Genomic DNA, 144,179 nt, shown 5'->3' on the forward strand with positions numbered 1-144,179 from the left:
AGGATGTGTGAGCCGTAACACAGGGACCCCACACAATGGCTGCAAACAGCTGTTTGAATAGGGAAGTATTCAGCTTTTAAATAACTCATGGAGTTTTCATAATGGGACCATGTGCATGCTTAGCAGCTGCCCCACTGAAAATCTGCCTCCGTGCAGTCAGGGATATTGGGGCTGCCACCCATTCTAGAAATTCGTGGGAGCCAGGAACGCAATAATATTCTATAGGCGCTTGTTTATAACTGGAAAAGCACTTCAAATAATAAAATATTTCTATAAAAAGACGCAATAATGCAAATTACAATATATAATAAGCTGAAGAATACTTGGATAGAAACATTTATTGCAGTTTTTCAGGTTATTGACAGTAAGTATGGATCAATTCTGCCTCATAGTAACAAGGTAGCATTGTTTATTCAGGTAGGATATTCTTTTCTTCCCTGATCACTGAACTGAAAGTTACAAGATGCACATCATTACATAGAAAACCCTTCTCCAACCCATTACAGATATTGTAGAACATAATACTTATTTTCAATAGTCACCTCAATTTTTTTTGCATAGACAATTAAACTGTAATCCAGGCAGCACTGGTTAAGTGTGTGATGCCTTGAAATATAATAAGATTTTTTTTTTTTTTTAAATCAGGGGAGCAGTTCACTATAATAATGTGTTACTTAAGACTGAAGCAAAGCTCAATTACTTTCATAACAGGATGAATAAACTTAGTCCTAAAGTGGAGGTCTTTTTCAAATGCACATCTACACAGTCTCTGGATGCAATGCAGTACATGGAAACATCTAAAAAGTGCCTTCCACAGGATTTCAATTCTGGGACCAAGTTAAAGGGGACTTATCAGCCAATTAACGTGGCCTGAACTACAGGCAACGTGAATCCAGAGACCAGCTCTGGCATCACAAACATCTCCGATTTACTCTGAAACGCATTTCGAGAGGGCTCGTCCAAAAACCATATGTCCCAGCAGGCTTCCTCCCATCTATAAGGAGACACTTGTTAGCTGAGGGGATGGGGGACCTTCCTCTTGGAATGGTCACACTCATCTATGCTTCTCTTAAACACTACATCGTTTCATAGTAAAACCTAGGTGTTGAAGGTGCAGGAGTTGGCACCTGCCTGTGATTTGAGCAGCACAAATCAGCTCACAGGTTCCCTTTTAGTGAGTATTGTTACAAAGCTTATTCATCTGGTGTTCTGAACTCAAGTGTTCTTGTAAAACATACTGGATGTAATACTCTGTGTACAAAGCACTAGTCTTGGGACTGCCAGATGTTAAACACAGTTATAGGCAATATAAAAGGTCCCAATGTGACAATGGTTCGTGAACAAAAAGAAAAAACCTCTCCTGAAACATCATGGTAACAAGATCAGGAACTTCTCTTAATTGTAGGTTGTAAATCTTTAGGTAAATTTTAAGTTCTTTTTGTAATTCAAGATTTAGAAAAACACACTTTCAATACTCTTTCTACTAATCTACAGAATGCAAAGATATCATACAATGAGAAAAAAAAAAATCTACATTGCACCCTTTAGTTTTCTAGTATTTCTTGTTTGGTGCTTGCAAACAGGTGCAGTTGAACCCACTAGTAACACATGGGCACAATTTGAGTGGGTTTATCCAGGAACTTTTCATTCTTTTCTCAAGGGGTTAAGAACGTGCAGGCAGGAAGTTGCTTACTAGGTGCCTGTTCTGCCCGGAGCCAGCTCAGAGTGTTCATGGACTGCTCCGGCCGGCAATTCTGCTGCTTTGTCTGCTCGGATGATGGGTCGTCAAGCTAAGCGACTGCAGTTAAACAGCGGGGAACTGGCGGTCAGTCAGCATGACATTGAAAGTAATGCTCTGTCACAGGAGCAGAGCAGAGCAGAACAGAAACGGCCACTCTGCTGATGTGACGGCAATGCAAGCTGCAGGAGCGGACTGTGACCGTTCTGAGCCAGCAAAGGTTGGCATTGGGCAGAACAGGCAAGTAGCTGATGACTACCTGCCTGTAACTTCTTAGCACCTAAGAAATAAAACACAAAAATGGTGGATAATTCCCTTTTACAGCAACACAACATTGGACACCGTATCTTTATATAACTATCAAGCAGTCAGACCGTGGAAAAATCTCAGCCTCTAATAATGCAGATTTAGAAGAGAACGTGCAGGCGATGTATAATAACCCATTTGACATTTCGGCCTATATCCTCAGCCAGCACAATCACTAGATGTGACATCCATTGCTTGAGGAGGGCGCTCTTATCTTGATGACAGTTTTTCAGAATTCTCTCCTTAGCAACCCACAAGTCCAAGAAAGGTCAGAGGATATGAACTGAAAGATCACATGTTTAATTTTGGATTTTCTGCACATTAACCTTTTCGAAATTTACATTATTGAAGCACTGGGGGTTCTCCTACTGTCTATATTGCAGGGTGATCTCTACACTTACACCCATGGCAGAGTGCCGTGTATCTTATCTACAGGTTATGACACATAACTTGGCTGTAAGTTTACAGGCTAAGGGTAAGTTCACACAGGGCGTTTTTGCTGCTTTTTTATGCTAATTTTTAGATGCTTTTTAAGTACCAGCAAAGTCTAGGAGATTTCAGAAATCTCATGCACACACACTGGTTTTTTGTGTGACCAGTATTTTGTGCTTTGCTGCGCTTTTTGGACATAAAGCATGTCACTTCTTTCAGTGTTTTTGCTGTGTTTTCACCCATTGACTTGAATGGGTGTTGAAAAAAATGCAGCAAAAACGCAGGTATTATTTGCTGCGTTTTTGTTGCTGAAAATCCAAGGACATTAGGATGGACAAAGAAAAATCAATGTTCCAAAGAAAAACCCAACACCAAATACGCACCTAAACCTGCTTTTTGGACGCAGCTTCTTTCCTGCCAAGATCAGGTTTTGCTGCAGAAAAAAAAAAGTTGCAAAAACGCCCTGTGTGAACTTACTCCAAGAATTTCGGAATCAAAAAGGTTGCAATTATACATGTGCTAGAAAACAAAGAAGAATCCATGACACTTAGGAATGACCAAATGTAAGCATCTTACTTGTCAAGATAATCTACAACAGAGGTAGACATGGCCAAAATAAGTTGCCAGTGATTGCTTTACAATGTGAAGATTTCGCTCATTTGTTGAACACCTCCAAGTAGCTATATGCAGTACTATAAAATGTATCAAAAGGTAAAAGTTGTCCTTCAACTGTAAAGTTAAACATAAAACATTTTGTGCATACAAGCCACAGCTTTTCCTTCACAAGAGTTCTCCCATATGAAAGCTAACAACTTAAACTTGCACCCTCGTTGAGAGGTATAGTGTTAATAAAACCACAGAGAGAACAATAATCATAGTATACATATATATATATATATAAAATAAAAAAACACACAAAAAAAAACCTTTGCAAACATGTCTGGCAGTAGTTTGCTCCTTATATGTGCAACTAAACGCCTAAAAGGTATAAAAATAGCTCTGGCAGAAAACACTGGAGAGACCGGTTACATCAGGTAACAGCCAGTGGATGTTGTACGAGGATCACCCTGTATAAAGACAGGAATTGAACAAGTGTTAGAGCAAGAACCATTTACCAGAAACAAATACGCATACAACTAATGCTAATGCCTATCCAAAAGCATGTTCCTTTGAGGTTTTCTTCAGAGCATATAGGGAAAAAAAAAAATCAGCCTGCTGGCTTGTACTGACAGACACTGAAGAAGCGATCTGTGATTGGCACATAGTCATCAGCGCTACTTACAATGACGTGCCAGTCAGAGTATTCATATGATGCAGGCACACAGTGAAGAACTATGCATCGCTCTGTGTGCATTATGGCCGAGAGCCCGGGGTGCACAGTACAGGCAGACAGCTGCATAGAACATCGCCATGGGTCTGCATCACATAGTCATCAGGTCTGACAGTCGGCTAGGAGAACTCTGGTCTTCCAGGACCATGTGAACGGTGTGTGCTCTCCATCTGAGTGCTACAAATAGCATCTGTACATGCTCAGTCACAGCAGGAAAAGCCAGCTGGAGGACAAACTACACGGTTAGAAGGGAACTATAAGACCAGCGATCAGATACGTAGGTACGAATGATGTAGAAAGAAAAAAAAGTACATGTCTGGTATTGACTTCTATTTGGGAAGTGTATCATTTTTCCAATATTTATTAGATGGGATACATTTCTCTATTGTGATAAACCCCCTTTAAATCCATGGAGCAACATTTAAAGAGGTTGTCCACTACTTTTACATTAATGACCTATCCTTAGGCTAGGTGATCAATGTCTGATCGGCTGGGGTCCGACACACAGCACCCCCACCGATCAGCTGCTATCAGTGGCAGCAGCTGCTGTCCGGAATATTTGCGGAGGTGGCGATCTACTTGTAGTGGCCGGAGCTTGGTACTGCACATTCACCTCCTATTCAAATCAATAGGAAGCGGATGTGCAGTACTAAGCCCCGTCTACTTCAAGTAGATGGCCAGTTTGTCGAGTGATTACTTCCGGCCAGCAGCCACCTCCGCCATTAGCAGCTGATCAGCGGGAGTGACGGATGCCGGACAGTCATTGGTGACCTAGCCTAAGGATAGGTTATTAATGTAAAAAGTAGTGGACAACCTCTTGATATGTTGCTCCATGGATTTGAAGGGGGTTTATGCCAATAGAGAAATGCATGCCATCCCATATCTGCATTCCATCTCCCAGTGCAAACACGTGTCCTCCCAATTACACCTTAAACACAGGTTTAGCCAGTGCCGGATTCAGGAGATATGCCTGGTGAGCAGCGACAGCAACCCCTGTCCAGCTTGACAGTATGCTGTATATAAATAGGTTATGTCAAGGTTACCTGCTGGTGAAATAGATCTTCCTCCCCAAAATCAGCTTCTTCATCCTCTCCATCTTCATCAACAGTGGACTCCATGGTCTTTGTTACTGTTCTAACAGCTACTTCCTTATGAATAAATGAGGATATAATTATAATTTAAAAAAAGACTGACATTAACTAAACTTGTATAATTTCAGAATCAATCTAAAGCATCATTACACATATGGAGGAGAAAGCCCTGGATGTTAATACTTTGTGTAGAAGCTAAAGGGAAACACCAGTCAAACAACTGAGTGAATCAAAACCAAATAAATGACAGTGAAACAATAATTTACCAGTATGAAAGTCACTCTGCAATGAAAAAAGACATACAATCCTGCACAATTTTTTTTTTCTTCTATAATCTTTAATTGAAATTCAATAGCTCAAGGAATTAGAAAATATAACCTTGGGTTAAGGTTATATTAACAATCTTAAATCCTTTACAACCTTAGACATACCCATACGTCCCGGTCGCCTGGTACTTACAGACATTGACGCATGGATGTTTCTAGGCGGCTGTGCGCACACAATCGCCGCTTGGTGTCTGCGGATTCTGACAGCCGACACCTCCTGGCACTTTATCCCCCTAAATCACAGCATTTAGCAAGCAGGCAGAAGGAAAAAAAAAACCCTCTGCCCTTGGATCAGAGACCCTGAGACGTCATTGTGGGGTCCCGATTGTTGCCATGGTGACTCAATATCATGACGACATCCGGGTCACCAAGCACTAGGAAGTTAGTTTAGCGATGCTAAATATTTTTTCTATAAAATAGTTTCTATTGTGTAAAATCGCCAAACCATAAATAAAAAGATAAATGGGGTATTGACTCGGTCGGTCCAAAATGTGGAAAAATTATAGCTCTCAAAATATGGTGAAGCAAAAATTAATTTCTTAAATCGCACCGACCCGAAGAATAAAGTCGCCTAGTCCCTTATACCACACAAGGAACAGCGTAAAAAATTAAAACTTCTTCAGCTGCTGATTTGTCCATTCTTCCTCCTAAAGATCGCAGTAAGGCTTGGCGCACATTTATCCTGCGCTCACACTGGGGTTTCCATGTAAATCTCCAAAATATGTGATTCAGACAGAACCCCCGGCGGGAGATTCCCTATAATGAGGCCGATGGAGGCACTGTGGACCTGTCTGGTCTCTGATCCGGCGGGGACAGTCTATTTAATAAGAGTACATAAAAGTGCAGTTGCTGTATGGCTACGCAGTACTGTACAGCCATATGTGGGGTATTTCTACATTCAGCCAGAATTGTGGGACAAATTTTGGTGCCATTTCGACCCATTTCCCAGTGTGAAAATGTAAGATCTGGAGCCAAAACAAAATTTTCGTGGTATAAATATAATAATTTTTTTCTTCATTGCCCAATGGTATAAAATTCTGTGACCCACCTGTGTTGTCAATATTATCACTGCACCCATAGGTGAATTCTTTGAGAGATTTAGTTTGCAAAATAGGGTCAGTTATGGGGGGTGGGGAGGGGTCCTGCTGTTCTGGCACCTCAGGGGCTTTTGCCAATGTGACATGGCATGCTCAAGCTAGTCCAGCAAAATGTGAACTTGAATATGGCACTTCTTCCTTTGTGCTTTGCACTGTGCTCAAAAGTAGGTTTCGACCACATATGGGGTATTTGCGTACTCAAGAGAAATTGCTCAACACATTTTGGGGTCTATTTTGTCGTGCTATCCTTGTCAAAATAAAACATTTTGGGCTAAAATAGCTTTTTGTGGGAAAAATTTGATTTTTCATTGTTTTATGTTAAAAACTTCTGTGAAGCAGCTGGGAGCTCAAGGTGCTCATAACACATTTAGATACATTCCTTGAGGGGTCTAGTTTCCAAAATAGTGTCACTAGTGGGGATTCACCACTGTTTAGGCACATCAGGGGCTCTCCAAACGAGACATGACACCAGCAGACCAATACATCAAAGTATGCGTTCCAATACAGTCTGTCTCCCATTACTCCTTTTCTGAGCCCCCATCGTGAGCCTAAACAGTGGTTTACCCCCACATATGGGGTATTGGCGTACTCAGGAGAAATTGCACAATTTGTAAGGTGCAATTTCACCTGTTATTATTGTGAAAATGCAAAATTAGGGGCTAAAATAACATTTTTGTGGGGAAAATTATTATTATTTTTTTTAATCTTCATGGCTCAACGTTTTAAACTTCTGTGAAGCACCTGTGGGTTCAAGGTGATTACCACAAATCTAGATAAGTTCCCTCAGGGGTCTAGTTTCTAAAATGGTGTCACTTGCGGGGGGGTTTCCACTGTTTAGTTACATCAGGGCTCTCCAAATGCAACATGTCGTCCGCTAATTAATCAGGCAAATTTTACATTCAAAAAGTCAAATGGCGCTCCTTCCCTTCCGATCCCTGCCGTGTGCCCGAACAGTGATTTCTGCCACATATGGGGTATCTGTATTGTTGTTACTTTTGGGTATTTTCTGTCATATAGGCCCCTAAAAGTCACCTCAAATGTGAGGTGGTCCCGAAAAAAAAAAGGTTTGTAAATTTTGTTGGAAAAATTAGAAATGTCTGGTCAACTTTTAACCCTTAAGGTACCGTCACACAGCAACTTTGCAAAGAGAACGACAACAATCCGTGACATTGCAGCGTCCTGGATAGCGATCTCGTTGTGTTTGATACGCAGCAGCGATCTGGATACCGCTGTGACATCGCTGGTCGGAGCTAGAAGTTCAGAACTTTATTTCGTCGCCAGGTCGGCGTGTATCGTCATGTTTGACATCAAAAGCAACGATGCCAGCAATGTTTTACATGGAGCTAACAACCAGCGAGAACGATAAGTGAGTCACCGTTACGTCACTGGATCGCTCCTGCATCGTTCTGGAGCTGCTGTGTTTGACGTCTCTACAGCGACCTAAACAGCGACGCTGCAGTGATCGGCTCGTTGTCTATGTCGCTGAGTATGACGGTACCTTTCTAAACATACATATGCCAAGGACTGGTTCACATGTAGATCAAGTTAACTTACATGAATAATGTGACAGAACTTGTGTGCCTGTGCTGCACACAAACAAGTCCTTGGCATATGTTTGTCCTCAGCCCTTATACACTTGGATAGATGTGACAATATCTGCAGGACTCTTATAGGGATAGCGTTTGCACTTTACTGCACACCACTAATACACATTAGAACTTTGTCACTGCAGTAGTCTTTGTAGCAAAATCCGTCATTGGTGTATTTGGTCTTATAACCATAGTAATACATATACATTCTAGTCCATGATTTTCATTTAGTATGTCTTTTCCACATGTGCTCATAACTATTTTGGCACGTATAACTTTACATATATGATATTGGACTATTGGAATTTTTTCTATCGTGCCTTTTGATAGTTCCTTAATTGCTTGTGGTTATGTATCATATATTCCATTATATGACTGAATTTTTCAGTCTATACAATACATTTGCCAGCTTATATTAAGGTTTGTTCACAGTATGTTTCAGAATTAACACCTATAAACTGTGACTGGTGTATCGTGTTTGCTTTATGTCTGCTTGTTTTTAGTGAGATTTTCCTTGTTTGGTTATTTTCATGGGTTATTGTTGTTCAGTGCAATATCTAAAAGTATTTTCAATTTTATTCTTTTGTGCATGCCTTTGTTTTGTTAAAGGTATCTATTATATTTGGGATTTTGTTATTATGGTCATTAACGTGCAAACAGCTTTGGGTGGTAAATGGGTTAAAAGTCAGAGTGAAAGAAGTGAGACCTGGGGGCCTATACATCCCAATTGATTAGCAGCAGCCGCCAAATTATTTAAATTAGTGCATCCACTGATTAGACATTAAAGGGAACCTGTCACCCCGTTTTTTCAGTACGAGATAAAAATACTGTTTAATAGGGTCTGAGCTGTGCGTTACTATAGTGTATTTTGTGTACCCCGATTCCCCACCTATGCTGCCGAAATAACTTACCAAAGTCGCCGTTTTCGCCTGTCAATCAGGCTGGTCAGGTCAGATGGGCGTGGCGACATCGCTGTTTCTTCCCCCAGATCTTGCATATATTTCCGTTGGTGGCGTAGTGGTTTGCGCATGCCCATCTTCTGAATCCACTGGGCAGGAGAAGAAAAAACACGCGATCGGCGCTATTTCCCTGGTGATCTGTGGGGGCGGCCATCTTCCTGAGGCCACGCGTGCGCATATGGAGTCCTCTGCTGCCCGGGGCTTCAGGAAAATGGCCGCGGGATGCCGCGCGTGCGCAGATGGAGATCGCGGCGTCCATTTTCCTGAAGTTGAGATGCGAACTCGGCTTCAGGAAAATGGCCGCCCCCACAGATCACCAGGGAAATAGAGCAGATCGCGCGTTTTTCTTCTCCTGCCCAGTGGATTCAGAAGATGGGCATGCGCAAACCACTACGCCACCAACGGAAATATATGCAAGATCTGGGGGAAGAAACATCGATGTCGCCACACCCATCTGACCTGACCAGCCTGATTGACAGGCGAAAACGGCGACTTTGGTAAGTTATTTCGGCAGCATAGGTGGGGAATCAGGGTACACAAAATACACTATAGTAACGCCCAGCTCAGGCCCTATTTAATAGTATTTTTATCTCATTCTGAAAAAACGGGGTGACAGGTTCCCTTTAAGTGCTATTCCAGTGACAGAGCACTTCCCATGACTTTTCCCCACCAAGGACTAAAGGTACCGTCACATTTAGCGACGCTGCAGCGATCTAGACAACGATGCCGATCGCTGCAGCGTCGCTGTGTGGTCGCTGGAGAGCTGTCACACAGACAGCTCTCCAGCGACCAACGATGCCAAAGTCCCCGGGTAACCAGGGTAAACATCGGGTTACTAAGCGCAGGGCCGCGCTTAGTAACCCGATGTTTACCCTGGTTACCAGTGTAAATGTAAAAACACTACATACTTACATTCCGGTGTCTGTCGCGTCCCCCGGCGTTCTGCTTCCCTGCACTGTGTAAGCGCCAGCCGTAAAGCAGAGCGGTGACGTCACCGCTGTGCTCTGCTCTACGGCCGGCGCTGACAGTGCAGGGAAGCAGAACGCCGGGGGACGCGACAGACACCGGAATGTAAGTATGTAGTGTTTTTACATTTACACTGGTAACCAGGGTAAACATCGGGTTACTAAGCGCGGCCTTGCGCTTAGTAACCCGATGTTTACCCTGGTTACCAGTGAAGACATTGCTGAATTGGTGTCACACACGCCGATTCAGCGACAAAATAAAGTTCTGGCCTTTCTGCTCCGACCAACGATGTCACAGCAGGATCCAGATCACTGCTGCGTGTCAAACAACGATATCGCTATCCAGGACGCTGCAACGTCACGGATCGCTAGCGATATCGTTAAGTTGTTCAGTGTGAAGGTACCGTAAGCTGTCTAGCTTGATTGATTGATGGCTGGCAGTCTTCTTTCCTTGCCTGGCTGCTGATGTCACTCAGAAAGTCACCCATTAACAAGCTAGTGCTGAGAAGGAGATAGTGGCTGCTTCCAAGCTGTCACTCCCAAGGAACCTGTCACCCCCAAGATCGAGGGTGAGCTAAGCCCACCAGCATCAGGGGCTTATCTACAGCATTCTGGAATGCTGTACACAAGCCCCCGATGTATCCTAAAAGATGAGAAAAAGGGGTTAGATTATACTCACCCAGGGGCGGTCCCAGTACGATGGGCGTTGCGGTCCGGGGCCTCCCATCTTCTTACGATGACGTCCTCTTCTGGTCTTCACGCCGCGGCTCCGGCAAAGGCGTACTTTGTCTGCCCTGTTGAGGGCAGAGCAAAGTACTGCAGTGCGTAGGTGTCAGGCCTCTCTGACCTTTCCCGGCACCTGCGCACTGCAGTACTTTGCTCTGCCCTCAACAGGACAGAAAGTACACCTGCGCCGGAGCATGAAGATAAGAAGAGGACGTCATCTGATGAAGATGGGAGGCGCCGGACTGGACCGCAGCGGGACCGTCCCTGGGTGAGTATAATCTAACCTCTTTTTCTCATCTTTTAGGATACATTGGAGGCTTATCTATAGCATTACAGAATACTGTAGATAAGCCCCTGATGGCGGTGGGCTTAGCTCACCGTCGATTTTGGGGGTGACAGGTTCCCTTTAAGGAGAAACTGTCACCAGGTGTTTGCTACCCCATGTGAGATCAGCATAATGTAGGGGCATAGACCATTATTGCAGTACTGTAGTAATTTTACTGGGTGATGCAGGTTTCATTAAAAATGGTTCTGCTGCAGATCTACCAGTTATCTGAAAGCTGAGCTCAGTATAACCCCGCCCACACCTCTGACTGGCAGCTTTTTGTGTACACTGTACATAAGCAGAAAGTTGCCAAACAATGGTGGGGTCGCGGCTAGACTATCTGGAAGCAGGATAGTCCTCTAGTGAAACTCGATACAACAATGATTTTGTAAAAAAAAAAACTACAGTAGGCAGCCTAGTAAGTGACATTCCAGGAATCAGGGTCTCTGCCGCTACCTTATGCTGCTCTCAGATTGGGTAGCAAAAACATGGTGAGATTCCCTTTAAACCCTTCATGACAAGACATTAACATCTTATGTTGTGTCCCTGACTTCTTATTGCCAAGTCAGTCTTGCCATATAGTGAATATCTACTATATAATTGTTTAAGGGTCACTTCCGTCTTTCTCTGTCTGTCACGGATATTCATTGGTCGCGGCCAGCCAGTTGGTGTAGACAAAACGGCAAGGGAGGCCAGGAAGTATGCAGTGTGAGTCCCCGCCGTCTCCGTACAGGCCCGGCCAGAAGCGCTGCAAAGGGGGTGGAGTCGCCATGAGGAGGGCGGAGCCGGCCAGGACCATGAGCGCTGTTGGGTTTACCGCAGTCAAAAGCTGGGGACTAAATTAGTGGCCAGTGATGACGGCCGCGGCCAGTGATGACGGCCGGATGGAAGGTGGGCTATACACGCCGTGGCCTGGGCTATACACGCCGTGGCCTGGGCTATACACGCCGTGGCCTGGGCTATACACGCCGTGGCCTGGGCTATACACGCCGTGGCCTGGGCTATACACTCCGTGGCCTGGGCTATACACTCCGTGGCCTGGGCTATACACTCCGTGGCCATGCATATTCTAGAATACCCGATGCGTTAGAATCGGGCCACCATCTACTGATAAATAAAAACAATTGTGGAGTTGCACTTTTTTTTTGCAATTTCACGGCACTTGGAATTTTTCTCGTATTCCAGTAGACTATATGGTAAAATCAATGTTGTCATCCAAAAGTACAACTCGCCCTGCAAAAAAAGATGCCTTCATACGGCTATATTGACAAAAAAGTAAAGTTATGGCTCTTGGAAGAAGTGGAGGAAATTTAAAAAAAAAATTAACAAAATGGCTTCCGGCGTGAAGGGGTTAAAGGCACCCCCTGACGAAGCTGACGCGAAACGCACGTTGGGGCCATGGCGTGGAGCATCCTATCTGCCACTATCTGGGTAAGGACAATGGGCGTACTCTTTTCCCGTAGTTTCCTCTGACTGTTGGTCTTTGAGCCTGTGCGCAGGGCTCGGCGTACCTGTCTATAGTAATTGACTCATGATTTTCTGTGGAAGCATTACAGTGCTTCGGTCCTGGGCCCAGTTATTAGTCGCACTATGCACTTTAGAATAATACATTTGGCATTAGGAGTATCCACGCCGTGTTTTTCCATCTTCTTGCTACCTTCATCCCTCTCTTTTTCTTATATTTAATGTATTTTGAAGTATGACTCGTCAAATATTGTTATGGTTAGGTTGTAATTAGTGTAACCAATAAAAATTGTTAATATTTATGGACATCAACTCCAATTTTTCTTTGTTATTGCTGTTTGCAGGAGTGTCCGCCTTATAATTGTGATTGATTTTCTCCCTGGAAGGCTCCCCCACTGGGGTTGTGAGCATGGTAGAGGAAGTCGTGAAAAAATCTTTCAATTTGGTCTTTTTCTGTCAGCGTTTGACAGCGGCATTTAACTAGTTAATAGCAGCGGGTGAATCGCGATTTCACCCGCCGCTATTGCGGGCACATGTCAGCTGTTCAAAACAGCTGACATGTCCTGGCTTTGAGGTGGGCTCACCGCCGGAGCCCACATCAAAACAGGGGATCCGACCTCGGCAGTAATAGTACGGCAGAGGTCAGTAAGGGGTTAATCAGCAATTATTTTGACTTGCCTCCTCATCACTGTTCACCAAGGAGATTTGGATATTGTCATCTGCTCCCCAAGAACTCTGGTTTTTCCAAAGTAAGACAGAAGGAGGGCTATGGGCGACCCCCGCATCAGAACTGTATATCTGAAACAGAAACATTCAGAATATTATACATTAAAGTTAAAAACTGAAAAAAATATTCCTGGTACAAAAAGGTTAAAGTTGTAATTACACAGGAAGTACAGTTCTCAAAGGATATAAACTGCTGAGTTGATTAAATTTAAAAGGGTCGTCCGGTGATATAGTGGATAGGTGATAACTTCTTTGGTGGGTGACCCACTGCTGGTATTTCCAACCATTGACAGACTTGGGAACTTTTATCCTAGTTACAAAATGGCCCAGTAGATTGGACACCCAACCTACACTCAACTCATTCTCTATGGGGCTGCTGTAAAAAAATACTAAGCGCAGTGATTAGTAGACCTATGTGGAATGAATGGAACAATGGTCAAGCATGTGCACTGCTTCTCCATTCAATTGGGGATAAAAGCGCACTGTTCTGTGGATCTCTCATGGGCATGTTTCTTAGACGGATATGTCCCTTTAAATAAAGAGTTGCTTTTATAATATCTAGAATTGTGGGGGGGAAAAAAAAACAAAAAAAAAACAACTACTCACATCCCCACCCCTTTCTATGTAGGCTGTTCTTTACTTTAGAGGACATATCTCCATAGAAAGATATAGACTACTCACCTTAACAGATTGGCCTGCTTTCAGCACATACTTGGGGGTGAATTTGTATACCATTTCTTCTAGGTCTCCAATGCTCAACTTAAGCCTCCAGCTGCCTAGAGATCGATCCTGTAAGACAAGTTGAAACATCTACTATAGTCCGACTGCAGGGCCACACATTAGTGTTGTACAATGTAAGCGCTGTCACATGGGTAATACATCCATTTTGTCAGGCTTTATTTTTAGAATACCTTAGACCCAATATAATCGAATGGTGACAACAGAATTCATTGGGCTCTCAGAATATAAACAATGTGTCAGGTGCCGCACCCCACTATCAAAAGGCTGGCCAACCTATTTAAATTTCTTTGATTTTGTTTTTTAAATGGACTGTCAGCAAGTTTTTCTACAATGTGCTGCTCTCTGATGAGGTAAGGGAAGAGACAGATTTTAGCAATGTGTCATTTTTTTTTTTATAAAATGACTTATCTTTTGCAGATCTCGCAGCTCTCTGAATGCCAAGCTCTGTATAACCCCCCACCTCCACCACTGAGTGGTAGCTTTCTGCCTATGCACCGTGTATATAGAAATCTGTCAATCATTAGTGGGTTTATACATCGCTCATGAATATGATGGACTACCTGGCAGCAGGTTTACCAGTCCTCTAGTGATAATCACCTGCTGATAAATCATGGATTTTATTGCAGCCCTGTACTGGTAACTGGGTCTCCGTCCCTACATTATGCATTTTAAACCTAATGACAGATTCCCTTTAAGTAATAGGAGTCTACATGAAAAGTTTGCTAAAAGAGTGCTGCTTTCTTGCACACAAACTGATCGAGAAGGGGATGCTCACTAGACTGAAGCTTTAATGAGCAAATTGGATTAGTTGAATACTTAAGGCCCCTTCACATTAAGCGACGCTGCAGCGATACCGACAACGATCCGGATCGCTGCAGCGTCGCTGTTTGGTCGCTGGAGAGCTGTCACACAGACCGCTGTCCAGCGACCAACGATGCCGGTAACCAGGGTAAACATCGGGTAACTAAGCGCAGGGCCGCGCTTAGTAACCCGATGTGTACCCTGGTTACCATCCTAAAAGTAAAAAAAACAACCACTACATACTTACCTACCGCCGTCTGTCCTCCAGCTCTGTGCTCTGCACTCCTCCTGTACTGTCTGTGTGAGCACAGCGGCTGGAAAGCAGAGCGGTGACGTCACCGCTCTGCTTTCCGGCTGACCGACGCTCACAGCCAGTACAGGAGGAGTGCAGAGCACAGAGCTGGAGGACAGACGGCGGTAGGTAAGTATGTAGTGGTTGTTTTTTTTACTTTTAGGATGGTAACCAGGGTAAACATCGGGTTACTAAGCGCGGCCCTGCGCTTAGTTACCCGATGTTTACCCTGGTTACCAGTGAAGACATCGCTGGATCGGTGTCACACACGCCGATCCAGCGATGTCCACGGGAGATCCAGCGACGAAATAAAGTTCTGGACTTTCTTCAGCGACCAACGATCTCCCAGCAGGGGCCTGATCGTTGGTCGCTGTCACACATAACGATTTTATTAACGATATCGTTGCTACGTCACAAAAAGCAACGATATCGTTAACAATATCGTTATGTGTGAAGGTACCTTTCATTGCAGTAATTCAATCCTGGTAAGAAGTGAACAGATCAGTCAATACAGTCCCCTTTATGAGTAAGCACAATCTTCCATAAATGCTTATTCAGATCATTACCTATACATATCCACCTGCAGTGGCTGAGCATTTCAGAAACCAATGTGGCAGTTGGTTGTCCTACCTTGGATGATGCTTACAGAAGGAAGGATAAGGAACAAAATATTAACAGCTGAAGCCTATACAAAAGAATGTGGCAATCACCTTATCAGAGTTATTGTTTAGGTGAATAAACTTGCCCTCCAGGTCAATCTCCTCTATAGTGATGCTACCAGTTGCAGTGGACTGTTGAGACATGTGAAACCTACTCCCGCTTCGTTCCCCCACACTGCTGGAAGCATGATGCACTGTAGCAGAGCTAGCAGAAGACTGAACGCTGCTGGCTTCCTCACTTTCTCCAGCTTCCATACGTTTTCTTTTGCTGCGAGACTGTCGGGTGGTAGCGTAGCTGCTACTCGAAGTGGCTCGAGATACTGTAACCCGAGCTGGGCTTGGCGACAACTTCAACCTTAAAAAAAAAGTATAACAAAGTTATTTTGTGAGACATAAGAGACTTCTCTACATTTAAAAAGGTACCCTTGTCAGTTTATTTATGCTGCCCAAACCATGGGAAACATGAATTAGAGCCTGGCATTGAGCCTGCACGACTGCAGCCAGGTAGATTTAGCTGACCAGATCAACAAACCTAAAATATCAAAAATGGAGGCTCATCGCTATCTTATCCCTTGCATCAGAAATATGTAGTCAGAAAATGATCTATTGTTTTAATCAGGTTTTTGTTCTACATTAGATTTTGGAGGTGGGGAAATGTTCTAAAATTCTCATCTTCATTACAAAAAACAAAACAAAATTAGTTATCTTGCAATCTTCACACTGACCATTAGTTTTTTTTAAATTCATGCTTCTTGTCCTTTGCAGAAGAGTTTACAGCAAGGCTCATTATAAGCAGAGACAAAATTACAATGACTGTCACATGCAACATTTTTACACAAAGCTGATGAAGGATCCACCAATCCCAATAGGTGATGTCATAGCTGACTATAACCCCCCCCCCCCCCCTTCATAATGGCCATTGCCATGTACGTGTGTTACCCGAACATATTAGGAAGGTAAAGGTGTGGCCTTTCTAAACCATTAAAACCATGCAAAAAAAGCCCTCACACAGCTCAAGCAACAGAAAAAATAAAAAAGGTAACAAGTCTCAAACTGGTGACTTATTGCAATTTTATTTATCTAACTTTCTGAATTTTTTTAAAAACCCAATTAAACAGAGCGGCAGCTGGTCTCCATTAGAGATTGATAAACAATATGGTACAGCACAGAAATATAGCAGTGCATTGTTCAAGTGATCACAGGTCCAAGTTAGAGGAAACAGGGATTTTTGTGTACTCACCGTAAAATTGTTTTCTCCGAACCAATCATTGGGGGACACAGGACCACGGGTGCTATGCTACTGCCACTAGGAGGATGACACTAAGTGAAAATAAAATTATCTCCTCCTCCTCTGCAGTATACACCTATCACTGGCTCTATCTAAACCAATAGGAGATCAAACCCATCAAATACGGGTACAACATGTCAAACCAAAGAACAAATATAGCCATGAAGCCAACAGGGTGGGTACTGTGTCCCCCAATGATTGGCTTGGAGAAAAAGATTTTACGGTGAGCACACAAAAATCCCTGTACCTCCTTCACCTCATTGGGGATCACAGGACCATGGGACATCCTAAAGCAGTCCCTGGGTGGGGAAACGACAGGACAGACAAAACCTCACACACCAGCTGCCAAGAGATGCGTTACTGCCGCCTGAAAGATCAGTCTTCCCAGGCTCGCATCTGCTGAGGCCTGAGTGTGAATGTTGTAGTACTTCAAGGTGTGCAGACTGGACCACGTCGAAGCCCTGCACCCTGTTCCACTGATGCCTGGAACCGAATGGCACAGGAAGCATCCACCGAACATGTGGAGTGTGCCTTAATCCCCACTGGGATAGGCTTGCCTCGGACACGGTAAGATTCCTGAATAGCCGAGCGAATACACTTGGTTATTGTGGACTTTGAAGCGGCTAGTCCCTTCCTGTGACCCACAGGAAGAGCGAATAAGGATTTCGTCTTGCAGAAGGACGCTGTCCGGAAGATGTTTTTTTCTGAGATCCCTCATGAGATCTAGAGTGTAGAGAGCCCTCTCAAAACGGCATATTGGTGACAGGACAATATACCCGTTAAGGTGAAAGAAAAACCACCTTGGGTAAAAAAGGACAGGGATGGTTGGAGAACCACCTTGTTCTGGTGAAAAAAAGAGAAAAGGAGCTCGATAGGAAAGAGTAACTTGCTCCAATACCTGCCTGATCGAAGTCACTGCAACCAGGGAGGCTACCTTCTAGGAAAATGAAGTCAGAGACGTCTTGCAGTGGCTCAGACGGAACCTCCTGCGTAACACCCAGGACCAAGTTAAGGTCCCAGGCGTCCAGCGGCCCTCTGTGGGTGGGGGGGGGGGTTCCACGTGGGAGACCCCCTGAATGAAGTCTTCACCTGCAGCTTAAGAGCATTCCGGCACTGAAACAACTGATACGGCACAGATTTGTCTTTTGAGGAAACCAAGCGCTAGGCCTGAGTCCAGCCTAATCTGAAGGAACTTTAAAATAGTCAGAACGAAAAAGACAAGAGGAGAGCACCAGCGTTCCCTGCACCATGTGAAAAAAATGCTTACCAGGTGTGGCGATAAACGCGCCCCGATGCAGGTTTCCAAGCGCTAAACATCGTGGAGACCACTTCTTCGGAGAACTCAACTTGGGTTAGGACCCAGAATTCAATGGCCAGGCCTTTAAAGCACAGTAGAGTCCGCTCGCCATTCCTTGTGCCACAGTGCCCACTGGATGGTGATGGCATTAGCGGCTGTAAGCACAGCAGTGTTAGCCATGTCTAGGGACGCGTGCAACAAATATTCCCCAGCCGAGATGTGATTGGCTAGTTCTGCTGCATCCAGAGGATGGTCACTGTCCTGTATGGTCCTGCTTATGTTGTCAGCCCAAGACACCAAAGCTTTAGATACTCTCACCACGGCAAAGAGGGATAGTGCCAAGCCCGAAACCTCGAAAAAAAACGAACGAGCCAGGTTCTCGGTCAGTCCGTAGGACTTTGAGGAACCATCCGGTGAGGACAGAAGGACTTTTGAGGCCAAGCGGATCCACCGGAGAGGGGATTCTTCTCATTCCTTCCGCAATCAGGGGAAAGGAGTATCTCGCGTCTATAGGCTTCTGACTTGTAAAGTGTTTGTAAGGTCGCTCCCTGTGCTGGCGAACTACTGTATGTCCTAGCCATCCATCTATCCACTCCGAGGTCAGAGGAGGATAGAAGGACCTTCAGTCTTCCTGCTATTAACACTGTTCATCAGGGGCGATGGGGAGGGGGCTACACGGACACGCCTCTGGAAATCCAAGGTGCTAACTGTCCAAGGATGGGTCAGGCTGTTGGTCTGGCGCAGGGAAAAAAGGACGGTGTGAGCCTTGGTACAGAGGGGGGTACGTGGAGGAAACACTCCATGTGCCCATCTGTTGCTGGTGTAGGGAGAGTGGTACCCTGCAGGGATCAGTTGCCCTGGAAGATCACAGGCAGGCCCATAAAAAAAGAAAAAAAATGGTGCAGGAGGGGGTATGTGGAGGCGACATTCTGCGTTTCGGCCTGTTGCAGGTCTGGGGAGAGCGGAGCCCTTAAGGGGTTCCGTCGCCACTCTAATGTGAGGGAAGGAATCCTCCGAGAGGTTGGCGAAGGCTCCTGGATAGAGGAGAGGCTGTATCTCTGCCAGTGACTTCATGGACTGTGACAGCGATGAAGTCCGCTCAGGGGGGGCTAGGTAACCTTGGTTCAGTAGCGGCGGAGGGCTCCTGAGCACAGCCGTGATCACAGTCCCTGCAGGGTGGGATACTATGTCACTGGGGTAACAAAGTAGATGTGCAGGACTGGGTACGTGGAGGCGACACTCCACATTGCCGCCTGTTGGTTGGGGTGAGATCGCAACCCTGAAGGGATCTTTCGCCCCTTGTAATCCATTAAAAGGATAAGAATGAAACAAAGTAAGAATAAAATGAGAATAAAAAATTGTGGTCTGAAGACCAGACCCATGTGCCTCCTACAGACACTAAGCATGAACTGGTTCGGACAGAGCAAGTGGTAGGTAGGTGTATACTGCAGAGGAAGAGGAGCTAATTTTGTTATATTCACTTAATGTCTGCCTCCTAGTGGCAGCAGCATATACCCATGGTCCTGTGTCCCCCAATGAGGCAAAGGAGTTTTGGCCGATATAAGATGTGGCCACCGCCTTTCAGGGCTTATCTAAAGCTGTTGAGGGCAGAGCAAAGTACTGCAGTGCGCAGGCGCTGGGCCTCTGACCTCTACCGGCCTTAACAGGGCAGATAAGTATGCCTGCGCAGGAGCACGATGTCGGGGAGCGATGAAGCAACAGGAGGGCGGCGATCATAAGATGGGAGGTGCCGGACCCAGACCTGCGACACTCATCGGACCAGACCGCACCCACAGGTGTGTATAATAAAACTTATTTTTCTTATCTTTCAGGTCGGGTAGGGGCCAGATATACATTATTATAGAATGCTGTAGATAAGCCCTGAAAGGCAGTGGCCGTATCTTATATCGGCCAAAACTGCTGACAGGTTCCCTTTAAAGACAAATGCCAGGGAAGGTGACAAAAACAAACAATGAAGTTGTACATCTTCTAAAATGGTACCAATAAAAACAATAGCGCGCCACGCAAAAAAGCACGCACTTGTGTACCTCCATCGACAAAACGTTATGGCTACTATGAATGAAGTTCTCAATTTTTTTTTAAAAGCATTAAATAAAGTACTTTATAATTGAGCATGTCCAAAATTGTATGGACATGAAGAGTCAAATTACCAGGTCATTGTTACTGTTTACCGTACTTGTCGGACTATAAGGCGCACTTTTTTCCTCAAAAAATGTGGAGGAAAACGGGGGGTGCGTCTAATAGTCCGGATATACCAGCTCTGACTGTGGTGGGGGAGCGGCATTGGCGGAGCAGCGAGTCACAGAGGCAGGAATCGGTGGCTGCGGCTAACTCCTGTGCCAGCGCCTAAAGAGAAATGAATATTCACTACATACCACGCCAATGGGCGTGGAGGGTGATGAATATTGATTTCTCTTTAACCTCTTTCTGACCTCAGACGGGATAGTACGTCCAAGGTCAGATCCACCGCTTTGATGCAGGGCTCTGGCGGTGAGCCCGCATCAAAGCCGGGATATGTCAGCTGTTTTGAACAGCTGACATGTGCCCGCAATAGCGGCGGGTGAAATCACGATTCACCCGCGACTGTTAACTAGTTAAATGCCGCTGTCAAACGCTGACAGCGGCATTTAACTGACGCATGATCGGGGGTCAGCGATGCTGCTGCATTGCAACCATAGAGGTCCTTGAGACCTCTGATGCCAGCCTGCTGTGAACGCCACCCTGTGGTCTGCGATCAAAGCACACCTGCATTTCTGCTGCATAGCAGTGATCTGATTGCTGCTATGTAGCAGAGGCGATCGAGTTGTGTCAGCTTCTAGCCTCCTATGGAGGCTATTGAAGCATGGCAAAAGTTTAAAAAAAAAAAAAAAAGTTGTGAAAAAAATAAAAAAATAAAAAGTTTAAATCACCCCCCTTTCGCCCCATTCAAAATAAATCAATAAAAAAAAAAATGAAAAAAAAAAATGAAAAAATTAAACCTGCACATTTGGTATTGCCGCATTCAGAATCGCCCTATCAATAAAAAAAAGGATTAACCTGATCTCTAAACAGCGTAGCGAGAAAAAAAAATTGAAACGCCAGAATTACGCTTTTTTTTGGTCGCCGCGACATTGCATTAAAATGCAATTACGGACGATCAAAAGAACGTATCTGCACCAAAATGCTATCATTAAAAACACCAGCTCAGCACTCAAAAAATAAGCCTTCACCCGACCCCAGATCATGAAAAATGGAGACACTACAGGTATCGGAAAATGGCGCAATTTTTATTTTTTTTAGCAAAGTTTGGAATTTTTTTTCACCACTTAGATAAAAGAGAACCTAGCCATGTTTGGTGTCTATGAAATCGTAATGACCTGGAGAATCATAATGGCAGGTCAGTTTTAGCATTTAGTGAACCTAGTAAAAAAGCCAATCAAAAAAGTGGGATTGCACTTTTGCAATTTCACAGCACTTGGAATTTTTTTCCCGTTTTCTAGTACACAATATGCTAAAACCAATGATGTCGTTCAAAAGTACAACTTGTTTCGCAAAAAATAAGCCCTCACATGGCCATATTGACGGAAAAATAAAAAAAGTTATGGCTCTGGGAAGAAGGGGAGCAAAAAATGAAAACAAACGAAAAAGGGCCGCGGAGGGAAGGGGTTAATGGAGAGAAAATAGCTATGGTTCTTGGATGAGGAGGGAGGGGTGGGGGGGAATTGACTGCGGCAATCAATTCTCACAGCAATTTAAGATGCAAATTCATGTGCCATTGTTACCTCTCCTCTTCTCCTTCCAACAACTTGCGGTATGCACTTATCTCCATATCAAGGGCATATTTCACATCTAGCAATTCTTGATATTCAGTCAACTGTCTCTGTATGTGGTCTCTCATGGCTGCCAGTTCTCTCTCTTTGCTGTCTAGAAGTTTACGATATTTGTCACGGTCATTGGATAGCATCTCCTCTAACTCATGGACACGATTTTCTGATGCATTTAACTGAAATGCAGAATAAAAATTAAAAAGTTATGTCAGCAAAGTTCTAAGGTTTGTTTTTTTTTTTTCTCGAGTATCCACCTGCACAATTAAACAGCAGCTTAGCATTACCTGGTATGAGAGAAATGTTACTAGTCAAATATTCTACCTGCTTCTGCAGATTTGTAAGTTGGTAGCTGAGTGCCTCCACCCTCATTCGTGCCTCACTCAGCTCTTCTCGGACTGCTTTTGCCTCCGCGTCACTGTGATCAGAGGAACGCCTGATGTTGTCCAACTGAAAAGTAGCAGATATTACTTTATTAAATAGAAAAGTATGACAAGACTCAGGGTGTCAGTAAGACAATAATAACGAAGACTACATTATATATTCCAATAATCGAACATTGATTGTGGTATTTTTAAGTCACTTTCCCTTTTTTGTCCTCTAGTATTAATACGTTTACGTGCCAAAAATCTTCAAATCACGAAAGCGCCTTTGAACAAAGTCAAATTTTTATTTTTCCCCTACTGTTTTTGCTAATTTTTGGCACCAAAAGTTGCACGTTCTGTAAACTGATGCAAAAAAAAAAAAATACTCAAAAATACACCAGGGGGAACTAGAATGGAGTTGCACCAAATTTTGCGATTTTATAAATTGTCACACTTGATGAATTAAACATCTGGAAATGCTAAACTCCGCCCACATAAAGAGGGGAAAAAGGAAAAAAAAAAAAGGAAAAGGCAACAATGAATTGGGACCTACAACTTAAAGGGACACTTAATGGGGTAAGAAAACAAATAGCCAAATGTAACAGAATAGTTCTTTACTATACCAACCATTAAAAACCATCCGCCATATTTTGGCAACTTAAATGTGGAAAAGGAGGAAGGGAAAATGCAGCACGTCCGTCTGGGAAGTATAAAATAACTACTTAAACCCATTAAAACGAACAATGTTTAAGAAAAATGTTAAAACCGATGCATTTTTTGGTGAAAAACGCCCTTAATCATAGTATATCATATCATACTGTGATTAAGGACGTTTTAATCCAAAAAGACGTCTGTTTTGAAGTTTTTCCTGGACACTGTTTTAAAGAAGTATTTTTTTTTATACTTACCGGACAGACGCGCTACACCAGCTGGATTCAAGCAGCCTCCAGTTACAAGGTTATCGGCTATATGCCAGAACAGTAAGCATATAGAGTTCCTTATTTGCCTTCATAATTTTTAATGTGCATATACATAAAGTAACAATACTTTAATATTACCTTTTCCTGGTAAGTCTGTTCCATCTCTTCTTTGTAAAGTCCAACTTGTTCATCATGCTGTTTCCTAAGCTCATCAAGGGCTTGGGCCAGCTTGGATTCATATTCATACTTCTGGCCTTTATCTATTTCTACTAAACTGCGCTCATGCCGCTTCCTTGTCTCTCTGAACTCCTAGAAGTTTCAATATAAAGATAATTGAAACAGCAGTTGAGTGTTAACCAGTTCTGATTATTACTTATTATTTATATAGCACCATTAATTCCATGGTGGTGTAGATGTGAAAAGGGGTTACATACAGGGTTATAGATATCGTTAACATTAACCCCTTTACCCCCAAGGGTGGTTTGCACGTTAATGACCAGGCCAATTATTACAATTCTGACCACTGTCCCTTTATGAGGTTATAACTCCGAAACGCTTCAACGGATCCTGGTGATTCTGACATTGTTTTCTCATGACATATTGTACTTCATGATAGTGGTAAAATTTCTTTGATAGTACCTGCGTTTATTTGTGAAAAAAACGGAAATTTGGCGAAAATTTTGAAAATTTCGCAATTTTCAAACTTTGAATTTTTATGCAATTAAATCACAGAGATATGTCACACAAAATACTTAATAAGTAACATTTCCCACATGTCTCCTTTACATCAGCATAATTTTGGAACCAATTTTTTTTTTTGTTAGGGAGTTATAAGGGTTAAAAGTTGACCAGCAATTTCTCATTTTTACAACACCATTTTTTTTTAGGGACCACGTCTCATTTGAAGTCATTTTGAGGGGTCTATATGATAGAAAATGCCCAAGTGTGACACCATTCTAAAAACTGCACCCCTCAAGGTGCTCAAAACCACATTCAAGAAGTTTATTAACCCTTCAGGTGTTTAATAGGAATTTTTGGAATGTTTAAATAAAAATGAACATTTAACTTTTTTACACAAAAAATTTACTTCAGCTCCAATTTGTTTTATTTTACCAAGGGTAACAGGAGAAATTGGACCCAAAAAGTTGTTGTCCAATTTGTCCTGAGTACGCTGATACCCCATATGTGGCAGTAAACCACTGTTTGGGCGCATGGGAGAGCTCGGAAGGGAAGGAGCGCTATTTGACTTTTCAATGCAAAATTGACAGGAATTGAGATGGGACGCCATGTTGCGTTTGGAGAGCCACTGATGTGCCTTAACATTGAAACCCCCCACAAGTGACACCATTTTGGAAAGTAGACCCCCTAAGGAACTTATCTAGAGGTGTGGTGAGCACTTTGACCCACCAAGTGCTTCACAGAAGTTTATAATGCAGAACCGTAAAAATAAAAAATCATATTTTTTTCACAAAAATTATATTTTTGCCCCCAATTTTTTATTTTTCCAAGAGTAAGAGAAGAAATTGGACCCCAAAAGTTGTTGTCCAATTTGTCCTGAGTACGCTGATACCCCATATGTGGGGGGGAACCACCGTTTGGGCGCATGGGAGGGTTCGGAAGGGAAGGAGCGCCATTTGGAATGCAGACTTAGATGGAATGGTCTGCAGGCGTCACATTGCGTTTGCAGAGCCCCTAATGTACCTAAACAGTAGAAACCCCCCACAAGTGACACCATTTTGGAAAGTAGACCCCCTAAGGAACTCATCTTGATGTGTTGTGAGAGCTTTGAACCCCCAAGTATTTCACTACAGTTTATAACGCAGAGCCATGCAAATAAAAAATATTTTTTTTCCACAAAAATTATATATTTTAGCCCCCAGTTTTGTATTTTTCCAAGGTTAGCAGGAGAAATTGGACCCTAAATGTTGTTGTCCAATTTGTCCTGAGTACGCTGATACCCGATATGTGGGGGGGAACCACCGTTTGGGCGCATGGGAGGGCTCGGAAGGGAAGGAGCATCATTTGGAATGCAGACTTAGATGGATTGGTCTGCAGGCGTCACATTGCGTTTGCAGAGCCCCTAATGTACCTAAACAGTAGAAACCCCCCACAAGTGACCCCATATTGGAAACTAGACCCCTCAATGAACTTATCTAGATGTGTTGTGAGAACTTTGAACCCCCAGGTGTTTCACTGCAGTTTATAACGCAGAGCCGTGAAAATAAAAAATCTTTTTGTTTTCCCACAAAAATTATTTTTTAGCCCCCAGTTTTGTATTTTCCCAAGGGTAACAGGAGAAATTGGTCCACAAAAGTTGTTGTCCAATTTGTCCTGAGTACGCTGATACCCCATATGTTGGGGTAAACCCCTGTTTGGGCACACAGGAGAGCTCGGAAGGGAAGGAGCACTGTTTTACTTTTTCAACGCAGAATTGGCTGGAATTGAGATCGGACGCCATGTCGTGTTTGGAGAGCCCCTGATGTGCCGAAACAGTGGAAACCCCCCAATTATAACTGAAACCCTAATCTAAACACACCCCTAACCCTAATTCCAACGGTAACCCTAACCACACCTCTAACCCTGACACACCCCTAACCCTAATCCCAACCCTATTCCCAACTGTAAATGTAATCTAAACCCTAACCCTAACTTTAGCCCCAACCCTAACTGTAGCCCCAACCCTAACCCTAGCCCTAGCCCTAGCCCTAACCCTAACCCTAGCCCTAACCCTAGCCCTAACCCTAACTTTAGCCCCAACCCTAACTGTAGCCCCAACCCTAACCCTAGCCCTAACCCTAGCCCTAACCCTAACCCTAGCCCTAACCCTAGCCCTAACCCTAGCCCTAACCCTAGCCCTAACCCTAGCCCTAACCCTAACCCTAGCCCTAACCCTAGCCCTAACCCTAGCCCTAACCCTAGCCCTAACCCTAACCCTAGCCCTAACCCTAGCCCTAGCGGGAAAATGGAAATAAATACATTTTTTTTTATTTTTCCCTAACTAAGGGGGTGATGAAGGGGGGTTTGATTTACTTTTATAGCGAGTTTTTTAGCGGATTTTTATGATTGGCAGCCGTCACACACTGAAAGACCCTTTTTATTGCAAAAAATATTTTTTGCAATACCACATTTTGAGAGCTATAATTTTTCCATATTTTGGTCCACAGAGTCATGTGAGGTCTTGTTTTTTGCGGGACGAGTTGACGTTTTTATTGAAAACATTTTTGGGCACGTGACATTTTTTTATCGCTTTTTATTCCGATTTTTGTGAGGAAGAATGACCAAAAGCCAGCTATTCATGAATTTCTATTGGGGGAGGCGTTTATACCGTTCCGCGTTTGGTAAAATTGATAAATCAGTTTTATTCTTCGGGTCAGTACGATTACAGCGATACCTCATTTATATCATTTTTTTATGGTTTGGTGCTTTTATACGATAAAAACTATTTTACAGAAAAAATAATTATTTTTGCATCGCTTTATTCTCAGGACTATAACTTTTTTATTTTTTTGCTGATGATGCTGTATGGCGGCTCTTTTTTTGCGGGACAATATGACGCTTTCAGCGGTACCATGGCTATTTATATCTGTCCTTTTGATCGCGTGTTATTCCACTTTTTGTTCGGCGGTATGATAATAAAGCGTTGTTTTTTGCCTCGTTTTTTTTTTTTTTTTTTTTTCTTACGGTGATTACTGAAGGGGTTAACTAGTGGGACAGTTTTATAGGTCGGGTCGTTACGGACGCGGCGATACTAAATATGTGTACTTTTATTGGTTTTTTTTTTTTATTTAGATGAAGAAATGTATTTATGGGAATAATATTTTTATTTTTTTTTCATTATTTTGGAATATTTTTTTTTATTTTTTTTTACACATTTGGAAAATTTTTTTTTTACTTTTTTACTTTGTCCCAGGGGGGGGGGGACATCACAGATCCGTGATCTGACAGTTTGCACAGCACTCTGTCAGATCACTGATCTGATAGGAGTGCAGGCTGCTTCACAGTGCCTTCTCTAAGCAGGCTCTGTGAAGCCACCTCCCTCCCTGCAGGACCCGGATCCGCGGCCATCTTGGATCCGGGGCTCGAGCAGGGAGGGAGGTGAGGAGACCCTCGCAGCAACGCGATCACATCGCGTTGCTGCGGGGGGCTCAGGGAAGCCCGCAGGGAGCCCCCTCCCTGCGCGGTGCTTCCCTGCACCGCCGGCACATCGCGATCATCTTTGATCGCGGTGTGCCAGGGGTTAATGTGCCGGGGGCAGTCCGTGACCGCTCCTGGCACATAGTGCCGGATGTCAGCTGCGATAAGCAGCTGACACCCGGCCGCGATCGGCCGCGCTCCCCCCGTGAGCGCAGCCGATCGGCTATGACGTACTATCCCGTCCAGGGTCAGATAAGCCCAGGGCACCTCGACGGGATAGTACGTCTAAGGTCACAGAGGGGTTAAACAAATTTACAATGACAGACTGGTACAGAGTGGAGAGGACCCTGTCCTTGCGGACTTACATTCTTCGGGTACAATGATTATTTATTCTGATAATGAAGTTTATTCAATACAACGTCCGTACCTCGTCATGTGCATGCTTTCTAAACTCCAGCTCTTCCTGCAAACTCTGGCAACGATTCTCCAAGTCTACACGCATCAAAGTCTCACTTTCCAGTTGCCTTTTAGCGACAGAGTGAGCATCTTCAGCCTGGTGGAATGACAAAGCAAGATGTTGACACACACATATACTAGTGATTAAAGGATTCAGCACATAAAGAGCCAAAAATTAGTTTATTGACCGGTAATGTTTTTTTAAAATAATAATTAGCAGCTCTAATTGCTTTACCCATTTATGGACCAGGCCTACGGTACTTTTCAGACTATAAGACGCACTTTTTTCCTCCAAAAATGTGGAGGAAATTGGGAGGTGCATCTTATAGTCCAGATATACCTGCTCTGGCTGTGGTGGGGTAGTGGCTCACAGGAGGCAGGATCCGGCTGCTGCGGCTAACTTTTGTGCCCGTTGCTAAAGAGGATTATTATTCACTGGATTCCACACCCATGGGAATGGAAAGCAGTGAATATTCATTTCTCTTTAATAGCTAGCACAGTGTTAACAGCCACTGGCTTCCTGCAGCTGCCGGGCGATCATGTGTGCCCGCTACTTAAGGCAATGAATATTCACTTATCTCCACTCCCATAGGCATGGAATACAGTGAATATTCATTCCCTTTAGTAGCGAGCACACGTGAATGCCCAGCAGCTGCAGGAAGCCGGCGGCAGACTCTGCTCGCTATTAAAGAGCAATGAATATTCACTGCTCTCCACGCACAGACCTGGCGTGGAGAGCAGTGAGTATTCCAGAAGATGTCCTCGGCTTGTAAGCAGAACATGATGTTCCTGCTGTGCGCTGCTTACAAGTATAAATCAGTTGCTGGCATCACAACAGGACGCTGCGAGGGAGCGCAGGAATTTAAGCAAGATGTTTTTTTTTTTTTTTACTTTATGTTTCTCTGATGGGGCTGTGCCTACCAGGACGGGAATGAGGGGGCCCATACCTACCAGTATGGGGATGAGGGGGCCCGTACCTACCGGAAAAAGTGATATTACCGAATATACTCGAGTATAAGCCAACCCACCTAATTTTGCAACAAAAAACTGGGAAAATTTATTGACTCGAGTATAAGCCTAGGGAAGAAAATGCAGCACCTACCGGTAAATGTCAAAAATAAAAAATAATACAAGTAAAATTAATTGAGACATCAGTAGGTTAAGTGTTTTTGAATATCCATATTGAATCAGGAGCCCCATATAATGATCCATACTGTTAATTATGGCCCCATAAAATGCTCCATACAAAATAGGCCCCATATAATGCTCCATACAGTTCATTATGGCACCATAAGATGACCCATATAATGCTCCATGCAGTTCTTTATGGCCCCATAGATGCTCTATATAATGCTCCATGCAGTTCTTTATGGCCCCATAGATGCCCCATATAATGCTCCATGCAGTTCTTTATGGCCCCATAAATGCCCAATATAATGCTCCATGCAGTTCTTTATGGCCCCATAGATTCCCCATATAATGCTCCATGCAGTTCTTTATGGCCCCATATAATTCTCCATGCAGTTCTTTATGGCCCCATAAATGCCCCATATAATGCTCCATGCAGTTCTTTATGGCCCCATATAATGCTCCATGCAGTTCTTTATGGCCCCATAGATGCCCAATATAATGCTCCATGCAGTTCTTTATGGCCCCATAGATTCCCCATATAATGCTCCATGCAGTTCTTTATGGCCCCATATAATTCTCCATGCAGTTCTTTATGGCCCCATAAATGCCCCATATAATGCTCCATGCAGTTCTTTATGGCCCCATATAATGCTCCATGCAGTTCTTTATGGCCCCATATAATGCTCCATGCAGTTCTTTATGGCCCCATAGATGCCCCATATAATGCTCCATGCAGTTCTTTATGGCCCCATAAATGTCCCATATAATGCTCCATGCAGTTCTTTATGGCCCCATATAATGCTCCATGCAGTTCTTTATGGCCCCATAGATGCCCCATATAATGCTCCATGCAGTTCTTTATGGCCCCATAGATGCCCCATGCAGTTCTTTATGGCCCCATAAATGCCCCATATAATGCTCCATGCAGTTTTTTATGGCCCCATATAATGCTCCATGCAGTTCTTTATGGCCCCATAGATGCTCCATATAATGCTCCATGCAGTTCTTTATGGCCCCATAAATGTCCCATATAATGCTCCATGCAGTTCTTTATGGCCCCATATAATGCTCCATGCAGTTCTTTATGGCCCCATAGATGCCCCATATAATGCTCCATGCAGTTCTTTATGGCCCCATAGATGCCCCATGCAGTTCTTTATGGCCCCATAAATGCCCCATATAATGCTCCATGCAGTTTTTTATGGCCCCATATAATGCTCCATGCAGTTCTTTATGGCCCCATAGATGCTCCATATAATGCTCCATGCAGTTCTTTATGGTCCCATAGATGCCCCATATAATTCTCCATGCAGTTCTTTATGGCCCCATAGATGCCCCATATAATGCTCCATGCAGTTATGGCCCCATATAATGCTCCATGCAGTTATGGCCCCATAGATGCCCCATATAATGCTCCATGCAGTTCTTTATGGCCCCATAGATGCTCCATATAATGCTCCATGCAGTTCTTTATGGCCCCATAGATGCTCCAATATAATGCTCCATGCAGTTTTTTATGGCCCCATAGATGCTCCATATAATGCTCCATGCAGTTCTTTATGGCCCCATATAATTCTCCATGCAGTTCTTTATGGCCCCATAAATGCCCCATATAATGCTCCATGCAGTTCTTTATGGCCCCATATAATGCTCCATGCAGTTCTTTATGGCCCCATATAATGCTCCATGCAGTTCTTTATGGCCCCATAGATGCCCCATATAATGCTCCATGCAGTTCTTTATGGCCCCATAAATGTCCCATATAATGCTCCATGCAGTTCTTTATGGCCCCATATAATGCTCCATGCAGTTCTTTATGGCCCCATAGATGCCCCATATAATGCTCCATGCAGTTCTTTATGGCCCCACAGATGCCCCATAGATGCCCCATGCAGTTCTTTATGGCCCCATAAATGCCCCATATAATGCTCCATGCAGTTTTTTATGGCCCCATATAATGCTCCATGCAGTTCTTTATGGCCCCATAGATGCTCCATATAATGCTCCATGCAGTTCTTTATGGCCCCATAAATGTCCCATATAATGCTCCATGCAGTTCTTTATGGCCCCATATAATGCTCCATGCAGTTCTTTATGGCCCCATAGATGCCCCATATAATGCTCCATGCAGTTCTTTATGGCCCCATAGATGCCCCATAGATGCCCCATGCAGTTCTTTATGGCCCCATAAATGCCCCATATAATGCTCCATGCAGTTTTTTATGGCCCCATATAATGCTCCATGCAGTTCTTTATGGCCCCATAGATGCTCCATATAATGCTCCATGCAGTTCTTTATGGTCCCATAGATGCCCCATATAATTCTCCATGCAGTTCTTTATGGCCCCATAGATGCCCCATATAATGCTCCATGCAGTTATGGCCCCATATAATGCTCCATGCAGTTATGGCCCCATAGATGCCCCATATAATGCTCCATGCAGTTCTTTATGGCCCCATAGATGCTCCATATAATGCTCCATGCAGTTCTTTATGGCCCCATAGATGCTCCAATATAATGCTCCATGCAGTTTTTTATGGCCCCATAGATGCTCCATATAATGCTCCATGCAGTTCTTTATGGCCCCATATAATTCTCCATGCAGTTCTTTATGGCCACATAGATGCCCCATATAATGCTCCATGCAGTTCTTTATGGCCCCATATAATGCTCCATGCAGTTATGGCCCCAAAGATTCCCCATATAATGCTCCATGCAGTTATGTCCCCATAGATGCCCCATATAATGCTCCATGCAGTTATGGCCCCAAAGATTCCCCATATAATGCTCCATGCAGTTATGGCCCCATAGATGCCCCATATAATGCTCCATGCAGTTCTTTATGGCCCCATAGACGCTCCATATAGCATTGTGCCACATGTAACGCTGCTGCTGCACAAAAAAAAAAAAAATGACATAATTACCTCTCGTTGCTGCTCCTCAGCGTCCCGTCTCTCCGCACTGACTGTTCAGGCAGAGGGCAGCGCGCACACTAATAAGTCATCGCGTCCTCTGACCTGAACAGTCACTGCAGAGGATGCGGAAGATGGGACGGCGGCGGAACGCAGAAAGGTGAATATGACATACTCACCTGCTCCCGGCGCGGTCCCCGCATGTCCCACGTCTCCGGGAGTGGCAGCTTCTTCCTGTAGTGAGCGGTCACGTGGCACTGCTCATTACAGTAATTAATAAAAAATCTTTATACAAGTTCAACTAAACCACAAAATCTTAACATTCAAGCGTATCACTGTGGATATTTCATAATGTTCACCCCTACATATTAATCAAAAACTGTCTCTCCCCCATTGTGTGCACTTTTTAAGAAGTGAAATCATGATGCGGATTCTATATGCAAGGTATTTTTTTGCCGCACTGTATTATAGTCCACAGCAATGCATAGTACACAAAACAATCAATTGTTTAGCTCATATCTGCCAAACATTTCATATGGAAATGTGCAATGGCTTTTTTTTTTGGTTTAGAATTTAGGCATGGAAAATACACACAAACACATTGGATTAAAACACTATTGTGTCACAATGAGGCAAATCCAAGTACAGGTCTACAGGCATTTCGGTGGCAAGGATCTGCTTATTATTTAGCCTAGATATTATATCCATGTCTGATTGCCACAGGAAGCTCCAAATAGCAGAACATGGTCTGTTTTGAAAACATCTCCTCAGAGGAAAGTAATGAAATTGAATCATGTGGAATGGCACTGTATTCAGTAGTTGTCAATCAAAATAGAGGGGGCAGAGATAGAGGGTGGGAACAGGTACTAGAAAGTTTGGCCACGCCAAGGAAATGGTGCATCGAGCTCTTGTACTTGGTTTGAATGGTCATTTTGTGCTTACAAACTCCATAAATTTGAGGTTTTAGACATTTTAGAGCCAAAAAGCACCTCAATCTGTTTTATATCCAGATTCAGCCCTCAAACTCTACTCCATGGGTGCTACAACGTATTTTGCCCACTTATTTGGAAAAGTTTTAACAGGCAAAAACTCAAAATGGCCTTAAAATGTACTGCCTTGTCTGTCTTTTCTCTTAGGCTATGAGCACACATTCAGGATTTCTGGCAGAAATTTCCTGAGAAAAACCTTAAATTTTCTGCAAGAAATCTGCGTTTTTTTTGGCGGATTTTTCCGGACATTTCCCAATGCATTATATAGTGGAAAATCTGTAAAAAAAAATCCGCAAAATTAATGAACAAGCCGCGTTTTTTACCACGATGCTTTTTTTTTTGCAGAAAAAAACGCATCATGTGCACAAAAATTGCGGAATTCATTCTAAATGATGGGATGCATAATGTATGCTGTTTTTTTTTTTTTTTTTTTTGCGGTTTTATAGCGAAAAACGCCAAAAAAAAAAATGCATAAAATCAGCAACGTGTGCACACAACCTTACAGTCCTTCTAAATTAGCACTTTTCTAACTATCCTTTATATGCGTGCAGACTATGAAGCGGTCACCCCTTACTGAATGGTAACTAGCTCCATCAGTAAATTGCATTGGAAAGTATGGCTTTTGTACTGAGGGGGAGGAGGAGTATAATGTGAACTATCACTATCAGACACAATAAATGGATCGGTCATGGATCTCGATGCCGCACAAGGATTACAGTATAAAATGACTTGTGAATATATGAACTTAGTTACAGTATATGAATATACCATATCAGTTTGTATAATCACAATATCAGCTGTATTATAATATTACAGGATATTGATACAGAAGTGACTCATTTCAGCAGTTTGTTTGCAATGACATCTATGCACTGGTGAAGAACGGTGGAGCGCAGGCATACCCTTCAGATATTTTTTTAACATAGATGAATAGTAAATCAGTACCTTAGTCAGCTGACTATGCAGATTGGCCAAGTCCGCTTCAAGATCGCGTTTATCATTAAGGGCAGCATTGAGTGTGGCTTCATTTCTCACATTCAAGGCCTCCAGCTCTTTATTACGCTGCTTAACGTGAGCCAGATCTGCAGCTTTTTTCTTCAAGCTAGATAAGAGAAACAGAAAAAAAAAATGTATTGAAATACTGTACAAGATGATGAAGTTCCTTGGCATTAGGTACAGAATCTTCAGCACTATAGATTATACTAATTATCTAGGATGCCATCATTTGGCACAATGAAAATTAACCCGGCTCATTCGACAATAGTCGGTGTCAAAATCCAACTTTTCCTATTAAAGGGAACCTGTCCCCCCGAAAATCGCGGGTGAGGTAAGCCCACCGGCATCAGGGGCTTATCTACTGCATTCTGTAATGCTGTAGATAAGCCCCCGATGTAACCTGAAAGAGGAGAAAAAGACGTTAGATTATACTCACCCAGGGGCGGTCCTGCTGCTGGTCAGATGGGCGTCTCTGGTCCGCTGCGGCGCCTCCCATCTTCTTTCCATGACATCCTCTTCTGATCTTCAGCCACGGCTCCGGCGCAGGCGTACTTTGTCTGCCCTGTTGAGGGCACAACAAAGTACTGCAGTGCGCAGGCACCGGAAAGGTCAGAGAGGCCCGGCGCCTGCGCACTGCAGTACTTTGATCTGCCCTCAACAGGGCAGACAAAGTACGCCTGCGCCGGAGCCGTGGCTGAAGATCAGAAGAGGACGTCATGGAAAGAAGATGGGAGGCGCCGGAGCGGACCTGAGACACCCACCGGAGCAGGACCGCCCCTGGGTGAGTATAATATAACCTCTATTTCTCATCTTTCAGGTAACATCGGGGGCTTATCTACAGCATTACAGAATGCTGTAGATAAGCCCCTGATGCCGGTGGGCTTACCTCACCCGCGATTTTCGGGGTGACAGGTTCCCTTTAATCATGAACTCCATTCATAAACCGTCCCTTTGGAAAAAATCTCTAAAGACATGTGCACAATATTAGCTTGTTGTGGTAGCTAACTGTACATAAGGCAGCTAGCACTCTTTTATAAAGTGAACAGAAAAGGGTATACTCATGGACTTTGGGAACAAATATTAGCCATTTCTGAAGTTAGTATGTGGATTGAGGAGTTGGGACTTTGGATTACTGACCACAAAGCCTGGCATCTAGGCACAATAGCACAATTCTGGATCTATTACAACATTTCAATTGCTCCATTCATAAGCCACATCAATCATTCAGTACTCCGAAAGAACGCAGGCGGCCGTTTACTACCTATAGAATCTGAACATTTTCTTCTCCAACAGTGTGGGAGTAAAATGCATCAAATTTATGAAGAGGTGTACGCCCCTTATTAGATTTGACACATCTCGGGCAGCCCATGTGTCACAAAACAAAATTTGTCAGGTTTGGCTTCTGCTAATATTTATGCTACCTCTTGGCATAAATAAAAGTTAACTTGGCAGGGAATTAGCACCCTGCCACACTTTAGAAGAGTAGCAAGGGCTGTGGAAAAGCTTGAAGAAGTCACACATTTATGAAAATTTTATCAGAAAACAGGTGCACGGCTTTTCATAAATGTGGAAGTCGAGCAATGCTGGTTTATGTTCGTATATACATACATACATACATACACACACACACACAACCTGCATCTGTAACGGCACTGGAAAGCTGTCAGACATGAAGAGACTCAAGTTATCTAAAACTAGTTACGGTATATAGAGAATGTTCAGTACAGCCGAAAGAAGGAGGTGCACGGTCATAGGCTCCCAAGCCTTAACCCCTTAGTGACGGAGCCAAATTTTTGAAATCTGACCAGTGTCACTTCATGTGGTAATAACTCTGCAACGCTTCAACAAATCCCAGTGATTTTGAGAGTGTTTTTTCGTGACACATTATACTTTATGATAATTGTAAATTTAGGTCAATATGTTTTGTGTTTATTTATAAAAAATATCAAAAATATGAGAAAAATTTAAAAAAATTAGCAATTTTCAAACTTTGAATGATTATCCCTTTAATCCAGATGATCATACCACAGCAAACCATTAATAAATAACATTTCCCACATGTCTGCTTTACATCAGCACCATTTGTAAAATGTTATTTTATTTTGTCAGCATTTGAGGAGGATTAAAAATGCAGCAGCAATTTTTCATTTTTTCAAGGAAATGTACAAAAGTTATTTTTTTAGGGACTTATCCATGTTTGAAGTGACTCAAGGGTCTCATATATTGGGAAACCCCCAAACGTGATACCATTTTAAAAACGGCACCCCCTGACATATCAAAAACTGCTGTCAGGTAGTTTATTAACCCTTCAGGTGCTTTACAGGAATTAATGCAAAGTGGCATAATAGGAATGAAAATCTGTATTTTTACCAACTAAATGTCTCTAACTTCTGAACAGATTACTACAGCAATCAGAATCTAAGGCCGCTATTTGGTCATGAATTGCCACGGCAAACATCAGGACCACAAAATCAAGATCTGAGGGCACCAATTTGGTTAAATAGGAAGCCCCCACACTCTGTTATCCATTTATAATGATGTAGTCACTATTGACAGCAGCATCTAAGGGGTTAAACAGAGTTGGACGGTGCAAACACTGATCGTGGCTGATGCAGCAAGTTGTCAGCTATAGTGGACAGCCGACAGCTACTGGATTGTCACCTGGGTGGGGAGGCTATTCCCTAATATCTCAGGTCAGTTAAAAGACGTATTGGCTGTCATTAAGGGGTTAATATATAGATAAATCAGTGACTGGCACACTCCAGACGTGTTGTGATGCAAAATCGGGGTTTATTATACATACAGTAACACAAACGTTTCGGTCGTAACTGGACCTTCATCAGTGTGCTAAAGAAAAAATACATACAAAGGGAGTGATATCCAAAGCATAGAGGATCAAAATACAAAAAAATAAACATACAATATAATAAACAAAAGTATATACAACACAAAAAGGTCATGTTTACAAAGAAAATTAATAGTAGCAACATAGGAGAACCGTCAAAACGGGATTTGCCGAGATATGCATGCTGGAACCAATTGATCGTATACGTGCAGGTATGGTGACGCGGAAGAGGGAGCTAGAGGAAGGAGGTATAACAAGGTGGTGATGAGAGACACACTGTGCCGTGAGGTATGGGTGAAAGGTAAACCTACCTAGATAACTAGTATGTTGAAGGAGCCCCGAGGTGAGAGCTAAATTGCATCTGAGGGAAAATGGAGTACATAAAGACATGAACCTGTGTGTGCCTAAATGGGCCAAAACGTAATACTAAAAGGCTTGATGTGCCATATAGGATGGTTACATACCAGAAAAAAGGCCTGGAGCTATATGGAATTCAGGTAATAGAAGTCCATGGACACAGGGGAGTATGGCCCAGATGGCACTATCTGCAGGGGAGATTGGTATAATATAGCTTGTGCCAGTGAGCCACTAGATCATGTAGGTATATGGTTCCTACCAGAAGAAAACCTGAAGGTATATAGATCCCAGCCTGTGGAAACGATCTGCAGATGCAGGGTAGTGTCACAGGTGACGCTATCTGCAGGAAGCATAGGTATAGTATGTTGTAAATGGCGCTAGTGAGCCACTAGATAGTGAGGGTATCAGGTACACAGGACTTACCCGCCCAGTAAATATGCCACGTGGAGTCACAGCTGTTGACGTTTTGACAGTTCTCCTATGTTGCTACTATTAATTTTCTCTGTAAACATGACCTTTTTGTGTTGTATATACTTTTGTTTATTATATTCTGTTTATGTTTTTTTTTTTTGTATTTTGATCCTCTATGCTTTGGATATCACTCCCTTTGTATGTATTTTTTCTTTAGCACATTGATGAAGGTCCAGTTATGACCAAAACGTTTGTGTTACTGTATGTATAATAAACCCCGATTTTGCATCAAAACACGTCCGGAGTGTGCCAGTCACTGATTATCTATATATTAAGGCTTGGGAACCTATGACCGTGCACCTCCTTCCTTCGGCTGTACTTAACATTCTCTATATTACCAGTATTACCCCTATGATCAGCATGCCTTTTTTTGTCATGTCATCCCTAACATTCTCCTATAACCTATAAGACATCAAACATCATTGCCTTATCCAAAATCCCGAGTGATTTTCTTAAAATCCCCCCTTGTGAAACACGGGGTAGGGACTGGGAGCGTGAACTCCGACGCTGCACTAATTTAGAATTGCACGGGGCCACTCTGACCGAATACCTTAAAGCACAGAATTCCCCGGGGCTTGCGGGTTTCACTCCGTCCCACGTTATTCAGCAATACCCCTGAGTTTTGCACTAGGTTCGAACATATCTTAAATAAATGCTCTTTTGATCTCATGGTTTTAACGTTCGAGCACCTGCACAAAGATCTCCTCCACGCAGGAACAGATCAAGAACATTGAAAGCCAACTGTCTTCAACTATATCCGTGGACGACTTTGACGCTCTTAAAAAGAAAATTGATACCAACATCAGCCAACACCACCGCGACATCGAACTCAAAAAGAGGTCTAAGTTCCAGAGGGATCTCGAGGATTACGAGTCTAACCGGGTCTACCAATGGCAGGAAAAGTCCTCAACCAGAAAACCCTTCAGACAGGATGGTCATCACTCATCAGTGGACTACACAACCTCCGACTCGGACCCAGAGATATCCGCCAGGCATCCATATCCAGCTCGTTTTTTAGGCCGACAGAGACGACAAGGGAAAAGAAGAGGACTAGATGGGGGCTCAACAGGTCCCAGAAATATGGACTTCGCCCGGGTCACCAGATCTCAGGTACACAACCATTGGTAGTTAATATCTCCTCTAAATCTTTAGGGATAGCTGAACATAGTGCCCTACAGAAAGGGCTTTCTTTTTATCCCAGCTATAGGCACAATACGTTCCAGATGGAGATGGACTTACAAAAATTCTATAGGTCCCTAAGATTGAGGGTACATTTTACTGAGAATAACCCGGCCGCACCCCCCTCTTCACAAACTCCCCCTGTAGGTATCACTGCAGCCAGCCTTGGCCTCAGAGAGAAGAGCACATATAAACCTCCCAACGGCTCACATCCTCTAGAAACCTTCATTCAATTTATAGATAATTCTTTCCAACAACTTCGCACAGATACAGATAAAGGCAGAATTCACTACCCTCCCAACCTCTCAGCATCAGAGAGACAGGCTCTAAAATCCCTACAACAGGATATGGACATAATCATAAAACCGGCGGATAAGGGTGGGGCCATAGTGGTTATGGACAGAACTCACTATAGGAATGAAGTATTACGCCAACTTGGCGATACTTCTACCTATAAAAAACTCCCTCATAAGCCTATTGTTGGTATCCAGAATACCATCAAAATCACACTGGATGATTTTTGTATACGGGGGTATACCTGATAGTAAAACGCGGGAATTCCTCACTAAAAAACACCCTATCACACCTGTGATATATATTCTTCCAAAAATCCACAAAGACCTCCAGAATCCACCTGGTAGACCAATTTGTGGCCTCCACGGACTCCGCCCTGGCTCCTATTTCTATTTACTTAGAAAAATTTTTAACACCTTTTATTAGAAACACTCGCTCTTTCCTATTGGATACTGGAGCCTTCCTCCAAATTATCAAGGATATCACCCCCGTCCCCCCAGATACCATCCTGGTCTCTTTTGACGTAAAGGACCTATACACGTCAATACCACACTCAAATGGCATCGAGTCTACCCGCTGGTTACGCTCTAAAAACATGAGCCCTGATTTAATTGATTTTTGTTGCGAACTATCAATTATCCTTAACAACAACTTTTTTCTGTTTGAGGATACCCATTATCTTCAAATCAAGGGCTCGGCCATGGGCTCAAATGTGGCACCTCCTTATGCCAACATGGCCCACTATGAGGACACATCAATTTATACCCATGAGCTCTTCCATAACCATATCTTAACGTGGAAACGTTATATTGATGTTTTCTGTATCTGGAGGGGTGACTACGCTTCTCTACAAACCTTTCAATTTTTAAAAATTACTTGGCCTGGTCTTGATTTTACTGTCACACATGATCTCTACCAGATTAGTTTCCTTGACACATTGGTCAAGAAGGATATCAACGGGAATTTGACCACTGATCTCTATTCTAAACCCACTGATCGCAACAGTCTGCTGCATTTTGATAGCTTCCATCCGCTAAATATGAAAAAGTCAATCCCAAAATCGCAACTCAATAGGGTAACTAGAATAGTTTCTGATCCTGACCTGAAAGACCACCTTATATATCCGAGATGAAATCCAAGTTTTGTGAGAGGTGCTACCCACCGAGAATTCTAGAATCCTTTACTACAGACCATGCACGTAGGGATAAAATTCCTGCCACATCACGTATCCCATTTGTCCACCAATATCACCCTACTGCTTACAGACTACACAAGTCTATCCGCCAACATTGGCATATCCTCCGAACAGCATAACCATCAGTCAGGGAATTTCAACAACCCTTCTTACCATGTTTCAAAAGGCCCCGCAACATCAAAGACTGCTTGGTCCGTGCCGATATAGGCCCTACGCAACCCCACATCACTCAGCGGTTTTTAAGTAACCCTAAAACAGGAACCTTCCCCTGTCTTAGTTGCAATCAATGTAATAACGTCCTTAAGGGCAATATCATCCAACACCCGCACACAAGCAAGAGATACCCTAATGATGTTTTTTTTTACCTGCAACACCAATTTCGTGGCATATCTCATCAAATGCCCCTGCGGTCTTCTGTATATCGGAGAGACCACCCAATCAGTCAAATCTAGGATATCCAAACATAAATCGACAATAAGGTGCAAAAATCTCCTACTCCCTATACCATCACATTTCATCGAAAAAGGCCATAGTGTATCCCAGCTCAAATTTCAGATAATAGAGCAAATCACACCACCTCGCCGAGGCGGAGACCGCGTTTCTTTTCTCAAAAGTAGGAAGGCTTACTGGATACACAAGCTCAATACACTGCACCCCAGGGGACTCAACAGGTACTACGAACTATTATCATTTATTTAAAGTCCCTGCCGTAATGACAATTTTCACCTTATACCCTTGGGTCCTGCCTTGCCACACAGCCTTCTGATAATGTGACTGTGTGTTTACTATTATCATTGTTACAGTATTTTTCATGACTATCACTTTTCAGCTTGAAACCTCCCTGACCTAATGTATCATTGCTGCCCTTTGTGTGATGCCTAACAGCCAGGTGTTCTTTATACATTACGTTAATATACAGCTGGGCATGTCTGCTCATTGGTTGGTTGCTTAACCCCTTTACCCCCAAGGGTGGTTTGCATGTTATGGACCGGGCCAATTTTTACAATTCTGACCACTGTCCCTTCATGAGGTTATAACTCGAACGCTTCAACGGATCCTGGTGATTCTGACACGGTTTTCTCATGCCATATTGTACTTCATGATAGTGGTAACATTTCTTTGATATTACCTGCGTTTATTTGTGAAAAAAACGGAAATTTGGCAAAAATTTGGAAAATTTCGCAATTTTCCAACTTTGAATTTTTATGCAATTAAATCACAGAGATATGTCACACAAAATACTTAATAAGTAACATTTCCCACATGTCTACTTTACATCAGCACAATTTTGGAACCAACATTTTTTTTGTAAGGGAGTTAAGAGTTAAAAGTTGACCAGCAATTTCTCATTTTTCCAACACCATTTTATTTTAGGGACCACATCTCATTTGAAGTCATTTTGAGGGGTCTATATGATAGAAAATACCCAAGTGTGACACCATTTTAAAAACTGCACCCCTCAAGGTGCTCAAAACCATATTCAAGAAGTTTATTAACCCTTCAGGGGTTTTACAGGAATTTTTGGAATGTTTAAATAAAAATGAACATTTAACTTTTTTCACAAAAAATTTACTTCAGCTCCAATTTGTTTTATTTTACCAAGGGTAACAGGAGAAAATGGACCCCAAAAGTTGTACAATTTGTCCCGAGTACGCCGATACCCCATATGTGGAGGTAAACCACTGTTTGGGCGCATGACAGAGCTCGGAAGCGAAGGTCTGCAGGTGTCACATTGCGTTTGCAGAGACCCTAATGTACCTAAACAGTAGAAACCCCCCACAAGTGACACCATTTTGGAAACTAGACCCCCTAAGGAACTCATCTAGATGTGTTGTGAGAGCCTTGAACCCCAAGTGTTTCACTACAGTTTGTAACGCAGAGCCGTGAAAATAAAAAATCCTTTTTTTCCCCACAAAAATTATTTTTTAGCCCCCAGTTTTGTATTTTCCCAAGGGTAACAGCAGAAATTGGACCCCAAAAGTTGCTGTCCTATTTGTCCTGAGTACGCTGATACCCCATATGTTGGGGTAAACCCCTGTTTGGGCACACGGGAGAGCTCGCAAGGGAAGGAGCACTGTTTTACTTTTTTAACGCAGAATTGGCTGGAATTGAGATCGGACGCCATGTCGCGTTTGGAGAGCCCCTGATGTGCCTGAACAGTGGAAACCCCCAATTATAACTGAAACCCTAATCCAAACACACCCCTAACCCTAATCCCAACAGTAACCCTAACCACACCCCTAAACCTAATCCCAACCCTATTCCCAACTGTAAATGTAATCTAAACCCTAACCCTAACTTTAGCCCCAACCCTAACTTTAGCCCCAACCCTAACCCTAATGGGAAAATGGAAATACAGTTTTTTAATTTTTCCCTAACTAAGGGGGTGATGAAGGGGGGTTTGATTTACTTTTATAGCGGGTTTTTTAGTGGATTTTTATGATTGGCAGCCGTCACACACTGAAAGATGCTTTTTATTGCAAAAAATATTTTTTGCGTTACCACATTTTGAGAGCTATAATTTTTCCATATTTTGGTCCACCGAGTCATGTGAAGTCTTGTTTTTTGCGGGACGAGTTGACGTTTTTATTGGTAACATTTTCGGGCACGTGACATTTTTTGATCGCTTTTTATTCCGATTTTTGTGAGGCAGAATGACCAAAAACCAGCTATTCATGAATTTCTTTTGGGGGAGGTGTTTATACCGTTCCGCGTTTGGTAAAATTGATAAAGCAGTTTTATTCTTCGGGTCAGTACGATTACAGCGACACCTCATTTATATCATTTTTTTTAATGTTTTGGCGCTTTTATACGATAAAAACTATTTTACAGAAAAAATAATTATTTTTGCATCGCTTTATTCTCAGGACTATAACTTTTTTTTTTTTGCTGATGATGCTGTATGGCGGCTCGTTTTTTGCGGGAGAAGATGACGCTTTCAGCGGTACCATGGTTATTTATATCTGTCTTTTTGATCACGTGTTATTCCACTTTTTGTTCGGCGGTATGATAAAGCGTTGTTTTTTGCCTTTTTTTTTCTTACGGTGTTTACTGAAGGGGTTATCTAGTGGGACAGTTTTATAGGTTGGGTCGTTACGGATGTGGCAATACTAAATATGTGTACTTTTATTGTTTGTTTGTTTTTTTAGATAAAGAAATGAATTTATGGGAATAATATTTTTTTTTCTTCATTATTTTGGAATTTTTATTTTATTTTTTACACGTGTGGAAATTTTTTTAAAAACTTTTTTACTTTGTCCCAGGGGATGACATCACAGATCGGTGATCTGACAGTTTGCACAGCGCTCTGTCAGATCACCGATCTGACTTGCAGCACTGCAGGCTTCACAGTGCCTACTCTGAGCAGGCTCTGTGAAGCAGGCTCTGTGGATCCGGGCCTGGAGCAGGGAGGGACGTAGGGAGGGAGATAGGGAGACCCTCGCAGCAACGCGATCACATCGCGTTGCTGCGGGGGGCTCAGGGAAGCCCGCAGGGAGCCCCCTCCCTGCGCGATGCCTCCCTGCACATCGCGATCATGTTTGATCGCGGTGTTTTGGGGGTTAATGTGCCGGGAGCGGTCCGTGACCGCTCCTGGCACATAGTCTCCCGGCACATAGTGCCGGATGTCAGCTGCGATAGGCAGCTGACACCCGGCCGCGCTCCCCCCGTGAGCGCGGCCGATCGCGCTGGACGTACTATTCCGTCCTTGGGAAGTAGGGCCCACCCCACATGGACGGAATAGTACGTCCATTGGCAGAAAGGGGTTAAACAGTAACCTTTTGGTAACTGTAGCTAATCATGTCGGATAAGCTACTTTCCCTTCAAATTACGTTTTATGCCTCTTGATATACACCTCCTTATCGGTACTAGCGCACAATATACAAAAAGGATCCTTGTCTATGCATAATTTGCAGAGTTGGTTCTCTGCTTTCTAACTCTCTCCCTCTCCTTTACAGAATCAACCGCTTTGAATCTTCCTCTTCTGTGATACTCTGGGGCCACCGTAGTACACCTCTGCATCAGCCAATCCACCACCTTGGAACGCACTTCCACCTCTTCTTTCTTACAGTGGAACGCATGTAACACCGCCCCTGGCGGTAATGTGACACTCTCGTCACCCTACCCCGCCCCCTCCAGCCTCACTTCTCCGGGAACACTATGCGCACACTATTCCACCTCCCTGGCGCTCTGTTCCCCAGCCTGCACTTGCGGTGGATACCGCGTGCTCTCCCCACTCATCAGGCTGGCAAGTTCTAGACACCGCATGCTCTCTGTCCCAGCAGTGCAGGGTGTTATCCCTCTTACATAGTTTCGGCTTATACTCTCCCTTTACAGACAGCGCATACTTTCCTGTTAGCCCACAACAGCTGTGACTCCACGTGGCATATTTACTGGGCGGGTAAGTCCTGTGTACCTGATACCCTCACTATCTAGTGGCTCACTAGCGCCATTTACAACATACTATACCTATGCTTCCTGCAGATAGCGTCACCTGTGACACTACCCTGCATCTGCAGATCGTTTCCACAGGCTGGGATCTATATATCTTCAGGTTTTCTTCTGGTAGGTACCATATACCTACATGATCTAGTGGCTCACTGGCACAAGCTATATTATACCAATCTTCCCTGCAGATAGTGCCATCTGGGCCATACTCCCCTGTGTCCATGGACTTCTATTACCTGAATTCCATATAGCTCCAGGCCTTTTTTCTGGTATGTAACCATCCTATATGGCACATCAAGCCTTTTAGTATTACGTTTTGGCCCATTTAGGCACACACAGGTTCATGTCTTTATGTACTCCATTTTCCCTCAGATGCAATTTAGCTCTCACCTCGGGGCTCCGTCAACATACTAGTTATCTAGGTAGGTTTACCTTTCACCCATACCTCACGGCACAGTGTGTCTCTCATCACCACCTTGTTATACCTCCTTCCTCTAGCTCCCTCTTCCGCGTCACCATACCTGCACGTATACGATCAAATGGTTCCAGCATGCATATCTCGGCAAATCCCGTTTTGACGGTTCTCCTATGTTGCTACTATTAATTTTCTCTGTAAACATGACCTTTTTGTGTTGTATATACTTTTGTTTATTATATTCTGTTTATGTTTATTTTTGTATTTTGATCCTCTATGCTTTGGATATCACTCCCTTTGTATGTATTTTTTCTTTAGCACACTGATGAAGGTCCAGTTACGACCAGGGCCGCATTTAGAGTTTTTGCTGCCCTCGGCACTTTTCGTGCTGCCTCCCCCATTGGTGAGTATGACTAATGCAGACACTGTCAGCAGTGACTTAGGCTACTTTCACATCAGCGATTTTTACCATTCGCGGCAGATCGGGCAGTTTTTCTGCATCTGCCATGTAACACATCACTTATGGCAACACTGCGTTCGGCCTCATTCATTCCCTGTGGGACTTGCAGACATGTGCCGCACTTGCGGTTTTGCCGCGATCCGGTAAATGCGGTACTTGCAGCAACGGAAAAAAAAACGCTGCTAGCAGTGTTTTTTTGTCTCATCTTAAAGGGAACCTGTCACCCCGATAAAAATACTGTTAAATAGGGCCTGAGCTGTGCGTTACAATAGTGTATTTTGTGTACCCCGAACTCAGCTTCAGGAAAATGTCCGCCGCGATTTCCATCTGCGCACGCGCGGCATCCCGCGGCCATTTTCCTGAAGCCACGGGCAGCAGAGGACTCCATCTGCGCACGCGCGGCCTCAGGAAGATGGCCGCCCCCACCGATCACCAGGGAAAGAGCCGATCGCGCATTTTTTCTTTACCTGCGCAGTGGATTCAGCAGTTGGGCATGCGCAAACCACTACGCCACCAATGGAAAGATATGCAAGATCTGGGGGAAGAAAGAGCGATGTCACCACGCCCATATGACCAGACCAGCCTGATTGACAGGCGAAAACGGCGACTTTGGTAAGGTATTTCAGCAGCATAGGTGGGGAATCAGGGTACACAAAATACACTATTGTAACGCACAGCTCAGACCCTATTTAACAGTATTTTTATCTCATACTGAAAAAACGGGGTGACAGGTTCCCTTTAAGTGTAAAACCGCAAGTGCTGCACATGTTCGCAAGTCCCATAAGGAATCAGTAAGGGGTCCAAATCTATGTATATGCCCATGTAGCTCTTTCAAAGACAATTCCAGCAATATTTTGACATGTTCAGTCAATTCATCTGAAATCGGTTTGCATACAAATGAGGGAGTAGATCTGTTACTCCAGCTCTATACCCCCTCAGTACCATATTATATAGTACATAACACAGCCACGTAGTACATAACACAGCCCACGCAGTACATAACACAGCCCACGCAGTACATAACACAGCCCACGCAGTACATAACACAGCCCACGCAGTACATAACACAGCCCACGCAGTACATAACACAGCCCACGCAGTACATAACACAGCCCACGCAGTACATAACACAGCCCACGCAGTACATAACACAGCCCACGCAGTACATAACAGTGTGGGCACCATATCCCTGTTAAAAAAAAGAATTAAAATAAAAAATATAGTTATATACTCACCCCCCGGCGTCCACCGAAGCAGTACCGATGCGCGCGATGCTGCTGCCAGCTTCCGTTCCCAGTCATGCATTGCGAAATTACCCAGATGACTTAGCGGTCTAGACCGCTAAGTCATCTGGGTACTTTCGCAATGCATGACTGGGAACGGAAGCTGGTGGCAGCATCGCGCATCGGTGGACGGAGGAAGGTGAGAATAGCACAATTTTTTATTTTTTGTAATTATTTTTAATACTAGCTGAAGAGCCCGGCGTTGCCTGGGCATAGTAAATATCTGTGGTTAGTTATAGCACGTCACTTCTCTTATTTTCCCATTACGCCTCTCATTTTCCCCCTAACATCTCTCATTTTCTCCCTCACACCTCTCATTTTCTCCCTCACTCCTCTCATTCCCGCCTAACACTTGTCATTTCGACCTCACATCTGTCATTTTCCGATCACTCCACTATTTTCCCTCACTCCTCTCATTTTGCACTCACACCTTTTCATTTTCACCTCACACCTCTCATTTTCACCTCAGTATATACATGTTTGTCATCTCCCTTATATATAGTATACACCTGTATGTCATCTCCTGTATATAGTATATACCTGTATGTCATCTCCCCTGTATATAGTATATACCTGCTGTGTGTCATCTCCCCTGTATATAGTATATACCTGTATGTCATCTCCTCCTATATATAGTATATACCTGTATGTCATCTCCTATATATAGTATATACCTGTATGTCATCTCCTATACATAGTATATACCTGTATGTCATCTCCTCCTGTATATAGTATATACCTGTATGTCATCTCCCCTGTATATAGTATATATCTGTGTGTCATCTCCTCCTTTATATAGTATATACCTGTGTGATCTCCTTTATTAGACCTCGTTAACACGTTATTTGCTCAGTATTTTTACCTCAGTATTTGTAAGATAAATTGGCAGCCTGATAAATTTCTAGCCAACAGGAAGCCCTCCCCCTGGCAGTATATATTAGCTGACACATACACATAATAGACAGGTCATGTGACTGACAGCTGCCGTATTTCTTATATGGTACATTTGTTGCTCTTGTAGTTTGTCTGCTTATTAATCAGAATTTTATTTTTGAAGGCTAATACCAGACTTGTGTGTGTTTTAGGGCGAGTTTCGTTTGTCAAGTTGTGTGTGTTGAGTTTTGTGTGGCAACATGCGTGTAGCAACTTTTTGTGTGTCGAGTTGCATGTGACAGGTTAGTGTAGGAAGTTGTGTGCAGCAAGTTTTGCGCATGGCGAGTTTTGCGCGTGGTGAGTTTTATGTCTGGTGCCTTTTGAGTATGTGCAAGTTTTGTGTGAGGCAACTTTTGCATGTGTTGCAAATTTTGTGCATATGGCAATTTTTCCGCATGTGCAAGTTTTGCGTGAGCCTATTTTTTGCATGTGGCGAGTTTTGCGCATGGTGAGTTTTGAGCGGCGACTTTTGTGTTTCGACTTTTATGTGGCGAGGTTGGCGTATGTGTGGTGAAATGTGTGCTGAGGGTGGTATATGTGTTCAAGCACGTGGTAGTGTGTGGCGCATTTTGTGTGTGTGTTCATATCCCCGTGTGGTGAGTATCCCATGTCGGGGTCCTACCTTAGCAACTGTACGGTATATACTCTTTGGCGCCATCGCTCTCACTCTTTAAGTCCCACTTGTTCACATCTGGCAGCTGTCAATTTGCCTCCAACATTTTTCCTTTCACTTTTTTCCCCATTATGTAGATAGGGGCAAAATTGTTTGGTGAATTGGAAAGCGCGGGGTTAAAATGTCACCTCACAACGTAGCCTATGACGCTCTCGGGGTCCAGACGTGTGACTGTGCAAAATTTTGTTGCTGTAGCTGCGACGGTGCAGATGCCAATCCCGGACATACATACACACACACACACACACACACACACACACACACATTCAGCTTTACACATTAGACTAGCTGAAGAGCCCGGCGTTGCCTGGGCATAGTAAATATCTGTGGTTAGTTATAGCACCTCACTTCTCTTATTTTCCCATCACGCCTCTCATTTTCCCCGACATCTCTCATTTTCTCCCTCACTCCTCTCATTCCCCCCTAACACTTGTCATTTCAACCTCACATCTGTCATTTTCTGATCACTCCACTATTTGTCCTCACTCCTCTCATTTCCTCACTCCTCTCATTTTGCACACCTTTTCATTTTCACCTCACACCTCTCATTTTTACCTCATCACCTCAGTATATACATGTTTGTCATCTCCCTTATATATAGTATACATCTGTATGTCATCTCCTGTATATACAGTTAGGGCCAGAAATATTTGGACAGTGACACAAGTTTTGTTATTTTAGCTGTTTACAAAAACATGTTCAGAAATACAATTATATATATATAATATGGGCTGAAAGTGCACACTCCCAGCTGCAATATGATAGTTTCCACATCCAAATCGGAGAAAGGGTTTAGGAATCATAGCTCTGTAATGCATAGCGTCCTCTTTTTCAAGGGACCAAAAGTAATTGGACAATGGACTCTAAGGGCTGCAATTAACTCTGAAGGCGTCTCCCTCGTTAACCTGTAATCAATGAAGTAGTTAAAAGGTCAGGGGTGGATTCCAGGTGTGTGGTTTTGCATTTGGAAGCTGTTGCTGTGAGCAGACAACATGCGGTCAAAGGAACTCTCAATTGAGGTGAAGCAGAACATCCTGAGGCTGAAAAAAAAGAAAAAATCCATCAGAGAGATAGCAGACATGCTTGGAGTAGCAAAATCAACAGTTGGGTACATTCTGAGAAAAAAGGAATTGACTGGTGAGCTTGGGAACTCAAAAAGGCCTGGGCGTCCACGGATGACAACAGTGGTGGATGATCGCCGCATACTTAATTTGGTGAAGAAGAACCCGTTCACAACATCAACTGAAGTCCAGAACACTCTCAGTGAAGTAGGTGTATCTGTCTCTAAGTCAACAGTAAAGAGAAGACTCCATGACAGTAAATACAAAGGGTTCACATCTAGATGCAAACCATTCATCAATACCAAAAATAGACAGGCCAGAGTTAAATTTGCAGAAAAACACCTCAAGAAGCCAGCTCAGTTCTGGAAAAGTATTCTATGGACAGATGAGACAAAGATCAACCTGTACCAGAATGATGGGAAGAAAAAAAGTTTGGAGAAGAAAGGGAACGGCACATGATCCAAGGCACACCACATCCTCTGTAAAACATGGTGGAGGCAACGTGATGGCATGGGCATGCATGGCTTTCAATGGCACTGGGTCACTTGTGTTTATTGATGACATAAGAGCACGCAAGAGTAGCCGGATGAATTCTGAAGTGTACCGGGATATACTTTCAGCCCAGATTCAGCCAAATGCTGCAAAGTTGATTGGACGGCGCTTCATAGTACAGATGGACAATGACCCCAAGCATACAGCCAAAGCTACCCAGGAGTTCATGAGTGCCAAAAAGTGGAACATTCTGCAATGGCCAAGTCAATCTCCAGATCTAAACCCAATTGAGCATGCATTTCACTTGCTGAAATCCAGACTTAAGACGGAAAGACCCACAAACAAGCAAGACCTGAAGGCTGCGGCTGTAAAGGCCTGGCAAAGCATTAACCCCTTAGTGACAGAGCCAATTTGGTACTTAATGACCAGGCCAATTTTTGCAATTCTGACCACTGTCACTTTATGAGGTTATAACTCTGGAACGCTTCAATGGATCCCGCTGTTTCTGAGACTGTTTTTTCGTGACATATTGTACTTCATGTTAGTGGTAACATTTCTTCGATATTACTTGCGATTATTTATGAAAAAAACGGAAATATGGCGAAAATTTTTAAAATTTTGCAATTTTCAAACTTTGTATTTTTATGCCCTTAAATCAGAGAGATATGTCATGAAAAATAGTTAATAAATAACATTTCCCACATGTCTACTTTACATCAGCACAATTTTGGAACCAAAATTTTTTCTTGTTAGGGAGTTATAAGGGTTAAAAGTTGACCAGCAATTTCTCATTTTTACAACACCATTTTTTTTTAGGGACCACATCACATTTGAAGTCATTTTGAGGGGTCTATATGATAGAAAATAACGAAGTGTGACACCATTCTAAAAACTACACCCCTCAAGGTTCTCAAAACCACATTCAAGAAGTTTATTAACCCTTTACGTGCTTCACAGGAACTGAAAAAATGTGGAAGGAAAAAATGAACATTTAACTTTTTTTTGCAAACATCTTAATTCAGAACCATTTTTTTTATTTTCACAAGTGTAAAAACAGAAATGTAACCATAAATTTTGTTATGCAATTTCTCCTGAATACGCCAATACCCCATATGTGGGGGTAAACCACTGTTAGGGCGCACCGCAGAACTTAGAAGTGAAGGAGCGCCGTTTGACTTTTTCAATGCAGAATTGGCTGGAATTGAGATCGGACACCATGTCACATTTAGAGAGCCCCTGATGTACCTAAACAGTGGAAACTCCCCACAAGTGACACCATTTTGGAAACTAGACCCCTTAAGGAACTTATCTAGATGTGTGGTGAGCACTTTGAACCCCCAAGTGCTTCACAGAAGTTTATAACGTAGAGCCGTGAAAATAAAAAAAATCGCTTTTGTTTACACAAAAATGATCTTTTCGCCCACAAATTTTTATTTTCACAAGGGTAACAGGAGAAATTAGACCACAAAAGTTGTTGTGCAATTTCTCCTGAATACGTCGATACCCCATATGTGAGGGTAAACCACTGTTTGGGCGCACCGCAGAGCTTGGAAGAGAAGGAGTGCCGTTTTACTTTTTCAATGTAGAATTGGCTGGAATTGAGATTGGACGCCATGTCGCGTTTGGAGAGCCCCTGATGTGCCTAAACAGTGGAAACCCCCCACAAGTGACCCCATTTTGGAAACTAGACCCCCCAAGGAACTTATCTAGATGTGTGGTGAGAACTTTGAATGCCCAAGTGCTTCACAAAAGTTTAGAATGCAGAGTCGTGAAAATAAAAAATATTTTTCACAAAAAAGATTTTGTAGCCCCCAAGTTTTTATTTTCACAAGGGTAACAAGAGAAATTGGACCCCAGAAGTTGTTGTCCAATTTATCCCGAGTACGCTGATGCCCCATATGTGGGGGTAACCCACTGTTTGGGCGCACGGCAGAGCTCAGAAGGGAGGGAGCACCATTTGACTTTTTGAGCGCAAAATTGGCTGTCGTGTTTGGAGACCCCCTGATGTACCTAAACAGTGGAAACCCCCCAATTCTAGCTCCAACCCTAACCCCAACACACCCCTAACCCTAATCCCAACCTCATCCATAATCCTAATCACTAACCCTAACCATAATCACAACCCTTACCCCAAAACAACCCTAATGTCAACCCTAACCATAACCCTAATCAAAACCCTAAATCCAACACACCCCTAATCCTAATCTCAACCCTAACCCTAATCCCAATACACCCCTAATCACAACCCTAACCTTAACCCCAAACCTAACCCTAATCCCAAGCGTAACCCTAATGCCAACCCTAACCCTAATACCAACCCTAATCCAAACCCTAATCCCAGCTCTAACCCTAACTTTAGCCCCAACCCTAGCCCTAACTTTAGCCCCAACCCTAACCCTAGGGCTACTTTCACACTTGCGTCGTTTGGCATTCCGTCGCAATCCGTCGTTTTGGACAAGAAACGGATCCTGCAAATGTGCCCGCAGGATGCGTTTTTTGCCCATAGACTTGTATTGCCGACGGATCGTGACGGATGGCCACACGTCGCGTCCGTCGTGCACTGGATCAGTTGTGTTTTGGCGGAGCGTCGGCACAAAAAAACGTTCAATGAAACGTTTTTTTGTACGTCGCATCCGCCATTTCTGACCGCGCATGCGTGGCCGTAACTCCGCCCCCTCCTCCCCAGGACATAGATTGGGCAGCGGATGTGTTGAAAAACTACAGCTGCTGCCCACGTTGTGCACAATTTTCACAACGTGCGTCAGTATGTCGGGCCGACGCATTGCGACGGCCCCGTACCGACGTAAGTGTGAAAGAAGCCTAACCCTAAGTTTAGCCCCAACCCTAACCCTAAATTTAGCCCCAACCCTAGCCCTAACCCTACCCCTAACCCTACCCCTAATTTTAGCCCCAACTGCTGTTCTCCTGCCGGCCGGCAGATGGAGACAGATGGCGGGCGCACTGGGCATGCGTCCGCCATGTTCTGCTGCCGGCGGCCAGGAGTAGCAAGAGGATCCAGGGACCTAGGTGAGTATGCTAGGGTCCCCGAATCCCCCTATTTCTCTGTCCTCTGATGTGCGATCACATCAGAGGACAGAGAATTACACTTTACTTTTTTTTTTTTTTTTTTTGCGGTCGCCGGTAAACAGTTAATTACCGGCGATCGCAAAAAAGGGGTCGGTAATACCGACCCCAATCATGCTCTTTGGGGTCTCGGCTACCCCCGGCAGCCGAGACCCCAAAGATTCTCCCGGTGCCGGCCAGCGGGCGCACTGCGCCCACCATTTTGAAGATGGTGGCGCCCACCGGGAGACACGAGGAGCATCGGGGGAGCTAGGTGAGTATTGGGGGGCCACCTGGGACCCCTTTTCTCTGTCCTCCGATGTGCAATCACATCGGAGGACAGAGAAATTAAAAAGAGATCGTTTTTTTTTTTTTTTTTGCGATCGCCGGTAAACGGTTAATTACTGGCGATCGCAAATGCGGGGTGGGTTAAAAACCCCCCGAATCATGTTCTCTGGGGTCTCGGCTACCCTCGGCAGCCGAGACCCCGGAGAAAATCGGCCTCTGGGGGGCGCTATGGACTTTTTCCACAGCGCCGTTAATTAACGGCGCTGTGGTTTAAGTACCCTTAGCGGCCGCCGTTAAAAGGCGTATCGGCGGTCGCTAAGGGGTTAAGAAGGAGGAAACCCAGCGTTTGGTGATGTCCATGGGTTCCAGACTTAAGGCAGTGATTGCCTCCAAAGGATTTACAACAAAATATTGAAAATAAAAATATTTTGTTTGGGTTATGTTTATTTGTCCAATTACTTTTGACCTCCTAAAATGTGGAGTGTTTTTAAAGAAATGTGTACAATTCCTACATTTTCTATCAGATATTTTTGTTCAACCCTTCAAATTAAACGTTACAATCTGCACTTGAATTCTGTTGTAGAGGTTTCATTTCAAATCCAATGTGGTGGCATGCAGAGCCCAACTCGCGAAAATTGTGTCACTGTCCAAATATTTCTGGCCCTAACTTTAGTATATACCTGTATGTCATCTCCCCTGTATATAGTATGTGTGTCATCTCCCCTATATATATAGTATATACCTGAATGTCATCTCCTTCTATATATAGTATATACCTGTATGTCATCTCCACCTGTATATAGTATATACCTGTGTGTCATCTCCCCTGTATATAGTATATATCTGAGTGTCATCTCCTCCTGCATATAGTATATACCTGCATGTCATCTTCTATATATAGCATATACCTGTATGTCATCTCCTCCTCTATATAGTATATACCTGTGTGTCATCTCCCCTGTATATAGTATATACCTGTGTGTCATCTCCTCCTGTATTAGACCTTGTTCACACGTTATTTGCTCAGTATTTTTACCTCAGTATTTGTAAGCTAAATTGGCAGCCTGATAAATCCCCAGCCAACAGGAAGCCCTCCCCCTGGCAGTATATATTAGCTCACACATACACATAATAGACAGGTCATGTGACTGACAGCTGCCGTATTTCCTATATGGTGCAATTGTTGTAGTTTGTCTGCTTATTAATCAGATTTTTATTTTTGAAGGATAATACCAGACTTGTGTGTGTTTTAGGGCGAGTTTCGTTTGTCAAGTTGTGTGTGTTGAGTTGCGTGTGGCGACATCCATGTAGCGACTTTTGTGAGATGAGTTGTGTAGCAACATGCGTGTAGCAACTTTTTGTGTGTCGAGTTACATGTGACAGGTTAGTGTGGCAAGTTGTGTGCAGCAAGTTTTGCGCGTTGCGAGTATTATGTGTGGTGCCTTTTGTGTATGTGCAAGTTTTGTGTGAGGCAACTTTTGCATGTGTTGCAACTTTTGTGCATGTGACAATTTTTCCGCGTGTGCAAGTTTTGCGTGTGGCGAGTTTTTCATGAGGAGAATTTTGCACTTGTGGCGAGTTTTGCAAGAGCCTAGTTTTTGCATGTGGCGAGTTCTGCGCGTGGCGAGTTTTGAGTGGCGACTTTTGTGTTTTGACTTTTATGTGGCGAGGTTGGTGTATTTGTGGTGAAATGTATGCTGAGGGTAATATGTGTTCAAGCACGTGGTAGTGTGTGGCGCATTTTGTGTGTGTGTTCATATCCCAGTGTGGTGAGTATCCCATGTCGGGGTCCTACCTTAGCAACTGTACGGTATATACTCTTTGGCGCCATCGCTCTCACTCTTTAAGTCCCCCTTGTTCACATCTGGCAGCTGTCAATTTGCCTCCTACACTTTTCCTTTCATTTTTTCCCATTATGTAGATAGGGGCAAAATTGTTTGGTGAATTGGAACGCGCGGGGTTAAAATTTCGCCTCACAATATAGCCTATGACGCTCTCGGGGTCCAGACGTGTGACTGTGCAAAATTTTGTGGCTGTAGCTGCGACGGTGCAGATGCCAATCCCGGACATACACACATACACACATTCAGCTTTATATAGTAGATTTTATCTTTTTACTATTGATGCTGCATAGGCAGCATCAATATTAAAAAGTTGGTCCGGGATGGGGCGACACACTGGCACTGACCACTCTGCTGCCCGCACACACACACACACTGACCGCTCTGCTGCCCGCACACACACACACACCGCTCTGCTGCCCGCACACACACACACACACTGACCGCTCTGCTGCCCGCACACACACACACACCGCTCTGCTGCCCGCACACACACACACACACACCGCTCTGCTGCCCGCACACACACACCGCTCTGCTGCCCGCACACACACACACAGCTCTGCTGCCCGCACACACACACACACACACACACACAGCTCTGCTGCCCGCACACACACACACAGCTCTGCTGCCCGCACACACACACACAGCTCTGCTGCCCGCACACACACAGCTCTGCTGCCCGCACACACACACAGCTCTGCTGCCCGCACACACACACAGCTCTGCTGCCCGCACACACACACAGCTCTGCTGCCCGCACACACACACACACAGCTCTGCTGCCCGCACACACACAGCTCTGCTGCCCACACACACACACAGCTCTGCTGCCCACACACACACACAGCTCTGCTGCCCACACACACACACAGCTCTGCTGCCCGCACACACACACACAGCTCTGCTGCCCGCACACACACAGCTCTGCTGCCCGCACACACACACACACACAGCTCTGCTGCCCGCACACACACACACACCGCTCTGCTGCCCGCACACACACACACACACCGCTCTGCTGCCCACACACACACACACACCGCTCTGCTGCCCGCACACACACAGCTCTGCTGCCCGCACACACACACACCGCTCTGCTGCCCGCACACACACATACAGCACCGCACAGACACACATTCATACAGCTCCGCGCACACACACACACAAGCTCCCCTGCCCGTGCACACACACACATACAGCTCTGCTGCCCGCACACACATACCGCACAGACACACACATACATACAGGGGCACACACACCAGCACTGGCAATGTTTGCTCCTAGGACCCAGATAGAGTGAGTGGGGGTGTATTATACCCCACCCCCCACCACTCACTCTCTGGATCCGTCTGCTGGGAGCAAAGATCAAACATTCGGCTGCTATGTTTGCACGGCTCCTCCAGCCTCAGGCACTAGTACAGTCAGAAATGAGGCTGTCGGAATATAAGGGAAGGGGTGAGGACCGTGAGGCGAGTCACAGACAGAGCCGTGCATTGCAGCAGGCAGCGCGCGGGCAGGAGCTAGGAGGGAGATCATTACAGAGACAGTACACTACTTACTGTGTATGTACTGCTCTACTGCGAGTTCTCCAGGCCAGCAATGCGAGTCCAGGACAGGACCCAGGGTCGGGACACAGGGCGCCGCTGCTCCACCTCAGCAGTCACATTCTGCCGGGCACCAGTGAGGCTGTGAGCAGGGGGTTACTGTGTCTCAGCAGGGGAAGTAGGGAGAGTCGGCACCAGCACCACGTGTTCTGGCTGCCACTCTGCCGCCCCCTGTCTACTCTTCAGGAAGGGACGCACAGGACTAGTATTAAAAAAAAAAAAAAAAAAAAAAAAAAAAAGGAAAAACCTTGCTGAGGTGCCGCCCCCTCGCCTGTCCCCGCCCTAGGCACGTGCCATCAAGTGCCTAGTGGCAAATACAGCCCTGGTTACGACCGAAACGTTTGTGTTACTATATGTATAATAAACCCCGATTTTGCATCACAACATGTCCGGAGTGTGCCAGTCACTGATTATCTATATAAAAACTATTTGGCTCGCGTAAAATTTTCGCACATTGGTTGTCGGGGGCACAGGCAACTTCAGGGAAATCAAGCTGGTCAAATGTAAATGTATTTAATGAGATAAACATAGAGGTATTTAATGACATAAACATAGAGGTATTTATATATGTAGATTGGTAACAATAAATTGGTTAGATAAGCAGAGGCTAAAACAAATGTCTTGAGGTTGTGGTCCCACTTGCAGTTTTTTTCTGCAGGTTTCTAAAAATGAATGAAACTGTATTTATTGATCAAATCGTGAATGTGTGGCTTGTTTGTGTCATTTTTTGCTGAAGGGACAAGTTTACCTTTCAAATGGTGTATTTGTGTGTGTGGGGCAAAGTAATCACGGAAAAAGCAGTGCATGTTTACAAATGTGTTTGCATATGGGACTCACCTGCAGTGAAGTGTGCAATCCTCAAATTTGCCTGAAATAGGCTGGGCAAGCTGGAAAGACCCGAAGGCAAATGCCACCTGCAGTTAATTTGACCTTTGAAATGGTATATCATTTGTGTGTCGGTGGAGTACAAACGGAGCAAGTGTGCAATTGAATAGGCAGTGCATGTTTACAACTGTGTTTGCATAAGTTACTCACCTGCAGTGAAGTGTGCAATCCTCCAATGTGCCTGAAATCAGCTGTGCAAGGGAGGTCAGCAAGCTGGAAAGCCCCCAAGGCAAATGTTAGGATTTGTTAGTGATGTCTGTAAACAGCTTTGTGGTAGTGTGCTTTGGGGTAGTGTGGTGCCAGCTGCAGGTCATTTTTCCTTACTGCAGGTTTACAAAAATAAATGTTTAAAGTGTATTTTGTGATCACATCGTGGATGTGTGGTTTGTTTGGCTATTTTCTTGGCTGAAGGGGGCAAGTTTACCTTTCAAATGGTGTATCATTTGTGTGTGGGTGCAGTATGAACTGAGATACAAAGTAATCACAGAAAAGAGTGTTTAGAAATATAGAAGGATTTTTACAGATTTTTTTTTTTTTAATTGTTTTATGAATATAAAAGACAGGGCAACAAAACCTCTAAATAGGTAGGACACAGTCCAAGAATTAAACATCCAGTTAAGTGTAAAGGATAGTAATAAATCTCATATAGTTGACTCCAGGGCTAGACAACAAATATGAAATACCCCCACCTCACTTATCAGGAGAGCACATGAACGTTTGAATATAGGCCACATTTCTTAAAGGCCAAAATAAAGTGCAAGAAAAATGTATGCTGTCCTGAACATAAATAGGAGGGTATGTCTATCCTAGACAAGAAAGTCTGTCTATTCAGGGTGCTACCTCAGCATAACCAATAAACAATAGTAATCACAGTGGTAGCATACCCAACACCTAAAGAGAAAAGGAATGCCCAAATAACAGAAAGCACCTAGACTAACAGTAGCAGGAATAACAGTCAGAGGCCAAATGGAGACCAGATGAGTGATCTAGCACTCATCTTCAGCAAACGTGGAATAGATTTATTTGTAGCACTTGAAACGTTTCAGTCCAAAGGGACTTTCATCAGTCACGTGCTAATGATAGCCAGTAGGGCTGTGTTCATGGGAAAAGAAACAGTACCCAATCAATGTACAAAGACGCCGCCACTCTATAAGGCACAAAGGATAGGAGTAATATAACATAGGCAGAGTGCTAATATGGTGGGGCGATGACCACCTATAAAGTAAAACACCTGCAGTCTGAGGATGATGGTAAAAGGAGAAAAAGAGGCACGACCTCCAGACACGGAATCCACTGCAAGTCCAGAAGAAGCGAACGCGAGTCGGGGCAGAGGGACGCCGGGGCACTCACCCAGGACGCACAGCAAGGTATCTTGTTCACATTACCCACTACATGTGTATCATATAGGACTTGGTCGCCATTGTCTTGAACTTGAATGCTAATCGGTTAACCCCATCCTTGAGGGTTTTTTTCTATTTGTATGCACTATTGCATGACGTTTTCATAGTTCTTTACCATGGGGACTTTAGTATTGGGGCTTAGGCTATTTTGTGTAGAGGGTTATTTTGATTGTCAGTGCTGGTGCTCATCTGGGTTTTGAGTTTGCCTATGGCAGAACAGTCCCTTTTTTGTGGATTTTTTGCACCTTTCTTGACATGTAGTTAAATGTATTTTTACATTTTTTTTATATGACTAATAAAATTGTTATTTTATATCAAGTACCCTAGTGGAGATCATTTTATGTTTTTGGTCACACTGTTTGTGAAGGATATATTGTAAGTTGGTACTTCACCCTCTGTTTGGGAGGGATTTGTTTAGCATTTTTTGAGCAACCATTTGTGAATATATCTATTGACGATGTGCCATAGAAACCAGGAGCACTTCAACAGACTGATCACACAGGATGAAAGCTGGGTCCATCAGTATGATCCCGAGACTGAAGTCTAGTCGATGCAATGAAAGCATCATGACTCACCGCCACTAAAGGAGGCACGTGTCTATCCCTCGGCAGGCAAGGTCATGCTCACAGTATTTTGTGACCAACACTGAGTACTATTGATGGATTTCACAGCAAAGGGTACCATGATCACTGGGGCATATGTTTCACTGCTGAGGAAATTGCGGGAGGCCATCAAAACCAAGAGATGTGATATGTTCGCCAAAGGTGTCCGCCTTCTGCAAGACAATGCACCAGTTCACAGGTGCCAAGTCCTGCTGGAGATTGACATGTTTATCTCCAAAAAGCTTGTCAGCAGAGAGAAGCATGAAGTGCTCTAAAATTTTCTTGTAGATGGCTGCGCTGACTTTGGTCTTGATAAAACACACTGTACCTACACCAGAAGATAAAATGGCTCCCCAAACCATCACTGATTGTGGAAGTTCACACTAGAGAACTCACCTGACCTTAACCCCATAGATTGGGGTATTGACAAGAGGAAGATGAGACACCAGACACAACAATGCAGACAAGCTGAAGGCAGCCATCAAAGCAACCTGGGCTTCCACAACACCTCAGCAGTGCCACAGGCTGATCGCCTCCATGCCACGCCACATTGATGCAGTAATTGATGCAAAAGGAGCCACAACCAAGTATTGAGTGCATTTACTGAACATGCATTTCAAGATTGTAAAATCATTTTTCAAGCTGGTGTTATAAAGTATTCTAATTTACTGAGATAATGTCTTTTGGGTTTTCATCGGCTGTAAGCCATAATCATCAACATTAAAGCGAATCTGTCACCTCATTTTGGCCCTATAAACTGCGGCCACCGCCATTAGGGGCTTATCTACAGCATTACAGAATGCTGTAGATAAGCCACGATGTAACCTGAAAGATAAGAAAAAAGTTAGAGTATACTAACCCGGGGCAGTCCGGTCCAATGGGTGTCGCGGTCTGGCGCCTCCCATCTTCATGCGATGATGTCCTCTTCCTTGCTTCTGTCGCACCTCCTGCGAAGGCGTACTGATTTGCCCTGTTGACGGCAGAGCAAAGTACTGCAGTGCGCAGGCATCGGGAAAGGTCAGAGAGTCCCAGCGCCTGCGCACTGCAGTACTTTGCTCTGCCCTCAACAGGGCAAGTCAGTACACCTGCACAGGAGCCGCAACAGAAGCAAGGAGGAAGACGACATCGTATGAAGATGGGAGGTGCCGAACGCGGACCTGCAAAAGCCCATCGGACCCGAACCGGGACTGCCCTTGGGTGAGCATAATCAAACTTGAATGCTGTAGATAAGCTCCTGATGGCTGAAGCCGCAGTTTATAGTGACAAAATGAGGTGACAGATTCTTTTTAACAGAAAAACACTTGAAATAGATCAGTGTTTGTAATGACTTTTTAATATAGGAGTTTCACGTTTTGTATTGAAGAACCAAAATAAATTAACCTTTTGATGATTTTCTGATTTTGTGAGATGCACTTGTAGTTGTACCTTATTTTCTAACTATTCTAAAATAAAAAGGCTCATCACCATTAACTAAGATGACTATTGGGGAAACTAGATCCATCCACATTAATATTGTACTAACTGCAATAGCTACAGGGAAACCGTACAACAGTGCAGCTTCTGTAAGTTTTCCAAAGTTAACAGAGCTAATGTGACCATACTTTCCAGTTGCTGTCTTGACAGTTGGGATAGAAGCTCTTTTTTAAGGGACAGAAAGTTGCCTTTATGGAAAACATTTGCTGGATTACACAACTAAACAGGTGCATAAATTCCAGACCTTCTTTAAAAAACTCAGGAAACTATAGAATCTTTCTTTGAATCAACATAAGTACCGTATTTTTCGGACTACAAGACGCACTTTTTCCCCCCCAAAAAAGGGGGGAAAATTGGGGGTGCGTCTAATAGTCGCAATGCAGGCTTACCATGGCAGCAGAGGTGCGGGGATGAGGAGGCGCAGTAAGCGGGGTCCCTTTCTCTGGTGAGGTGATGCAGCAGCCGGGTGAATCCTGTTGTTATCGGTGGGGGCGGCCATCCTGAAGCCGCGTGTGCGCAGATGAAGCGCTCTGCTTCCCGGGGCTTCAGGAAAATGGCTGCCGCGATCTCCATCTGCGCACGCGCGGCCATTTCCTGAAGCCCCGGGAAGCAGAGCGCTTCATCTGCGCACGCGCGGCTTCAGGAAGATGGCCGCCCCCACCGATAACTACAGGATTCACCTGGCTCTGCTGCTTACCGGGCTGCTGCATCACCTCACCGGGGAAAGGGACCCCGCAGCCCAGCACCTCCGCCGGTAATCACTGCTGCAACCCTCCCATGGACACCAGGCCATGGCATCGCCCACCTAAGCAGGAAGGGACCCTGCTCAGGTGCACGCCACACCGCATCACCCCACCTCTGCCGACACCATGCCTCCTGTGACCCTGCCCTGCCACCGCCATCCCTCAGGTAAGATACTGTACATTCGGACAATAAGACGGACCCCCATCTTAGAAAAAAAATCTTTTTTTCTGCAATTTTCACCCCAAATTTGGGGTGCGTCTTATAGTCCGAAAAATACGGTACTAAAGGCAAATCAGTGAGTCCCCAGATTCACAGTACAAATCTGCATACATAATAAAACAGATCATTTGGTCCTGATGAGGCTAGTTCACTTGGTTTGACAGGTCCTCTCAGAATGGTTATGCAATCATTATTAAAAATGTTAATCTCAATCTCCACTCACCAACCCTGATTGACAGCTCATCAGTGTCCCTCCTCTCCCCTGAGATCTCACACTGCTCAGTACAAGCTGCAACTGTCAGGCTGGGTTGGTGGAGACTGAATACATTTTGCACCCTTTGTGCCATTTTCACTGCATAGCTGGACTCAAAATGCTAATCAGGATTCTACAACTATTCTGAAAACACGTTCTAAATTACACACTAGTCCCATCACACCTAAAGTTTATTTAATAACGTATAAAATTTGCATTGTAAATTCTGGTGACAGATCCATTTTAAAGTGAATAGACCAGTTTTATGCATTAAAAAGGGGGGGGGAAGCTCACCTACTGGGTGTCACTAAACTTATGAATTTCCCCCAGTGCACGCATTGTGCACTGCGGGGTGTCACCTGGACCAGACGGTATGTCAGGCAGCCAGTGGGCATAGCGGACTAGAGGACATGGTCTCGCTCCATACCAGTGTATGAAGCAAGGCTGCGCCCACTAGACGGGCTCTGGCTGGGAGTATGTATAACGCATACATAACCTCTGATTCCGGCGAATTCCCGCAGTGCGCAGTGTGTGCGAGGGAGAAATTCATAAGCCTGCTTTCACACAGAGTGACTGCAGACTTATCGATTTGGACCAGACAACCCCTTAAAAGTTGGTCTTACAGTAGGATGTACCATCCATCCCTTACAGCGGGAAACATACTGAAGCAACAGTATATCAAATGAGAAAGACATCCATTTTCAACCCTCAAAATAGCCATATTACAATGCAATGTCACTAATGACATTAGCTTTAATAAAGTGTAAGCTGATACAAAGCGGGCAGACAACATACGCATACTTACGCTTTTGTTACTTCATCAAAGTCTGACCGATACTTTCCCAACTCAATCTGTAGCCTTGCTTTGTCCTTTGCGGTTTCATCTAACACTTTACGAGCATCAGCAAGTTCAGATTCATACAGCAGTTTGATTCCACTAACCTGCAAGACAGGAAAACCGCCATTCAGAATTAGTATTGAGTCATACATTGCACATATTAAAATTCTATTAAGCATTATTTGCAGGAGTGAAGAATGTAGAAATACTGCAAGACTTATGTAACACAGACATAGGTCACTTCCACACAATTTGCATAGGATTCTGTATTAGCATTTGTAAGCCAAAACTAGAAGAAAATGGGCAACTGACAAGTTTCTCTTTCAGCCAATACTCAGAGCCATTTCGAGTTTAGAAACACTAAGGCTATGTGCACACGTAGGAAATGTGGTGCAGAATGCAGTTTCTGTGCAGTTTCTATGCAGTTTTGGCGCAATTTCTGTGCAGTACAATGTAAATCAATGTGGGGAAAAAAGCTGTGCAGATGGTGCAGAAAAATCTGCGCAGAAACGCTGCAGAACTGCACAAAAGAAGCGACGTGCACTTTGAAATCTGCAGCGTTTCTGGATTTCTGCACAGCTTTTTTTTTTCACATTGATTTACATTGTACTGTAAATCACAGTGCAGTTTCTGCAGCAGAAAAATCTGCTGCAGTTCTGCACTAATCTGCATCGTGTGCACATACCCTAGGCTATGTGCACACATAGGAAATGTGGTGCAGAATTTTCTGCACTAAATCTGCATCTCCTGGCAGAATCCGCAGGTGCGTGTTTTATGCGTTTTTTGTGCAGATTTTACCACTGTGGATTTCTGTAATGGAGGGGCGCAGAAACGCTGCAGAACTGCACAAAAGTGACATGCACTTCTTTGAAATCTGCAGCGTTTCTGCGCAGATTTTTCTGCACCATGTGCACAGCTTTTTTTTTTTTCACATTGATTTACATTGTACTGTAATCACAGTGCAGTTCTGCAGCGTTTCTGCAGCAGAAAAATCTGCTGCAGTTCTGCATTAAATCTGCATCGTGTGCACATACCCTAAGGGTATGTGCACACGATGCAGATTTAGTGCAGAATTGGTGCAGAACTGCAGCAGATTTTTCTGCTGCAGAAACGCTGCAGAACTGCACTGTGATTTACAGTACAATGTAAATCAATGTGAAAAAAAAAGCTGTGCACATGGTGCAGAAAAATCTGCGCAGAAACGCTGCAGATTTCAAAGAAGTGCACGTCGCTTCTTTTGTGCAGTTCTGCAGCGTTTCTGCAGCAGATTTTTCTTCACCATGTGCACAGCTTTTTTCTTTTCACATTGATTTACATTGTACTGCACAGAAACTGCACAGAAACTGCACAGAAACTGCAGATGCAGATTTAGTGCAGAAAATTCTGCACCACATTTCCTACGTGTGCACATAGCTAAGAAACTTTTAGGCTATGTGCACACGCTGCGGAATGGTGTGTGGATTTTTCAGCACTGTTTTTGGTAAATCCGCAGGTAAACCGCACTGCGAATTTACAGCAGAATTACCGCAGCTTTTTGTGGGGATTCCACCTGTGGATTCCTATTGAGGAGCAGGTGTAAACCACTGCGGAATCTGCACAAAGAATTGACATGCTGCGGAATATAAACCGCTGAGTTCCCGCACGTTTTTTTTCCTGCAGCATGTGCACTGCGGATTTTGTTTTCCATATGTTTACATGGTACTGTGCACCTCATGAAAAACTGCTGCGAATCCGCATCGTCAAAACCACAGCGTGTGCACATAGCCTTATAATATCTCTAAGATGTGAAACTAGCTAAACTTATGTTCGACATGAGGTTGTCTCCTGATAAATCAACAAAATACTCGGATAGTATTCCAGCTACAGTAACATACACTGTCACGATTTGGCTATGCTTGGCGGTTCGAGTGGTAGCCGCAAACATGGGCTTTTGCTCATTTACAGTCATGTACAACCTAGATTCTCATCTATTTCTCAAATTTCTATTGAAAATATATGCCAAAAGATGAAAGAGCATAACTTTTAAAGGGAAGCTGTCACCACGAAAATGCCGTCTATTCTGCTGGCACCATGTTACAGAGCAGGGGGAGTTGAGCAGATTGCTATGTAGTTTTGAAAGAAAAGATTCAGTATCATACAGGTGCTTCTCACCAAATGAGAATATCAAACAATTAATTTCATCTATGAAAGCTGACCACGGGATGGCGCTCATCACAAATTGGCAATGACAACCATGGGGGTCTCCTGCAGACCCCTGGTTGTCATGCCAACCCATTGGTTCCCCACGATCATGTGACAGGGGCGTTGATGGGTGGAGTTAGTGACGCACTTCCGGCGCGATGTTAACAACCGCAGCTGGATCGCGATTCCATCGCGCCTGTTAGGTGAACATGACCTGATCAAACCAGCTGTCATGTGCCAGAAAAGATACGTCATGTCATGAAGGAGTTAAAATAAAATTACTTTCCGAAACCTAAGAAAGTAATCGCAAATTTCTATGATCAAAACAGGAATATTGTCATGCCCTCTGGGTTTAATATATAATTAGGCCTCCTGTGGACATGGCTGGGGGGGTAGTCTAATATTAAAGGTCTGACTTGTATCAGACTAAGGGCCCCTTTCCACTTGCGAGGAAAACGGACAAGTGCAATCCGATAAAAAAAAAAAATCGGATTGCACTCGGACCAATGTTAATCAATAGGTGACATTCCATTTGCGATTTTTTTCTCAGCCGAAATCAGACTGAGAAAAATCTGTGTCGGCTGAGGGAAAAAAAAAAAAAAAAAAAAAAAAAAAAAAAAATCGCAGCATGCTGCGCATTGCTGCGATTCTCGGACGAGACTCGCCAATGCAAGTCAATGGGTGCGAGAGAAAAAACGCACAGCACTCGCACCATGCGAGTGCTGTCCGATTTTTACGCACCCGTGTCCTTAGAAAAGCCGGCAATTCAGCGCAGAGTACAGTAAAATCACACTGACAGGTTAGATTAGAGTAGATATATACACATAGAATATATATATATATATATCTCCCTATAGGAGATAGCAAGGTGGCATTAACCCTTCATTACCCCATATCCCACCGCTACACGGGAATGGGAAGAGAGTGGCCAAGTGCCAGAATAGGCGCATCTTCCAGATGTGCCTGTTCTGGGGTGGCTGGGGGCAGATGTTTTTAGCCAGGTGGGGGGGGGGGGGTCAATAACCATGGACCCTCTCCAGGCTATTAATATCTGCCCTCAGTCACTGGCTTTACTACTCTAGTGGAGAAAATTGTGCGGGAGCCCACGCCAATTTTTTCCGCCATTTAACCCCTTATTTTACTAGCTAGAACGGCCAAATTTTGCATATACACACTACTAACATTAGTATTGTGGAATATGCAAAAAAAATGGTGATATGAGATGGTTTACTGTATGAATTGAATTACCGGCTTTTCAAAGGAGACCCGTGCGTAAAAATCGGACAGCAATACGGATGTCATACGGATGTTGCGATAAAAAAAATTAAAAAAAAAAAAAAATCGCATCACACTCGCAGACGTTACATCAGTTCTTTCGGTCCGTAAATCGGACCGTTTTTTCTCACACAAGTGGAAATGAGCCCTAAAGCTTATAGTTCCTAAACATTGTATTAACCCCTTCATGACCCAGCCTATTTTGACCTTAATGACCTGGCCGTTTTTTGCAATTCTGACCAGTGTCCCTTTTATGAGGTAATAACTCAGGAACGCTTCAACGGATCCTAGCGGTTCTGAGATTGTTTTTTCGTGACATATTGGGCTTCATGTTAGTGGTAAATTTAGGTCAATAAATTATGCGTTTATTTGTGATAAAAACGGAAATTTGGCAAAAATTTTGCAATTTTCACAATTTGAATTTTTATTCTGTTAAACCAGAGTTATGTGACACAAAATAGTTAATAAATAACATTTTCCACATGTATACTTTACATCAGCAAAATTTTGGAAACAACATTTTTTTTTGCTAGGAAGTTATAAGGGTTAAAATTTGACCAGCGATTTCTCATTTTTACAACGAAATTTACAAAACCATTTTTTTTAGGGACCACCTCACATTTGAAGTCAGTTTACGGGGTCTATACGGCTGAAAATACCCAAAAGTGACACCATTCTAAAAACTGCACCCCTCAAGGTGCACGAAACCACATTCAAGAAGTTTATTAACCCTTCAGGTGCTTCACAGCAGCAGAAGCAACATGGAAGGAAAAAATGAACATTTAACTTTTTAGTCACAAAAATTATCTTTTAGCAACAATTTTTTTGATTTCACAATGGTAAAAGGAGAAACTGAACCACGAAAGTTGTTGTCCAATTTGTCCCGAGTACGCTGATACCTCATATGTAGGGGTAAACCACTGTTTGGGCGCACGGCAGGGCTTGGAAGGGAAGGAGCGCCATTTGACTTTTTGAATGAAAAATTGGCTGCACTCTTTAGCGGACACCATGTCACGTTTGGAGAGCCCCCGTGTGCCTAAAAATTGGAGCTCCCCCACAAGTGACCCCATTTTGGAAACTAGACCCCCCAAGGAACTTATCTAGATGTATATTGAGCACTTTAAACCCCCAGGTGCTTCACAGAAGTTTATAACGCAGAGCCATGAAAATAAAAAATAACTTTTCTTTCCTCAAAAATGATTTTTTAGCCTGGTATTTCATATTTTGCCAAGGGTAATAGGAGAAAATGGATGCCAAATGTTGTTGTCCAGTTTGTCCTGAGTACGCTGATACCGTATATGTGGGGGTAAACCACTGTTTGGGCGCACGGCAGGGCTCAGAAGGGAAGGCACGCCATTTGGCTTTTTAAATGGAAAATTAGCTCCAATCATTATCGGACACCATGTCACGTTTGGAGAGCCCTTGTGTGCCTAAACATTGGAGATCCCCCACAAATGACCCCATTTTGGAAACTAGACCCCCAAAGGAACTAATCTAGATGTGTGGTGAGGACTTTGAACCCCCAAGTGCTTCACAGAAGTTTATAACACAGAGCCGTGAAAATAATAAATACGTTTTCTTTCCTCAAAAATAATTATTTAGTCCAGAATTTTTTATTTTCCCAAGGGTTACAGGAGAAATTTGACCCCAATATTTGTTGTCCAGTTTCTCCTGAGTACGCTGATACCCCATGTGTGGGGGTAAACCACTGTTTGGGCACACGTCAGGGGTCAGAAGGGAAGTAGTGACTTTTGAAATGCAGACTTTGATGGAATGGCCTGCGGGTGTCACGTTGCGTTTGCAGAGCCCCTGGTGTGCCTAAACAGTAGAAACCCCCCACAAGTGACCCCATTTTAGACACTAGACCCCCCAAGGAACTTATCTAGATATGTGGTGAGCACTTTGAACCCCCAAGTGCTTAACAGACGTTTACAACGCAGAGCCGTGAAAATAAAAAAATTTTCTTTCCTCAAAAATGATGTTTTAGCAAGCATTTTTTTATTTTCACAAGGGTAACAGGAGAAATTGGACCCCAGTAATTGTTGCGCAGTTTGTCCTGAGTATGCTGGTACCCCATATGTGGGGGTAAACCACTGTTTGGGTGCACGTCGGCGCTCGGAAGTGAGGGAGCACCATTTGACTTTTTGAATACAAGATTGGCTGGAATCAATGGTGCCATGTTGCGTTTGGAGACCCCCTGATGTGCCTAAACAGTGGAAACCCCTCAATTCTACCTCCAACACACCCCTAACCCTTATCCCAACTGTAGCCATAACCCTTATCACAACCCTAACCGCAACACACCCCTAACCACAACCCTAACCCCAACACACCCCTAACCACAACCCTAATTCCAACCCTAACCCTAAGGCTATGTGCCCACATTGCGGATTCGTGTGAGATTTTTCAGCATCATTTTTGAAAAATCTGCGGGTAAAAGGCACTGCGTTTTACCTGTGGATTTACCATGGATTTCCAGTGTTTTTTTGTGCGGATTTCACCTGCGGATTCCTATTGAGGAACAGGTGTAAAACGCCGCGGAATTCGCACAAAGAATTGACATGCTGCGGAAAATACAACGCAGCTTTTCCGCGTGGTATTTTCCGCACCATGGGCACAGCGGATTTGGTTTTCCATAGGTTTACATGGTACTGTAAACCTGATGGAACACTGCTGCGAATCCGCAGCCAAATCCGCACCGTGTGCACATGGCCTAATTCTAAAGGTATGTGCACACGCTGCGGATCCGCAGCAGGTTCCCATGAGTTTACAGTTCAATGTAAACCTATGGAGAAAAAAAAAAAAAAAATCGCTGTACACGTGCTGCAGAAAAACTGCACGGAAACGCAGCGGTTTACATTCCGCAGCATGTCACTTTCTGCGGATTCCACAGCGGTTTTACAACTGCTCCAATGGAAAATCGCAGTTGTAAAACTGCAGTGAAATGCGCAGAAAAACGCGCAGAAAAACCGCGGTAAATCTGCCATAAATCCGCAGCGGTTTAGCACTGCGGATTTATCAAATCCGCAGCGGAAAAATCCGCAGAGGACCAGAATACGTGTGCACATACCGAAACCCTAACCCTAACCCTAGTTCTTACCCCAACCTTAGTGGAAGGTCATTCATTCAGTCATTCAGTATTTTTTTTTATTTTGATCACTGTGATAGGTTTTATCTCAGTGATCAAAATGCACTTGAAACGAATCTGCCGGGCGGCAGATTCGGCGGGCGCACAGCGCATGCGCCCGCCATTTTGGAAGATGGCGGCGCCCAGGAAAGAAGACGGACGGACCACGGGAGGCTCGGTAAGTATGATGGGGTGGAGGGGGGTAAATCGGAGCACGGAAGGGGGGTGCATTGGAGCATCGGGGGGTGGATCGAACTGCAGGGGGGGGGGTGGATCGGAGTGCAGGGGGGGGGGGGTTGGAGCACGGGGGTGGGATTGGAGCACGGGGGTGAGCGGACAGGAGGACGGAGGGGAGCGGAGCAGTGTAAAGGACAGATCGGAGGGCTGGGGGGGGCGATCGGTGGGGTGAGGGCACATCAGTGTTTCCAGCCATGGCCAATGATATTGCAGCATCGGCCATGGCTGGATTGTAATATTTCACCAGTTTTTTTAGGTGAAATATTACAAATCGCTCTGATTGGCTAAACTACCACTCCCCCTGTTCCTGCAGATCGGGTGAAATGGGAGTTAACCCTTTCACCGGATCTGCAGGGACGCGATCATTCTGTGACACAGCATATGCGTCACAGGTCGGATTGGCACCGACTTTCATGACGCATACGCTGTGTCACAGGTCGGGAAGGGGTTAAGGTAGGTGTTCAATAGCAAATATTTATTACAGCAACACAGTAGCATGTGATATTGTTATTGTGAACAGTTAAGCAAGTTGAAGATGAAGTCTCTAAAAAGGCATAAAATGGGAATTTGGTGAAAAGCATTAAGCTACTTACTGGTAGCGGCATTTCTCGGAGGCCCATGACAGCACGACGAGAGAGGGGATCCGCCCATTAGGAACAGGAAACCTACAGATACAAAAGGGCGGTACCTCTCCCTTGCCTCAGTTGTATTTCAGAGTCTTGAGAGGACTACCGCGGTTAGTGGTACACAAAAATATACACTATATACAGATTATATACAAAAATAGCAGACATCTATTGGGACTGGTATCATATTGTGAAATATATACATTTATATGGAGTGCAACCCCCACGTGAATAGGGAGGGAACTAAGGGTGCTGTCATGGGCCTCCGAGAAATGCCGCTACCAGTAAGTAGCTTAATGCTTTACTCGGACTCCCATGACAGCACGACGAGAGAATTACAGAGATGTAAGCTTCCTTAGGGAGGGACTATGGCCTGTAGCACCCTTAACCCGAATGTGAGATCAGAGGAAGCCCCCAAATCCAACCTATAGTGCTTAAAGAAGGTGGACGGGGATGACCATGTGGCCGCCTTACATATCTGGTCGATTGATACTCCAGACTTTTCCGCCCAGGATGTAGCCATGGCCCTGGTGGAATGCGCCCTCAGATTCTGCGGAGCCGGACCCCCACCTGCAGTGTAAGCCAAAGAGATAGCCTCCCTAATCCACTTTGCTAGTGTGTACTTTGATACCCTAAGTCCCTTTCTAGGGTTTTGGAAAGATAAAAACAACGCATTATCTTTCTTCCAAGTGTCAGTAATAGAGATGTATTCTAGCAGGCATCTCCTAACATCTAATGTATGGAGTAGTTCTTCTTTAGGGTTGGAGGGATTGGGAAGGAAGGATGGTAAAACTATCTCCTGTGTCCTGTGAAACCGTGATGACACTTTCGGTAAATAGGCTGGGTCCGGTCTGAGGATTACTCTGTCTGGTAGAAACTCTGTATAAGGGGATACCCTGGAGAGCGCTTGTATGTCTCCAACTCTACGAGCAGATGTAATTGCCACAAGAAAGGCTGTCTTAAGAGATAGGGCCTTAATTGAAGCTGAATGTAATGGTTCAAACGGCTCTCTAGTCAATGCTGACAGGACTAGGTTGAGATCCCAAGGCATAGATCTATCTTTATGTATGGGTCTAGATCTAATAGAAGCTTTAATGAACCTTGAGATCCAATAATTATTGGCGATGTTACATGAAAATAGAGCCCCTAGGGCCGAGACCTGTACTCTTAGAGTACTAGTGGATAGATCTAGCTCTAGGCCTTTTTGCAGAAATTCTAAGATTTGTTTAATAGGTAATCCCTCTTCTAAATTAAAATCAGAAGAGGCCAGAAATTTCCGCCAGGTCCTAGCGTAGATTGTTGTGGTTATTTGCTTTCTACTTTTCATAAGGGTCTCAATTAGACTCGGGGAGAACCCTTTGCTTTTTAGTAACGCCCTTTCAAAATCCATGCCGTTAAATGGAGATTCTTTACTTGAGGATGGCTGATCGGCCCCTGGTAGAGCAGATCTGGAATGTCCGGAAGTACCCAGGGGTCCTCCACTGACATGATCCTGAGCCAAGTGAACCAGGCCCTTCTGGGCCAGAATTGGGCAATCAATATAACTCTGGCTCGATCTTCTCTTATCTTCCTGACTACTAAGGGTATCAGGCCTAGTGGAGGAAATGCATATGCCAGTTGAAAATCCTATCTGATCAGAAAAGCGTCTACCGACAGAGGATTTTCTCTGGGATTTAGGGAACAAAATTTTGTTGTCTTCCGGTTGTCCCTGGTAGCAAATAAGTCTACTTCTGGATGTCCCCATTTGTGGACGATCTGATCGAACACGTAATTGTTTATGGACCATTCCCCTTGTCTCAAGGTGTTGCGGCTTAGAAAGTCCGCTTTGATGTTTTCTTTTCCTCTTATGTGTAGAGCAGTTAGGGATAAGAAGTGATTTTCTGCTGTCTGGAACAGACGATCCGCCACTCTCATCAGTGACTCGGAATGAGTTCCACCCTGATGATTTATGTATGCGACCGCCACCTGGTTGTCCGATAGGATCTTGACATGATGACCCTGTAGATATATGAGGAATTTTTTCACTGAAAGCTCTACTGCCATTAACTCTTTCTGGTTGGAGGAGGCTGATGTTAGGGGAGGGGACCATAGACCCTGAACCATCATGTCATCCATGTGTGCTCCCCAACCCGTAGGGCTAGCGTCTGTAGTTACCACACGTGTTACCTGTGACACCCAGGGAACTCCCGCCGATAAGTTTTTACTGTCTAGCCACCACCTAAGAGAAGTGAGTGCTTTTGGACCTAAGGTAATCTGATCCTGCAGGGACCCCTGTAAGATTCTATCATTAACCAGCACCTCGGATTGTAATGGTCTGGTGTGGAACTGGGCCCAACGGACAGCGGGAATGCAAGAGGTTAAAGAACCCAATAGTGACATAGCCTGTCTAAGGGTCATGGATGGCTTATCAATTGCCCTAGACACCTGTTGTTGGATATGCAACAACTTGTCGGGTGGAAGACAACACTGTTGGGATTCTGAGTTTAACAATAGTCCCAAAAATCTTTGTATTTTCTGGGGCTGTAAACGAGATTTTTCGTAATTTACGATCCACCCCAGATGCTCAAGTTCGGATGTGGCTGTCTCTAGCTGAGAACGGCAATTGTCTTCAGAGCTCCCTACTATAAGAAAGTCATCCAAGTAGGGAATAATTAGGATGTCAGACTCTCGTAAGTGTGCCATGACTTCGGCCACTAACTTTGTAAACACCCTAGGAGCTGCTGATAAGCCGAAGGGAAGAGCTCTGAACTGGAAATGGCAAATCTGGCCCCCCATTGACACAGCTACCCTCAGGAATCTCTGGAAGTGTTCATGTATTGGAACATGATAGTATGCATCTTTTAGATCTACCACTACCATGAAACAGTGATTAAACAACATTTTTATTGCTGAATTGATTGTTTCCATTTTAAATGATTCATTGACCAGGAACTCATTAAGACATCTGAGATTAATGATCGTTCTAAAAGATCCGTCTGGTTTCTTAATCAGAAAAAGAGGAGAATAAAATCCCCTTCCTCTTTCTGATTCTGGAATTTCAATCAGCACGTTCTTGGAACATAAGTTGATAACCTCTGCTTCCAGGGCTGCTTGCTCAAGGGGGGAGGAACGTAAAGGGGTTAATTTAAATTTTTCACGAGGCCAGTGATTGAAGTCCAGTTTTAGACCTTCAGTAATGATGCCTCTGACCCATTTACTGTTTGTAATGTCAAGCCAAGCTGAAGAGAATGCTGACAGTCTACCCCCCACAGGGATCGCTAGTCATTGGTCCGGTTTTTTCTGATCCTTTGAGGAACGGCGAAACATATAGCCCGTACCTCTACCGCGTCTGTCTTCCCATCTGAAACTTTCTCTAGTGGGAGAGGACCCGCGTTTTTTCCCGCGACCAAATCTCCTTCGATTGAAGGGCCGGCGGTAAGATGAATATAGACTGGGGAATTTCTTTTTGTCATCCCCTGCTTTTTCCAACAACTCGTCCAGAGTTGGACCGAAGAGATATTGTCCTTCGCACGGAATGGCGCAGAGCTTGGTTCTAGACTGAATGTCACCTGACCAGCATTTCAGCCACAAGGCCCTGCGAGCCGCGTTGGATAGTCCTGCCGCTCTGGCCGCCATTCTGACAGAGTCCACCGATGCGTCCGATAGGAAGGCTGCAGCATTCTGGATGGTCGGTAGAGCCTTCAGAATAGTATCCCTGGATGCACCGTCCTTAAGCTGAGACTCTAACTGATCTAGCCAGACCATTAAAGATCTGGCCGTACATGTTGCCGCTACGGCTGGTCTGAGAGATCCAGCCGCCATCTCCCAGGTACCTTTAAGGAATATATCTGCCTTTCTGTCCAGAGGATCCTTGAGGTTTCCCATATCCTCAAAGGGTAATGAGGCCTTTTTTGACGCCTTTGCAACAGCCGCGTCCAGTTTAGGAGCTTTATCCCATGTATCCACAACCGGATCGTCAAAGGGATACCTGCGTTTTAACGCTGGTGGTAAGGCCCCCTTTTTTTCTGGTTTCTTCCATTCTCTAAGGATTAAGTCCTGAATCTTTTCGTTTACCGGGAAAGATTTATGTTTTTTACGATCAAGTCCGCTAAACATCATCTCCTGTTTCGAGGGCTGTGATTTAGGTTCCTCTATACCCATGGTGCCTCTGACTGATTTGACGACTTTGTCGATTCTATCCAAGGGTAGACAGAATCGTCCTGACTCCTCATCTGATGAAGAGGAGAGAGGACTGGAGAGATAGGAATTCTCCTCTCTTTCTTCCTCTGAAGAATTAGAGTCCAAGAGAGTCCTATGCTTTGAGCCTTCCGCTTGGGATAGGGACCGTAGTGATTCCCTTACTTCCAGCCGGATCATTTCCCTCAGATTTGCCGGAGTTACGGACTCTTCTGCTACCTAGGGGAGGACAATATAGGAGATAACTAATATCTGACCTAAAGTCACTACCACCAACCCGCTCCTGTAGACCTCACCGTCTGCTGTATACAGGGGGCACATAATTTTTTTGAACAAGAGTCAGGTAGAGGGACTCCACAGAGGGCACATTCCTTATGTTTAGACTTCCCCGTACTCTTCTTCCCCTGGAATGATAAAGTATAAAGGGGCCCGCATCACAGAGTGAACTTTCACGTAGATCACTTACCCGTGCGCCAAAGTACAATACCGGAATCCGAGGGGTCTCTTTAGTCGAAGCTCTGGATCCTTGTTCGGAAGAGCTCTTACGACTGGGCTGGTCGCCTCTATCCTTCTGTTTGGGCTTCTGACGTACCTCGTCTGGCAGCTGCTGCTGCTCACCACCACTCTCCATGACGAAATGCGACCAAAAGCAGGGATCTGACATCTCCACCTGCATAAATACCCCTTGGATCCGGTCAGCAGATGGGCCAGCGCTGTCCCTATTGGCCCAGGATACAGCAGAGGGCAGGAGATCTTGCGGTCAAAAACCGGCACACAGACGCGATGGGCGCCGCCATATTGGAACGACTGCGCATGCGCAGACGTCCGGCGACCCGGAAGCGGCCGCTAACTCCGCCCCCCCACGTCACTGCACCCGGAAATGCTCCAGCACGCGCTGAGAGCTGTGCAGGACGCCGGGGAATGGAGCGCAGCGCTCCGGGAGCTCACCCACACGCCTGAGCCCGGCACCCGCAGCCCCACCATACCGCTGCACCACCAATGGGAATACTTACCTGCGCTGACGCTGATGGAGGCAGGAAATCCTCCGGACTCCGCTCCCTGCTGCGAACGCCACTGCCGTGAAGTCCAGCAAGGACCACCGTGGCGTCTCCAGGGATCTCCCCACCGGCCGAGGTAGGAGACCCCCCCGCTACCGTAATCGGCCGGCCGGCCTGGGCCTTCTGTCTGTAGGCACCCGTCCCCTCAGGAACAGGAAACCAACTGAGGCAAGGGAGAGGTACCGCCCTTTTGTATCTGTAGGTTTCCTGTTCCTAATGGGCGGATCCCCTCTCTCCTCGTGCTGTCATGGGAGTCCGAGTAAATTTTGAATATTTAGCAATTTTCCAACTTTGAATTTTCATGCCTTTAACCCTGCTGTTCTGTTCGGTCTGGGGAGACCTATTTTGAACTTTGGTATTTTTTGGGGTGTTCAAGATGCGGTTCTGAAACTTGTGGTTGATTGACGTAAATGAGGATGGGTCGGTCGGCCACGGGTTTCAGAGCCGCATCTTGAATATTTTAAAGAATATTGAAGTTCAAAGTCGGTCATTTTTGACCAACAGAACAGCAGGGTTAAATCACAGAGATATAACACAAAATACTTAAGTAACATTTCCCACATGTCTACTTTACAGCAGCACAATTTTGGAACCAAATTTATTTTTTGTTAGGGAGTTATAAGGGTTAAAAGTTGACCAGCGATTTCTCATTTGTACAACACCATTTTTTGGCGGACCACATCACATTTTAAGTCACTTTGAGGGGTCTATATGATAGAAAATACCCAAAAGTGACACCATTCTAAAAACTGCACCCCCCCCTCAATGATCAAAACCACATTTGTTTATTAACCTTTCAGGTGCTTCACAGGAATTTTTGGAATGTTAAAAAAGAAAAAAAAAATGAACATTTTACTTTTTTTTTTTCACAAAAAATGTAATTCAGATCCAATTTGTTTTATTTTACTAAGGGTAAGTGTAGAAATTGGACCCCAAAAGTTGTTGTGCAATTTGTCCTGAGTACGCCGATACCCCATATGTGGGGGTAAACCCCTGTTTCGGCACACGGGAGAGCTCGGAAGGGAAGGAGCGCCATTTGACTTTTCAACGCAGAATTGGCTGGAATTGAGATCGGACGCCATGTCACATTTGGAGAGTCCCTGATGTGCCTAAACAGTGGAAACCCCCCCAATTCTAACTCCAACCCTAACCCTAATCACACCCCTAACTCTAAGCCCAACCATAAACGTAATCCAAACCTTAATCCCATCTCTAGCCCCAACCCTAATGGGAAAATGGAAATAAATTTTTTTAATTTTATTATTTTTCCCTAAATAAGGGGGTGATAAAGGGGGTTTGATTGACTATTTATAGCGGGTTTATGTTTGGCAGCTGTCACGCTAAGAGACACATTTTATTGCAAAAAATAGGTTTTTGCATAACCACATTTTGAGAGCTATAATTTTTCCATATTTTGGTCCACAGAGTCATGTGAGGTCTTGTTTTTTGCAGGAGGAGTTGACGGTTTTATTGGTACCATTTTCAGGCACATGACATTTTTGATCGCTTTTTATTATGATTTTTGGGAGGCAGAATGAACAAAAAACAGCAATTCATGAATTTGTTTTGGGTGGGGCGTTTATACCGCTCTGCGTGTGGTAAAATTGATAAAGCAGTTTATTCTTCGGACCAGTACGATTACAGCGATACCTCATTTATGTTTTTTTATGTTTTGGAGCTTTTATACAACAAAAACTTACTAAACTTGCATCGCTTTATTCTGGGGCTATAACTTTTTTAAATTTTTTTGCTGATGACGCTGTATGGTGGCTCGTTTTTTGTGGGACAAGATGACATTTTCAAGGGTACCATGTTTATTTATATTCCACTTTTTGTTCGGTAAAGCATTGTTTTTTGCCTTGTTTTTATTTACTTTCTTTACAGTGTTCACTGAAGGGGTTAACTAGTGAGGCAATTTTATAGGTCATTACATGTGCAACGATACTAAATGCGTGTACTTTTACTGCTTTTTTTATTTACATAAAGAAATGTAATTTTTGGAAAGGTTTATTTTTTTTTGTTTATTTAGGAATTTAAAAAAATATATATTTTTACATGTTAAATTTTTTTTTATTTTTTTTTAGATTACTGTATAAAGTCAGATCGCTGATCTGACAGTGCCAGATCAGCGATCCCTTGGCTAGAGAGCACTGTCTGAAAAGAATCCTTTAGGGCAGGGGTCCCCAACTCCAGTCCTCAAGGCCCACCAACATGTCATGTTTTCAGGATTTCCTTAGTCTTGCCCAGGTAATAATTGCATCACCTGTGCAATGCAAAGGAAATCCTGAAAACATGACCTGTTGGTGGGCCTTGAGGACTGGAGTTGGGGACCTCTGCTTTAGGGCGTGTGCACTCCCGAGCACAGGCACTGTAAAGTTTCCTTCAGATGTCTATAGGATGAATGGCATCCTTTCCCCCCCCCCCCCACAGATACCACAGGTACCCATTATAATGATGCTGCTATGCACGTCTGTATTTCCCCGTCAGCACAGGTGATAAGGGCTAATACAAGTCAATTGGTCAGTGTAAATACGTATAGCACATAGATGACATCAATGTCACACATACCAGAATAAATGCATTCAAGTTAATCCGGTTTGTGTGCTAACCCCTTTCTGACCTCTGACAGGATAGTACGTCCGAGGTCAGATCCCCTGCTTTGATGTGGGCTCCAGCAGTGAGCCCATATCAAAGCCGCGACACTGTTTTGAACAGCTGACATGTGCGTGCACTAGCGGCGAGTGGAATCGCGATCCACCCACCTCCATTAACTAGTTAAATGCTGCTGTAAGACGCTGACAGCGGCATTTACCTACCGCTTCCGGCCACGCGGCCGGAAATGCGCTCATCGCCAACCTGTCACATGAACGGGGGTCAGCGATGCGTCGGCATAGTAACCAGAGGTCTCCTTGAGACCTCTATGGTTGCTGATGTCGGCTTGCTGTGAGTGCCACCCTGTGGTCGGCACTCATAGCAAGCCTGTAATTCAGCTACATAGGAGCGATCAGGCTATTGAAGCATGGCAAAAGTAAAAAAAATAAATAAAAAAGTTGAAATCACCCCCCTTTCAAAATAAAGCAATAAAAATAAAATCAAATATACACATATTTGGTATCACAGCATTCAGAATCGCCCGATCAATAAAAAAAAAAAAAAAAGAGGTTAATGGAGTTTTTCGAAGTCCATGACAGCACCACCTGAGAGGGCATCCGCTCTTCAGTAACAGGAAACCTACAGATATAAAAGGGCGGCACCTCTCCCACGCATCAGTTGGTTTACAGAGCACAAGAGGACCACCAAGGTTAAAGGGAACCGGTAACCCCCCCCAGGCGTTTGGAACTAAAGGTACCTTCACACATAACGATATCGTTAACGATATCGTTGCTTTTTGTGACGTAGCAACGATATCGTTAAGGAAATCGTTATGTGTGACAGCGACCAACGATCAGGCCCCTGCTGGGAGATCGTTGGTCGCTGAGGAAAGTCCAGAACTTTATTTTGTCGCTGGACTCCCTGCTGACATCGCTGGATCGGCGTGTGTGACACCGATCCAGCGATGTCTTCACTGGTAACCAGGGTAAACATCGGGTTACTAAGCGCAGGGCCGCGCTTAGTAACCCGATGTTTACCCTGGTTACCAGCGTAAAAGTAAAAAAAAACAAACACTACATACTTATCTACTGCTGTCTGTCCCCGGCGCTCTGCTTCTCTGCACTCCTCCTGCACTGGCTGTGAGCGTCGGTCAGCCGGAAAGCAGAGCGGTGACGTCACCGCTCTGCTTTCCGGCCGCTGTGCTCACAGTCAGTGCAGGAGGAGTGCAGAGAAGCAGAGCGCCGGGGACAGACAGTGGTAGGTAAGTATGTACTGTTTGTTTTTTTTACTTTTACGCTGGTAACCAGGGTAAACATCGGGTTACTAAGCGCGGCCCTGCGCTTAGTAACCCGATGTTTACCCTGGTTACCCAGGGACTTCGGGATCGTTGGTCGCTGGAGAGCTGTCTGTGTGACAGCTCTCCAGCGACATCGTTGTCGGTATCGCTGCAGCGTCGCTGAGTGTGAAGGTACCTTAAGAGCCATCTTGTGCAGCACTAATGCTGCATTCTGAAAAGGTGGCTTTTAGGTCTTGTTCCTGGCACTGCTGAAATAATAGTTCTTGAAATTTGTCCCTCATACCTTGAAATCGCCAGGGAAGCAGGTCTCCCCCCCCCCCCCAATACAGACGCCCCACAGCTGTCACTCAGGGCCTCTGCACACCGGGCGCCGCATCCATTTTCTTCATTAGCATCCCCTGCGCTGTAAGTTCGAGCGCAACTGCACATGCCCGAAAAAAAAAAAAAAAACACACACACACACACACACACACAACAGCACAGGCGCCGGGAACGCTAATGAAGGAAGAGGCGGCGGCGCCCGACACGCAGAAGCCATGAGAGATGGCTGTGGGGCGCCTGGATTAGGGGGGGAAAGACCTGCCCCCATGGCGATTTCAAGGTATGAGGGACAAATTTCAAAAACGATTATTTCAGCAGTGGCAGGAACAAGAACTAAAAGGGCCACCATATCATCAGAATGCAGCATTAGTGCTGCACAAGATGGCTCTTTTAGTTACAATCGGCGGGGAGGGGTGACAGGTTCCCTTTAATGACATGATTTATGTACAATACTATTACCACTAACTATTCCACCAAAATGCAGATCATAGGAGGAACAAGTGCACAGTCAGAACTAAACAAATAAGGGAGGGAATCTACAGGTGCGGTTATGGACTTCGTAAAACAGTTAACCAGAGAGTAACTAAGACTTTATTCGAACGTCCGTGATAGCACCACTTGAGAGTATTACAGAGAGTAATAACTAATTTAGGGAGGGACTACAGCCTGCAGCACCCTTACACCAAAGGGGAGGTCTGAGGAAGCACCCGGTTCTAGTCTGTAATGATTAAAAAACGTGCTTGGGGAGGACCAAGTAGCAGCCTTACATATTTGGTCAATCGAAACCTATCTCTCTGCCCACGAGGTTGCCATGGCTCTAGTGGAACGCGCCCTCAGTCTTCCAGGTGCCGACCTGCCCTTTGAGATGTACGCCAGTGAAATAGCCTCCCTAATCCACCTAGTTAGTGTGATTTTTATTGCCCTAAGGCCCTTCCTAGTGCGCTGATAGGAGACAAACAAGGAGTTATCTTTTTTCCAGGAATCAGTAACTGCTAGCTATTCTAGGAGACATCTAATGACTAGGGTGTGGAGTTTCTCTTCCTTAGGGATTAGGAATGAAGGACGGGAGGACTATTTCCTGCGTTCTATGGAAACTAGAGACTACCTTAGGCAGGTATGCTGGGGCAGGTCTGAGTATTATTCTATTTTCCCTAAATTGTGGACAAGGAGGAAGCCTGGATAACGCCTGGATGTCACTTACTCTATGAGCTGATGTCAGTGCTACCAGGAAGGCTACTTTAAGGGACAGGTTTTTTTTATGGAGGCCGCTGAGATAGGTTCAAATGGGGCCTCTGTCATGGCGTGAGGACAAGGTTTAAATCCCATGGCATGACCCTATATTTAACCACTGGTCTGGACCTACTTGCCGCTTTAATGAACCTATTGATCCAGTGATTACCGGCGATGTTACAGTTAAAAAGAGCCCCTAAGGCTGACACTTGCACTTTAAAGGTACTAGTTGGTAGCCCCATGTCCACACCTCATTGTAGGAATTCTAGGATATGTTATTGGTGTTGATTGGCCAGCTACCACCCCTGAGTCCTGAAGGAACCTTTTCCAGATTCTGGGTCGTGATTACTTTCCTGCTTTTAAAGGAGGGTATTAATCAAGCCCGGGGAGAAACCTCTATCCTTCAGCAGTGACCGTTCAAAATCCACGCCGTCAGATGAAGGCCATCCACCTGAGGATGGTAGACTGGGCCCTGGGATAGGAGATCCGGGATGTCTGGTAGGACCCACGGGACAGACACCTACATGGTTCTCATGTCTCAGGACTATGTCCTCCTGGGCCAAAACTGTGCAATCACTATAATTCTTGCCCTATCTATCTTGATTTTCCTCATCACCACAGGTAGTTGAGACAGGGGAGGGAAGGCATAGGCTAGTCTGAAGTCCCACTTTATCAAAAAAGTGTCTACTGCCAAAGGGTCTTCTCTGGGATTTAGAGAGCAGGATCGTCTCACCTTCCTGTTCTCTCTGATGGAAGAGATCCACCTCTAGCTGACCTTTGGACAATCGGGTCGAACATTGAGGTTTTTAGGGACCATTCCCCGTGTTTTAGAAGATTGTGGCTTAAGTAATCCGTTGTGGTGTTTTCTTTTATGTGCAGAGCGGTTGCTAGTTGGAACAACCGTTCTGCTACATTTATCAAGGGTGTGGAACGAGTCCCGCCTTGGTGATTTATATACGCCACGGTGACCTGATTGTCGGAGAACACTCATACGCGATGACCCTGTAGATACACAAGGAGTCTTTTAGCCACCTGTTCCACTGCTGTTAATTCTTTCAGGTTAGAAGACATCTCTACCTGGTGATGCTCCTATAGACCCTGGACTAAAACCTCACCCATATGAGCCCCCCAACCGGAAGGGCTTGCGTCCGTAGTGACAATACGGGCTATGTTATATTCTCAGGAGACCCCTCTGGATAGATTGGTGGCTAAATGGAAACAATCGAGGGATTTTTATTGCATTTCTGGACAAAGTTAGCTGGCCTTCTAGATAGCCCCCAAAAGACTTGATGTAACAAAACATCACCCTGTAGTTTCCTTGTATGGAACTGGGCCCACTGGACCACGGGAATACAGGACGAGAGAGCCCAAAAGAGACATGGCTTTCCTGAGGGACATGGTGGGGTTGTTGGAGGCGTTCAGGACCTGATGGTGTAGGCGGACTAACTTTTCGGGAGGCAGACGGCATTCCTGATACTGGGAATCTAAGATTAGGCTTAAGAATTGTTGAACTCTCATGGGCTGCAGACAGGATTTTTTGATGTTTAGCAGTCACCCTAACCGCTCCAGGGCAGACATTGCATTTTGTAATTGCTCCAATGTTCCGCTGTTTTGTCCAGGGCTGTGGAGTCGGAGTCGTGGAGTCGGAGTTAGTTTTGTAAAAAAATGTATTAATATTTCATAATTGAACTTTCATATGAATTTTATAAATGTTACTCAAATATATATGTTCTATCAAACTATGAACAACAGTGATAAGCAGTTCTGCTGGAGATAGAGACATTTCTTAAGGTACAGTTACACTAAACGATTTACCAACGATCACGACCAGCGATACGACCTGGCCGTGATCGTTGGTAAGTCGTTGTGTGGTCGCTGGAGAGCTGTCACACAGACAGCTCTCCAGCGACCAAATGATGCCGAAGTCCCCGGGTAACCAGGGTAAACATCGGGTTACTAAGCGCAGGGCTGCGCTTAGTAACCCGATGTTAACCCTGGTTACCATTGTAAAAGCACCGCTGTGCTCTGCTTTACGGCCGGCTGGCGCTGAAGTCAGTGCGGGAAGCTGACGCCGGGGGATGTGACAGACAACGGAATGTGAGTATTTACTGTTTGTTTTTTAACTTTTACAATGGTAACCAGGGTAAATATCGGGTTACTAAGCGTGGCACTGCGCTTAGTAACCCGATATTTACCCTGGTTACCAGTGAACATCGCTGGATCGGCGTCACACACGCCAATTCAGCGATGACAGCGGGTGATCAGCGACCAAAAAAAAAAAAAAAGGTCCTGATCATTCCCAGCGACCAACGATCTCCCGGCAGGGGCCTGATCGTTGGTCGCTGTCACACAAAACGATTTCGTTAACGATATCGTTGCTACGTCACAAAAAGCAACGATATCGTTAAAGAAATCATTGTGTGACGGTACCTTTACTTCTTGTGTGTCGCTGTTCTCCACTGCCCTTATCTAATCTTATACTTGGTTAACCTCATGCTGCCCCAACCCCCCTACTTACAATGTATGAAACTGAAAGTGAAAATGTGTTGCAAATTCTTAGTAGTAAAGATCCTCCTCTAGACTAGATGTCTTCCAAGCATCTCACAGCTGCTACTCAGAAGAGGAAGACTGTAAGAAGTATTATCCTTTCAACAAACTTTGCATCAGTTAACTGAGTACATGAGGAATAACAGTACTACTGACCACTATATCAGTTGTACGACCTGGCAATAATTTTGTACAATTGTTTTTAGGAAAAACAATTGTCATTTGGATTGTGAATGCAGAATTAAAAACCTGAGAATGTCAAAGAAGCATCACATTAAATCAGCTGTATTTGAACATTTCACCATCACTCAAGATAGAAAACATTATGTCTGTCAGTGTATGACAAATTATGTGAAGCCAAGATCAGTGCATATTCAGGCAAAGATAAAAATGCTCCTACCAGAGCTTCTAAAGAGACATTTACAGCGCTTTCATCCAGAAGTACTGAAAGCAGTGGATGAGAGACTGCATCCAAACCAATGAACCAGTGCCCAGCACTTCCAGCCAAACAAAGGAGCAGAGAACTTTTCAGCCATCAGTTGCAAGATATTTTGTCAGTGACAAAGTTACTGTGACAATGACAGTAGATACAATTAAAAAGCAGATTATAGAGCTTGTTGTAAAGGATAGTGTGCCTATTTCATTATTTTCACGACCAGATTTTTTGTCTGAATGGGGAAATGGCCCGCAAGCTTGGTGTTTCTCTGGAGAGAGAGTATTAGAAAATTAGTAATCGAAGAAGCTTTTAAACAAAAGGAAGAACTTAAAAACTCTCAAGGGACGCTTTCTGTTTCTTAAAATGGATGCCTGCACACGTCACAGAGTGAACGAATTTTGCCATCAATGTCCAATTTGTTTGTGACAAAAATGACATAGTTACCAAGACATTGGCAGTAAAAGACACCAAGGTTCATCACACCAGTGAGTTTCTCCAGGTCTTGGTGGAAAAAGTTCTGCAAGACTACGAACTTAAAAAAGAGCAAGTTCTTTCTGTCGTAACTGACAATGCTTCAAATATGATAAGTACTATTAAGCTAATGAATGAGAGTAATGATGGTGACCAGCAGCTAGAATAACATTCTGGGTCCACAGACACAGAAATGTTTGAAATAGAGGAACACAGTATTGTAACTGAGGAGCAAACTGAAGTTGCTTCAGATGAACAGCAACATGATAGTTTAGATGATCTTGCTGAAACTGTGTCAATACGTTACATAGTAACATAACATAGTAACATAGTTAGTAAGGCCAAAAAAAAGACATTTGTCCATCGAGTTCAGCCGAACTTTCATTCATCACATGCGCTGTGTTGTGCATACGCTACAGCTGGCTATAAGAGACAGTCTGCAAGAAGGACATGCTGCTGCACTGATTGGCAAGGTGAGAAAATTGGCTACTGTTGCCAGAACCCCTGAAGTTGACTCAATTTTGAAGAGACGTGCTGGAAAATACGTACGCTACTCACCTGGTAGCAGTGTTTTTTCAGGAGCCATGACAGCACAACGAGAGAGGGGATCCGCCCTTCAGGGACAGGAAACCTCAGACATAAAAGGGCGGCACCTCACTCACCCGCCAGTTGGTTTACAGAGTATGAAAGGACCTTCTAGGTTAGTAGCACATAAACAATATTAATATATGGTACAATTCACCCAGTGAATAAACTTAGGAATTTTTCTAAAGGAAGTGTTGAACCCATAAACAAAGAGGGTAGGGAATATAAGGGTGCTGTCATGGCTCCTGAAAAAACACTGCTACCAGGTGAGTAGCGTACGTATTTATTCAGTCGCCATGACAGCACAACGAGAGACTTTCAGAGAAGTGAAAAAGTGACTAGGGGGGGGATAATAGCTTCCAGCACCCTTCTCCCAAACGTGAGGTCGGAGGAGCCACCTAGATCTAATCTATAGTGTCTAAGAAAGGTGGATGGAGAAGACCATGTGGCCGCCTTACAGATGTCCTCAATCGATACTTCTGCTCTCTCAGCCCAGGATGTGGCTACCGCACGAGTGGAGTGAGCCTTTATACCTTCTGGAATTTCCACGCCACCTGCGGTATAAGCAAGAGATATCGCCTCCCTAATCCATCTGGCTAGGGTATTTTTTGATACTCTAAGTCCCTTCCTAACCCCCTGGTAGGATAAAAATAAAGCGTGGTCTTTTTTCCAGGTGTCTGTTACCGAAATGTATTTGAGAAGGCACCTACGTACGTCCAAACAATGAAATCTCTGCTCCTTATTGTTAGAGGGATTAGGACAAAATGAAGGTAGGATCACCTCCTGGGATCTATGAAATTTTGAGGCAACCTTTGGAAGATAAAGAGGGTCAGGCCTCATCACCACTATCTTCCAAAAATTGCATATATGGACGTTGCCTGGATAATGCCTGAAGATCACTAACCCTTCTTGCCGATGTAAGGGCAACTAAGAGGGCTGTTTTGACCGACAGGATCTTGATTGGAACAGAGTCAATAGGCTCGAACGGAGCTTGTGTTAGAGCCGAGAGCACAAGATTTAGATCCCATGGCACTATCTTTTGTTTAACAACCGGCCTGGATCTGGTGACCGCTTTGAAAAACCTTGTTATCCAGTGATTATTGGCTATGTTGGAATTATATAGTGCCCCTAGAGCTGAAACCTGAACTCTAAGGGTGCTGGTGGCTAAGCCTAACTCTAGGCCCTTCTGTAAAAATTCTAGGATTTGAGCAATATCAGGTTTTTGATTGATTTGTGCTCCTGAACTTGATAGGAACTTCCTCCATACCCTAACATAAATGCTAGTCGTGGAGGCTTTCCTACTTTTAAGTAGAGTATTTACAAGATTTTGGGAGAATCCCTTTCCTTTCAGAAGTGACCTCTCAAGTTCCATGCTGTCAGGTGCAAGTTGGTTACTCGTGGATGCAAGACTGGACCCTGGGAAAGGAGGTCCGGTATTTCTGGGAGGATCCATGGCTGGGAAATGGACATGCTTCTCAACCATGGGAACCATGACCTTCTGGGCCAGAACGGGCTATTAAAATCACTCGGGCTCCGTCTTCCCGAATTTTCCTCAGAACTATAGGAATGAGATTCAGAGGAGGGAAAGCGTAGGCGAGACTGAAATTCCAGGGGATCAGAAGAGCGTCGACTGCGTACGGGTTGTCCCTTGGGTCTAGGGAACAGAATTGATGGAGTTTCTTGTTTCCTCGACTGGCAAACAGATCTATCTCTGGACATCCCCACAACCGTACGATCTGATTGAAGACAGCCGGTTTTAGAGACCAGTCCCCTTGTTTGAGCTCGTTGCGGCTTAAGTAATCGGCCATGGTATTTAGATTTCCCTTTATATGAAGGGCCGTAAGGGAGAGCAGGTGATTTTCGGCCATCTGAAAAATATGATTTGTAACGTTCATTAATGACCTAGACCGTGTACCTCCTTGGTGGTTCACATAAGCAACGGTCACCTGGTTGTCAGAGAGTAGTCTAACATGTCTACCCTGCAGAGGTATAAGGAACCTATCTAAGGCGCGTTCCACCGCCATCAATTCCTTCAAATTGGAGGACGTGTCTCGCTCCGATTGGGACCACAGACCCTGAATGTAATTGTCTTCCCAGTGTGCCCCCCAACCCGTGGGGCTAGCATCAGTTGTTATCACCCGTGTTATCTGATTTGTCCAAGGTACACCTCTACGAAGATTAGGGATGTGCGTCCACCACCTTAGGGAACCCGTGGCGTCTACAGATAGGGAAAATTTTTTATCAAGGTTAGCGCCCAGCCGCCGAAAATTATGCAGAACATCCCATTGCAGAGACCTGGAGTGAAACTGTGCCCACATCACCGCCGGAAAACAAGAAGTAAGTGAACCTAAGAGTGACATAGCATTTCTTAAGGAGACTACGGGATTATTAATTGCTCTGGAGGCCAGCCGACGAATAGAAATCGACTTTTGAGTCTGGCAGGCGACATTCCTGCTGACCCGAATCCACCGTAAGACCCAAAAACTGCTGTGACGTTGAGGGCTGAAGACGCGACTTTTTGAGATTGATAATCCATCCTAAGTTGTGTAATGCTGCTATCACTTTCTCCAACTGCTCTTTACAGTGTGACTCTGAACGCCCAACAATCAATAAATCATCCAGGTAGGGAATTATTAGTATGTTTTGCTCATGAAGGTGTGCCATAACCTCTACCATAATCTTAGTGAAAACCCGAGGTGCGACTGCAACACCAAAGGGGAGTGCCCGATATTGAAAGTGCTCTACTGTGCCGGCAAGAGAAACCGCCACCCTGAGAAAGCGCTGATGAGTTGCATGTATCGGGACATGGTAATAGGCGTCTTTCAGATCTAAGACAACCATGAAGCAATTGTGAAAAAGAAGCTTTATTGCCGACTTCACAGATTCCATTTTAAAGGATGGGACCCGCAGGAATACATTCAAGCCCTTTAGATTGATGATGGTACGATATGATCCATCTGGCTTCTTTATCAGGAATAAAGGGGAGTAAAACCCCGTACCTTGTTCCTTCGTAGGTACTTTAACGAGAACCCCCTTTCTTTGGAGATCTCGAACTTCTGACTCCAACGCCAATTGTTCTGCGGGAGAAGAACGGATAGGGGTTAATTTAAATTTGTCCTGGGGGGGTATGGTGGAATTGGAACTTTAACCCCTCTTTAATGATACTGAGTATCCATGGACTATTGGTGATTTTCAACCAGGCTGGGTAGAAGGCCAACAGCCTACCGCCCACCTGGTCCGCCAGTCATTGAGGCTTTTTAGAGTCTCTAGAGGAGTTAAACATATAACCTCTACCTCTTCTTCTATAAGAGTTATATCTGGTCGAATCTCTATTTGAATCTCTGTCCGATCTTCGGCGATACAGCCCTCCTCTGTTGTAGTCTCGTCTATAGAAGGGTCTTGTTAGAAGAGGGAATCGCTTTTTATTGTCACCTGCTTTTTCTAGAAGCTCATCCAGGACTGGGCCAAACAAATGAACCCCCTCACAGGGGATGCCACATAGTTTCGATCTGGCCTGTAAGTCTCCTGGCCAGCATTTTATCCAAAGAGCTCTACGGGCCGCATTAGACAGTGCTGATGACCTTGCAGCTAGCCTAACAGAATCGGCTGACGCATCCGAAAGGAAGGCTGCTGCATCCTGAATCATAGACATAGATGATAGGATCTCGCACCTAGGAACCTTATCCTTGAGCTGGTCTTCTAGATTACCCAACCATACCATCAACGACCGGGCAGTGCAGGTGGCCGCAATCGCCGGTCTCAGGGAACCTGCTGATGTTTCCCAAGCTCCTTTAAGGAATACCTCAGCTTTCCTATCAAGCGGGTCCTTTAGGTTTCCCAGATCCTCAAATGGGAGAGACGTTTTTTTACAAGCTTTGGCCACCGCCGCATCCAGCTTCGGGACCTTGTCCCAGGAGGAAGAAGCCTCTTCCTCAAAGGGATATCTTCTTTTGAATGCTGGTGGGAGTGACCCCTTCCTTTCGGGTTTCTTCCATTCTCTCGTAATCAGTGATTTAACTTTATCAACTACCGGAAATACTCTTTTGGATTTGCGATCTATGCCTTTAAACATTATGTCCTGAATGGAACATTCCGCCTGGGTCTCCTCAATGCCCATGGTGTTGTTGACAGCTTTGACCAAGCGGTTAATCCTATCAAGTGATAGACAGGCTCGACTAGATTCCATGTCCTCTGATGATGATGACGGATGAGAATCCGAGCTCACACCACCCGTGTCTGAATCCACATCTGAGGCTGGGGATAATATCTCCTTCCTCTTTTTTGAAACTGACTTCTGAGACCTCATGGAATCTCTGACCTCCTGTCTAACCAGATCCCTAAGAGTAGACGTAAGGTCAGGGGCCTCGTCCTCAATTAACCGTTGAATGCAGATGCTACACAATTTCTTTTCATGTCCATCTGGAAGTGGCTCCGTACAGATGGCACACTCCCTATGTTTGGATTTGGACACAGATTTCCTCCCCTAATAAGGAGAGAGGGAATACAAGGAGGGACAGCTATCAGAAACGTACTTTCACGAAGCTCACTTACCCATCCCTGCAGCGAGAGGTACCGTGATCGGGGGGTCCTTCTTAGCCGGAGATCTCTTACGGCCTGAGGACTTAGTTGGTTTCTGAGCCTCTTTAGCTCTACCAGCGCGACTACTGCCACTAGAACGCCGCTGGGAGCTGCTCAAAGGCTGTTCAGGTTGCTGCTGCTGATCACCGCCCAGCTGCGGTGTTCCTTCCAGAGACTCCATATTGGAAATGGTGGACAGGAACAAGCTGTGGCTTCAGTACGCCGTTTAAATTCCTCCCCCTGGGTACCACCCCCGGATGGGGGCCAGCAGGGAAATCACTTGCCGACGACCGGTACTGCGCTGGTAGGGTCGTGACCGCTAGGCGTCCGCTTAAAGCGCTGGACCCCTCGTGGCCAGAAAATCCCTCCTCAGACGCCGGGCGCCGCCATTAGCCAAAAGAAGTCGCTACCGCGCATGCGCGGCCGCGTCATCGCCCCGCGCCGCTCGCGACGTCATCCGGACACGCCTCTTCCGGACGCCGCTGCGGCGTTGAGAGCGGACGCGCCGGACAAGGACGGCAGCTCTCCCTAGCCACCGCAGACCCCGGCGCAAGCGGCGGACCGACCCCGGAGGCCCCAGCAGAAGCGGCACCCTGGAGACCCCCAGGTAAAAAGCAGCTGTCGTAGAAGCAAGGCCCTAAATGCCTCGGGCCGCTTCCTCCTGCCGACACCTACACCAACAGTACCCCTGCCGTGTGGTGCTTCCATCTACCTGACCAGGCCGAGGTAGGGGGACCCCGCTACCTGCATCGGTCTGTCAGGCGTGGGATAAATTCTTTCTTCGACCCTCTTCTCGGGGCCTGTCTGAAGAGGTTCCACTGTCAGGGACAGGAAACCAACTGGCGGGTGAGTGAGGTGCCGCCCTTTTATGTCTGAGGTTTCCTGTCCCTGAAGGGCGGATCCCCTCTCGTTGTGCTGTCATGGCGACTGAATAAAGGGGCAATTATTGATCAAGCCACACGATGGGGCAGTACTTACTTAAGGATTCAGCGCTTGGTTGAACTGAAAACCTTTCTTGTAGACATGGCTAACCCTCAACTGACGCTAAGTGAAAGTCAGTGGAATCAGGTGACTGAGCTGGAAAAATTGCTAGAGCACCCATTTACAGTGACTAAAAAATTACAAGCAGAGGACTTAACTCCAGATATTTTCTTAAAGGAGTGGAAGAACCTGATGTTTCGCCTGTCCCAAAGAGGGTTAATTGCAAGTGGCATTGCTACATCAATGAAACGGAGAGAGGAGCTACTATTACAAAATAACATTCTTTTGGCAGCTGTTTATGTAGACCCAATGCATCAGATTCTTCTAGATGATCAACAGCTAACTAAAGGAAAAGAAGCTCTGTTTGAAATAGCAGTAAGGATGAAAGGGTTGCAGAACAGTCAGGAGGAACAAGAAGAATTTGGTCGTCCTGCCACATCTTCACCCTCATCAACTGATGAAGAATTTAATTTCGAAAAATATTTGGATCACAAGGACCGTGCAAAGCATTCCCGCATAGAAGAGTCATCCCCATCAAAGAACACAGCCAGTACATTTCAGCAGAATGTTTCATGTGCACTAAAAGAAATTGAGAAATTTGACCGTTCATCAAAAATAACAGTGCAACAAGCAATTCCTCTGTATCCTGACATTGTCAGAGATGTTGCCCGAGTGGTTACTGCTTTGCCACCAACCCAAGTTAGTGTAGAGAGGTTGTTCTCTGCTCTCAAAATACCGTAATTAGATAAGATTTAAGGGCATCCATGAAGAAGGATCTGACAGAGGCAATACTTTTTCTGAGGACAAATTTATAGATTTCTTCTTATTAACTGCATAACAGTGTTTATTGCATATTTACTTACAAGAGTTTAGAAAAGTTTATAAAAGCTATTTGCTATATTCTAATATAGTTTTTGCTCTAAGTGGTCTGATTACTTATAGGATGGTGAGAAAGTGAATAAGCACGATGTTAATATTTTACAACAGTAAATTTATTGTTACGAATTGGCCATTTATGAAGGAGTCGGAGCCTGATAAAATCCAGGAGTCGGAGTCACAACTGTGGCTTACCGACTCCACAGCCCTGGTTTTGTCTATAATAAGGAAATCATCAAGGTAGGAGATCACTAGAATGACTCACGCAGATGGGCCATAACTTCAGCTATAACTTTAGTGAACACTCGAGGGGGGGGGGGGGGGGGCAACTGCAATACCAAAGGGAATAGCAACATATTGGAAACGTCGGATTGACCCCTCTAAATGAACCGCCACTCTAAGGAATCGCTGGTGAGCTGCATGAAAAGGTATGTGGTAGTAGGCATCTTGGATCTACCACCACCATAAAGCAGTTTTCAAACAACAATTTTATTGTGGAATTGATTGATTCCATTTTAAACGGCCGTATGACCAAAGATTCATTGAGGGCTTTCAGATTTATTATGGTCCTAAGGGAGCCGTCTGGCTTATGGACTAGGAACAGAGGAGAGTAGAAACCTCTGCTCCTATCTTCCTCCGGTACTTCTGTCAGGACTTTTTTGCTGCAAAGGTCATGAACTTCAGCTTCCAGGGCCGCCTGCTCCGATGGGGAGAACCTGAGTGGGGTAATCTTAAACCTGTTTTGGGGGGATGCGGGAAAATTCTAGTCGTAGACCTGTGGCTATTAACCCCAGAATCCAGTTGCTATTAGAGATCAGAGACCAGGCCGGGTAGAAGGCAGTTAGCCTACCTCCCACCAGAGCCGCTAGTCATTGGGGTGGTTGCTTAGGCTCCCGGGATGCTCCTTCCTGGCTCCCCCCCCACCTCCAAATATACATCCGGTACCTCTCCGTTTTTCATCTCATCTGCCTTGATCTCTGGACCTTCTTTGAAAAATTTTTTTCCTGGTGAAGGGACGTCTATAAGAAGGGATCGGCAGACTGGGGAATTTCTTTTTATCATCTCCGGCCTTTTCCAAAAGTTCGTCCAGAACCGGACCGAACAGATATTCTCTCTCACATGGAATGGAGCAGAGACGGGATCTGGCCTGGATGTCCCCAGGCCAACACTTTAGCCACAGAGCCCTTCGTGCAGCATTAGATAGTCCTGCGGCCCTGGCTGCCATCCTTGCAGAGTCTGCCGAACCATCAGCTAAAAAGGCTGCGGCGTTCTGAATTATTGGCAGGGATTTTAGGATGTATTCTCTTGAGGCTCCATTTTCTAGCTGGGATTCAAGCTGGTCCAGCCAGACCATCATGGATCTGGCTGTGAATGTAGCAGCCACCGCTTGTCTTAGGGCACCAGCTGACATTTCCCATGTCCCTTTTAGAAATGAATCCACTTTTTTTTTTTATCTAGCGGATATTTTAAGGAGGCCATATCATCAAAAGGAATGGAGGATTTTTTGGAGGATTTAGCAACTGCTGCCCCATGTTTTGGGGCTTTATCCCATCTTTCACCAAGGGGTCCTCGAAGGGATATCTCTGTTTGAAGACTGGTGATAGAGAGCCCTTTTTTTTCTGGCTTTTTCCACTCTCTAGTAATCAAACCCTGAACTTAGTCATTTAATGGAAAAGACTTGCGTTTCCTAGGGTCAAGGCCGCCGAACATCAGATCTTGGGCTGAAAGATCCGGTTTTGTGTCAGTTACCCCCATAGTGGACCTAACTCACTTGACCAATTTGTCCATCTGATCTAGGGGGAAGCAAAAACGGTTGGATTCCTCCTCTGAAGATGATTCTGAAGAAGAGGCAGAGGCCTCTGAAGAATAAATCGCCTTTCCTAGGGGCAGCTGAGGGCTCTGACCCTGAGAAACGTGTTCCTCTTTTCTTCTTAGAAGATTCCCCTTGAGACAGGGACTTTAGGGAATCCTTAACTTCCATTCTAACCATTTCCCTTAGGCTTGCGGTGAAATCAGGGGTTTCTTCCGCCACCTGTGGAAGCATAGGAAAGAGTAAAGGACTACTTAACTAGGGACTACAGCTCCCCCTTTATTTAATCCCCTACTGTCTGTCGCAAACATGGCTGACAATTTTTTAGGGCAGGTATCTGGCAAGGGACAATTGCAAAGGGAACATTCCCTCTTTGGCCAGCGTCACACTACCGTGTTTTACGGACGCAAGAGGTGCTGAAAATACGGATTGCATACGGTACAATGTTTCTCTATGCCCCAGGTCCTATCAGCCGTATTTTACTGATCCGTATTATACGGTCTACTACGGCTGTAGAAAATCGCAGCATGCTGCGTTTGTCACTGTATTGCGCAAAAAATACGCCAATGAAAGTCTATGGGGGCCAGAAAAATACGGATTACACACAGACCAGCAGTGTGACTTGCGAGAAATTACGGACCGTATTTTTAAACGCTGAGTGTGACGCCGGCCTTTTTCGTTTTACCAGAGCATTTCCCCTAGAAAAATAAATGTGGGGAAATACTGCATCAGGGTACATTCACGACGATCTCTTACCCAAGCAGTAGCGGTAGGTACCGAATCACAGGGGGAGGGAGCTGAATCCTTCAGCCTGGAAGTACCTTTGCGGCTGGGCTGCTTGTTTCGTCCCCGGTTTTTTAGTTGGGGGTTTGCATGGAACCTCTCTGAGGCACGCTCCTGCTCCACTGGAGCCGCCGGCTCATCCATCGCTGCAATGGGCCAAGAGCAGCCCTGCAGCATGTTTTGTGGCTTTTTATAGCCCACCCCCTGTATCCGGGTCAGCATGTGTGTGTGTGGCCAAGGGTTTTGCCCCCCTCCCCCCCCCCCCCCATTCGGGACGTTCCTGTAGCCCATCCCACCGTGCTCCGCCATCCCCCCCCCGCTGCCCAAACCGCCACGTCCGCACCGTCGTGACCCCCCCTCGGGCACAAACCACAGTGGGACGGTACACCAGGACAGACCCGGGGGCATACTTACATACCGGCGCTGGCTGTGGAGACAGCAATCCTCTGGACACCGCTCCTCCTGCTCTGCACACTGTTGTTGAGCCCTGCCAGGGCCCACCATGGCACTTCCAGGGACCCTGCACTGACCGAGGTAGGAGACCCACTCACTACTCGCGTCAGACAGCCGGCCTGGGAATCCTGGTGATCAAAAGATGATAATCTGTAGGGCATCCTGTCTGTAGGCTTCCTGTTCCTGAAGGACGGATCCCCTCTCTCAGGTGGTGCTGTCATGGACATTCGAATAAAAAAACACTTTTTTTAATAAAGCACTCCACCACTTTATTTAAAAAAAAAAAAATCCCACACAGGTTCGAAGTAGTCCACAAATAGAAACCTGAAACCATACACGTAAAGCAGACAAATAAAGAGCAAAGCTACTTTCCCTCATTCACTGCTTTTCTATAAGGAAAAAAAAAAAATCCCATGCAGTTCCATTGGGCACGTGCAATATATTTGAGTGTGTTCCTAAGGGCGGTTTCACATGTCCTGATATTTCCGGTACCGGAGATATCATTGACCATGTGTGTAATACTTGTGGCAACCATTTGCAGCATCAGTACCACACGTACAGGACCAAGGGAAGCAGCGGTACCGTTAGCGCTGTTCCCTGGTGCTGAAAACCGCTCTCATCATTCTCCCCTGTTGAGAGTTGTAGTCAACTAAGGGCCCCTTTCCACTTGCGAGGAAAACGGACGAGTGCAATCCAAAAAAAAAAAAAAAATATCGGATTGCACTCGGACCAATGTTATTTAATAGGTGTCTTCATTTGCGTTTTTTTTCTGAGCCGAAATCGGACTGAGAAAAATCTGGGTCGGCTCGGCTGAGAAAAAAATAAAAAAATAAAAAAATCGCAGCATGCTGCGATTTGCTGCGGGTCTGGGACGAGAGTCGCCAATGCAAGTCAATGGATGCGAGAAAAAAAACGCATGGAATACGGACCATCCGTATTCCATCCGTTTTTTACTGATACCTTACCATTCTGTGGCATAGAACACTGTAAAGAGTCCTGTAAATGACTGTATAAAAATAGTTGCAGAGAAAAAAAACGTATTGCATACAGATGTCATACGGATGGTGCGATTAAAAAAAAAAAAAAAACGCATTGAACTCGCATTACAAACGCATGACAATCGCATGCGTTACATCCGTTTTTTCGGTCCAGATTACGGACCGTTTTTTTTCTCACAAGTGGAAAGGGGCCCTAATAGCGAGAGCAGGCAATGGCTAATGCGACCATTTCTCCCATGAGCCTACACCTGCTGCCGCTAAGTGAAAACAAGGGGTGGCAGATGGGAGTATTCATCAGCTGGCTCCTGCGCTGTAAACAAATAATTTAAAAAAAGAAACCAGCGTGGATTTCCCTGTGTTTAGGATGTATCTCTCAGCTGGTTCTCAAAAATTGAGGGGTCCCACACTGTTTTTAAAAGTTATTTAAAAAAATAATTTAAGAACCAGCGGCAGACAGTGGGGACTGGTATTTTCAGGATAGGAAGGGGTCATGGATACTGCTCCCCCCGTTTAAAAATAGCAGCCCGCAGCCACCCAGAAAACACCTCACTGATGCTGCGCTTGCTCATTCATCAGCGATTCACAGGATGGACGGTCGCACCTTGGCACCGACCAGGTTGAAAACTGTTAATCCCCCAGGCATGGATTATTGCATGGGACATAACGACAGATAGGTGAGGGATATTGCTGTTTTTGTTTTAATACAGGAGACTTTGGCTTCAATGGAAAAGGCATTATACTCACCTAACTTATTTTTAAATAACAATGGAAAAGAAAAAATTGGTGTATTTCAAATAAAAGACTAACAAGTGAGGTATCGCGCCAACACACAAACAACCGACTGGATATAAACGTTACTACCTAAAACCTATAGTGTGCCCTTAAACAGCTGACGAAGAGGCACGAAGTCCCTCGAAACGCGTTGTTAGTTTTTCTCTCCTTAGCAAGGCTCCGTAGCTTCGTGACGTCACATGCTGCAGAGCACCGTCGGCCATTTTTTTCAGCCGCGCATCCAGGAACGCCACCGGCCGGGGCGCTCTGGCTCGGAGCGTTCTCCAGTATACTCCTGCCGCCCGGGAAATCCGAAACCCCCACCAACAACACCCGCAGGCCTCTACACCTACATGCAAACTTTCTGCGGCCCAGGCTAGAAGTGTGTAGTGTTATTTTGCTATACCACGGCCATTACTATCCTAAGGTTAGTTCCAGCATCAGCTGTTTAGGGGCACACTATAGGTTTTAGGTAGTAACGTTTATGTCCAGTCGGTTGTTTGTGTGTTAGCGCGATACCTCACTTGTTCGTTTTTCTTCTTCCACTTCGTGGTTGTGACAGGGGTGGCACGGCACCTGTCTGGTACCAGCAGCTTTAGACCTATGTATTCTTAGCGCCAGTGTGTTACTATTTTCAAATAAAAGGCTATTCATATTCACCATACAACTAAAGGATTAGTAATGGATAGGTGTCCTATAGACGCCTCTCCATTACTAAGCCCTGGGCTTGATGCCATCTGACAATACAAAGGCACCGTATTTTTCAGACTATAAGACGCACAGGACCATAAGATGCACCCCAAAATTTTCAGAAGGAAAATAGGGAAAAAAATAAAAATACATGTACAGTCCGAATTCAGCTTACAGGGGGGGGCACTTGAGAAAATCGGCACAGGTGGAGTAGTGGTCACGGGGTTGTTCGGTGGTTCAGGCTGGTGCGGTGGCCTCTGGGAAATCCCATCCCAGGGTGGTGCTGCTCTGTGGGGAGGGGGGGGGGAGGAATCTGTGGGGGCAGCAGGGCTTCGCGGGCATTTTCTGAAAGCCCTGAGGACCCACAGATCTAGTGCTGCCACCGAGATGTGAATCTGTGCATGCGCCGCCCCCAGTGGCCATTTTCCCAGAGGCCACCGCATCGCTGCACTGAATCTGCAGGGGCCTCCGGGCTTTCACGAAATGTCGGAGCCCCGCCGCCCCACAGAGGAGCACAACTGCCACAACAGCCTGGGAAGGGAGGCTGCACCATCGCCAAAAGTATTTGTAAGTATATTCCGACCATATAACGCACCCCCATTTCACCCAAAATTTTGCATCTTATGGTCTGAAAAAAACGGTATGTACTTCTTGATGTTGGTAAAATTTTTGTTAAAACAAGCTCTTCTTTTCCATTAGCCCCTTCAAGACGCAGCCCTTTTTCATTTTTGCGTTTTCGTTTTTCGCTCCCCTCCTTCCCAGAGCCATAACTTTTTTATTTTTCCGTCAATATGGTCAGGTGAGGGCTTATTTTTTGCGGGACGAGTTGTACTTTTGAACAACTCCATTGGTTTTACCATGTCTTGTACTAGAAAACGGGAAAAAAATTCTAAGTGTGGTGAAATTGCAAAAAAAGTGCAATTCCACACTTGTTTTTTGTTTGGCTTTTTTTCTAGCTTCACTAAATGCTAAAACTGACCTGTCACTATGATTCTCCAGGTAATTACAAGTTCTTAGACACCACATATGTCTAGGTTATTTGTTATTTAAGTGGTGAAAAAAAATTCCAAACTTTGCTAAAAAAAAAAAAATAATGTGCCATTTTCCGATACCCATAGCGTCTCCATTTTTTTGTGATCTCGGGTTGGGTAATGGCTTATTTTTTGCGTGCCAAGCTCACGTTTTTAATAATACCACTTTTGTGCAGATATGTTCTTTTGATCGCCCGTTATTGCATTTTAATGCAATGTCGCGGCGACAAAAAAAACCTAATTCTGGCGTTTCAAATTTTCTCTCGTTATGCTGTTTAGCGATCATGTTAATGCTTTTTTTTTTTTGATAGATCGGGCGATTCTGAACGCGGCGATACCAAATATGTGTAGGTTTGATTTTTTTATTGTTTTATTTAGGATGGGGCGCAAGGGGGGGCGATTTAAACTTTTATATATTTTTTTTCCATATTTTTAAAAACATTTTTTTAACTTGTGCCATGCTTCAATAGCCTCCATGGGAGGCTGGAAGCTGGCACAACTCGATCGGCTCAGCTACATGGGAGCGATCATCAGATTGCTGCAATGTAGCTGAAATCCTGCATTGCTATGAGCGCCGACCACAGGGTGGCGCTCACAGCATTTAGGCATCAGTAAACATAGGTCTCAAGGACCTCTATGGTTACTGTCCTGACACATCGCCGACCCCCCGATAATGTGACGGGGGTCGGCGATGCGCTATTGCGCGCACATGTCAGCTGTACAAAACAGCTGACATGTCGCGACTTTGATGTGGGCTCACCGCCGGAGCCCACATCAAAGGGAGAGACACGACATGCGCAGTAATAGTATGGCGCATGTCGTGAAGGGGTTAAAGTGAAGCATATAGAAAAACATATGGTAAATAGCTGTCTCAAGCCACACTACTACAGATCATGTTCTGTTGGCAGAAAAAAACTCCAAAAGGCTCTAAAAAGAGAAGAAAAAAAAAACCTCCAAAACACATTTGGACCAGACAGCACTAAGGGGGTAGAATAAAAGGTTAATTCTATATATATTGATAGCTGCTACTCTGCAGGTGCCATTTTCAAATTGATTTTTTTCCCCCTTCGCTCAATTAAATAAGCAAAAGGGATTATTACGTACACATGCGATTATGCTGCAGCGCAGGGGCCACGGCTGACGCCTGCAGAAGCGTTTTTTTAAATTCAGTATGTGAGGTTACTCATTATGCAAACTAGGGGGCGGGTCAGTGAGGGAGCAGTGACCTGTCAGCAGTCTTCATTATGAATATATAATCAGACCACCACATACACTGACCCTGCCTTAGGGCACGAGCATATCATTAACTGAGAACTGAAAATAAAGATTTAGGCTACTTTCACACTTCCGTCTTTATAAAGACGTTGCAATGTGTCGTTCTGTGCAAAACACGCATCCTGCAAAGTTGCCCGCAGGATGCGGTTTTTGCACATAGACTTGTATTACCAACGCATCATGATGTATGGACACACGTTGCATACGTCGTAGCACTGGATGCGTCGGTAATTGGCGGACCGTCGTCACAAAAAAAACGTTCAATGCAACTTTTTTGGGCGACGCCTCCACCATTTTCGACCGCACATGCGCGGCCGAAACACCGCCCCCTCATCACAATGGGCAACGGATGCGTTGTAAAACTCCATCTGCTGCCCACGTTGTGCTAAATTTAGCACAACGTCCATCGGGCCGACGGTTTGCGACGGCCCCGTACCGACGGAAGTGTGAAAGTAGCCTAAGAAACAACCACAAAACGGATTTCATCAGCCAAGGTATCATTTTATCCAGTATAAGGCTGTGTGCACATGTTCAGGATTTTTCGTGTTTTTTCGTGATAAAAACGCATAAAAAATGCATACATTATGCATCCTATCATTCAGAATGCATTCTGCAATTTTTGTGCACATGATGCATTTTTTTTCCACGAAAAAAACGCATTGTGGTAAAAAAAAAAAAAAAAAGCAGCATGTTCATTAATTTTGCAGGTTTTTTGCGTTTTTCCTGCTATTTAATGCATTGGGAAGCTCAGGAAAAAACTAACGAAAAAAAGCGCATGCGGATTTCTGGCAGAAATGTCCGGTTTTTGTCAGGAAATGTCTGCAAGAAATCCTGAACGTGTGCACAATACCCTAACAGCGCCGACCTGACACTGTAGGTTACTGTTTACAATCCTGCTGACAGGATCTCTTTAAATGTGAACCCTTTAAAGGGAACCTGTCACCCCAAAATCGATGGTGAGGTAAGCTCACCGTCATCAGGGGCTTATCTACATCATTCTGTAATGCTGTATATAAGCCCCTGATGTTACCTGAAAGAGGATAAAAACAGGTTATGTTATACTCACCCAGGGGAGGTCCCGCTGCGGTCCTGCTCCGATGGGTGTCTCTGGTCCGCTCCGGCGCCTCCCATCTTCATTCCATGACGTCCTCTTCTGGTCTTCACGCCGCGGCTCCGGCGCACTTTGTCTGTCCTGTTGAGGGCAGAGGAAAGTACTGCAGTGCGCAGGCGCCGGGAAAGGTCAGAGAGGCCCGGCGCCTGTGCACTGCAGTACTTTGCTCTGCCCTCAACAGGACAGACGAAGTACGCCTGCGCAGGAGCCGCGGCGTGAAGACCAGAAGAGGACATCATGGAATTAAGATGGGAGGCACCGGAGTGGACCTGAGACACCCACCGCAGCGGGACCTCCCCTGGGTGAGTATAATCTAACCTCTTTCTCCTCTTTCAGGTAACATCGGCGGCTTATCTACAACATTACAGAATGCTATAGATAAGCCCCTGATGACGGTGGGCTTACCTCACCATCGATTTTGGGGGTGACAGGTTCCCTTTAATATTTTTAATGTGCTGCATAAGCTAAGTTCACATTGGGCTTTTTTTTTTCTGCAGCAAAACCTGCGTGCTTGGCAGGAACTAAGCTGAGGCAAAAATGCAGGTTTTGCTTTAGTTTTTGGTGTAGATTTTCATGCGTTTTTCCTTTCAATGGGTGAAAAATGCTGAAAAGCCCTGAAAGTAGTGACATGCTCTATTGTGCAAAAAAACGAAGCAAAGCACAAAATCCTGATGACAAAAAAAAAACAAAAAACCAATGTGTGTGTATGAGATTTCTGAAATCTCATAAGCTTCGCTGGTACTGTAAAACCCAGGTGAAAATTAGCATAAAAACGCTCAGTGTGAACAAAGCCTAAACACTAATGTGGCATGGTACCCAGCGGCGGCCCACCCTGCCTTTGCCTATACCAGCATATGATTCATGGAACCAATCGGTGGTCTTGGCAGTGACGTGCCACACTGGTGCCATGATGCCAACATTGCTGTGACCCTGCTGCCAATACGACCACTGGAGGGTCTGCATTGGGAAAAGGTAGAGTGTGAATTATTCCGTCCCACCCCACATTTGGGGGCCATGAGTGTCTTGGTTTTAGAGACCCCACACCTTCAGCCTGCCACAGAAGCACAGCGCCTAGGAAACCGTGTGCGATACCCAGACACGCCAGACGGCGGCGCCAGCAGGACGAGGCGACAGCGGTGACATGTGGACCCCGCACCTGCCAGAAACTACATGTCAAGAGGGGAAAGTTCTCTGCTGGCCCACGGGGAAGTCACAGAGGCGGCGCACGCCAGCGTCACCTGTCACGACATGTCGCGCACACTCACCTCCCGCGTGGTGACCTCCTCCTTCTCGGAGACCTGCAGCATCAGCCGGTCATTCTCCAGCTCCAGGGAGCGCACCCGGTCTATGTAGACGGCCAGGCGGTCATTGAGATGCTGCAGCTGCTCCTTCTCCTGGAGCCGGGTGATGCGGGTCGGAGAGAGCGGTGTGGAGGCTCCACGGGTCGGGGTCGCGGAGGCCATGTGAGAATTCAGGGGGTATCCCGCCGGAGAAGTGGTGAGCGCCTCAAGACTCGCAGTGCAGCGCCTTTCTCCTCGGGCAACGGTCACTTTTCATTGAATGGCGGGAGTGAGAGATTCCAACCAATCACAGGAGAGGCAGCGTGTGACGTCGTTCGAATGTTCGGAAGCAGGCGCGGCCATGTCTAGTAGGGTCATATACGCCTAGTGAATAGCTGCGCCGCCGCACATTGTACCATGCAGCGCGGAATCATGGGAAATGTAGTCCTTGAGTATGGACCGCCGCCATTTTAGGCAGCGCCGGGTTTTTATTATTAGCTGCAGTGTTACGATTTTTATGATAACAATCAAAACACAAACCACGTTCGGCCTTTAGCACTCGCCTTTTTATCCCCCACACATTATGTTGTCTTATTGCAGGAGCTATAACTTCTTTACTTTTTCTTCGGCTTAGTCTTATGTTTTGGTCAGTAGCACTATTTTTGGGACGCATATACCTTATTAAAGGGGTTGTACATTCCTGATAGCAGAAATCGCCAAGGCCGGCGTTACAGCAGGGCAGACTAGGCAGCTGCCTAGGGGCCCCCAGCATCTACAGCAGGAGGGTCACTGATAATAGCCCTGCCACCTGCACCAGCAGCGGTCCCGCAGTGTTGGCTCTCCCAAAACTCGTGTGCCATTGTTATGCCAGGAGCCTCAGCCAATGGGTCCTACACTCACCTCTCTCGAAGGTCTGTCCAAAGGACACGTATTTAGGCTGCATGCACACGTTGCGGAATTGTGTGCGGATTTTTCCGCACTGATTTTGGTAAATCCACACTGTAGAATTACCGCGGTTTTTGTGCGGATTTCACCTGTGGTTTTACACCTGCGGATTCCTATTATGGAGCAGGTGTAAACCGCTGCGGAATCCGTACAAAGAATTGACATGCTGCGGAATAAACAACGCAGTGTTTCCGCGTGTTTTTTTCCGCAGCATGGGCACTGCAGATTTTGTTTTCCATAGGTTTACATGGTACTGTAAACTCATGGAAAACTGCCGCAAATCCGCAACGTCAAATCCGCAACGTGTGCACACAGAGCTATGTCAGTCACTGATTGGGTTTTCTGACCGGTGGGCGGGCCTATCAGTGACTGACAGCTTGACAGACACATTGACAGTAAAAACGGACACACTGATGGTAAAAATGGGCATGGAATCACACACTGAGGACACACTGATCCATAACACTGACACCGGTACCATTGTCTCACGCATAGCTCCCCGACCGTCCCTCATAGTGCGGGACTGTCCCGATTTTGAGGCTGTGCCCCGCAGTCCCACACGGGACTGCACTTCCCCCGCACAGCCAGCAGAAGCAGCCGACACGCCACTTGTATTAGGCCACACCCCTACGTATCTTCTTCCGGGGTGGGGGTTCAGAGTTGGAGAGAGGACATTCTGAGGTACGTGTGTGTGTGTGTGTTGCAAACATACACACAGCTGGCCCTGCTGTGCTTACAGTACAAGGCATTAGAACCAGGAGTAGTGGCAGTAGTTAGAGCAATCCAGTGCAGCCTATTAGCCATAGGCACAGTATATATATACTAGATGGTGGCCCGATTCTAACGTATCGGGTATTCTAGAATATGTATGTATGTATATAGCAGCCACATAGTATATAGCACAGGCCACGTAGTATATAGGAGCCATGTAGTATATAGCAGACAAATACTACATGGCCTGTGCTATATACTATGTGGCTGCTACATACATATTCTAGAATACCCGATGCGTTAATACCGGCCACGCAATATATAACAGTGGCCATGCAGTATATAACACAGCCACGTACTATATAACACAGCCCACGCAGTATATAGCAGCCACGCAGTATATAACAGGCGACGTAGTATATAACACAGGCCACGCAGTATATAACACAGGCCACGCAGTATATAACACTGGCCATGCAGTATATAACACTGGCCACGTAATATCTAGCACAGCCCACGCAGTATATAACACAGCCCACGCAGTATATAGCACAGCCCATGTAGTATATAGCAGCCACGCGGTATCTAACACAGCCCACGTAGTATACAGCAGTGTGGGCACCATATCCCTGTTAAAAAAAATAATTAAAATAAAAAATAGTTATATACTCACCCGGCGGGATCCACCGAAGCTCTGGCGATACGTGCGCGGCTGCCGCCATCTTCCGTTACCAGGATGCATTGCGAAATTACCCAGATGACTTAGCGGTCTTGCGAGACCACTAAGTTTTCTGGGTAATTTCGCAATGCATCGCCGGGAACGGAAGATGGTGGCAGGCGCGAGCGGATCGTCGGACAATGGAGGGTGAGTATAGCAGGTTTTTTTGTTTTTTTATTATTTTTAACATTAGATCTTTTTACTATTGATGCCGCATAGGCAGCATCAATAGTATAAGGTTGGGGACACACAGGGTTAATAACAGCGGTTACGGAGTGCGTTACCCGCGGCATAACGTGGTCCGTTACTGCCGGCATTAACCCTGTGTGAACGGTGACTGGAGGGGAGTATGCGGGCGCCGGGCACTGACTGCGGGGAGTAAGGAGAGGCCATTTTCTTCCGGACTCTGCCCGTCGCTGATTGGTCATGGCTGTATTGCCGCGACCAATCAGCGACTTGGATTTCCATGACAGACAGAGGCCGCGACCAATGAATATCTGTGACAGACAGAAAGACAGACAGACTGAAGTGACCCATAGACAATTATATAGTAGATATGTATTCTTTATATACTACAGCAGTAATGGAGTGGAGCCAGTAGATGGTGGTGTTGTCTGCGTGCAAGCAGAGTTCGCAGAGCTGGGCTACATTGCAATGTGCAGGATCTGTGAGGCAGCAGTGTGGACAGCGACAGGTGGTGAAATCTTTGCCTGCGTGGTAAGGCTATGTTCACACTAGCGTTGTGCCGCCCTGCGTCGGCGACGCAACGCGCGACGCACGGAAAAACGCGCGCAAACGCGCGCAAAAACGCGCGCGTTTTGCGACGCGTGCGTCGTTTTTTGACGAAATCGGACGCAAGAAAAATGCAACTTGTAGCGTTTTCTTGCGTCCGACGCTAGCGTCTAAAACGACGCACGTGTCGGAAAACGCGTGCAAAAAGACGCACGCGTCCCCTATGTTAAACATAGGGGCGCGTCGCCGCTGCGTCGCCGACGCAACAGCGACGCGACGCTAATGTGAACGTAGCCTAAGCACAGCTGCTGGGACATCTGCAACCCTGACTGTACACTGGCATCGTCATGTGGCTATTATACAGTATGGAGCACTGTGTGGCCATTATACAGTATGGAGCATCATGTGTGGCCATTATACAGTATGGAGCACTGTGTGGCCATTATACTGTATGCAGCATCATGTATGGCCTTTATACAGTATGGAGCACTGTGTGGCCATTGTACAGTATGGAGCATCATGTGTTTCCATTATACTGTATACAGCATCATGTGGGGCCACTATACAGTATGGAGCATCATGTGGTGCCATTATACAGTATGGAGCATCATGTGGGGCCACTATACAGTATGGAGCATCATGTGGTGCCATTATACAGTATGGAGCATCATGTGGTGCCATTATACAGTATGGAGCATCATGTGGGGCCATTATACAGTATGTAGAACTGTGTGGCCATTATACAGTATGGAGCATCATATGGGGCCATTATACAGTATTGAGTACTGTGTGGCCATGGTACAGTATGGAGCATCATGTGGGGCCATTATACAATATTGAGCATCATGTGGGGCCATTCTACAGTATTGAGCATCATGTGTGGCCATTATACAGTATTGAGCATCATGTGTGGCCATTTATACAGTATTCAGCATCATGTGTGGCCATATTTTTTTCTGTTTATAATTATTGTTTATGAAACAGTGTGATCAACAGTGCTAAATGGGTGTGGTTGGGGTGTGGATATGGGTGTGACTAGTTGTTAAATGGGTGTGGTCAGGGGGCATGGCCCTAAACTTGCCGTGGCGCGCTGCAGCAGCCCGCGTCCCAATGACGGCACATCGCTAGTGCACACCCACAATGGGCGTGCGCTAGCGATGCATTCGACATTGGACTAAATGGCGGCGTTAACGGACTATGTTACACCCCGTAGTCCGTCTAACGGATGCCAAAAATGTAATGTGAACCTGGCCTTAGCGTATCCAAGAGATTTGTTGCACAGTTCTGCCCCTCAATTAGCATGAGCGGCCTAATTCCTTTGTGCTGATTGACCATGCTCCCTTAGCTAGAGAGTGCACTGCCTGAAAAGATTCCTGTAGTGCACACGCACAGTGTCAGGCTGGTTTCACACATCCGTTCACTTCCAGTACTGGAAAAAAACAGTACTGGAGATATCCATGTCCGTGTGTGCTGCACATGTATGGCAACTGTGTACCGCATCAGTACCACATGGACGGCCGCTGTAGAAGAATTACTACAGTTAGGCTGGTTTCACACTTGCTTTGGGCAGAGCTGCGGAGGGCTGCTTAGTTCCTCCGTTAAGCCCCGCCCACTGCCTCACCTCTTCCATTCAGCTCCACCTACGTCGGCATGCGTCCTGCGTACCTATCTTTAACATTGGGTACACAGGCCATGCGTCGTTTTGATGCTGCGTCGAACGCATTTGTGGCAGTCGGCGTGGCGTCAAAACGCCGCATGTGGACTCATCCCCAATATTAAAGATTCCGTCAGCTGACAGAAAGGGGTTAATTTGCTGAGGTAATCTGGAGAAATTTCACCCCATGCTTCCAGAATCCCCTCCCACTTGGCTTGATGGGCACTTTTTGCGCACCATACAGTCAAGCTGCTCCCACAACAGCTCAATGGGGTTGAGATCTGGTGAATGCGCTGGCCACTCCATTACAGATAGAATACCAGCTGCCTGCTACTTCCCTAAATAGCTCTTGTATAATTTGGAGGTGAGCTTTGGGTAATTGTCCTGTTGTAGGATGAAATTGGCTCCAATCAAGCGCTGTCCACAGGATATGGCATCGCGTTGCAAAATGGAGTGATAGCCTTCCTTATTCAAAATCCCTTTTACCTTGTACAAATCTCCCACTTTACCAGCACCAAAGCAACCCCAGACCATCACATTACCTCCACCATGCTTGACAGATGGCGTTAGGCACTATTCCAGCATCTTTTCAGTTGTTCTGCGTCTCACAAAGGTTCTTCTGTGTGATCCAAAAACCTCAAACTTGGATTCGTCTGTCCATAACACTTTTTTCCAATCTTCCTCTGTCCAATGTTTGTGTTTGTTTGCCCATATTAATCTTTTCCTTTTATTAGCCAGTCTCAGATATGGCTTTTTCTTTGCCACTCTGCCCTGAAGGCCAGCATCCCGTAGTCGCCTCTTCACTGTAGACATTGACACTGGCGTTTTGCGTGTACTATTTAATGAAGCTGCCAGGTGAGGACCTGGGAGGCGTCGATTTCTCAAACTACAGACTCTAATGTACTTGTCTTGTTGCTCAGTTGTGCAGCGGGACCTCCCACTTCTCTTTCTACTCTGGTTAGAGCCTGTTTGTGCTCTCCTCTAAAGGGAGTAGTAGACACCGTTGTAGGAAATCTTAAGTTTCTTGGCAATGGAATAGCCTTCAGTTCTAAGAACAAGAATAGACTGTCGAGTTTCACATGAAAGTTCTTTTTTTCTGGCCATTTTGAGAGTTTAATGGAACTAACAAACAGGGGTGGATTAAGGGTAGCCAGGGCCCCGGGCTGTTCACACACTGTGGGCCCCCCCCCCCCGGTCATGTGACGGGGGTCATGTGACGGGGGTCATGTGACGGGGGTCATGTGACGGGGGTCATGTGACGGGGGTCATGTGACGGGGGTCATGATATACCCGAACCAGATTATTCCAGAAAAATGGCCGGGCGGTACTCTACTGTAACCTATTCAATATTTGTTAAAATCTGCAATACAATTTAGGTATATCTTGACCAATAATATCACATACAAGGAACAAATACCACCGTACCATGACCAGACCACAAATTACAACCACAGTGATCGAATAATATCACATACAAGGAACAAATACCACCGCACTATGTCAAAACCACATATTACCACTTGGTGACCAAATAGCACATACAAGGGACAAATACCACAACACCATTTCCAGACCACATATTACCACCACATAGTGACTGAATACTACAATATTGATCAGTAAAAAAAAACAAAACAAAACACAATACTATCACCATAAGTGCCAGTATTCACAGGAGATCTGTACTTAGTATGCAGTGTCTGTGTAGAGGTAATACAGTGATCACTGGTGACATTGTACACAGGACCTCTGTATATAGTATACAGTGTATAGTGTCAGTGTATAGGTAACACTGACTCACCAGTGACGTCTCTAGGTGAAGTCCTTCATCTTTCATCCAGCACAGACCGCCATCATTTCTTCCAGCCAGGACTCATTTCTGCAGGAAATAACACAGTTATCTCGAGCTTCGCTTGTAGAACACATTACTTAATTTTTCACAACTTCTACATTACACCACATGAAGAGAAAAAGGCGATATAGTGTCACTCTGCACAGTAACAGGACCACCCCCCAATTTAAAACAGTATACTCAAAAAATAAAATAAATACATCACTGCAGTAATAATATCCCTTAATTAGCCCCTATGGTAATACTATTCCCCACCCCATGTATCTCATTCCTCGCTCCAGCCATATGTTCTCCCATCCTGCACTCATGAGTATCCATCCTGCCCCATATGATCTCCCCATCCTGCCCCATCTGTCTCCATCGTATCCATCCTGCCCCATGATCCAATCCTGCCCCATGTCTTTCATTCTACCCCGTGTCTCCAATCATGCCCCGTGTCTACATTCTGCCCATGCCTCCAGTCCTGCCCCCAGTGTGTCCAGCAATCTGCCCCAGTGTGTCCAGCATATTACCCCCACTGTCTCCAGCAATCTGCCCCACTGTCTCCAGCATTGCCCCCTAGTGTGTCCTCCAGCATTGCCCGCCAGTGTGTCCTCCAGCATTGCCCGCCAGTGTGTCCTCCAGCAATCTGCCCCACTGTCTCCAGCATTGCCCCCCAGTGTGTCCTCCAGCATTGCCCCCCAGTGTGTCCTCCAGCAATCTGCCCCACTGTCTCCAGCATTGCCCCACTGTCTCCAGCATTGCTCCACTGTCCCCAGCATTGCCCCACTGTCCCCAGCATTGCCCCACTGTCCCCAGCATTGCCCCACTGTCTCCAGCATTGCCCCACTGTCTCCAGCAATCTGCCCCACTGTCTCCAGCAATCTGCCCCTGTCTCCAGCAATCTGCCCCACTGTCTCCAGCAATCTGCCCCACTGTCTCAAGCATTGCCCCCAGTGTGTCCTCCAGCAATCTGCCCCAGTGTCTCCAGCATTGCCCCAGTGTGTCCTCCAGCATTGCCCCCAGTGTGTCCTCCAATCTGCCCCAGTGTGTCCAGCATTGCCCCCAGTGTGTCCTCCAACCTGCCCCAGAGTCTCCAGCATTGCCCCCCAGTGTGTCCTCCCTCCAGCATTGCCCCCCAGTGTGTCTACCGTTTAACTGATCAAAAAAAAAAAAAATCAGTCTCCTCACCTGTCCGCGCTCCAGGCGGCGAGCTCCCTTCAGCAGCGCACACTCACCGGCGACTGACAATGACGTCAGACGCCGGCAACGTGTGCGCTGCGGCCGACTTCAGCTGCCAGCCTCCAATTGGCTGGCGGCTGTTGTTGTTAACTATTGACGTGTGGGCGCGCGCCCGCACATCAATAGGAAACCGCCGCAGCGCCGGAAAGGGCCCGGTGAGCAGATGAGAAGGGGCCCAATGCGGACCCCCTCTCTCTGCCCACCGGGTCCGGGGGCACATAAACGCCGCCCGGCGGGCATTCACAGACAATTATCAGAGGGTTAATCTGTGCGGTAGCCCAGGGCCCCCCCAGACCACTGGGCCCTGGGCTACCGCCCATATTGACCCTCTGATAATCCGCCCCTGCTAACAAATGTAATGCTCCAGATTCTCAACTAGCTCAAAGGAAGGTCAAGTTTATAGGTTTTCTTATCAGCCAAACTGTTTTCAGCTGTGCTAACATACTTGCACAAGGGTTTTCAAGGGTATTCTAACCATCCATTAGCCTTCTTACACAGTTAGCTAACACAAAGTACGATAAGACCACTGGAGTGATGGTTGTTGGAAATGGGCCTCTATACACCTATGAAGATGTTGCATTACAAACCAGACATTTGCAGCTAGAATAGTCATTTACCACATTAACGTACAGAGTGCATTTCTGAATCATTTAATGTTTGCTTCATTGGGAAAAAAACTGCTTTTCTTTCAAAAATAAGGAAATTTCTAAGTGACCCTAAACTTTTGAACAGTAGTGTATATATATATCTCATATCTATCCATCTACAGCTATCTCATATCTGTTTATCTATCCATCCATCCATCCATCCATCATCTATGTGTTTATATAAGATTGCTTTATTAGTTTGAAAACTAGCTTTAAATGACAGAAAAGTACAGTATGTAAAAGATGATGTTAAATTTGCATTGTACTTGCTTGATACTACTTTATGGATCAACATGGGGCTGATGTTTTATAGGCTATGTGACTCCCGCATTAGGCATGTTTCTGCTTAGCAAGCAGTGGGGTGACTCCCACTATAAACATTGGTTTACATGTGACTGCATTGTGATTTGATGCATGTCGTTCACAAGATAATGTCCTACAGAGAAGCACAGAATACAACCCCCCTCCCCCTGTATTCCCCTGCTTTTAGCAGTTAGTGACTGAGAACGATTTCGTAGCCTCTTTCCTAGCCTCTTTGCTTTAATTATTGTATTGTTAACATTGTTTCTTATGACTGTTGTGTTTAAAACTGTTATACTGTAAAGCGCTGCGGAATATGTTGGCGCAATATAAATAAAGATTATTATTATTATGAAACTTTGTCCAGCTAAGCAGGTAGCCTGCTGCATATGTGCGTCCTGGGAAAGAACGCTCCACATCCCGGCATTCTGTAATATGGAGGCGTTTACATCTGACAGTCCTGGAGCACAGCCCAGTTTCTGGATGTGTATGTCATCCAGGATATTTGTATTTGAATCTTGGCGCCTTTCAGAAAGGAACAGACACAGAAGACAGCTGCATGATGAGTGGGGTGGGGATTTGGCACTGGCTATGTGGTGCCAAGGGGCGGGTGTGAGAGTAGCTGACCCACTTCATGGCCAGACTGCCTGCACACACTTTTACTGTATCTCATGGAAGACAATATAAGGATCATGCAATGAAAACTGGCATTGTGGGGTATACTGGCACTTTTACAGGCAAGTTACTTTCGATTTTAGTAACAGTATATAAGTGCATGCATACAGCAGACCTAATCCGCTGTGGCATGTGCATCATTCACAGCAGTGAGTATTAGGCTATGTGCACACGCTGCGGATCCGCAGCGGATTTGACGCTGGGGATCTATAGCAGTTTTCATGAGTTTACAGTACCATGTAAACCTATGGAAAACAAAATCCGCAGTGCGCATGCTGCGGAATAAACTGCGCAGAAACATAGCGTTGTTTATTCCACAGCATGTCAATTCTTTGTGCGGATTCCGCAGTGGTTTACACCTCCTCCTCAATAGGAATCCGCAGGTGTAAAACCGCAGGTGGAATCCGCACAAAAACCGCGGTAAATTCGCAGTGCGGTTTACCTGCGGATTTACCAAAATCAGTACGGAAAAATCCGCACACCATTCCGCAGCGTGTGTTCATAGCCTTAACACATGCAGTTTGGATAAGAAGTGACTGCTTGTTATAAGTGTAGATGTCTGCATCACCCTGTGTAGCAAAATGAATTAAGTGCACATCACTGCAATATTTAACCTCTTAGTGACGGAGCCAATTTTGACCTTAAAGGAATTGTCCACTACTAGGACAACCTCTTCTTGAACTAAATGTTCGGCCCCGATAAAATAAACAAACCTATGCTCACCACCTGTGACGACTGCGTTCAAGCGGTGTCATCACTTGCAGTGCCATGGCTGTGATGCCGTGGAATGACACTTGATGCCTGCCGCCCAATCAGCGCTGGCGCCACTGTCCCCGCCTTCCTACGAACTGAACATGAAACAAGTCCAGGCTGCAGCTGATCTCAGACTTCATCTTCATTTTTTTTTTGACAGGAGGCGGAGCCAGTGATGCCAGTGCTGATTGGGCGCCAGGCACCATGTTTCATTCCATGGCATCACAGCAAGTGTCAACATCACTGGAACAGAGCTGGCATGGGAGGCGAGTATAGGTTTATTTTATCAGGACAGAACATTTAGTTCAAGAAGGTGTTGTCCCAGTAGCTGACAACCCCTTTAAAGGGAATCTGTCACCTCAAATTGGCAGGCTATGTAAATGCCCTGTGTCTGGTTCGATGGGCGGTGTTTCGTCTTCTTTTCTCCACCTGATCCTTCCCCGCTGACCACAATATTTTTGTGAATTTGAGTAGGTGTCCTCCATAGTTCGCAAAGCCGAAAAGTATTAGTGCGCATGCATCGGCGCTCTATGTCCCGGAACACAGCAAAATACGTCCAGAACATAGCGCTCCGGCACATGCGCAGTAATGCTTTTCGGCTTTGCCCGCAGTTGGGCAAAGCATACTGCGCGTCCGTGAGGCAAGATTGCATTGCGCACGCGTGAACTATGCAGGACACTTACTCATATTCAAGAAAATATTGCGGACAGCGGGGAAGGATGGGATGGAGAAAAGAAGACGAAACACCACCCATCGGACCGGACACAGGGCATTTACCTATCCCGCCAATTTGAGGTGACAGATTCCCTTTAATGACCATTCCAAATGTTTTCAATCTGACCATTGTCACTTTATGAGGTAATAACTCTCGAACGCTGGAACGGATCCCACTGATTCTAAGACTGTTTTTTTTTGTGTGACATATTGTACTTCATGTTAGTGGTGAATTTTGATCGATATGACTTGCTTTTATTTATGGAAATATCAAAAATTACTAAAAATTAGAACGTTTTGCAATTTTCAAACTTTACATTTTTATGCCCTATGAGAAAGTGAAGGGGATCATATGCAAGGGTCGATGCGTCCCCCGGATGCGGACAGAATCATATTAAACCGGCTGGAGTGCCTTGTGTTCACAGCAGGATGCCTGTGAGCCGTATAAAAAATAAAATACAAGAAAATGGATTGGGTCCAAGAAGTGACTCAGTCAGATTCTCCATTCCGGGTTTTGGAAGTGGCTCGATTCCATTTAATTCTGTCAGTTTTGCCTTGGGTGTGTCTCTTTGGAGTTTGCAAGCTGCAGAGCAGGAGGCTCTGTGCAATCCAGGACTGTATGGAACTAGCACAGAGCCAGGTGTGATGTTACTGTAAGGTTTTGGAACTCCTAGAGTGAACTCGCAGATCCGCAACAACAAACCTCCATAGGGTGAGCTAGCCAGGTAGACCACCCCCAATACAGGGAGCGTTAGGGCCCCTTTCCACTTGTGAGGAAAACGGACGAGTGCAATCTGATAAAAAATTGGATTGCACTCGGACCAATGTTAATCAATAGGTGACATTCCATTTGCGATTTTTTTTTTTTCTCAGCCAAAATCGGACTGAGAAAAATCTGTGTCGGCTGAGAAAAAAATCGCAGCATGCTGCGATTCTCGGACGAGACTCGCCAATGCAAGTCAATGGGTGCGAGAGAAAAAACGCGCAGCACTCGCACCATGCGAGTGCTGTCCGATTTTTACGCACCCGTGTCCTTAGAAAAGCCGACAATTCAGCGTAGAGTACAGTAAAATCACACTGACAGGTTAGATTAGAGTAGATATATACACATAGAATAGGTATATGTACATATATATATGTTAGGGAGACACATATATATATATTTATATTTAATGCAGCGTGAGATGGCTTTAAAGCTGGTAATTCAATTACCGGCTTTTGCTTTCTCCTTCACAAACCCGACATGATATGAGACCTGGTTTACATACAGTAAACCATCTCATATCACCATTTTTTTTGCATATTCCATACTACTAATGTTAGTAGTGTGTATATGCAAAATTTGGCCGTTCTAGCTAGTAAAATAAGGGGTCAAATGGCGGAAAAAATTGGCGTGGGCTCCCGCACAATTTTCTCCGCCAGAGTAGTAAAGCCAGTGACTGAGGGCAGATATTAATAGCCTGGAGAGGGTCCATGGTTATTGCCCCCCCCCCGGCTAAAAACACCTGCCCCCAGCCACCCCAGAACAGGCACATCTGGAAGATGCGCCTATTCTGGCACTTGGCCACTCTTCCCATTCCCGTGTAGCGGTGGGATATGGGGTAATGAAGGGTTAATGCCACCTTGCTATTGTAAGGTGACATTAAGCCTAATTAATAATGGAGAGGCGTCAATTATGACACCTATCCATTATTAATCCAATACTAGTAAAGGGTTAAAAAAAAACACACACACATTATTAAAAATTAATTTATTGAAAAAATCACAAAGGCTGTTGTATTAATTTATTCTACTCTCAATCCACTCACTGAAGACCCTCGATCTGTAAATTAAAAAAAAATAATAAACCAACAATATACATACCTTCCGAGGATTTGGCACGTCCAACGATGTAGATCCATCTGAAGGGGTTAAAATATTTTGCAGACACGAGCTCCGCTAATGCAGGATGCTCATTTCTGCAAAACCCCGGCGAATGAAGCTAAATATAGGTCAATGACCTATATTTAGCTTCATTTGCGGTGAGGTGCCCTCTGCTGGCTGTTCCTAGATCGTGGGAACTTTCCTAGAAAGCTCCCAGGCTCGAGTTCATAAGAGGCACCCTCTGCTGGTTGTCCTCATATGAACTAGGAAAGTTCCCACGATCTATGAATAGCCAGCAGAGGGCGCCTCACCGCAAATGAAGCTAAATATAGGTCATTGACCTATATTTAACTTCATTCGCCGGGGTTTTGCAGAAATGAGCATCCTGCATTAGCGGAGCTCGTGTCTGCAAAATATTTTAACCCCTTCAGATGGATCTACATCCTCGGAAGGTATGTACCGTATATTGTTGGTTTATTTATTTTTTTTAATTTACAGATCGAGGGTCTTCAGTGAGTGGATTGAGAGTAGAATAAATTAATACAACAGCCTTTGTGATTTTTTCAATAAATTAATTTTTAATAATGTGTGTGGTTTTTTTTTAACCCTTTACTAGTATTGGATTAATAATGGATAGGTGTCATAATTGACGCCTCGCCATTATTAATTAGGCTTAATGTCACCTTACAATAGCAAGGTGGCATTAACCCTTCATTACCCCATATCCCACCGCTACACGGGAATGGGAAGAGAGTGGCCAAGTGCCAGAATAGGCGCATCTTCCAGATGTGCCTGTTCTGGGGTGGCTGGGGGCAGGTGTTTTTAGCCAGGGGGGGGCCAATAACCATGGACCCTCTCTAGGCTATTAATATCTGCCCTCAGTCACTGGCTTTACTACTCTGGCGGAGAAAATTGTGCGGGAGCCCACGCCAATTTTTTCCGTCATTTAACCCCTTATTTTACTAGCTAGAACGGCCAAATTTTGCATATACACACTACTAACATTAGTAGTGTGGAATATGCAAAAAAATGGTGATATGAGATGGTTTACTGTATGTAAACCAGGTCTCATATCATGTCGGGTTTGTGAAGGAGATAGGAAAAGCCGGTAATTGAATTACCAGCTTTAAAGCTATCTCGTGCTGGAAGAAATATTAATATATATACAGTATATATATATATATATATATATATATATATAGGTGTCTCCCTGACATATATATATATGTATATATACCTATTCTATGTGTATATATCTACTCTAATCTAACCTGTCAGTGTGATTTTACTGTACTCTGCGCTGAATTGCCGGCTTTTCTAAGGACACGGGTGCGTAAAAATCGGACAGCAATACGGATGTCATACGGATGTTGCGATAAAAAACTCGCATCACACTCGCATGGCACTCGCAGACGTTACATCAGTTTTTTCGGTCCGTAAATCGGACCGTTTTTTTCTCACACAAGTGGAAAGGGGCCCTTAGGGGCAGGCCCAAGGGAGACTATTGCCGCAGAAGCTGGCACCTGGGGACAGGAAATAGGAGATTCAAAAGAGAGAGGGAGAGCATGGGTCTGACCGGGCGAGCAAAGACGTTGGATGGACTGGTGTGGGCTGGAAAGAAACGAGACAAGAAGATAACTGAAAATGACGCAGTCACAGGGATGGCTGGGCGAGACAGAGGCGGAGCGTGGACAGGACACGGAGGAGACACAGGACCGACCGAACTAGAACGGAGAAACAACGAAGACTTGAAAATGACTGAGACACTAGGCGAACCGGACTGAGCAGAGACACAGACAGACCGCGCAGTGACAAGAGAGGACCTGGGTCATAAGTAGCACAAATGACAATCAGGCAAGGAGGCAGAGGAAGGGTTACCTTAAATACATGGGACGCAAAAGGACTTCCGGGTCAGGGTCCTCAAGGGTCAAAGAGAGGAGAAGCGGCGCGCCTGTATATCAAAAGAGGAAGTGCGCGTACGCAGAGGGAGCTGAAGTGCGAGGCGCGCATGCGCAGCCGGGGGAATCCCAGAAGCTGCGGTGAGTCATGAATAGAAGAAAGAACGTGCTCCTGCAGGAGGAGCGCAACAAAGCAGGTAAGTATGCTAGCGAGCGGAGAAGGGAGCGAGGGGCAGAGCGGCAGGCAGGAGCGGCGGCACAGAGAGGCGCCGTGACACCAGGGAACTCAAGGTGGCTGACGCATCCAAGAGAAACGGCAGGTGTTATTGTCCACGGCAATGACTTCAGAACACGGACTGTATATATGGAAACCCGGCTGAGATCTGGAAGATATCACTTCTGTATGTGACTTTGCAATAAAGACACTGTTGATGTTGAACTTTCTGTGGTCTTTGTCTGTCTGTCGCACTGCACCAGCCCCACTGCACTACAGCCCTTAACCCCTTCATGACCTTGGGATTTTCCGTTTTTCCGTGTTCGTTTTTCGCTCCCCTCCTTCCCAGAGCCATAACTTTTTTATTTTTCTGTCAATATGGCAATGTGAGGGCTTATTTTTTGCGGGACGAGTTGTACTTTTGAACGACACCATTGGTTTTACCATGTTGTGCACTAGAAAACGGGAAAAAAATTCCAAGTGCGGTGAAATTGCAAAAAAAAGTGCAATCCCACACTTGTTTTTTGTTTGGCTTTTTTGCTAGGTTCAGTAAATGCTAAAACTGACCTGATATTATGATTATCCAGGTCATTATGAGTCCATGGACACCTAACATTACTAGGTTATTTTTTATCTAAGTGGTGAAAAAAAAATTCCAAACTTTGCAAAAAAAAAAAAAAAAAAAGTGCCATTTTCCGATACTCGTAGCGTCTCCATTTTTCGTGATCTGGGGTCGGGTGAGGGCTTATTTTTGTGTGCCGAGCTGGTGTTTTTAATGATAGCATTTTGGTGCAGATACGCTCTTTTGATCGCCCGTTATTGCATTTTAATTCAATGTCGCAGCGACCAAAAAAACGTAATTCTGGCGTTTTGAATTTTTTTCTCGCTACGCCGTTTAGCGATCAGGTTAATGCTTTTTTTTTTATTGATAGATCGGGCGATTCTGCGTGTCTCCCCTTTTCCTCATAGTTTGTAAGCTTACGAGCAGGGCCCTCACTCCTCTTGGTATCTGTTTTGAACTGTATTTCTGTTATGCTGTAATGTCTATTGTATGTACAAATCCCCTCTATAATTTGTAAAGCGCTGCGGAATATGTTGGCGCTATATAAATAAAAATTATTATTATTATTATATTCTGAATGCGGCGTCACCAAATATGTGTCAGTTCGATTTTTTTCTTTTTAATTTTTTTTATTGATTTATTTTGAATGGGGCGAAATGGGGGTGATTTAAACTTTTATATTTTTTTTAAATTTTTTTCACTTTTTTTTTTTACTTTTGCCATGCTTCAATAGCCTCCATGGGAGGCTAGAAGCAGGCATAGCACGATCGGCTCTGCTACATAGCAGCGATCTGCTGTTCGCTGCTATGTAGCAGAAAATCAGGTGTGCTGTGAGCGCCGACCACAGGGTGACGCTCACAGCTACCGGCGATCAGTAACCATAGAGATCTCAAGGACCTCTGGTTACTATTCAGAAGCATTGCCGACCTCCGATCATGTGACGGGGTCGGCGATGCGATCATTTCCGGCCGGAAGCGGTAGTTAAATTCCGCTGTCTGCGTTTGACAGCAGCATTTAACTAGTTAATAGGTGCGGGCAGATCGCGATTCTGCCCGCGCCTATTACGGGCACATGTCAGCTGTTCAAAACGTCTGACATGTCTCGGCTTTGATGCGGGCTCCCCGCCGGAGCCCGCATCAAAGCGGGGCTTCTGACCTCGGACGTAGTATCCCGTCCGAGGTCAGAAAGGGGTTAAATCAAAATACAAAGTACCGTCATATGGAAGTTCAAAAATTAGAAATAAATATATCAAACACAAAGACCAAAATTGGGTATAATAAAATATGCCTTTATTATATTATGGAAATTAATGTCACAACTGTGCACGTACTTTGAAATGTTACCACAAAAGATTAATTAAATATATATTCCAAAAAAGTAGATAAAAATATATTCGTAGTAAAACGGACAGAAGGTAGCAAAAAAAAAAATGCACACATACACAGCTAAAAAAAACAATTTTTTGTGTAAAAAATATCTTTGTAAAAAAATATATATATAAAAAATAGATATGCAATTAGAATAAGTGGGATCAGCATGTGTACTATGTAACAAGCAATGTGGGCCAACACTAAATTGCATGTGCAAAAAATATACAAATACAGTACAGACCAAAAGTTTGGACACACCTTCTCATTTAAAGATTTTTCTGTATTTTCATGACTATGAAAATTGCACATTCACACTGAAGGCATCAAAACTATGAATTAACACATGTGGAATTATATACTTAACAAAAAAGTGTGAAACAACTGAAATTATGTCTTATATTCTAGGTTCTTCAAAGTAGCCACCTTTTGCTTTGATGACTGCTTTGCACACTCTTGGTATTCTCTTGATGAGCTTCAAGAGGTAGTCACCGGGAATGGTCTTCCAACAATCTTGAAGGAGTTCCCAGAGATGCTTAGCACCTGTTGGCCCTTTTGCCTTCACTCTGAGGTCCATCTCACCCCAAACCATTTCGATTGGGTTTAGGTCTGGTGACTGTGGAGGCCAGGTCATCTGGCATACCATCCAATCACTCTTCTTCTTGGTCAAATAGCCCTTACACAGCCTGGAGGTATGTTTGGGGTCATTGTCCTGTTGAAAAATAAATGATGGTCCAACTAAACACAAACCGGATGGAATAGCATACCGCTGCAAGATGCTGTGGTAGCCATGCTGGTTCAGTATGCCTTCAATTTTGAATAAATTCCCAACTGTGTCACCAGCAAAGCAGCTCCACACCATCACACCTCCTCCTCCATGCTTCACGGTGGGAACCAGGCATGTAGAATCCATCCGTTCACCTATTCTGCGTCACACAAAGACACGGTGGTTGGAACCAGAGATCTCCAATTTGGACTCATCAGACCAAAGCACAGATTTCCACTGGTCTAATGTCCATTCCTTGTGTTCTTTAGCCCAAACAAGTCTCTTCTGCTTGTTTCCTGTCCTTAGCAGTGGTTTCCTAGCAGCTATTTTACCAAGAAGGCCTGCTGCACAAAGTCTCCTCTTAACAGTTGTTGTAGAGATGTCTGCTGCTAGAACTCTGTGTGGCATTGACCTGGTCTCTAATCTGAGCTGCTGTTAACCTGCGATTTCTGAGGCTGGTGACTCGGATAAACTTATCCTCAGAAGCAGAGGTGACTCTTGGTCTTCTTTTCCTGGGGCCGTCCTCATGTGAGCCAGTTTCTTTGTAGCGCTTGATGGTTTTTGCCACTGCACTTGGGAACACTTTCAAAGTTTTCCCAATTTTTCAGACTGACCGACCTTCATTTCTTAATGTAATGATGGCCACTCGTTTTTCTTTACTTAGCTGCTTTTTTTTTTGCCATAATACAAATTCTAACAGTCTATTCTGTAGGACTACCAGCTGTGTATCCACCAGACTTCTGCACAACACAACTGATGGTCCCAAAGCCATTTATAAGGCAAGAAATCCCACTTATTAAACCTGACAGGGCACACCTGTGAAGTGAAAACCATTCCCGGTGACTACCTCTAGAAGCTCATCAAGAGAATGTCAAGAGTGTGCCAAAAGTGGTCATCAAAGCAAAAGGTGGCTACTTTGAGTAACCTAGAATATAAGACATAATTTCAGTTGTTTCACACTTTTTTGTTAAGTATATAATTCCACATGTGTTAATTCATAGTTTTAATGCCTTCAGTGTGAATATACAATTTTCATAGTCATGAAAATACAGAAAAATCTTTAAATGAGAAGGTGTGTCCAAACTTTTGGTCTGTACTGTATGTATATGTATCAGTGTATGGATAATTAATCAGATTGTGTGCAAAAAGGCAAGGTGAAAACAGCACAATGTATATGTGTGTGTGTATATACAGTGTGTGTATATATATATATATATATATATATATATACACACACACACATATGCATCACATCTCCAGATTTTAGTGTGCACACCAAGATCTACGTACAAAAATTGTATTGTATATACCTGTATTCCGATATTCCCAAGTTTCGGATATTCCTTAGCCATGCTCACGTGGCTCCATCTTACAGCCTGTCTCCTCAGTTGGTAATGTGGTTTTACCCACTCACATCCCAGAGGCTATTGTAGCCTTCTGTTGATCTTTATTCCACCAGGAGTGACCATCTATCAGGTTGTATATTTACCTTTTCCCAGTGTTGCTGCACATTCCAATATTGGACTTTCCTTGTCCTGCCCCCTTTCCAACTATGGTGTTTCATATTGTGGGAATTTATTCCCATACCTTTTAGGATAACACACCAGTGATCTGGGGGTTGGGACGCATTATTGTATGTTGTGACAGCAATCGTGTGCATATATGTTATGTAAGGTGTATTGTATTCACTCTACATAATTTTGTGGTCACATTATTTTTGGGATGTTGTATGGCTTGCCACTAATATTTGCTTGTGCTTACTGGATGTGCACACCATTATTAGTCTAGTCTTTTTTTCTCTTCTTCCGTACATTTACAGTAAAGTACCCAGAAGAAACCCATACCAGATATTGTTCTTGGTGGGATTTGAACCCCGTACCCCAGCGCTGCCAGGGTGCAGTATTAACCACTGAGTCACCATACTAAGAGAGAGTCACACTGTGCTGCAAAGGGAGAAATTCACACCTTCATCAGTATCAAATACTGATATGGCCTGATATCTGCAGCTTCTGTTACTTTATGCTGTGGATATTTTTCACAGTTTGTGAATAAGATTTCTTACCATGCTGTTTTATCAGTGAGAATTTAACCCTAGGCTACATTCGTACATCCATATCCATTTTTACATCTATGTCAAATAGACAATTATACATCCATGTTTCATTTGTTTCTACTCAAACTGAATCACGTAAACTTAACTTTTTTTCTCTCCATTTACTCTTAGGAAAAGACCAGTTAAAAAAAGGAAGAAATAGTTAAGTCAGTAGCGTAGCTACCGGGATGGGGGGGGGAAAGGGGGCAGAGGGGGCGGGAGCCCCGGGCCTGGTGCTCTGAGGGGGCCCACCCGGACCTACGCTACTGCAACTTTGTCGGCACGCGCAGCGTGCCAATACAGTTACTTTCCGCACGCAGAGCAGGGAGAATCGATCTCCCTGCTCTGCCGCTATGGGGCCCCTGAGCAGGCGGGGGGGCCCGGTGCCAGCAGTGGGCTCCCCGCCGTCATCGGAAGATCAGCTTTACCGGCATTTAGCTGATACAGCTGATCATATTGATGGGAGAAGGAGCGCTGTGCTCCTCCCATCATCCCCCTGTCAGTGCCGGTGTCTGACGTCGCCGACACTGACAGCAGGCGCGATGACGTCACTGCCCGGCGCCCGCTGTCAGGAGATCAGCGGGAGCAGCGCATGAACCAGGAAGAAGAGAGGTAAGTATTTATTTTTTATGGGTGCTGCTGCCTTATTACAGGATCTGCCTGAGGGGGGGGGGCTGCCTTATTACAGGGGCTGCCTATGGGGGGGGCTGCCTTATTACAGGGTCTGACTATAGGGGTGCCGCCTTATTACAGGGTCTGCCTATGGGGGGCTGCCTTATTACAGGGGCTGCCTATGGGGGGGCTGCCTTATTACAGGGTCTGACTATAGGGGTGCCGCCTTATTACAGGGTCTGCCTATGGGGGGCTGCCTTATTACAGGGTCTGACTATAGGGGTGCTGCCTTATTACAGGGTCTGCCTATGGGGGGCTGCCTTATTACAGGGTCTGACTATAGGGGCGCCGCCTTATTACAGGGTCTGCCTATGGGGGGCGGTCTTATTACAGGGTCTGACTATGGTAGCTGCCCTATTATAGGGTCTGACTATGGGGGCTGCCTTATTACAGGGTCTGACTATGAGGGCTGCCTCATTACAGGGCCTGCCTATAGGGGTGCTGCGTTATTACAGGGTCTGACTATGGGGGTGCTGCCTTATTACAGGGTCTGACTATAGGAGGGCCGCCTTATTACAGGGTCTGCCTATGGGGGGGCTGCCTTATTACAGGGTCTGACTATAGGGGTGCCGCCTTATTACAGGGTCTGCCTATGGGGGCTGCCTTATTACAGGATCTGCCTATGGTGGCTGCCTTATGCTATAGAGTCTGCCTATGGGGAGTGCATTATACTATATTGTGGACTATTTGGTGCATTATGCTACTGTATATGGAGGCTATCTAGGTGGCCATCATATGGAGATCATATGGAGATTACAGTGTGGGGGTCATTATACATTGTTGGAGCCAGCAAACAGTTTGGGGGCTACTAAGGGGTCAGTATCCTGTGTGGGTGCATTATACTGTGTATAAGAAAGCATCATGCTGTGTATAGGGGAGCTGTACAGGGGGAGACTTGGGACATTATTAAATGTAAAGTGGGCACTTATTGCTATAGGGAAACTCAGGTTACTGTGGCTATCAAAGGGGCACACAGGGCAATATTACTGTCTGGGGGGCAAAATATGGGCACTGTTTTCTAGGGCACTTTCACCCAGTATTACTATATTATATAGGGGTGCTTTAGAATTTAGGGGGCACAGAGAACCACACAGCAGGTGCAGTAATAGGGACAAAAACGGCAGCAGTGGCTCAGTATTGGGGTATCAGGGGCAGTAATAGGGACACAAACGGCAGCAGCGGCTCAGTATTGGGGTAACAGGGGCAGTAATAGGGACACATACGGCAGCAGCGGCTCAGTATTGGGGTATCAGGTGCAGTAATAGGGACACATACGGCAGCAGCGGCTTAGTATTGGGGTATCAGGTGCAATAATAGGGACACATACGGCAGCAGTGGCTCAGTATTGGGGTATCAGGGGAAGTAATAAGGACACATACGGCAGCAGCGGATCAGTATTGGGGTATCAGGGGCAGTAATAGGGACACATACGGCAGCAGAGGCTCAGTATTGGGATATCAGGTGCAGTAATAGGGACACATACGCCAGCAGCGGCTCAGTATTGGGGTATCAGGTGCAGTAATAGGGACACATGCGGCAGCAGCGGCTCAGTATTGGGGTATCAGGTGCAGTAATAGGGACACATACGGCAGCAGCAGCTCAGTATTGGGGTATCAGGTGCAGTAATAGGGACACATGCGGCAGCAGCGGCTCAGTATTGGGGTATCAGATGCAGTAATAGGGACACATACGGCAGCAGCGGCTCAGTATCGGGGTATCAGGTGCAGTAATAGGGACACATGCGGCAGCAGCGGCTCTGTATCGGGGTATCAGGTGCAGTAATAGGGACACATACGGCAGCAGCGGCTCAGTATCGGGGTATCAGGGGCAGTAATAGGGACACATACGGCAGCAGCGGCTCAGTATTGAGGTATCAGGGGCAGTAATAGGGACACACACGCCAGCAGCAGCTCAGTATTGGGGTATCAGGGGCAGTAATAGGGACACATACGGCAGCAGCGACTCAGTATTGGGTTATCAGGGGCAGTAATAGGGACACATACGCAGCAGCGACTCAGTATTGGGGTATCAGGAGCAGTAATAAGGACACACACACCAGCAGCGGCTCAGTATTGGGGTATCAGGGGCAGTAATAGGGACACACACGGCAGCAGCGGCTCAGTATTGGGGTATCAGGGGCAGTAATAGGGACACACACGGCAGCAGCGGCTCAGTATTGGGGTATCAGGTGCAGTAATAGGGACACATACGGCAGCAGCGGCTCAGTATTGGGGTATCAGGTGCAGTAATAGGGACACATACGGCAGCAGTGGCTCAGTATTGGGATATCAGGTGCAGTAATAGGGACACATACGGCAGCAGCAGCAGCTCAGTATTGGGGTATCAGGTGCAGTAATAGGGACACATACGGCAGCAGAGGCTCAGTATTGGGGTATCAGGTGCAGTAATAGGGACACATACGGCAGCAGAGGCTCAGTATTGGGGTATCAGGTGCAATAGTAGGGACACATAAAGCAGCAGCTGCTCAGTATCGGGGTATCAACAGGATGAGGAGTTTGTGCAGGTTGGGAATAGATGGTGATATGGCTGGAATATGAGAAGTGAAATGTGTCTTTGTTGTATTCTCTGTAGCCGAGTCATTGCTGGAAGAAGTTGTCATGTCGGTCTGGGCCAGATGGAAAAAACGGGAAAAATGAACGATTCCATCAGAAAGAATGTCAGCGGTAAGTCATTATCTGTAACTGTGCTGTGATCTCTTATATGTTCTGTAGGACTGGTATCTACCACTGACCATATGGCGGTAATATCCATGTTGGTCATTATATAGAGATTATCTTCAGTAACAGCGCGGTCATCTGCTGAGGTTCTCCTCCACTATTAGGGTGCGGCACCAAGTTGTAATCAAGGTTAGCTGGTTAGGGGCCCACTCAGAAGCTTCGCCCCCCCTGAACCAAAACCCTAGCTACACCCCTGAGTGAAGTATAAAGTATGTCTTCTGATTTTCATTAGTTTTTTTATGGATCCTCATAGACTTTAATGGGTAAGTTGGATCCGCATTAGTTGGATAAGTGACAATAATGGCTTAGTTGGAAAAGGGACACAATGATGACACACTGATGGTAAAAACGGACACACTGATGACACAGTCACACAGATGCTACACCAAAAACAGACACACATTAATGACACACTGATGGCAATAAAGGACACTAATGACACACCGATGGTAAAAATGGACTCACTGATTGTAAAAATAGACACATGGGCCACACACTGATGACATAGGTACCATTTTTTCACATACATGTTTATACACGGACGTGTGAATGAGGCCTTAGGCTTTCTAGTCTAGTTTATGCAGGATTAGTAAATATTTCCTATGGTTTCTAGGATCATTATCACTATCAGTCCTTTGCACCCCCTTCACCCCGGAGATAAGTGTCCCAAGATGTGTGGCTGATCTCTATAAAAAATAAATATGTGGGCTCTGCTGATCCCTGTCTGTATTTTTTTTTATAGAGTTGGGGGTCAAAACTGTCTATGTTGTGCATAATACCATTTTTACAATGTATTTTTTTCTACATATTTTGCAGCAGCATTTGTAAGCCAAAACCAGCAGTAGGTCCAGAATACGGAAGAGATATAAAATTCGTGTGTTCTCTAACATACTGCCCAGTCTACAGTCCACATTTATCAGACACTTGCTGTGTGATCTAAGCAAGGCATGTTTGACTCTGCGGCGTTTCAGAGAAAAACATACTTTAAAAGCCACCGGGGCCTGAGCTGCGCTGTAGAATAGTCAGACAGGTGGGTTCCTGGGGGCTTCTTTTTGCCTGCTGCCCTGAAGTACATGCATGTAGGCAGAGACCTGTCAATCCAGGGCAGTGGGCAGGGAGAAACCGACCAGACCCGAGTATAAGCCGAGACCCCCAACTTTGCCACAAAAAACTTGGAAAACTTAATGACTCAAGTATAAGCCTAGGGTGGAAAATGTAGCAGCTACCGGTAAATTTCAAAAATACAAACGGGTACCAATAAAAGTAAAATTAATTGAGACATCAGTAGGTTAAGTGTTTTTGAATATCCATATTGAATCAGGAGCCCCATATAATTCTCCATACAGTTCATGATGGGCCCCATAAGATGCTCCATACAAAATATGCCCCATATAATGCTGCATAAAGGTTAATAAAGGCCCCATAAGATGCTCCATAGAGACATTTGCCCCATATAATGCTGCACAAATGTTGTTTATGGCCCCATTAGATGCTCCATAGAGATATTTGCCGCATATAATGCTGCACAAATGCAGATTATGGCCCCATAAAATGCTCCTTAGAGATATTTGCCCCATATGCTATTTCTGCGATTAAAAAAAAAAAAGAAAGACATACTCACCTCTCGTCGCTCAGGCCCCCAGCACTTGCAATATTCACCTGTCCTCGTTCCACTGCCGGGCTCCGCTCCGTCTTCCGCGTCCTCTGTACTGACGTTCAGGCAGAGGGCGCGCAATAACCACATCATCGCGCCCTCTGACCTGAGCGTCACAGCAGAGGACGCGGAAGACGGAGCGGCACCCGGTGGTGGAACGAGGACAGGTGAATATCGCGCAATGCTCCTCACCCTCCCCATTATACTCCCGGCGCAGTCTCTGGCAGCTTCCCTGATGGTCTTCTCTGGGCGCTGACAGCTTCTTCCAGCGTTGAGCGTTCACCGGTCATTACAGTAATTAATATACGCTCCACCCCTATGGGAGTGGAGTCACGTCCATATTCATTACTATAATCAGCGGTACCATGTGACCGCTCAATGCTTGAAGAAGCTGTCAGCGCCCGGAGACCATCAGAGAAGCATGGACCACGCCAGGAGCAGGTATGTCACAGCTGCCGCTCCCCCTCCCCCGCCAACCCCCCTGGGACAATGACTCGAGTATAAGCCGAGAGAGGCACTTTCAGCCTAAAAAAATGGGCTGAAAATCTCGGCTTATACTAGAGTATATACGGTATATACCCTTATTCAATAAAAATAGGTTACGCCCAGCACATAGCCCTGAGCAGCTAATTTACATATAAGATAAATGTGGATTTCTCTGGAATAAGACATCAGATCACAGATATCAAGGTATCATTTTACTCAGCTTCCCATGACCTACATGCCCATATAGACGGCTGATTAGGTTTGATCCTACTGACAGATTCTCTTTAAATTGTGTCTCTTTGATATGAGTACAATAGGTATGATGAGAATGAGCACTAAGATTGTTTTCTGCAGCAGTTAGACTCTGACTGGGGACAGCCTTTCAGATCCCTCGAAATGTTTAGCCTTTCCTGCAGGAAATGTGAATATGTTCGAGTTTGCTGGCAGTTTCCCTAGAAGGGCCTCTAGATTCCTGCACATCTGTCTTCTGTTCAACATCTCAGTTCACATACAGAACCTGTTCCTGTAGTGGAATGGGAGTCATCTTCAAATGTGTAAAGAAACTTTTTTGACACAAAAATATTAATAATTTTATGTACAGAAAAGTGTTTCTATCCATATGTATTGTGGATTTTTCATATGTAAGGTAGCTACAAATAGAGTAGAAAAAAATGCAATGCAAGCAGCAAGAAAAGGAAACTCTCACTAAGTTTTGCCATTAAATTAATATTGGCGAATTGTTACTTTTGAGACCCCTCAAACGTTGAAGCGAATTGGGCTAAGTTGTAGTTCCATGAACATTGTGTATTTGGAAACATCTCTGTGAAGCAAAAAATCTGTACATCTGCCCCACAGCTTAAGGCCACGTACACACATTCAGTATTTGGTCAGTATTTTACATTGTAAGCCAAAACCATAGGTGGGTGATAAATACAGAAGTGGCGACTGTTTCTGTTAGGCCGGTTTCACACGTCAGTGGCTCTGGTACGTGAGGTGACAGTTTCCTCACGTACCGGAGCCACTGACACACGTAGACACATTAAAATCAATGCATCTGTTCAGATGTCATTGATTTTTTGCGGACCGTGTCTCCGTGTGCCAAACACGGAGACATGTCAGTGTTTGTGGGAGCGCACGGATTACACGGACCCATTAAAGTCAATGGGTCCGTGTAAAACACGTACCGCACACGGACATTGTCCGTGTGCAGTCCGTGTGCCATGCAGGAGACAGCGCTACATTAAGCGCTGTCCCCCCCCACTGGTGCTAAAGCCGCCATTCATATCTTCCCTGCAGCAGCGTTTGCTGTAGAGAAGATATGAATAATGGTGTGTAAAATCCAGATCCAGGTCCTGTCCTTGCCGCACCTTCTACTGTATGAGCGGTCACGTGGGGCCGCCGATTACAGTCATGAATATGCGGCTCCACCTCCCATAGGGGTAAATGTAAATGCTAAATGTAAAAACTCTGATTGTGTCAGAATGGTTGCACCCAGTAATCTAAGTGATACAACTTTGGATTCAGGGTCTCTTTGCCTACATTATGCTGCTCTCAGATGATATAGTAAAAACCTGATGACAGATTCCCTTTAAGGTGGTTCACTCAAGTAGCAAACTAGGGCCACATACTTGACATTTCTAAAAACTTCAGAAACAAGAATTAAATATTGAGTTGTGTCTCCCTGTTTTTGCCTGCGTTTTAAATCTCAAGATGTCTAAACCCACCTCATAAAGTGATGGCATAGTCTATTGCTATAATATCGCTGTATAGGATGGAAATTCCTGCTTTTAAGCCTTTAGATTTTGCAATTTCATGTTATTAAAGTGTTTGTTACATTTTTGTAATTGTCATGGTAATGGCCCTCTTTCATTCTTATTATGTTTGTTGGTTCTTGCTTTTGTTAGAAAGGGGAATCTACAGTAACGAGAAGTATACATCATTTTGTTGTTCCAAACCACATATTGGTAAAAAAGATACTTTTGTGGTTGACGTTTCTCTCACAAGTCCTGTGGTTCAGGACGTCATGCTTTCGAAAACTTCCGTTTCTATCTTCAGTAACTATTAGTTCTTACGTTGCTAAGCAATGACATATACATCTATAAACTTTCTTATCAAATCATTAATATATGATAGTTGTAAGAACTGTATTGCACACACTATGAAGTCCACCATTAAAAACATGGCATCACAAACTAAAAGTTGTCTGTTCTTAGTATAAAAATACTGCATCTTTTTGTGGCTATTAAAAAGCCCAGTGTATATGTCACAAGTTGAAATATTGGATATATTAAGTGAAGGCACCAATAACAACGCAATATATTTAAGGGCTGCATGTTAGTTTCTTGGCAATGGCAATGTCGATGGGACACTAATTGTATGTAAGGTATACCATACTGAATGAAGGCCCTACTGTCACATAAAAAGTCACAAGTGTTAGAAATATTACATGATAGCTGGAAAGACCTGCCAGCTGCCAATTTTACCACCAGAAAATCCCATCTGCAAAAAAAAATTGGTTTAGGGCCATGTCTTCAAGTAAAGAGGTTTTACTACTCAATATCCCATTTGATCTAAGTAGTTAAACGGTCAATGTCCACATTCCTAAAGGCTGGAACAGTTATTTGGTTAATATTAGATTCCCTAATATTCCCTATTAGATGGACCAAGGGAACCCAGTGAATGTAGTGTATATGGACTTTTCAAAAGCTTTTGATACAGTGCCACACAAAAGGTTGATACATAAAATGAGGATAATGGGGATAGGGGAAAATATGTGCAAGTGGGTTGAGAGCTGGCTCAGGGATAGGAAACAAAGGGTGGTTATTAATGGAGCACACTCGGACTTGGTCGCGGTTAGCAGTGGGGTACCACAGGGGTCAGTATTGGGCCGTCTTCTTTTTAACATATTTATTAATGACCTTGTAGGGGGCATACAGAGCGGAATTTCAATATTTGCAGATGACACTAAACTCTGCAGGGTAATCAATACAGAGGAGGACAATTTTATATTACAGAATGATTTATGTAAACTAGAAGCTTGGGCTGATAAATGGCAAATGAGCTTTAATGGGGATAAATGTAAGGTCATGCACTTGGGTAGAAGTAATAAGATGTATAATTATGTGCTTAATTCTAAAACTCTGGGCAAAACCGTCAATGAAAAAGACCTGGGTGTATGGGTGGATGACAAACTCAGATTCAGTGGCCAGTGTCAGGCAGCTGCTACAAAGGCAAATAAAATAATGGGATGAGAAAAAGAGGCATAGATGCTCATGAGGAGAATATAATTTTACCTCTATACAAGTCACTAGTTCGACCACACTTAGAATACTGTGTACAGTTCTAGTCTCCGGTGTATAAGAAAGACATAGCTGAACTAGAGCGGGTGCAGAGAAGAGCGACCAAGGTTATTAGAGGACTGGGGGGTCTGCAATACCAAGATAGGTTATTACACTTGGGGCTATTTAGTTTGGAAAAACAAAGACTAAGGGGTGATCTTATTTTAATGTATAAATATATGAGGGGACAGTACAAAGACCTTTCTGATGATCTTTTTAATCATAGACCTGAAACAGGGACAAGGGGGCATCCTCTGCGTTTGGAGGAAAAAAGGTTTAAGCATAATAACAGACGCAGAATCTTTACTGTAAGAGCAGTGAGACTATGGAACTCTCTGCCGTATGATGTTGTAATGAGTGATTCATTACTTAAATTTAAGAGGGGACTGGATACCTTTCTGGAAAAGTATAATGTTACAGGGTATATATACTAGATTCCTTGATAGGGCGTTGATCCAGGGAACTAGTCTGATTGCCGTATGTGGAGTCGGGAAGAAATTTTTTTCCCCAATGTGGAGCTTACTCTTTGCCACATGGGTTTTTTTTGCCTTCCTCTGGATCAACATGTTAGGGCATGTTAGGTTACGTGTTATGATCCGGTGACCTTGGAGCTGCATGAGAACTTTCACTGGAGAAAGTGGCCACTATACTGACCGCAAACCTGAACTTAACACCGCAACTAGAAGTAGCCGTGGAGTGTACCTAACACACCTAGACACCTCGTCACAGCCGGAGGACTAAATACCCCTAAAGATGGAAATCGGAATACTGTCTTGCCTCAGAGAAAATCCCCAAAGGATAGACAGCCCCCCACAAATATTGGCGGTGAGTCGGAGAGGAAAAAACATACACAGGCAGAAAAATCAGGATTTAGCACAGGAGGCCACTCTAGCTAGATAGGACATGATAGGACAGAGTTCTGTGCGGTCAGTATTAAAACCCTTCAAAAATTCCACAGCAGAATATACAAAAAACTTCATACATCTAACTAAAGATGTAGGAGCGTATATCTGCAACTCCAGTGAAACCAACCAGACTGAGAAAACACAAACAGTCTAATCTGGACAAAAGAAAAACAAACAAACAGTACTGAAAATAAGCACACTGCATGTGTGCCACAGGAAAAGAAACAGACACTTATCTTTGCTGAACTGGCAGATAAGCAGGAGAGGCCAGGCAGAGAACCAACACTTCCAGAGAAACATTGACAACTGGCAAGGGCTAAAGGATCCTGCACACCTAAATATCCCAGTCAGAATTGTAATTATCCGATACACCTGGCCAGGACTGCGAGTCAGAGACAACTGCATTCCCACCAACAACCACTGGAGGGAACCCAAGAGCAGAATTCACAACAGTACCCCCCCCCTTGAGGAGGGGTCACCGAACCCTCACCAGGGCCCCCAGGACGATCAGGACGAGCCAGATGAAAGGCACAGACCAAATCAGCAGCATGGACATCAGAGGCAAAAACCCAAGAATTATCCTCCTGGCCATAACCCTTCCATTTGACCAGGTACTGAAGATTCTGCCTTGAAAAACGGGAATCCAAAATCTTCTCAACAACATATTCCAACTCCCCATCAACCAACACAGGGGCCGGAGGATCAGCAGAGGGAACAACGGGCTCCACATATTTCCGCAACAAAGATCTATGGAAGACATTATGGATAGCAAAAGAGGCCGGAAGCGCCAGTCGTAAAGACACCGGATTAATAATCTCAGAAATCCTATAAGGACCAATAAACCAAGGTTTAAACTTAGGAGAAGAAACCTTCATAGGAACATGACGGGAAGACAACCAGACCAGATCCCCAACCCGAAGCCAGGAACCAACACACCGACGACGATTAGCAAGACGTTGAGCCTCCTCTTGAGACAACACCAACTTGTCCACCACATGAGCCCAAATCTGCTGCAACCTGTCCACCACAGAATCCACACCAGGACAGTCAGAAGGCTCAACCTGCCCAGAAGAAAAACGAGGATGAAAACCAAAATTACAAAAGAAAGGCGAAACCAAGGTAGCAGAACTAGCCCGATTATTAAGGGCAAACTCGGCCAATGGCAAGAAGGCCACCCAATCATCCTGATCAGCAGACACAAAGCATCTCAAATAAGTCTCCAAGGTCTGATTAGTACGCTCGGTCTGGCCATTTGTCTGAGGATGAAATGCAGAAGAAAAAGACAAATCGATGCCCAGCCTAGCAGAAAAGGCCCGCCAAAACCTAGAAACAAACTGGGAACCTCTGTCGGAAACAATATTCTCCGGAATACCATGCAAACGAACCACATGCTGAAAGAACAACAGAACCAAATCAGAAGAGGAAGGCAATTTAGGTAAGGGCACCAGATGAACCATCTTAGAGAACCGGTCACAAACAACCCAGATAACAGACATCTTCTGGGAGACCGGAGGATCAGAAATAAAATCCATCGAAGTATGCGTCCAGGGACTCTCAGGGACTGGCAATGGCAAAAGCAACCCACTAGCATGGGAGCAACAAGGCTTGGCCCGCGCACAAGTCCCACAGGACTGCACAAAAGAACGCACATCACGTGACAATGAAGGCCACCAAAAGGACCTAGCAACCAAATCTCTGGTACCAAAAATACCAGGATGACCAGCCAACACGGAACAGTGAACCTCAGAATTCATTCTACTAGTCCATCTGTCAGGAACAAACAATTTCCCCACAGGACAGCGGTCAGGTTTGTCAACCTGAAATTCCAGAAGAACCCATCGTAAATCAGGGGAAATGGCAGAAAGGACCACCCCCTCTTTCAGAATACCGACCGGCTCTAAGACCTCAGGAGAATCAGGCAAAAAACTCCTAGAGAGGGCATCAGCCTTAATATTCTTAGAACCCGGAAGGTACGAGACCACGAAATCAAAACGGGAAAAAAACAAGGACCATCGAGCCTGTCTAGGATTCAGCCATTTAGCAGACTCGAGGTAAATCAAATTCTTATGATCGGTCAAGACCACAATACGGTGCTTAGCTCCCTCAAGCCAATATCGCCACTCCTCAAACGCCCACTTCATAGCTAAAAACTCCCGATTGCCGACATCATAATTGCATTCAGCAGGCGAAAACTTACGGGAAAAGAAGACACACGGTTTCATTAAGGAACCAACAGGATCCCTCTGAGACAAAACGGCCCCTGCCCCAATCTCAGAAGCGTCAACCTCAACCTGAAACGGAAGAGAAACATCCGGTTGGCGCAACACTGGAGCAGAAGTAAATCGACGTTTAAGCTCCTGAAAGGCAGAGACAGCCGCAGAGGACCAATTCGCCACATCAGCGCCCTTCTTCGTCAAATCGGTCAAGGGTTTAACCACGCTGGAAAAATTAGCAATGAAACGGCGATAAAAATTTGCAAAACCCAAAAATTTCTTAAGGCTCTTCACGGATGTGGACTGAATCCAATCATGAATGGCCTGAACCTTAACCGGATCCATCTCTATAGACGAAGGAGAAAAAATGAAGCCCAAAAAAGAGACTTTCTGCACCCCAAAGAGACACTTAGACCCTTTCACAAACAGGGCATTGTCACGAAGGATCTGAAATACCATCCTGACCTGTTGCACATGAGACTCCCAATCATCGGAAAAAATCAAAATATCGTCCAAATATACAGTCAAGAATTTATCAAGATAAGTCCGGAAGATATCATGCATGAAGGACTGAAAAACAGATGGAGCATTAGAGAGTCCGAATGGCATCACAAGGTATTCAAAATGGCCTTCGGGCGTGTTAAACGCAGTTTTCCATTCATCACCCTGCTTAATACGAACAAGATTATATGCCCCTCGAAGGTCAATCTTGGTAAAGCAACTAGCTCCCTTAATCCTAGCAAACAAATCGGAAAGAAAAGGTAACGGGTATTGAAACTTGACCGTGATTTTATTCAAGAGGCGATAATCTATACAGGGTCTCAAGGAACCATCTTTTTTAGCAACAAAAAAGAACCCCGCTCCCAACGGTGAAGAAGATGGCCGAATATGCCCTTTCTCCAAAGACTCCTTAATATAGCTCCGCATGGCGGTATGTTCAGGCACAGATAGATTAAAAAGTCGACCCTTAGGAAACTTACAGCCTGGAATCAAGTCAATAGCACAATCACAGTCCCTGTGCGGTGGAAGGGAACTGGACTTGGGCTCATCGAATACATCCTGAAAATCAGATAAAAACTCTGGAATCTCAGAAGGTGAAGAAGAGGAGATTGACATCAAAGGAACATCATTATGAACCCCCTGACAACCCCAACTAGTCACAGACATGGACTTCCAGTCCAACACAGGATTATGTACCTGCAACCATGGAAAACCCAGCACGATAACATCATGCAAGTTATGCAACACCAGAAATCGACAATCTTCCTGATGGGCTGGCGCCATGCGCATGGTTACCTGTGTCCAAAACTGGGGCTTATTTCTAGCCAAGGGTGTAGCATCAATGCCCCTCAAAGGAATAGGGTTCTGCAAAGGCTGCAAGGGAAAACCACAACGCTTGGCAAACTCAAAATCCATTAAATTCAAGCCGGCACCTGAATCCACAAACGCCATGACAGAAAATGATGACAATGAGCAGATCAAGGACACAGATAACAGAAATTTAGGTTGTACAGTACTGATGGTAATTGAACTGGCGATCCTTTTTGTCCGCTTAGGGCAGACAGAAATGACATGAGAAGCGTCACCACAATAATAACACAACCTATTTTGACGTCTGAAACCTTGTCGTTCCATTCTAGACAGAATTCTATCACATTGCATAGGCTCAGAAATTTGCTCTGAGGATATCGCCACAGCGCGCACAGTTCTCCCCTCCCGCAGGCGTCGGTCAATCTGAATGGCCAGAGACATAGAATCACTCAGACCGGAAGGCGTGGGAAACCCCACCATAACATCTTTAACGGATTCAGAAAGCCCCCTTCTGAAAATTGCCGCCAAAGCATCATTATTCCATTTAGTCAATACAGACCATTTTCTGAATTTCTGACAATACAATTCTGCCGCCTTTTGACCCTGAGACAGGGCCAACAAGGTCTTCTCGGCTTGATCCACAGAATTAGGTTCATCATATAATAGTCCTAAAGCCTGAAAGAAGGAGTCAATATTAAGCAAAGCCGGATTCCCAGATTCCAGGGAAAACGCCCAATCCTGCGGGTCGCCACGCAGCAGGGAGATTACGATTTTTACCTGCTGAATGGAATCACCAGAGGATCGAGGTCTCAGGTCAAAAAACAGTTTACAGTTGTTTTTAAAACTCAAAAATTTAGACCTGTCACCAGAAAACAAATCAGGAGTAGGAATCTTCGGTTCTAAAGCAGGAGTCTGAACAATATAATCAGAAATACCTTGCACCCTAGCAGCAAGCTGGTCTACACGAGAAGCTAATTCCTGAACATTCATGCTTGCACCAGGCTCCTCAGCCACCCAGATATTAAGAGGGAAGAGAACACAAAACAGACTGGAGAAAAAAAAATGGCTCAATAGCTTCCTTCCCTTCTTCTGAGATGCATTTAACTCATTGTTGGCCAGTTGTACTGTACATGTTAGGGCATGTTAGGCTGCGTGTTATGATCCGGTGACCTTGGAGCTGCATGAGAACTTTCACTGGAGAAAGTGGCCACTATACTGACCGCAATCCTGAACTTAACACCGCTACTAGAAGTAGCCGTGGAGTGTACCTAACACACCTAGACACCTCGTCACAGCCGGAGGACTAAATACCCCTAAAGATGGAAATCGGAATACTGTCTTGCCTCAGAGAAAATCCCCAAAGGATAGACAGCCCCCCACAAATATTGGCGGTGAGTCAGAGATGAAAAAACATACACAGGCAGAAAAATCAGGATTTAGCACAGGAGGCCACTCTAGCTAGATAGGACATGATAGGACAGAGTTCTGTGCGGTCAGTATTAAAACCCTTCAAAAATTCCACAGCAGAATATACAAAAAACTTCCTACATTTAACTAAAGATGTAGGAGCGTATATCTGCAATTCCAGTGAAACCAACCAGACTGAGAAAACACAGACACAGTCTAATCTGGACAAAAGAAAAACAAATGAACAGTACTGAAAATAAGCACACTGCATGTGTGCCACAGGAAAAGAAACAGACACTTATCTTTGCTGAACTGGCAGATAAGCAGGAGAGGCCAGGCAGAGAACCAACACTTCCAGAGAAACATTGACAACTGGCAAGGGCTAAAAGATCCTGCACACCTAAATATCCCAGTCAGAATTGTAATTATCCGATACACCTGGCCAGGTGTTGTGAATTCTGTTGTCGGGCTCCCTCCTGTCGTCGTGAATGGTACTTCGGCTGGTTCTGTCTATGGACTTCCTCTGGTGGGTGTTTCTGAGTTTCACAGATGACGAGGTTAATTCGTTAGCTGCTGCTGTTTTTAACTCCACTTAGATCTTTGCTCCATGCCACCTGTCAAAGTTCCAGTATTGGTCTAGTTCACTCCTGGAGCGTTCTTGTGACCTGTCTTCCCATCAGAAGCTAAGTTCCAGCTTGTATTTCTTTGGTTTGCTATTTTTCTGTCCAGCTTGCTATTTATTTGTTGTCTTGCTTGCTGGAAGCTCTGGGACGCAGAGGGAGCGCCTCCGCACCGTGAGTCGGTGCGGAGGGTCTTTTTGCGCCCTCTGCGTGGTCTTTTTGTAGGTTTTTGTGCTGACCGCAAAGTAACCTTTCCTATCCTCGGTCTGTTCAGTAAGTCGGGCCTCACTTTGCTAAATCTATTTCATCTCTGTGTTTGTATTTTCATCTTTACTCACCGTCATTATATGTGGGGGGCTGCCTTTTCCTTTGGGGAATTTCTCTGAGGCAAGGTAGGCTTTATTTTTCTATCTTCAGGGCTAGCTAGTTTCTTAGGCTGTGCCGAGTTGCATAGGGAGCGTTAGGCGCAATCCACGGCTATTTCTAGTGTGTTTGATAGGTTTAGGGATTGCGGTCAGCAGAGTTCCCACGTCCCAGAGCTCGTCCTTATTATCAGTAACTATCAGGTCATTCCGTGTGCTCTTAACCTCCAGGTCCATTATTGTCCTGACCACTAGGTCATAACAGCCAGGACTGCGAGTCAGAGACAACTGCATTCCCACCAACAACCACTGGAGGGAACCCAAGAGCAGAATTCACAACAGTTAGGCTATGGGTTGAACTAGATGGACTTATAGTCTTCCTTCAACCTTAATAACTATGTAACTATGTAACTAGTGGCCCAAGTACTGAAGAAGTAAATGCCAACATCTTTAATAATATAAAGCTATTACAAACCTGTCCTGGTATTCTGGACTCCTCTCCCTTCTCCTAGGTCCACTGTCCTCAGTTGTGCTCCATGTTGGGTTTTGCAGGTTTCCCAGCGTGGATCTATGACATCATCTCTTTAGATCTATTTTGTCACGGGTGTGTCAAAGGCTGCATCTGACTACAGAAGGTCTCAGCAGTTTGCTTTGCAGACTTCTTCCTGGTCCTTCTGATTCTAGGACCCAGTGGCAACCTCCCCGGCTCTAGTTGACACACCTGGACCGGTGTGGACCTATTTCCATTTCCCTTTTGAGGCTTGGAGCTATAGCAGTCGGCTATCTTCCTCTCTGGTGTTTTGAAGATGTCTGTGCTTCTCTGAGTCTACTCAAGCAAAGTGTTCCCCTTGTTTCTGTATCCCATCTGTCTTTAGTGGTAGTGGGGATTGACTAGCGCATATCCTGTACTCCCCTGTGCAGGGCTTATCAGGGTCAGGCAGGTGTTAAAGGGACTCTGTCACCCCCTCCTGCCGTTAGAAACTAAAAGAGCCACCTTGTGCAGCAGTAATGCTGCATTCTGACAAGGTGGCTTTTTTAGTTATTGGTGCAGTCAAAGCAGAAATCAAGCATTTTATAATTTTGCAAAAATACCTGTCTTTAGTCCTGGAGGCAGGTCTTAACCCCCCTGCTGCACATGCCACACTGCCGTCACTCAAGGCTTCTTCGGCGCCGGGTGCCGCCCCCTCCACGCTGTTTTCAAATCAAATCCGGCGCCTGCGCTGTTTTGTTCTGCCTGGGGCAGGCGCAGTGAGCGCTGCCCGTCTGACCTCAGATGCAGTCTCGTAGACTGTGCCTGTGCGGCCACCCTGCTTGTGAATCCCAGCCCCGCCGTGTGTTATGCATTTTAAAATAATTAAAATAAAAAATAGTTATATACTCACCCGCCGGGATCCAGCAAACCTCTGGCGATGCGCGCGCCTGCCGCCAGCTTCCGGTCCCAGAGATGCATTGCGAAATTACCCAGAAGACTTAGCGATCTCGTGAAACCAATAAGTGATCTGGGTAATTTCGCAATGCATCCTGGGAACGCAAGATGGCGGCAACCACGCGCAGCGCCAGAGGTTCGCTGGATCCCAGCGGGTGAGTATATAACTATTTTTTATTTTAATTATTTTTTTATTTTTTTTAATAGGAATATGGTGCCCACACTGCTAAATACTACGTGGGCTGTGTTAGATACCGCGTGGCTGCTATATACTACCTGGCCAGTGTTATATACTATGTGGGCTGTGTTCTATACTGCGTGGGCTGTGCTATATATTACATGGCCAGTTTTATATACTGCGTGGGCTGTGTTATATACTACATGGCTGCTATATACTACGTCGGCAGTGTTACAGTATATACTACGTGACTGTTTTATACTGCGTGCTATATACTACGTGGCCACTGTTACATACTACGTGGGCTGTGTTGTATACTGCGTGGCTGCTATATACTGCTTGGCTGTTATATACTGCGTGGCTGCTATATACTGTGTGGGCTGTGTTATATACTACGTGGGCTGTGTTATTTACTGCGCGGCCTATATTAACGCATCGGGTATTCTAGAATATGTATGTATGTATATAGCAGCCACATGGCATATACCACAGGCCACGTAGTACTCCTATATACTACGTGGCCTGTGCTATATACTATGTGGCTGCTATATACATACATACATATTCTAGAATACCCGATGCGCTAGAATCGGGCCACCATCTAGTCTACTATATAATTGTCTAAGGGTTACTTCCTTCTGTCTGTCTGTCACGGATATTCATTGGTCACGGCCTCTGTCTGTCATGGAATCCAAGTCACTGATTGGTCGTGGCAAAACGCCCACGACCATTACCACGACCAATCAGCGACGGCCACAGTCCGGCGGCAATATGGCCTCTCTTTCCTCTCCGCAGTCAGTGCCCGCTCCATACTCCCCTGCAGTCATCCAGTCACCCCTCACACAGGGTTAATGCCATGCGTTACCAGAGCGCGGTGTAACGCACTCCGGTTACGCAGCTATTAACCCTGTGTGACCAACTTTTTACTATTGATGCTGCATATGCAGCATCAATAGTAAAAAGATCTAATGTTACAAATAAGAATAATTTAAAAAAAAGGGTTATTCTCACCCTCCGACGTCACGTCCTGCCCTCGGCAGTGCAAGCGTCAGGTTCCAGTGCTAAGGATGCTATGCGAGAAGGACCTTCCATGATGTCACGGTCATGTGACCGCGACGTCATTACAGGTCCTGCGCTCATACCAACCCTGGGACCGGAAGCTGCCGCGTGCACCGCACACAGGCGACAGGACTACAAGGGGCCCTTCAGAAGGTGAGTATGTTTATTTTTTAACCTGTTACATACGTGACTGAGCAATATACTACGTAGCTGGGCAATATACTACGTGACTGGGCAGTATACTACGTGTCTGTGCTGTATACTACGTGTCTGTGCTGTATACTACGTGTCTGTGCTGTATACTACGTGGCTGTGCTGTATACTACGTGGCTGTGCTGTATACTACGTTGCTGTGCAATATACTACGTGGCTGGGCAATATACTACGTGACTGAGCAATATAATACGTGGCTGGGCAATATACTACGTGGCTGGGCAATATACTAGGTGACTGGCCAATATACTACGTGACTGGGCAGTATACTACGTGTCTGTGCAGTATACTACGTGTCTGTGCTGTATACTACGTGTCTGTGCTGTATACTACGTGTCTGTGCTGTATACTACGTGGCTGTGCTGTATACTACGTGGCTGTGCTGTATACTACGTCGCTGTGCAATATACTACGTGGCTGGGCAATATACTACGTGGCTGGGCAATATACTACGTGGCTGGGCAATATACTACGTGGCTGGGCAATATACTACGTGGCTGGGCTATATACTATGTGGCTGGGCTATATACTGCATGACTGGGCAATATACTATGTGGCTGGGCTATATACTACATGACTGGGCAATATACTACGTGACTGGGCAATATACTACGTGACTGGGCAATATACTACATGACTGGGCAATATACTATGTGGCTGGGCAATATTCTACGTGGCTGGGCAATATACTACATGGCTGGGCAATATACTATGTGGCTGGGCAATATAAAATGGAGAAAAAGGCATTAAATGACCACATCACGTAACTACAGTGTGTGCGTGATCACGCAATTGCGTATTGAATGGACTTCTACTAGCCTAGTCGTCAAAATAACAAGAACACCAAAGAGGGACTGTGGATACCACAGAGAAAACGACACCAGGAACAAAAGTAACAAAATACATCTTTATTGGTACAAAACAACATACATAGTAAAAAATGGACTATAACATAGGACCAAGTGCCTAGACAGCACAAATCACTGGAAAGGACACGCTGTCTGTGCAAAAAAGACATGCAGAAACAGGCCTGGCATTAAATATATGATGCTCAATACGTAATCAAGATCTGAGCAAAAGCTCGCTAGAGAGAAAGCTACTATGTAGGATTTGTATCACTGTTACACAGGGCACCTCCCCCACTCCGTTAGTATAAAAGACTCAAAGCAAGGCCCGTTCGGTATTTACCAATTTAAGCAAGTGCACATGGAAGGGCCGGGATATAACATTAAAGCGGAGGTGGGGAAATACCCATGCATAGGAATACAACAAAGAACACAATGTGTACCAAACACTCTAATAGTTACCAGTAGCTCTCACACCACAACCCACCGATTACGCCCTTGAATCATAAGTAACAGAGCAGACCCAACTGCTACATAGTATAATACCTCTCGGTGCGGCTGCTGATGCTCACCAGGACCCGAAGCTGCACGTCCGCCCGACGCGCGTTTCGGAGGGGAACTCCTTCGTCAGGGGGCGTGCCGTAATGGCCAAAAACTGCACCTTAAATATCCCACCACCCAATCACCCGCAGCGCACACCAGAGGTGACGCAGGCTATACCGGGACTGACTGGCCCTCCCGGCGGCGGCGACGTCATGCAAAGGCGCCGCCATAACCATGGCGACCGCCCAAGCATCTAGACGCCACAGACCGCCTGGAGCGACAGCGCCCAGCACGCATGCGTGCAGGTGCCGCTGTGGTGATGTGGGAATGAATGCCCGTGAGCAATGAATGACAGATATTAAGCTGGAACAACACGGACAGCCGGGCATATCTGTTACCAAAGGACAAACCATATCGATAACATGCATATACTGGGGAAGTATTAGAAAAAGACTATTCATAAGGGCAGTACTTAAGACCAAAATGGCACTATATACAAAGAATCTACAAAAGTAAATATATATGTATATAAACAGCTATATAATACAAAACCAGAAGACATATACTAAATAACAAAATAATAAACATAGGACAAGAAAAGACGGAAACACAACCAAAAAAAAAAAAAAATATGTCCGTTAGCCAGGATAAACACACAGGGTATATGACGAGTCTATGTCTTCTTGATAACGGCTTCCATACCGCTTGATGGTATACATACACTGGAGACTAGAGGTCCGTCTTATCCAGCAGGCACATATAGCTGACAAAACTGAAATACAATTAAAAACCAAAATTAAAAACAACAACAGACATGGTGTCCCGTGAACTGAACCGTCCAACATGCCCGAACCGTGATCACAAGAATGACGCAAAACTTATGTTTTCGTTGAGGCCGTGTGGATGGATGCTATTAAGCCTCCACATCCACCGAGTTTCGAGTCGTGCCAATCTTTGTGTAATTGGCTGGGCAATATACTACGTGGCTGGGCAATATACTACATGACTGGACAATATACTACGTCACTGGGCAATATACTACGTAGATGGGCAATATACTACGTGGACATGCATATTCTAGAATACCCGATGCGTTAGAATAGGGCCACCATCTAGTTTTTTATAAGTTTGCAAAGATAAAAAAAATGTATCCACTTAAAACGCCACATATGATATGATATGTCCTTATTATCCTAAAGACTGTTATTTTTTTTGTCTCAGTATTTATTTGTAGTGTTTTTATTCTGTATTTACCTTTATTGTCCATCCAGGGTACTTCTAGCAATTGCTTCTTGAAATACAAGGTATTTAATAAATTATTGCCTGCTGTTGTCCAATTTCTATTGAGTATGCCAATACCACATATGTGGTCAGAAACTCTTGTTTGGGTACACAGCTGGTCTTGGAAGGGAAGAAGCGCCATTTCATTTTTAGAGTGTAAAATAGTCTGGAATAAATTGTGGATGCCGTATCACATTTGGAGAGCCACCAAAGTTCCAAATAACACCTATAATTTGTCCATAAAGTATATAGAGAGGGAATAACTTCCAAAGCACATAGTAACCAAAAAACGGGGAAGTGTGAAAAAAAATCACACAGTCACAGGTACAGTTGTGGCCAAAAGTATTGACACCCCTGAAATTCTGTCAGATAACACTCATTTTCTTCCTGAAAATGATTGCAAACACAAATTCTTTGGTATTATTATCTTCATTTAATTTGTCTTCAATGAAAAAACACAAAAGAGAATTGTCCTAAAGCCAAATTGGATATAATTCCACACCAAACATAAAAAGGGGGTGGACAAAAGTATTGGCACGGTTCGAAAAATCATGTGATGCTTCTCTAATTTGTGTAATTAACAGCACCTGTAACTTACCTGTGGCACCTAACAGGTGTTGGCAATAACTAAATCACACTTGCAGCCAGTTGACATGGATTAAAGTTTACTCAACCTCTGTCCTGTGTCCTTGTGTGTACCACATTGAGCATGGAGAAAAGAAAGAAGACCAAAGAACTGTCTGAGGACTTGAGAAACCAAATTGTGAGAAAGCATGAGCAATCTCAAGGCTACAAGTCCATCTCCAAAGACCTGAATGTTCCTGTGTCTACCGTGCGTAGTGTCATCAAGAAGTTTAAAGCCCATGGCACTGTGGCTAACCTCCCTAGATGTGGACGGTAAAGAAAAATTGACAAGAGATTTCAACGTAAGATTGTGCGGATGTTGGATAAAGAACCTCGACTAACATCCAAACAAGTTCAAGCTGCCCTGCAGTCCGAGGATACAACAGTGTCAACTCGTACTATCCGTCGGCGTCTGAATGAAAAGGGACTGTATGGTAGGAGACCCAGGAAGACCCCACTTCTTACCCGGAGACATAAAAAAGCCAGGCTGGAGTTTGCCAAAACGTACCTGAAAAAGCCTAAAACGTTTTGGAAGAAAGTTCTCTGGTCAGATGAGACAAAAGTAGAGCTTTTTGGGCAAAGACATCAACATAGAGTTTACAGGAGAAAAAAAGAGGCATTCAA

General features: G+C 45.0%; 2 protein-coding genes across 2 annotated transcripts; both read right to left on the reverse strand.

Annotated features, from left to right (window-relative positions):
- Positions 1–323: 323 nt before the first annotated feature.
- LMNB2 (lamin B2) lies at positions 324–102,270 on the reverse strand. The gene is made up of 12 exons (XM_069740857.1): positions 101,982–102,270; positions 63,168–63,304; positions 33,830–33,986; positions 27,823–27,948; positions 23,400–23,570; positions 22,301–22,426; positions 21,935–22,155; positions 15,619–15,922; positions 13,756–13,863; positions 13,027–13,146; positions 4,850–4,954; positions 324–3,543 (listed from the first exon to the last, which is right to left on the reverse strand). Exons 1-12 carry the CDS (start codon positions 102,177–102,179, stop codon positions 3,502–3,504), a joined length of 1,815 nt encoding a protein of 604 aa, XP_069596958.1. The 5' UTR covers positions 102,180–102,270; the 3' UTR covers positions 324–3,501.
- Positions 73,687–76,081, reverse strand: LOC138650975 (lamina-associated polypeptide 2, isoforms alpha/zeta-like). Its single transcript, XM_069740869.1, has 2 exons — positions 75,119–76,081; positions 73,687–75,041 (listed from the first exon to the last, which is right to left on the reverse strand). The coding sequence occupies exon 2, from the start codon at positions 75,000–75,002 to the stop codon at positions 73,908–73,910; it is 1,095 nt and encodes a 364-aa protein (XP_069596970.1). The 5' UTR covers positions 75,003–75,041; positions 75,119–76,081; the 3' UTR covers positions 73,687–73,907.
- Positions 102,271–144,179: the final 41,909 nt, after the last annotated feature.

The sequence above is a fragment of the Ranitomeya imitator genome, chromosome 1 (genome assembly GCF_032444005.1).
Source record: "Ranitomeya imitator isolate aRanImi1 chromosome 1, aRanImi1.pri, whole genome shotgun sequence".
Taxonomy (NCBI): Eukaryota; Metazoa; Chordata; class Amphibia; order Anura; family Dendrobatidae; genus Ranitomeya; species Ranitomeya imitator.

Excerpts from the sequence above, each read along its gene's own strand:
- LOC138650975 (XM_069740869.1), bottom strand. The coding sequence starts at position 75,002 with ATGATCCGGCTGGAAGTAAGGGAATCACTACGGTCCCTATCCCAAGCG.
- LMNB2 (XM_069740857.1), bottom strand. The coding sequence starts at position 102,179 with ATGGCCTCCGCGACCCCGACCCGTGGAGCCTCCACACCGCTCTCTCCG. Across the intron at positions 33,987-63,167 it reads TTTGATGAAGTAACAAAAGC|CTTGAAGAAAAAAGCTGCAG; the intron begins GTAAGTATGCGT and ends TCTCTTATCTAG. Across the intron at positions 23,571-27,822 it reads GAAAGCATGCACATGACGAG|GAGTTCAGAGAGACAAGGAA; the intron begins GTACGGACGTTG and ends TGAAACTTCTAG.